This window comes from Acipenser ruthenus, chromosome 7 (genome assembly GCF_902713425.1).
Source record: "Acipenser ruthenus chromosome 7, fAciRut3.2 maternal haplotype, whole genome shotgun sequence".
In the NCBI taxonomy this organism is placed as follows: domain Eukaryota; kingdom Metazoa; phylum Chordata; class Actinopteri; order Acipenseriformes; family Acipenseridae; genus Acipenser; species Acipenser ruthenus.
In genome coordinates this window covers 52,269,772-52,413,950 of record NC_081195.1, presented here as the reverse complement: position 1 = coordinate 52,413,950, position 144,179 = coordinate 52,269,772, and the positions used below count along the sequence as shown (strand labels likewise).

The following is a 144,179-nucleotide window of genomic DNA, read 5'->3' as shown; positions in this document are numbered from 1 at the left end:
ATGTCTACAAGGGCGAGCTCTAGCTCCAGCACAGATGTCAGCTTTGATTCAGGACCACAGTCTTTAAAGCAGGAGTTATCCATCATAGAGGCAGGCATAAGCTCCGGGCAACATATCAGATCTAAACCTGATAGTGTGTGAAATCAGAGGGTGGGCTAAGATACTCAAGGGAGACAAGTTGCATTTGTATGGTAGTTAAATATAAATAGCATTATTGATGGATTGATGGAAAGGTATACCAAAAAAAAAAAGTATCAAGTGCAGAGTCTGCAATAAAAATGGGGGAGTTTCCATGTGTGTTCTAATTTTACTCAAGAAATTGAGCTCGAGCCAAATTAAAACTGGCCTTATACATTTCGGGTTTATCTTCACAAACCTGATCCTCTCAAGCTGTTCTCTCAAACGTGCACGCACATCACCACTTCACGTGTAAATAACCACACATGGAAACTCCCCCCAATGTTACAGGAGGCTGTGTGGTCCCTGGTTCAAATCCCAACTCAGCCACTGACTCGCTGTGTGACCCTGAGCAAGTCACTTGTGCTCCGTCTTTCGGGTGAGATGTTGTTGTAAGTGACTCTGCAGCTGATGCATAGTTCACACAACCTAGTCTCGTATCTTGTGAAGCGCTTTGTGATGGTGGTCCACTATGAAAGGTGCTATATGAAAAAAGAATGTTACCTGTCACATCTGAAAATGAGTCATTATTATTATATCAAAGTTTATTCTACAGCGCTGGGGTCGTATGGTTGAACAAATATAATTCTTGTATTATTGGTATGTTATTTGTGTGTCCATATGTTCTGTGAATTGATTTAATGACCTGAACAGTTGTTTACTTGTAAGCAAAGTTTCATATTTCAATACAATATTACCTTGAAACAGCCAATAAAATGAAAGCCACTTTTGTTCCACTTTATTAAACTCATGTTTAATTCATTTTCTAGAATAAACATCTCCATATATTTCCTACATCACTAGCAGATTATGACTACAGGGTGTTTTTCATATTGTGAGTTCTCTCAGGGGTACAGGGTTGGGAAATGGAAAATTAGGCATTTGCAGCGAACCCAAGAACATAGATTGAATTTTTTTTAGGTTAATTGCACTTCCATCTTCATGATTAAACTAGCTTTTTAGTTTGTTTTTATTATGGGAATAATTTATTTATAATGACATAATATTAGATGTGTAATTAAAACAGTGAAACTTATACAGTATATGGTATATAGTACTTGGACAGTTTAAAATATCCACAGAAAAAAAGGTAATCATTTGAAATAGAATGATGCCTAAATAATTACTAAGCAACAAGAGAATTATTTATTTATTTATTTATTTATTTATTTTTTAGATACTATTCATGTTATACTGTACAACACAAAACAGCGGTAGTCCAATAGTTAATTTTAAATGTACAGCTAGACATTCATTTACTCAAACAAAAATCCATGGTGATGATCAAAGGTCTACATTTTCTTTCAATTTGGTTGTCATAATGAAGGAAGTAACACCACCTGAATCCCTACTTTGCCCATCAAAATGAGGTTGTAAATAACATAAATTGGAAGAGAGTAATGCAGTTTATAAAAATAAACCCATTTACTATTTGATATGCATACCTTAACTGAATGACAATCCAGTTATATATCTGTGAACACCTTGCTCAGTGTGCAATACTAGTTACAGTATTTCACAAAGATTTGGTTCAAGATGTTGACATTCCTCCTTATGGTATTTCAGATCAATCCTCCAGTTGTGCTTTTTGTAGAAACTAATGAGGTGGTTGTACTGCCTGGAGTCAAACTATCACACCTAGGATTGATAAAGTTAGGTTTGGGAATTAAATAAACCTACTATAGCCCAGTTGATTGGTTAATTATCTTGAAACATTCAGTCACCTCTTGGGATGTAATTATGCCATGGTCAGCCATGATGTAAAGACTAGGGCCCATATTCATAAAAGACTGCGGTAATTTCCGGCCATTAAAAAAAAAAAAAAATTACCGGGCAGTATTTAACACCCAATTTATAAAACTACTGCCTGGTTATTTTGTGATTTACCATCATGGATTGTTACCGAGGGAAAAATAATTCATATTTATGAATATAGAGAAACAATGTAATCCCATATGCAAAAATCATTCAATGAATGTAAATATATCTAAATAGTGCATTAACAAATGGTGCTAAAGAGCAACTTTTTCTTCATCAAGATCACAGCAAAGGCAATCGCTAGGGCTATAGTTTTCTTAAAGAAAATGTAAGTTGCTCCTGATTGGCTAGCAACTTTTGCCTACCACTTTTCCTAATGGCACTCAGCTCAGACTCCTTTCAAAATCACACCATGAAGGGGCAGTGCAATCCTGAGCAAACATAAATCACTTTGGATGTTCAGGCACCTCATCTTTGATGAGCTAAGCCTTTTGAGTTTACCTTGGTTCAAATGAAAGGTCTGTATTCTTACAGATTCCTCATTTCCTGTTACATAATCCACAAATAGGACAATGTTCTGCAGATTATGCATTATTGATATCTTCTTTGTTCTCATGATCTTGGGGCTGTCTAGACACTTGATGTATGAAGCTAATATGAAGTTTTTCTTTTGCGTTCTGTAACCTCTTCATATTGTAACAGAGGGTAGACATTTCTTTAGTCTAGGCATGCCATTTTGTAGCTTTCTGACTTTATAATGAGATACTGTGCCTAAACCTTATGGCAATCAAAGTGAACTTGATCTTCAGGGGTAGTTAGTTCATATAGAGCCTTCTGATCAGACTGTGTGTTATTGCAAATGTTTGACAGGGTCTAGACACCTGTTTGTAATCCTGACAGAACTAATTTATTTTTAATAAAAAAATGACTCTTTCCCTTTATATTCCTGTGATGTTTTTGACATTAACATTACAGTCTTTTATTCCCCTTGCACTGAATGAATTAGAAGGCAATGTAAATAAAGCTGACAAGTATAAGACAGAAGGAGTCTTCTGAACCATTAAATGTTAATTAAAATGTCAATAAGAAACACCCAACTGGGTAGTTTAAATACATTTTATGCAGTGTAGGAAATTAATTGAATGTAAGAACAGCAATATACACAGCCTCACACACACACACACACACAAACACAGATATATTGATCCTGCTAACCAGTGTTATTCTGAGGAGTGTAAGTCCAACTATACATTCAGGTGTAACTACCTACTTAATACTCCTGTATGAATCAAAGGGCCTGTGAATACGGAAAGACAAAAGTATATGTAATACTGACTGCCTTATGCACCCTATTTGGTCTTGGATGATTGGATGAGACCTTTTAAAAAAAAAAAAAATCAGATCAAGAGAAAGAGATTTTTATAATGTAAGAAAGTGGAAGCAGAAAATAAATGTTATTTAAACGATTACACAGTAAAGTATATATGCTAGTTCTTGCTCTGCATTGCGCAGCTGGGAACCTTGTACTGTTTAGATAACAAATGGTATATCAACACAGGTGATTTTTTCAACAGTAAAATATATTACTTGTCAATCAAATATTACTGTTCAATTTCCTAGCAAATATATTACATTAGAGTCACATTGAAACTGCCAGTAAAGCCTCTGTTTATGATGATCCATGACAACTGCATACAATAACGGTATTTGTAATAACCAAACAAAATGAAAGACAAAAAAAAAAAAAAACACCTGACAAACCAAGAATGCTCTTTGGGTCTTGGTATATCTTTGGTTGTAGCATCTTAAAACTTCAATAACATTCAAGGTTTCCTCTCACAAGCAGCACAGTCACAAAAGACAAACTCAGCTTCACTCATGCACTGCACAAAGTGTGTTAATACTGGCTAATTGCCCGTCCTTTTGATTGAATACCTGTTGAAGAGGACTGACATTCACCAGCTGGCGAGTGCACTGCCATTAATCTGTACTGATGGTTTCATTTTGTATACAGTCACTTCTTTAAAAGCAAGATTAATGTTTCCTTTCTTTAATCTGTATTATGAATATTAAAGTAAATATACGGCTGTTCGCCACACTGATGAACAAAATGAAACACCTGCTCCTTACAAATCAGAAAGAGGCACATTATCAGAATATAGAAATAAGTTGTCTGAAAATGTCCTTATTACTTTAGATAGAGTTTCATTTATAAAGGTGACATTACCTGTGCATTACATTTTTAACTACATACTATTCAATGTTTCACTGGGTCCACTACTTAAAGTATGAGTGGAACTGTTCTATCCCTCATGATATTCAAGACGCCAGCCTTTTATCTATTAAGAGTTGCTTTTTGCTCCCAGTATAACAAGGGACATGAATTTAATGAAATATCCTTCTAGTCCCTGTGAATAATATAAAAGTACTATTTAGACATATGTATGCACATTGGGAACTCATCTGGGAAACACTGTACTATATGTTTTTTTTCTGCCTTGGAAAGGTCAAATGGTTTACAGGATATCATTTTGTCATACTATTGTTATATTTGAAGTCCCTCAGTATACTGCTGACGTCCTTTTGTTTTAAACAGTATGTTTGCTGATGTACTCTCTTAATATCAAATTAGAAAATACAACTGGTAAAATAGACGTGTGTAAAAATGCAAAAAAACAACTCAAAGTGTTGAAACGGTAAGAAAATAATCCACAGTTTCTCCTGCCTAACAGCACTCGAAACAGTGAATTATTTTAACAATTCAACACTTAGCACTGCTTATCCCTTACTTACAAAACAATATGCTCTGCCTGGGGAAGTTCAGAACATTATAAATTGGTCATGCACTGGTACATCTGTTTAAGAGATTGGTTTTTAATACAAATCAAAGCAATCAAAACATGTGGCTTTTATGAGGAAAGCATCAATAAATAATCAGCCAGCCAGTTGATCTTAACTTTTAATAAACATAAAACCCGGATATTCCAAAATCCTCCAGTAAACATATACAATTCAATAGATAAAAAAAAAACATACGTGTTGCTTTTATTATAAACAGCTTTTGGCATCGTTTGACCTGCTTTTCGGTTGGTTTGTTGTGACATTTGTGTAAGAATACTATGGACAATATAGCTTATGTGTTTCAATAACTTTATCACTGTATCTATAACAAACCAATGTTTTCAACCAAATTATCAATCTTGTTTGTATTTTTGCCCTCTCCTCTCCCTGTCTGCCAATTGCAGGTTTCAACCATACTTCCTTTTGGCAGATATCACGGCTCCAGTATAAGAGATGTTTACATGATGGAATACAGAATTCAGATTTACATGTTTGTGTTTGCTGGGTTTGCTCATCAACACATCTGCTCTGATTAATGTTAATTCCAAAACCAGCCCCCATGCATACTACTGTATGGTTCAAAGCAATACATAAACAACACTGTAGGAATCTGAAAAGTCAATAAATGAAAATGTAAACTTATAGTTAATGAGGTATAATCAATTGATCGGTATAAATACTGTCATCATTTACATGTTCAATTATAGGACCAAACCTGGCGTTTTACTTAGCTTTAAACGCACACACTCAATTTCTTTCTCTTAATGATATAAATCCAGCCCCCTTTAGTACAGTTTACTAAATGTAAATATATTTTTTCCCCGCATGAAAACATGATCAAAGACAGAAAAAGTCATTACCCAGATCAATGGCTTTAATAATATACAATATTGTTTAACCCTCTTATAGTTCAATGCATTTCTACTGAAATGCTATGTCTTCTGATCGCTGTCACTCCTTAATCACAATGCTGCTAGTGACTGGTCCTATGAGACAGCTGGTTAGATGTTTTTAATAAAAAGATATTACAGATGGATGCTGGTGTATAGGATCCGCAGCAAGCATTGTCCCACTCTCAAGGTCTTCCCCCAAAATGAATAAAATACTGTAGTTATCTTGTTTCTGGAAAGAAAGTAACTGCTTCTTATTTCTGCACACATTTTAATGAATTACTGTTTATAATTGTATTTTGTAGTATGTAGGAATTAACTTTGTCTATGTTATAAAAAAAAAAAAAATTAGCCAGAAAAGCTTTGGGAAGTCCCAAGGTCCAGAATACAAAAATCTTTAAGTTAATTATATGTTAGTACTGGGGCTCCCGAGTGGCGCATCCGGTAAACGTGCTCTGCATGGAGTGCAGGATGTGCCCTATAGCCTGAAGGTCACTGGTTCGAGTCCAGGCTATTCCACTGCAGACCATGGACGGGAGTTCCCAGGGGGCAGCAGCACCGCTCCAGGAGGGAGGGCTTAGGTAGGCCAGGGTGTCCTCGGCTCACCGCGCACCAGCGACCCCTGTAGACTGGCAGAGCGCCTGCGGGCTTGCCTGTAAGCTGCCCAGAGCTGCGTTGTCCTCCGATGCTGTATCTCTGGGTTGACTGCATGGCTTCCACGCACACTTCGGAGGACATTGTGTGTTCGTCTTTGCCACTCCCAAGTCAGCGCAGGGGTGGTAGCGGAGAGCTGAGCCTAAAATACAATTGGACATTTCAAATTGGGAGAAAAATGGGGGAAAAACAATTGGCGACTACTAAATTTAAAAAAAGGTAAAAAAAAAAATTATATGTTAGTACTGGTATGCATGTACTGTAGATGTAAATATACTAGACAGTAACTTAATCAATTCAATGAAATGTTGTGTGTAGATTGAAAACACTGACAAATGTTTATTGTTGAACTTGCATTTCAAAATGCAGCACTATTGAGTGTTTTATTGGTATGGATGTACTGTAGATGGAAAAGTTCAATATTTGAATGGTGTCGTTTTTCACATACAATATCCTGTAATATGTCATTGCCTTTGATAGATAAAGTAATGCAACATGATTTACAAGAGTCACACAACAACAGAACAGGTTAAATTAGAAGTTCCATCATTACAGAGTTCAAATAAAAAACACTTTTATTTTACAGCGGTTGTTGTTACAATCGTAAAGCCCGTTCCTGATGTGTACTGAATAGGATTATTGTTTCTTCATAGTTTTGCGTCCTTTAAATATATTTGCTAAATTGACACATTAATGTTTACTATATGTGGAATTGCATGTGATTACATTTGTCAAAGTGTGTGCCATTTTCACCATTTGACAAGTTATAGACCTGACGTAGATTCATTGGCAGTTAGACAGCAACTAATGGGTAAGGATTCCCAGTGATAAAATACTGTTGGATGACCTCCTCAAAAATGTCCATGTTTATTGTACTGGTAAAGTATCTTCAAGTTATTTGTTGTACTAAAAAGCAAATTGTATACAAACAAGTCTTTATCAATATCTATATCTACAGTATATTATTATTATTATTATTATTATTATTATTATTATTATTATTATTATTATTATTATTATTTATTTCTTAGCAGATGCCCTTACCCAGGGTGACTTACAGTTGAAATACAAACAAAAAATATATATCAGTAATTGCAGTACAATTAAGAGCAAGATACAAAATACAATGACTTCAGTCCTAATAAGCGCAAATACAAAACACAGTATGATTTGATATAGGGGCAGTTCAAGAGCAGATAACAGTCTTGATAGTTACATCAGGGTTAGATACGAGTGCAAGTGAAATACAAGATACTACAGATTGGGTTAAGTGCAAGATTAAATACAGTAAAATAGGGAGCAGATAAGTGCAAGTTAGCAGAGTGCTATATTGTCCAGAAGGGAAGAGTTGAGTTTTACAGGTGTTGTCTGAAGAGATATGTCTTGCAGAGGCGCCGGAAGGTGGTCAGGTACTGGGCAGTCCTGACATCCATAGGAAGGTCGTTCCACCACTGTGGGGCGAGGGTGGAGAAAGATCGGGCTCTGGAGGCAGGGGAGCGTAGAAACCAGATTGGAGGGGGGTCGAGCAGAGAGTGGTTAGACAGGAAAGCAGAGAGCTGGCTGTGTACTGCCCGCTCAAGGGTTTAGAGAGGAAGGGTAAGAGGGAGAACAGTAGTTCTGGAGGGAGGTGGGGTCGAGGGTTTTTTGAGGAGGGGGGTGATAGAGGCTTGTTTGAAGGCAGAGGGAAAGAGGCCAGAGAAGAGAGAGATGTTGAGAAGGGAGGAGATGAAGGAGAGTAGAGCAGGAGTAGCAGCTTGAAAGAGGTGAGTGTGGAGGGGGTCCAGGGCGCATGTGGTGGGTTTATAGCCCTGGAGGAGGGAGGAGAGGTCAGAGTCTGAGAGGGGAGAGAAGGAGGAGAAGGATGGTGAGTTAGTAGGGGAGACAGGGTGTTGGGGTTGGAGCGAGAGGGGGTGGGGGGGGGGAAGGTGTTGAAGAGTTTGAGGTTCATAAAGGAATAAAAACATGCCTTCTAGGTTGATGCTGCACAGCGTATTGTTAATATGTTTTTCCCATATCCATAATACATTATTTTCATTTTGGTAAGTGAAGTGGTATTAAGTTATTCTGTCATTCTTTTTTGCTATCAATCAGTCCTTCTATCATATCAGTCTGATATTGCTGTTTGATGGTAGACAATTATTTTTTAGTGCCTAGTTTTACACTGAATTTGCCAGGTGAATTCATTGTGGGCGTCTGCTAAGAAATGAATAATAATAATAATAATAATAATGTTGCTTGCATGCAAATAGTGATGGCATGTGCTGGGAACGAGTGGAGATTAGAAGCAAAGCACAGAATATTTAATCACGCAGCGACTTTCTGATGTGAATTAAGAAGCTCTAAAAGTATGATTATAACTTATATGATTATTCTTTTTTCATTCGTTTTTGTTTTCAGTAAACTCAAAATTATTAAGGTGACCAATGTTCTGTTGTTTTCAGTGCAAACAAATACATTATATTCCAGAGATTCAGGGAGCAGCTCAGCAAAATCAAATGACGTATTTTTCAAGAATGCAGTTTTAGAAATGTATTTCTACAGTGCTTAAAAAACTTAAAACACGGTTTAAAGTAGTAAAGAGAAAGGCTTGTTAAAAGTCAATTAATTACTTACTTGTTTACCATGCTGACATTATTTATTCCTTATAAAACTTGCAAAAGAGGAACAAATGCAAAAGAGGAAAAACAAACTTAGTCTGCGATGGTTGCAGTTGGATTTATGTGTGTGTGTGGGGTGGGGGGGTTATGCTACAACCTAACTCACTTCCAATTTCTTATTCTTACTATGACTGTCTGCAAAGACAACCAATAAAGTTTTGTTGGGTTGGTTTTTGTTGTGGACAGTTTCCTAATAACTGTGATATTACATGTGTAATAGAAAATAAAAAAGGACTCGTCATTAATATCTCCGAGTCACACAGATCCCGAGTCCAAGTCAGACAAGGTCGAGTCCGAGTCGAGTCCAAGTCTTTTGCGGCTGTGACTCGAGTCCTAGCCTGAGTGACGAAAAATGCGACTCGAGATGTTGTGGATAACTGATAGTAAATGATAGCTACTTGAGATTCAATGGGAGATCTGTGTATAAAAAGTGTTGTAGCACTACAGGCTTTTCACAGCAGTATACTGTAACAGAGTCGTCTCGATGGTGCATTAAAAAACCTTGGTATTTTATGTGTTAAGAAAGAACTTGCTTTAGCTTTTGGAGTACAGGATGGTAATGCAATTACCCGTGTTAACCATAGCCTCAAAGACCTGCATGCCTGCCTCCCCTGCTTCAGGCAATTCCCTCAACAGGGAAAGGTAGCACATAAACCTGCAAGTGTCTTTACTCTGAATGTGTTCAAAAGCCAAATGGATATCCAAAAACTAGCCCTCTAGGTTTAAGGTTCTGCTGCCTTATAAGCCTGGGTATAGAGCTGCCGCTCCTGTTCAGCTAGCTATGATTTATATTTATGGCAACTTACAGAAATAAAGGAGCAACAGTATTGGGATGCTGTCATTTCCAGACAAAACCCTCCAGTGGGAGATCTCATGCTGGGCCTTATTGTGCAGAACTGTGAGAAATGGACAGCACTGCATGTTCTCCTTTCAGAATTATAGAGGTGAATTACATTTTATTTTGATTTTATGACAGTACCTAAGGACCCAAACATAGAATAATGCATAAAAAGCACTGAAAAGAAAGGAGACAAAAACCAACTCCATGTAATTCCAGTGTTTAAAAGAGCCATGCTGGTTTTCAAGAGCAGTAGAACATTTACCCTAATTTTTCACTGGCAGGTGTCAAACAACTGAAACAGAAGTGCATCAAGCAGCACAGGCAGTTACAAATGCATTATATAATTAAACTAATTATGTATTTACAAAAGGGCAACCACTTAGTGTGCTGCCATGCCCTGTCTGTTTCCTTTATTAGTGGAATGTGGCACCAGTAGCATATTTTATTTAAACATCTATCTCCTAACCCTACACTTAAATGTAGTTTTCTCTAACAGATGATTTCAAACTATAGTGACAGGAATCTGTTTAGTATCTGTTTTCTTTGTTAGTTGTCCTTACTACGTCTAAACATACAAGAGCTTTACAGCTCGTCTGTAAAAAGAGGCAATTCTTCAGGGTTAACAGGAGCTATTCAATAAACTTCAACTCGAGGGTTATTTTAAATGGTTTCTTCAATGAAATGCAGCTTGATATTCAGGGAAATGTTATAATTACAAATCCGAGATTCAGGAAAATGTAATTATTTACCAAATTACCAACTCTGCATAATTCATTTCTACAGGCCAACCGAATATTGTAGATTACAAAACGTGATCTCTAGCAGAGGAGGTAATGTTGATGAACGTGTAAAAAGGAGAAAGGTGTATTGGATTCAGACTTTCCAAACTTTGCCAAGAGGGTTAAATAAAGAATTAGACTTGCTTGTCTTCCTATAAATAACATAAATTAAACAACATGTGCCCTATTTAGCAAATATGTGTGTAGTTGCTTTCGCTAGGGCAAAAATTACAGCGTTAGCAAACCGCCGCGATAGAGCACGGAAATGTGATTTAGAAGCCGGGTCTCATGCACGGGCTAACGCACATCAAATAGCGAACCATGCACCCAGTAAATCAAAGCACAGTGGGGGAAGTAAGGTTACAACCAATAAGGATTCAACATTCCCTTTAAGAGCACCTGTGCATCTGCAATAGCGAACGGATGGCATTTTGAAACCCCCAAAAAGAAGAAAGGAAACAAAAGCGTAAACAAAATTTAAAATGTCCAGCAGCCCAAGTGAGGAGGATGACCAAACCCCTTAAGCAATGCTACCATTTCTTTTTAAGCAGCCTGTAGGTGGAGAGTGAATACTAAATAAAAAAAGTAATCTATTAGGCTTTGTCTGACCTGCCTGGCACTTGCAGCATCTGCAACCTCCACCACTGGTGCTTCAAGTTCAGCATCTGCTTCCCTCAAACCCTGTAATCTTTCCCCACATCCATTACAGAGAGCTATGTTATGTAAAACACAACCAGCCGGGATGATATTGCTAACCTTCTGAGGAGTGTACTGTAGTGTTCCCCCAGAGACATCCAAACATTGGAATCGCATTATGAGGATTCCAAATGTTCGCTCAATTACAGTATGAGCACATTTAAAGGTGTGGTTATACCTCTGTTCGGCAGGGGTCATGGCGTTGAGCAGAAGTGTCAGTAGCCACCACTTCAGTGGATACCCATTTTCCCCTATCAACCAGCCTGAAACGAGCAGCCACCTGCGAATTAGTGAGGATAAACGAGTCATGAGCAGTGCCTGGATGGTTTGCATACACATTTGTGATCTAGTTGTTGGCATCACGCACTTTTTGCACATTGACAGAATAGGTTCCCTTACGATTTATGTAGAGGTGCCTATTCTGTGGTGCGCATAGCTACACATGTGTGCAATCGATGGCTCTCAAGACACCAGGAAACCCATACCTCCCAAGAAAACCCTGCTTTGTATTTTGTTGCATCTCGTGAGAGACAGGGAAATGGATGAAATCTCCTGCCCGCTTTACTAAAGCTGCAGGTACACCTCGCACTGTACAGCTGACTGGCTCACATCTGCAGTATACTGTAACCCACAGTACGTTGGAACTAGCCAGTGGCATAAAATGTTAGTGCTACAGGCAAACAGTGCTCTCCACATGTCACTTTCCAGGTCGACCTGAAGCAGCTGGCAGATGTCAGTGATTGTTTGTGTGTTGAGGCAAAATTGCTGCATACATTGTGTATCAGACAGGCTCAGAAAAGACAGATCACTTCTCTTTGTCTGTGCACTCCATATTTCTTTTCTCTTTTTTTCTCTCTCTGTTTTCTTTGCCTGCCTCCCTGGTAGTTTCAGCAGTATTTATAGTCGACCATGTAATTTGCACACAGTTTAGACCTGGTTTTCACATGTCAATTGAAACGCAAACACTAACACTGTTGATGGTTTGCTAAATCGCTACATTTGTATGTAAATGAGGACACGCCCCTAAAGTTCAGCCCATGTCCAGCACTAAGGCTGACTTGACGGGTGGGCACTAAACATGGTTGCTAAATCACATACCAGTAGGTGGGCAAAGTCTGTTTGCACACACGTGCGCCTGTTTTTCGTGCGTTCACTGTTTGTTTTTTTGTCTGTAATTAAAGATTCCATATGTTATTAATATGTTGTACATATACTGTATGTTTTTATGAACTTCAGATATTTTTAACTTATTGATTGTATTAATGGCAAAAATTTTTAAAAAAAGTATCACCAAAACCTGTTTTCCAACTTAATATTGCCACACGGCTAGGATGGAAAGTAATTTAGAATATTCTGGAAATGTAAACCCTAGTAATAAAGATCCATATACTGTTCATTTATATGAAGTATTTAACCTACTGCCCAGTGCCCTTTTTGGCTAACATCTTCACAAGGACCATGTCTCTTTTTAAGGTATATACCTTAAAATATATACAGTTATATCATGTATTTCTTAGTTGCCATGTTAATAAAGTTTACATCTATTAAGCATCTGTAAAGTATCAGTGTTCATAAATTACAATATTTATAAACTGAAACTTGTGGGGATGGAAGTAGGGATTTAGGGTGTGTGACCTGGCAATAACATCAGCTTTCAAAAAAACATCCTTGACCATGTTAGTAATTCCTTGTACTAACTTGTGATCCCAGCTGCTGTCTCTGGTACTGGACACTCAAGAGCAAAAGATGAGCATAAACAAACACTTCCTTGAACCATAACTGTCCTTGATCTCGTGTATTTCATTGTTGTGGTTCTACAAACACTGCACAGCATGATTAGCCAATTGAGTGATGACGATTGCTATGATTACATCAGTGAAACCTGTGTCTATTGTGGAATTAGTACTTGAAACAAGGAGAAGACTGTCATCTCAAAACTAAGCCCCATACAACAAAATGAAACTTATTTTTCAACAAACAACAATACTGTTACTTTGACATCTACAAATAATATTAAGGTTAGCTGCATGTTATGGTATGTTTTTGGGTACTACATCTTATTATTAACAAGAAGGCAAATCAAGTATTTGTGCTTATTCCCTGTACAATTGTCCAGCTTCATTGCCCAATTTGTCTGTGAGTGGAACATCACCTTGCATTACATTTGTAAGTATCACCTGAAATCCTCAAGAGATCCCAACTCTCACTGTTGACTTATGAAAACAAGCAGTTGAGTTCTGAGGATCTGAAGTTATTAGATTCTGAATGTAAATACTCAATGCTACAGGTAATATTGGAGAATTCAAACAGACGTGAATAAATATTCCATATTTTTAAACATTTACCCTTAAAATGTTAATATCTTTATAATAGTTTAACCTTAAAACCTGTGTCTGTGTCATATATAGGAGGAACGAAGCACAGTTTGTCAAAATGTATTATTTCTGTAAAATGTATTTATGTATTAGTACTGCAGTGGTTTAGGGAGCCATTCTCAAAGATCTTGATTTACTTTTAGCTTGATTTATGTCATTCTGACTCTGCAACGATCTGTCTTTCTCTCATTTTTCGTACAAAGGGCAGCACACCATTTTAATTTGTACAGCGGGGGGTAATTGCTTCTCATCAACTTCAGTCTCCAATTAATTTAATGAGTCTTCCTCTCCTTTCTCAAATGCACAAACTCACTGCATTGAAATAATCCATTCCCAAAAATAACATTGGAGGCTTGTTGCTAGGAAGCTGACGTCCTTGTGACTTTTGCTAGTGCACATGTGAACACCTAGTTGGCTAAAATAAAAACTGCTTCAGCAAGTAGATATTTAATTTGTTTTGTGTTATTGTGCAATACGTTTGTATATGATAACAGTACGACATTAATGCTTTGTTTTTAATTGTTCTGTATATTGTTGTTTGTGATGTGCAGTATGAAATAAAACAAACAGTAATTCTAAGTGCCAATGTACAGTGCCTATAGAAAGTCTACACCCCCTTTCAAAATGTTCATCTTTTGTTGCCTTATAACAGGAATTAAAATGCATTAAAATATATTTTTTTAATTTATCTACACATACTACCCCACAACTTCCAAGTCAAAAATACATTCTAGAAATGTGTAAAAAATTAATTAAAAATAAGAACTGAAATAGCTTGGTTGGATACGTGTCCACACCCCTTGTAATAGCAATCCTAAAATAGCTCAGGTGTAACCAATCACCTTCAAAATCACACACCAAGTTAAGTGGCCTCCACCTGTGTTAAATTGTAGTGATTCACATGATTTCAGGATAAATTCGTCAGTTCCTTAGGTTTCCTCTGTTGGGGAGTGCATTTCAAAGCAAAGACTCAACCATGAGCACCAAGGCACTTTCAAAAGAACTCCGGGACAAAGTTGTTGAAAGGCACAGATCAGGGGATGGGTATAAAAAAATATCAAAGGCCTTGAAAATCCCTTGGAGCATGGTCAAGACGATTATTAAGAAGAGGAAGGTGTATGGCACCACCAAGACCCTGCCTAGATCAGGCCGTCCCTCCAAACTGGAAGACCGAGCAAGAAGGAGATAGAAGGGAAAATGGATGGAGCAAAGTACAGAGAAGTCGTTGAGGAAAACCTGCTGCCCTCTGCAAGAAAGCTGAAACTGGGACGGAAGTTCATCTTTCAGCATGACAACGACCCAAAGCACACAGCCGAAGTAACACTGGAGTGGCTAAGGAACAAAAAGGTAAATGTCCTTGAGTGGCCCAGTCAGAGCCCCGACCTAAATCCAATCGAAAATTTGTGGCATGACTTGAAGATTGCCGTCCATCAACGCTCCCCAAGGAACTTGACAGGGCTTGAACAGTTTTTTAAAGAAGAATGGTCAAATATTGCAAAATCTAGGTGTGCAAAGTTGGTAGAGACCTATCCCAACAGACTCACAGCTGTAATTACTGCCAAAGGTGCTTCCACCAAGTATTAACTCAGGAGGGTGGAGACTTATCCAATTATGATCTTTCAGTTTTGTATTTTTAATATATAATTTTTTTCTCAATAAAAACTTTTTTCCCCTTAACAGTGTGGAGTATGGTGTGTAGATAAGTGGAAAAACATCCTCATTTAAATGCAAACTCTGAGGCACTGACACAACAAAATGTGAAAAAAGTTCAAGGGGGTGTAGACTTTCTATAGGCACTGTATATTGCAGCTAAGGCATGCGCAGTTAGACAGTAAAAATGGGGAGCCAACTCCAGGACTGTGATATATCCAAATCCACAGTATAGCGAGCGGCATATAACAAGGGGTTGGTGTAGTAACAGTACAACACAATAAGGTAGTGGTTAATTAGTTTAGCTCTTTAGCACATCTATGTTTTTTTCTATTTGGTAGAATGATGTAAAAAAAATACAATCTATAGCAGCTGACTATCATTCTGGCTGTATATAGCAACCACAAAAGAATTTCAAATTTACTCCCTCCTGGCCCCACCACAATATGATTTTTTTTTTTTTTTTTTGTATGTATGTATTTATTTAAAGTAGACTATATGTAAGTTTAATTGATTCTACACAGATACAAATAGCATAGGGATTGCCCGAACCACTATATTAACTTCTGCTGCTCGAGAATGTACACCAACTGTATGTATTTAACCTTTTACATAGTTCAGTTCATAGGTTTAGTTGTAATCACAGACCTTATGCAACACAATCCAAAAATAGCTAAATATTGGAAGCAGACCAGCTGTAGTTTATCAGAAGCCACATCCTTTCCTTTTCAGTAAGACTGCCTTTATTGTGATGAGAAACCATTCCCCTGAAAATAAAGCCAGAAGAATGAATTGGATAGCTGTTTTGCATTTATAAAGCTTCTTTTGAACTCACAGGCAGTAAAATATGTTGCATTTTAAATTCTAATTGGAATTTTATACTAAAATATTGCTCTAAAATAGGTTTCTACATGACTGTGAGATATGTAAGATACAGAAAAAGCTTGTTAGATAACATTGTACCTGGTGTGTAATTTTAAGTAATGTATTTTCCCCTTTATAATTAGCAAAGCTCTTGTCTGAATTTACACACATGGCTGATTTGTGTAACATTTCACCTTACTGAATAAACATAACTGTGTCACACATTTTCAGTCTTGCCATTGTAGATAACTCTCATTCAAGCTACTTCTCAAGAGCACACCATATTTTATTATTATTATTATTATTATTATATATATATATTGTAATATATTCGCAACTCACTCGGGTTCGTTGCCCCTTTAAAAATAGACCCAACACACAGAAATTGATTTTGACAGCGCGGTTGCGCTAATTTTAATAAACACAATCAAATAAACAAAATACAAAACAAACACCTAGCTCTTTACGAGCACTAACTCAACTTTCAGGAACACCCTGACTACAAGTAGGACGGCTAAGCCGTTTCCCCACCAAACAAAACCCAACAAACTAAAACCACACAGGTTTGACACAGCACTTACTTCTGTACGACTGCTCGGAGACAGAGCACACTATCTGCCTCCTTCTATACAGCAGCCCTGAGCAGACTGACTGCACCTCTTATATACCCTGCACCTGGTCCTAATTTAACAATAATTACCAGGTGCAGGGGATAATTAACAATTAACACAAATGTGCATTTGCACATGTTTTCTTCCATGCAGGGAGGATTAACCCCCTCCCTGCTGTGTTACAATATATATATATATATATATATAGATATATATATATATATATATATATATATATATATATACACAGTACTGTGCAAAAGTTTTAGGCAGGTGTGAAAAAATGCTGTAAAGTAAGAATGCTTTCAAAAATAGACATGTTAATAGTTTATATTTATCAATTAACAAAATGCAAAGTGAGTGAACAGAAGAAAAATCTACATCAAATCAATATTTGGTGTGACCACCCTTTGCCTTCAAAACAGCATAAATTCTTCTAGGTACACTTGCACACAGTTTTTGAAGGAACTCGGCAGGTAGGTTGGCCCAAACATCTTGGAGAACTAACCACAGTTCTTCTGTGGATTTAGGCAGCCTCAGTTGCTTCTCTCTCTTCATGTAATCCCAGACAGACTCGATGATGTTGAGATCAGGGCTCTGTGGGGGCCATACCATCACTTCCAGGACTCCTTGTTCTTCTTTACGCTGAAGATAGTTCTTAATGACTTTCGCTGTATGTTTGGGGTTGTTGTCATGCTGCAGAATAAATTTGGGGCCAATCAGATGCCTCCCTGATGGTATTGCATGATGGATAAGTATCTGCCTGTACTTCTCAGCATTGAGGAGACCATTAATTCTGACCAAATCCCCAACTCCATTTGCAGAAATGCAGCCCCGAACTTGCAAGGAACCTCCACCATGCTTCACTGTTGCCTGCAGACACTCATTCGTGTACCGCTCTCCAGCCCTTCGGCGAACAAACTGCCTTCTGCTACAGCCAAATATTTCAAATTTTGACTCATCAGTCCAGAGCACCTGCTGCCATTTTTATGCACCCCAGTTCCTGTGTTTTCGTGCATAGTTGAGTCGCTTGGCCTTGTTTCCACGTCAGAGGTATGGCTTTTTGGCCGCAAGTCTTCCATGATTGCCACTTCTGACCAGACTTCTCCGGACAGTAGATGGGTGTACCAGGGTCCCACTGTTTTCTGCCAATTCTGAGCTGATGGCACTGCTGGACATCTTCCGATTGCGAAGGGAAGTAAGCATGATGTGTCTTTCATCTGCTGCAGTAAGTTTCCTTGGCCGACCACTGCGTCTACGGTCCTGAACGTTGCCTGTTTCTTTGTGCTTCTTCAAAAGAGCTTGGACAGCACATCTGGAAACCCCTGTCTGCCTTGAAATTTCTGCCTGGGAGAGACCTTGCTGATGCAATATAACTACCTTGTGTCTTGTTGCTGTGCTCAGTCTTGCCATGGTGTATGACTTTTGACAGTAAACTGTCTTCAGCAACCTCACCTTATTAGCTGAGTTTGGCTGTTCCTCACCCAGTTTTATTCCTCCTACACAGCTGTTTCTGTTTCAGTTAATGATTGTGTTTCAACCTACATATTGAATTGATGATCATTAGCACCTGTTTGGTATAATTGTTTAATCATACACCTGACTATATGCCTACAAAATCCCTGACTTTGTGCAAGTGTACCTAGAAGAATTGATTTGCTGTTTTGAAGGCAAAGGGTGGTCACACCAAATATGGATTTGATTTAGATTTTTCTTCTGTTCACTCACTTTACATTTAGTTAATTGATAAATATAATCTATTAACATGTCTATTTTTGAAAGCGTTCGTACTTTACAGCATTATTTCACACCTGCCTAAAACTTTTGCACAGTACTGTATATATATATATATATATATATATATATATATATATATATATATTTATATATATATATATATATATATATATATATATATATATATATATATATATATATATATATTACCCAATTTCATTTTGTTAGTGTATAATCAGTTTGGCTAGAGGAGTAGTATTTTTTGTCCTCAGATAATATAAACTAACAAATAATGGGTCTGTTCTGCCATAAGGCTTAAAAAGCCCATTGCGCAGATTGTGTAGGTAGCCGTTTCAGACAAAAGTGTGTACAATATGGCGAGTGAAGGGTCATGTTTCAACGCCCAAGGAATCAACTTACGGCGCAATAGGTCATGTTTTGGCAAGGAAGGGTTCATGTTCTGCTGCACAAAGGGACATGTTTCGGTGCATAAGGAATCAGGTTATCCTGCGCGAAAGGACATATTTCGGCGCTATGATTTTCGCTGTTAAAAATAAAATGCATCAAACTTTTGAAGTAGGCTACATTTCACTTTTGCCCAAGGTCTTTGTATACAAATTTTAAACGCAACTAATGTGTTTTACCTGCCATTTAAGTTTAATACAGTAATATAATTAGTTCACTTGTAAAACAAATGCTGTCTTTTTATTTCTCATACTTTGTGTGGCATAACTTAGCATGTGTTGATTGAAGTTCTTTCTCATATAAAACACTCACAAGAACACAGTTCAATATACAGGATCAGCTACATTAGCAATGTAAATATTTATATTATAGATCAGTCATAATAATGACTTCAGAGATAACCACATGCTACAAAGGCAAAAATGAGGTTGCTGTGGTTTGTCAGAGCTTATTAACCCCAAAATGTTCTCCTTGGCTCCACTCACCACTGGCTAAGCTCCTCCTAGGAATTATTTTTGTAGCCACCCCTCAAGTAGTAAATCTTTTGGATTTGGAGGTGTTGTTACAACAGTGGTATTTACAGTCAAGAACAACTTAGTTTTGTTTTGTGACCTCTTCTCATGAATAATAGGACATTGTTGAAAAAATAATCAGACAGTATCAAACAGACATTTTATTGACAGAAAAAAAGCATTATGTACAGGCTGTACACTATGAATGTGTTTTCAGCTTGTGTATGTTAAAATGTATGTATAACATGCAACTGTAGTGTACTGTACCAAGAAAGCGTCTTTCAAAGACATGTTTTATTGCACATTTATTTTGTTTTTTTCCCCAAAACCCCTGTAATATGTTGCGACTTTTTAAAGCCTCATAAAGCTCCAGACAGTAATTGGTCAAGAGGAAGGAGAAGAATCCAACACAGATTTTAAATAACAAGGTTGTGTGTGCCCTTGTGTAATAGAAAATATGTCACAGCCAGCTTAGGGCATATGCACCTGGGCACACTGCCTAAAACTGTGAAGGTTATAGCTGTATGAGTTTCACAAGGCTGAAGAGTACTGGTTCATAAGGTGAAATCAGCAAATGAGACTTCTGGTCAAACACATCTACCCTTGTTATGGAACACACAGAAGCTTCTGCTCCAAAAGTTACACTTTAGTCAATTTGGCACATAATAAAACTAAAACATTATTAACAGTTACATATGCAGAAGCATCACTATTTTGAGTACTCACCAGACATAGATCTCTTTAAGATAGATGCCTGAAAGAGACGGCAGACTATTTCATCAGCAAGGGATATTAACAAGGTTCTCTGAATTAATATTGGTTTATTATTTGATTAGGCAACATTCAAATAATGAATGAAAATGCAATTAAAAATGCAATGTTTATGAGTAGTCTTGAACTTGTGCTGCTGAATATTATTTAGACCACTAGAATAAAGCATGTAAAGTTTGTACTTTGCTAGCTGTTTGAAAGACGTTCAACAAAAATGAAAGAAAGCAGACACAGAAACTGGCCTACTTGGCAGTGTATTGAAAATCTCCATGGACCGGGGTTTGAAAGTACAATATCAAACCTGTATTTTTATGTGCTGACCTACAGTACATCTTCCTGAGACCAGTGTCAATTCATGGCTTGCTGGAGAAGGCATATAAAATAAGTAATAGAGTGGTTTGAATCAATTATTCATCCAAATGGGTGATCATGCAAGAGATATTGTAAAGTGTCTTCACAATGAATGGTATTGTTTTGAAAACTACTGGCATGCCTCAAAATGTTTTATTATTCAGTAGTTAGGATAATGGAATGTCAGGACACATAGTTCAATCAGACCACATGACCTACAGCAAAGCTACCAGGATTCAGCAGTTTATGTATAGCAATGTATTTGCAACATTTGGATATCCTGAATTAAAAGATTATCATTACAATAAAAGGAGACAGTACTAATGGTAATAAAGTGAATGCATTTTAAAACCTTGGTTAGCAGTAACCTAGAGAGAAAAGGCATTAGGGTCATATTTTCAAAACTCCAGTCTTCAAATAAAAGAGAAACTTGAGTACATAGACCTTGAACTACATTTCTAAACTGTAGTAGTTAAAAACACCTAATTTATAAGATGTAACATTCAAAAACATGTATTTTGTCCTGCTAGAGCATACCAGTTAATGTCATTTTTGATCAGTGCTGCTGTGCTTGTTGAAGTGATTTACAATCACATCTAAACACTGCAAACATTATTTACCCACTATGATAACTGTTTAGATATACTATATATTCTAAATTGTATACAAAAAACATCAATTTTATGACAGAGTGTTGGACTTATTCAACCAGTTGACTTGCCAGAACGTGTATTATACTGTCTATATATAAACAATGCATTGTATATTTATAGCCTATATGTTTTTGATTGATTCTAAACAACACCACATACCTTATGCAAGATGGTTTAATGTAGTAACCATGGAGAACCTGTGTCATTGATGTATGAGCATACTGTAAAAATATTTAACCAATTGTAGGACTACATTCTGTATTGAACAATACTGTTAAATGATTTTCAGAAAGGAAAGGAATGGATAATGCTGTTTACTCTAGCCATTAATTAGTTAATATTTATAGGAGAAAAACACATTTTACCAAAAAATCAATAAACAAAATACTGTCCTTTCTAAAAAGAAAGGTTGTAGCACAGTATTTACCACTCTGTACTTTTTTCTTCTTCTCTGTAATGGAATGTTATGGTAACTAGAGTCGTAAGTATTATTATTATTATTATTATTATTATTATTATTATTATTATTATTAAGAACATAAGATTAAGAACTGGTTAATGTCCATAAAACTGAGAGTAATGGTACATAAGAACATAAGAAAGTTTACAAACGAGAGGAGGCCATTCGGCCCATCTTGCTCGTTTGGTTGTTAGTAGCTTTTTGATCCCAGAATCTCATCAAGCAGCTGCTTGAAGTATCCCAGGGTGTCAGCTTCAACAACATTACTGGGGAGTTGGTTCCAGACCCTCACAATTCTCTGTTTAAAAAAAGTGCCTCCTATTTTCTGTTCTGAATGCCCCTTTATCTAATCTCCTTTTGTGACCCCTGGTCCTTGTTTCTTTTTTCAGGTTGAAAAAATCCCCTGGGTCGACATTGTCAATACCTTTTAGGATTTTGAATGCTTGAATCAGATCACCGCGTAGTCTTCTTTGTTCAAGACTGAATAGATTCAATTATTTTAGCCTGTCTGTATATGACATGCCTTTTAAACCCGGGATAATTCTGGTCGCTCTTCTTTGCACTCTTTCTAGAGCAGCAATATCCTTTTTGTAACAAGGTGACCAGAACTGAACACAATATTCTAGATGAGGTCTTACTAATGCATTGTAAAGTTTTAACATTACTTCCCTTGATTTAAATTCAACACTTTTCACAATATATCCGAGCATCTTGTTGGCCTTTTTTATAGCTTCCCCACATTGTCTAGATGAAGACATTTCTGAGTCAACATAAGCTCCTAGGTCTTTTAGATTCCTTCTTCAATTTCACTATCTCCCATATGATACTTATAATGCACATTTTTATTGCATGCGTGCAGTACCTTACACTTTTCTCTATTAAATGTAATTTGTCATGTGTCTGCCCAGTTCTGAATGCTGTCTAGATCATTTTGAATGACCTTTGCTGCTGCAACAGTGTTTGCCACTCCTCCTATTTTTGTGTCGTCTGCAAATTTAACAAGTTTGCTTACTATACCAGAATCTAAATCATTAATGTAGATTAGGAATAGCAGAGGACCTAATACTGATCCCAGTGATACACCACTGGTTACCTCCCTTCTAAGGTGAGGTGAGGGGGGTAGGTGGGGGATTCAGTGCCCTCTGGGAGAGACACAGATGACAGTTGCGAAGGGGAGGATGAAGGGAGCAACAAATCGTACATGTATGGTTTTTCAATTGTTAGTCAATTCCTTTTTGCCTTTATACTCCACTTAAAACATAAGAGAAAATACCAGTTTTCAGGAATTTAACTGACAGGACTTAACACTCTTGGGAGAAATCCATATTTTGTATTGATTTAGTTTATTTATTTTGAGTGATCAATATGTATTAGTGATACATATATATTATTATTATTATTATTATTATTATTATTATTATTATTATTATTATTATTATTATTATTATTATTATTGTTGTTGTTGTTGTTCAGTTGTTGGACAATTGGTCATTAGTATTCTGTGATTAAAATGTTAATACCTTTTGTCATATTATTTGGGTTATCAACACTATTCTTTACTCTTATTCTTTTATTTTGAGTACCTGCTTTGAATAATGTTTACAGGAAACCGTGTCTGAATTAAAACTGTCTCCGCCTAGTGGTATTTTTTTTAAATGATGAATCTAAACCTATATAAGTATGTAGGTAATATACCGGCGATATATGTCATACTTGATTGTTAAAAAACCCCCAAAAAAAACCAAAAAAAAACATCTTAAAACAACCATACCAACAACACCAACCTGTTTTTTTATGTGCATTATTGTTTGCTGTAATCTCTATGATATATGTAATGAGTTTTGTGGGTTTTAAGAATACACAATAAGTATCATGATTCTGTATTTATGCTCTTCTGTACTTGGTACTGGATGTTTGAAGCGATCACTTGAAAACTGAATATTCGGAATTGAAAGTATAAATAACCATGTATCAACGACAGTTAATTGATGCTTGCAGGCTGCAAATGACACGCCCCCGTATCCAAAACACAGCACACTGAAGCACAATATTCATGCTCGCCCTAGCTAGTTAAAGTATAGAAGAACGAGCGATCTCTTAAACTTGCCTGAACTACTTTGATAATTTGTTTTCTTGATTCCCTGGATCTTTGCATCGATTTGTCTTGCTTCCAGGTATTGACTTCAGTGACATCCCAGAAGGATTTTTTTTCTCTACATTTCGCTCAGCACAGACGTATGAGAGGTGGTCCTGATTCAACGAGTGCAGCTCTACAGCGCTTTTCTTCAAGTGGAATATTAGACATACGATAACGATCTGCCGTGTTACATTCTAATGTCACAAATAATCAAAATGATTAGAAGGTGGTAAACCACCAGGCGTGATTACGTGTCCCTTGAACTTGTTGCTGCTCTTTTGAAACCTTTGTGAAGAGATTCTCCAGTGCTTGGTGCTTGAGATGCAATGCAGCTCTCCTAACCGACATAAAGAAAACAAGGATAAGAAACATATATGAACAGATTGTGGAAGAACTATAATTTCAAAACTCTTCATGTTTTTCTTTCAAATTAATAGACTTTGTGTAGAGGTGAGTATTTTATTAATTTATGCAGCAATTAAAATATGAAAATACAATTGAAATACAACGTATTTGTATTAGATTCGCATTCAAATGCACCTGAAGTAAATTATACGATCAATTAGAACACCTGTTTCTAACTTCATCGATACTAGGAATGGCATTCTATATAACTGTAAAGTACTCGATTATACTGTGTTTCTAAAATACTTTTAGAGCAGCTTTATTGAGTTACTGACAAGGGTATTCAAGGATTGGGTCACAGGTGTTGTCCTTGGTATGCATAAAGCAGAATGAAATAGGTAGCAAAACAAATATTAAATAAACAAAAACTGTTGAATTACACTAATGATTTGTCTATTTTTACGCATGTTTTATAGTTGCTGATTTGACTTTTTTAATATCTAGTTGTATCCACTTTTTTTAGATGTCCTTTCATCGACTCTGTGATTCCGTAATTCCCCAGTGAGGATCGGTTGTTTGCTTTGGTTGGAGTTAGGTGTAGCAAACAGGTCGAAATGGCAGCCGGAGTAGCAGCGTGGCTTCCCTTTGCCCGAGCAGCGGCCATAGGATGGATGCCAGTAGCCAGTGCCCCTATGCCATTAGCACCCAGAGAAAAAAGGAGAACACAGGACGGCTTTATTATCATTAACGTAAGTGGGACCAAGTTTCAAACCTGGAGGAGTACTTTGGAGAGGTACCCGGACACCTTACTCGGAAGCACAGAGAAGGACTTCTTTTTTAATGAGGAAATTAATGAGTATTTCTTTGACCGTGACCCAGACATTTTCAGGCACATACTTAATTTCTACCGCACTGGTAAATTGCATTACCCACGGCATGAATGCATTTCTGCATACGACGAGGAGCTATCCTTTTTCGGCATAATCCCTGAGATTATTGGTGACTGTTGTTATGAAGAATATAAGGATCGCAGGCGAGAGAATGCAGAGAGAATCCAAGACGACGCTGACGACGAGAATAACAAAGAGGGAGTTATGCCGGATATGACCCTACGTCAGTCAATGTGGCGGGCATTTGAAAACCCACACACGAGCACTTTAGCTCTTGTATTTTATTATGTCACTGGCTTTTTCATCGCTGTTTCAGTCATAGCCAACGTGGTGGAAACTGTACCCTGTAGGGCTTCACCTGGCATGATTAAGGATTTGCCCTGTGGGGAGCGCTATGCCTTGGCATTTTTTTGTCTCGATACTGCATGTGTTATGATATTTACAGTCGAATATCTACTTCGCTTAATCGCAGCACCCAGTCGTTACAGATTTGTCCGAAGTGTTATGAGCATCATTGACGTGGTTGCCATCATGCCCTATTATATTGGGTTGGTAATGACTGACAACGAGGACGTGAGTGGGGCCTTTGTAACCCTAAGGGTTTTCAGGGTCTTCCGGATTTTTAAATTTTCACGCCATTCACAGGGACTGCGTATCTTGGGTTACACGTTGAAGAGTTGTGCTTCTGAGCTAGGATTTTTGCTTTTCTCGCTGACCATGGCCATTATCATCTTTGCCACAGTGATGTTCTACGCAGAGAAAGGCTCCACAGCCAGCAAGTTCACCAGTATTCCTGCAGCTTTCTGGTATACTATCGTTACCATGACTACACTTGGGTAGGTATAGTTTTTTCTTTGCTTGTCGTTTAAACATGCATATACAAATGTCCATTGAAATGTTGGATTTTATAATAGTTACATACACATGGTATGTACCATTGTAACAGCTAAACTAGTAGGCTATTTAAAATGAAACCATTAGCTTGGAGGAGCAGGGACAACCATGTCACCATTAACTATGTCAAATGACTAAATACTGGGCATTCCTATGATATGTTTTTGTTTTTTAGTTAATTAAGTAGGTAATTTAATGAACACATTAGTTTAAAATGAATTAAAATTGTGCCCCATTTCAGTGATAGTATCCACTGGGAAATGAAACCCGCAAAAGACTACTATTTTTCTAAATACTTTTAGAGTATTTTTATTGCGTTACTGACTAGGATATTCAAGGGTTGGGTCACAGGTGCAAAGGCATAAAGCAGAATTAAATAGGTAACAAAACCAATATTCAGTAAACAAAGACTGTTGTATTATATGGTTATAGTTGCTGATATTGACTTTTTTAACGAGTGGTATATCAACAAGGATGAATAAAGATATATATATTTATATTTTTGATGACCTTAATTTTAGAAAAAGGAAAATTTGTTATTTGTTTTGTGCAGCTACTAGCAGCAGCACAATGAGACGCCTTCATGCCTTTAAAAATCCTGCTGGTAGTAACATGTTGTCTAAGTAAAAACCGGAATTGAAGATTTTTTTTTTTTTGAATGAAAGTGATTTATGATACAAACAGGTATTAATGCAGTGTATTGTATTTATCTTTATTGTAATGGAAGTTCATCACAGCAAATCTGTAGTTTGTTATGATTCAAAGAAAGGGGAATTCGTAATTTAACATTTGACCTGGTTTTCAAAAATCCCACTCAGCTTCGTTCTAACCTTACAGTGCGATAAACTGGTTGAGTTCTCCAAGGTTCTGAAATTGAAAACACACGCTATCACGTGTTTGACCATAACTGAAGTGGCTGAACTTAGACGCTGCCACTTCCGTGTTTTCCCACCCAGAAGGTAATGTGTCTACGTGCAGATTTAAAGCTTAAATGTGTTTCTATTGTTGCATTTAGGAGTCAGACAGTGGACACTAGTTGATCAAAACGGATAGAGAGATTACATGTTCCAATACGGACTCTGTTTTAGTCAGTTTCACGATAGTACTGTGCTGAGTTATCAAAACAAAAGTACTTGATACCAGATATCACCCGTAGCATCTTCTTCAGGCCATGCTCTGAATAACAAAATGTATTTAAAATAAATGTAACATGTATTACTGTTCTTTTTAAGAACATGCTTTAGGGAACACATACACATTGCAATTATAAAATAATACATTGAATTGAATGCATGGAGTGCCTTTAGTGTTTTTCAAACTGTAACACAGAACCACCCATGGACCCTGGTGTTCAGGCAACTGTTGCTGTTCTCAGTCTATACATTGAGTCAAACTAGATTGTAAATGCACCAATGGCTTTACCTGAATTAGAACAACGTGGGTATATGTATTTGTTTGGATTATTCATATGGCTTTTGTGAATTTTTATATTTTATTATATTTGATCTATTCTGGATCACAAACGCATACTGGTATTTGCCTACAAATGTGCCTGGGCTGTCAGGCTAGAGAATATGAATATGAAAATGCAATTACTCCATGACACTCAAAAGAGAATGGATAGATAGATGCTGTGCAAGGTTCTGAGGGTAGGTACCATAACAATTCTGTATGGGATTTCATTAATGAGTTGTTGGTTTACAGCATGCACCACTTTGTTTATTTATTGATGAGATAATACGAAATAACTCATAAAGGACAATTAAGTGTACTGAAACGTACCTAAACAAAACCCCTAGGACCAGGTGTTTTTTGGCTGTAGTTGACTCTTTTCCTATAAACATTCACTAAAAATCTATTTTTTACAGTTGCATCTTGGAAATGGTGTCCTTTTTTTCAAAACACTCAGGGAAACATTATAAAGTACTTCAGAAACCATACAAACCTTTCACTTTTTTCCAACACAATATTTCTTTCTTTTTTAAAGTATTTTTTATGTGTTCTGCTTAGAGATACCTTACAATACTTCCTGAAAGTTTTGTTGAAAAATAATTATGTATGGGCAAATTACAAGACATTGCTTCACCTGAGTGATTGTAATGACATAATACACATTTATTCTCAGGGTCTTTATAAGCAATAATGGACACTACTCTCAATTATTTTCTCCAAATAAATATTTATAAATAAAATAAAAGTTATTCATTCCATTATTATCGTAATAAGGAAAAAAAAACTTATCTGCTTATAGTGACTTGTTTCTTGATATTTATAAATGTTATATATATATATATATATATATATATATATATATATATATATATATATATATATATATATATAAAACACATGAGAAAGAATAAATGTTCTAATATAAATATAAGTCAAATGCATCAGATTTACAGTGTTTCCCCTTTTTTTATTAGTTCTAAACAAGTTCTTGTGATGTTTCTGCTTTTGTGTCTGCAGGCTCCTGTAAACTTTCTCCACTGACAGCGTGATCTTTAAAAGGGGCAATATAAGAACTAGGTTGCAAAATTATCTCTAAAACCTGATTTGGGTAACTAAGTATATGGCTTTCAAAGGGTTTAGCTGAAATTAGTCATGTATTCACTTGTTGACGCTTTAAATAATATAAACCAAGTGATGTGGTTACATTAATCAAGCTTTAAAAATAATTTTGCAACCTAGTTACTATTTTTCCCCTTTTGAAAATCATAGAGTAAATGCCCCTCTCAGTGACGTCATACACACACACACACACACACACACACACACACACACACAAAAACTATCAGGAAGTGAACGTGAGTCCCTCCCCTATCCAATCATATGTGTTTCATGCCTGTACTGCAAAGTACGATGACCCTTTAAGTCATCAAAACAAAGTGCTTTTTTATCGTATTTATACGATCGCAGTCCTAAAGCCTACTTCAGTATGATCATGTTAACATGATCTAGGTCCTTAAAGGGTTAAATATTTTACACTTTTATGAGTTAAACTATATCTATCCACTTCCAATTAACATATAAACCAAATATAACAAAATGTGTGCATTTTTTATAATTGAAGGGGCTATTGTTGATTTGTACAACACCTTTACTATGGTATTTGCATTAAACCAGCAACAAATATTACAGCATGTTGACACCAGTAATACTGGCAATATTGGAAGTTTTAACACTAGTAATACAATCTTACAGTAGTTGTATGGAGTTCAACTATTGTTATAAGTAATCTCTTGCTAGTTTTATACAGTTAAAGTCTGTTTTCAAATGTGCCTGTTTCATAGCCCCTTCATGGCTCAATACGTGAACCTTGCCTATGGTTGTTTACAACTGTGTGTAAATGCCATAGAGATACCTTTACATTCAATAGACTGCGGGCAATTATTACATACTAGACCCATTCGGTTGATCAATTCCTCAAACAAAAAGGGCTATAGCTGTCATATTAAGGAAGCATGCAAATGAGTATAAGTACTGTGTTGTACACCTACTGTATGCTGCCAAATGTTTGGTCATATTGATAAATATGTTTGAACATTTCGAATAGAAATCAAGAATACTCAAAAAAAAAAATGAATTGCATCATTTGCCTTCAATTGTATAAACCCAGGTGTTTGAGTCAGTAGCATCCAGTTCTTCCTATGCTGGTGGCAAATTGAATTAATCCCAAAGGGACGAATTGACTAAGGATTTCTGTGTGTTTTTTTCATTTTAATTATTTAAAAGTCCTTGTGAACTCTATTTATAAATAACTTAAATATCAGCATCCACTGACAAGGATCGCTGTGTATTTAAATACAAAAAAAATCTGTATTTTTTTGCAGTTCTGCTAAAATAATTTGGCCTATATAATTCTGTGACAAAGTATTGTACACAAGGAAACAATTGGGCATATACAAGGGTCTTTAACACTTTTTGAAAAGGTGAAAACACCTGTTCATTTTACAGAACTAGAATCAAACACCTAAGTAAACACTCTTACGTTGTTTCCCATTTTGTAATGAATGTGTATTTTTTTCTTAAATTCGGTACAATATGAACCTATAACCTTGTATTCTGATATTATTATTATTATTATTATTATTATTATTATTATTATTATTATTATTATTATTATTATTATTATTACTGGAAAATATGTTATTGCTAACAACTTGGCATCTTAAGCAGAAGTAGAAAGCAATTGTTTTAAGTGTGGACAACAGGATTGGAAGCCATGCAAGGAGAGTTTCCATAAACTAATCCAGCACGCTAAGGAGGTGCTAAATGATATGCAATATGAAACTTTTGTAAAAAACCTGAGAATAAAATGAGTTCATATGGCTATTGGAGCTCCCTTTAGCAATAGATATTGTGCACTGTAACTTATCTCATACAGAAATCAATTCTCATTCCTATTTATACTGTATAACCCTTATGAACTATGCAGAGTCAGACAAAATTGTTGCTTGTGTCCAGTAGAACAGTTGTAGAGAGATGACTGTGATGCATTTGCTATGATCTCCAAGAAAGCACTCTAATAAATTGAATATCATGTTTTTTTTAATGTACATGTTATTTATTAATGTCTCATTACTTTTATGCCAGGTCCGATTGCAGAGTTATGTTTTTTGGGTTTTTTTTTTAATGTTCGGATTAACACAGTACAATGCTACCTTTAATATTAAACCTAATATATATATATATATATATATATATATATATATATATATATATATATATATATATATATATATATATATATATATATATATCATGATATGTATTTATATGTATTTTCTTTTTTTTTTTGGGGGGGGGGGGGGGGGGTAAAACTAACTAGTTTTATAAAATAGCCAGCTTGCACACCGAAATTGACCGTTTCAATGAATAGGGGCTGTGATATCTGAACTAGAATCAGTGTGGTGAAAAAATTAAGCTGACAAATGGTTTTTGATTCAAAAACACTATGTACAAGAAAGGTACACCTCCAATCCAATCATATAAGCACGAGATTTAAACTGACATTGTACAAGGCCTGAGTACAGCTCACTGCATATGTTGGTATCAGAAAGCACGGATATCCATGGAGTCAATTCGAAAGAGATGAAAAGACTGACAAAACTTTACAATGTTTGTTATTTATACCTTTGTAAACACTTGTTGACTCCACTCCCATTTGTTCAATGATAGGGGTTTCCACTCTATCATTGCACATTCCCGCTGCAGGGGATAAGGGGGGGGGATACCACATTGCAGGGCGCATCCATCTTTCAGTTCCCCTCCCCATCTCACACTATCTGCCTTTTGACATTTAACTCAGACACCTATCTGTGACTTTGAGTCGTGTTAGGCTATGCAAAACTGCACGTAGCTGGTTTTGCCGATGGGAAAAGAAAGAACTCGAAACTTACACAATACTGTATAGAAACTTAATATAAAAGCATATTAAAGCAACTGAATTAGTAAAACTTATAATTAATAACATAATTAATACCTCATGCAGAAAGCCATTACTACATTAGTGCTGTATGCATTGTTAACCCTACCGTCGCCCCCAGGCTTACTTAATTGACTCATTTTCTGCTATTGAAGTGCCCTAGCCAATTTAATCAGCAGTTTTAATTGGCTTATTGGCATTCATATTGTGACACATGGAGATGCAACAAGGTCTGTAATTGGCGGGCATACTGGAGTTGTCTTGTGAACCTTGACGTATTGGGCTTTACTAAGGTTACACGTTTAGTTCACACTACAGTTACAAAGTTGCTGTCTCTGAGGACCTGTAGTAGGTGCAAAAACATGATGTATTTATTTATGCACCATATAATAAGTTGTTATGTATTAAGTTAGCTGGAATTTTACAAGAGGAACTTATGGTGCAGAATAATCAAACAAATGATAAAGTTAGCTAAAGCACCAAAACCACATTATCTATCCCGTGAGTCAACAATGTGGAAAGAAAAGGGTGTAATATCAGTGTGAACAATCCTTTAATCAAAACCAATGGGTAGACACCATTTTAATTATAGTGGTCCATTTAAAAAAAAAAAAGGACATTTGTTAAACATGTTTTCGTTAATTTTCAAAACCTGTGGTATCTTGCAAAGCATAGAAGAATACTAATTTGACATCACTGTTGCCTTTTGGTTATTTGTGTTGCACATCACATGCACAGTACTGAATGAAATCTTTTCTGGGACATAATGACACCATGAATTCTGTGAATTAAAGATAGCAGGTTAAGTTGCTGATGATCATTTACCAGTGATCAACAAGCATATCAGTACCTTTGCATTTCTGTACATGGTTCTATAAGTGCCCAGGTTTCCTGCAAGCCCCTGAAATGTGATGTATGAACTAAGAGCCTGCATGCTGGAGATGACTAAATGACATTGCAAAGCAGCTTATGATATCTAATGATAGCGAAAACAAGGAGACAAGTGTCTGAAGTTTGATGTCACTGCAAAGTCAAAGAAGCATGGAGAGAACAAGTTTGTGATAGGAACTAACACTGTTTGTGTTTATCAATAGTTACAGTAAACTGGAAACAATCTTTAATTGCACTTTGATCACCCTAGAAAGCAAACAATAACAAGGCTTCTTATTGTATATCGCATGAGAAATTATGTCAAAATTGTAACAGTATGGTAGTGTACATTGAGTAACTAAAGTGAAAAGTGTTAACATTTACCCTGCTGGATCATTATTGTTATTGGTCTTCTCTGCCACTTTCCTGCATTTTATGTAATGATCAGAAAATAATATCTTTGACCCTCAGGACATTTGGAAACAGTATGATTTAACTAATTTACAGAATGTCTACAGGAAAAAAATGTAATGTAATTCAATAAAAAGAGAAGATGTAGGTCACAACATGATCATATGTGAATCCAGGGATGTGAAGGAAAGGCATGCATGTTATATTCTTTCCATTTTTTTCAAGTTAAACAATTCCTTTAATTGTGGAAGTAAAATATATAATGTGTTTTGTTTAAATCATAAAAAAATCATAAAACAATAATAGCATTTCCCCCACATTCTAGCTGTGTCAGAATAGTTGTTATTGTTTAGCATAATTGATTCGGATATGCTTTTTAATCAATTAACTTATGGATTTATTTTTTTAATCACTACAGATTAATAGAAGTGATGTTTTAAGGTGTATCATTGTCAGTAATAAATTCAGTCCACTAGTTAGTCTGCATAAGCTGTTTCCTATGTCCCTGGCTCCAAAGAAAATGAAACATACATTCCAGAATTTGGGGCACTCACGTTAGAATCTGGAGTATGTACTCTAATATTATAAGATAGACTAATAAACCTGTGGCCATGTCATTGAACTAAGATATATCATTTTTATTTTAATTGTTTTAATTCAAGAAAACAACTGACTGAAACACACACCATGTGGTTGTCAGGCCCTTAACCATACAACATAATAGTATTTAGTATTTTACTAGCACATCCGCTCTTTAAATAAAAAGCATACTGTAATTGTGTGGGTTCAAGTAGTCTTTATTCCTAGAACCAGAACCAGAACCGTATAGGCTGACAAAGCACATTAAAACATACTGCATACCTGTACTCCAAAAAAGGCAGTATTACTAAAAACATGAATTATGAAAATGTGTATTGAAAGGACAGCTGCTGTTATTATGCAGCAGTAAGACAGTGGAGTGGAATATTTCTTCTGTATAATAATACGAGTGAGTGATGATGCACATTTGAAATTTTAATTAGATGCAAGTGACTGGGCCCATTTAAATCTTCAATTAGAAATGAAATGTTTTGACTAAACCTAATTTTTCTCTTTCATACAGTAGCCCTAAGCATACTAATAAGATAAAGCATCCACCCTGTCAGCCACATCCAAACATGATTCATTTCTAGGTATCACTTTTCTGTATGTTAATCAACACATTGTTGTTTTAATATCGATTCATAACACAAAACCTTTTTTTAAAAATCGCTTCACTGTACATTTGCACTTTCTTCTATTTATAGCTTTTACAGTCAGTTATCTAATTTGACCTTATTTACCACTCTACACCACACCCTTTAACCCTAAGTGTCAGAAATCTCAGATTTTCTCAGTATTCAATGATACCCCCACCCCCAGCCTGTGGGAGCGTAAAAACCATACTACATGAAAGTTAAATGGCATTGACTACATAATACAGTAGTAACTCAGTGCCAAGTTAATATTATTTATGCAAATAGTAAAATGCTTTTATTAAATACATATGCTATCAAAAGTCACCTGGGAAACAATGGAATATTTAAAAGGGCAGTAAAGGTTGAGTGGGTGTGAATGCAGTTTCTTGGCAGTGTTAATGTGTTTGTAAATGTCTCTGTACTCACTGATAGTACTGTAATTGCATGTTAAAGAGCTCCATCGGATATAAATATATGAGTCTTTGTTAATTTCAGAGAGCTATTTAAATGTAGACAAGTTGCTACAAAAAATGAGAATGGATATGCCATTAGGAATCTGAAGACAAACAAGCAGCGGGCTATGTTTAGGTCTCCTGGAAGAGTTCACTATTGTTCCTTTGTTGTACTATTACACTGGGAATTTAAATATATCTACTGAACAGTACAGGCAAACTGCAGTTTGTGTTTGCTGATCTCCAATGCCTGTAAGTGCCAAATGGGAGTTGCAGTCCTCCCCCTTTATAACTTAAGGAACCCCTTTATACCGCAGAATGAGCTGTAATTCGGCTTGACCATGGCTCCCATTTGCCCCATAATGCCATTGCAGTAGAACTTTCATTCTCGTTCACAAACAGCATGGTCTTGTAACTATGGATCCCAGCTATACCATTATAAGAGGGAAACACTGTACCAGTTATACAGAGCTCCCTTTATGGACTGTTGACTACAACAGGTGCCTGGAAGCTGTGGGGTTAGATACCAGTTCATGTCCCAGTCATGTTCACCTAATAAATGGATAGTAAATACCAAGATTATTATAATAGCACCTACTGATTAGGAGTCCACAGGGTAGAGAATGTGATGCAACTGGACCCATCCCCCTCCCTTTTATTCAAGGCACTTCTCTTACATTTTCACCAGCTATAGAATCCCATTTCACAACTGTATTTTTGCATTGTGGCAGTGGAACAGACAGAATAGTCCATAGACCTTTGACTGACAACAGAGGCAATCCTGAACACTTTGTTCAATTTGTCTTTTGCTAATATTATAAACTATTTTGTCCTTAACCACTCTGAGCCTGTGTACAGTGTTACTTTTCATTTCAAGATGTACTGCTTAGCTCACATAGACAATCTTGTTCACTTACACATGCCAACAAGGATCTGGGTAATCCCAAAGCTATAGTAACAACTGAAAGCCATTTGTTGTTATTGTTCTCATTAATCCAGGATTAAATATACACATTTATTTCAGTATTATATTATTTATACATGTTTTATTAAGTGAAATTGCCACCAAAGCAGGAAGTCAGTGCCCAATTTCCTGTTCTTTAATGATTGATAGTCACTATTATGGTTTGATTACTGGCTTTTGCAGGGTGTTTGGTTTCTGTATTTCTAGATAATGTTGAACACTTAAATACATTGTTTATATCGGCTGATGTTTTTGCACAAATAGCTTGAGAAATATAAACAAAAACAACAACCGCAACGTTTTGTCTCCTGATATCCAATAAATACCTTTTTTGGATATCTGTCACCAACATATAAAATATTTGTATAATATTTGTACCATATCTAGTAATATTCATGTATTCATATGTTTTCTAAATAACAGGACCATTGGATGATTTATTTTATACAATTTACTTTTTATTTGTTCTCTATGTGTGAGGAAAGATTTAGGTAGCATACAAAATAATCTTGATTTATTTCCTCAGTCCGTATGCAATCTTGCCTCCAACAAAGATGGTGCATCTATGTAACCCAGAATAGACTTCAGTGTATGAGGCCCTCATTCGATAATACAAACATTTCAACGGAAGATCATTCTTTATTGAATTAGTTAAATAGAATAATATCCTACACAACATAATATGCTTTATAGGGTTGCTTAGTCAAATTGGTTTGCGTAAGCTTGTTTTATATTAGGTATTAACAATTATTGTCTAAAAATGCAGATGGGTTTCCTTACATTTAAAAGAAGTGTAAAACTAATGATTAATACAGAAATCAAATTACACAAAACATCAGAGCGTGGACTAGTAAGAAACCTTTTTAGAAAGTAAGAAAGTTGCTCAGAAAATGTAGCTTTAAGCTGAACAGCATGAAGCCCTCTTCTGGTATACAATCTTATCATTATTGATTCATGACTGAAGCAGAACTACTTTTGTGTTTCACCTCATAAGCTAATGGATGTTGGTAGACATTTAAATGGCAATAGCTTTTTGAGTATAACTTGCCCTTTCATATAGTCAATAGATTGATCACTTAAATGTGAGCAAAATGGAATAAAATACATTTTTACCAGATAAACGTATGAGGGAAAAAGATTTACAGTACTGCTCCCCTGAGTGTTGGATGTCTTCTGTCTGGTTTTCTGGTTAAAATTAATGCAATTGAGACAACGTGGTTTTCTGGTTAAAATTAATGCAATTGAGACAACGTGCCGCAGTGCTTAACAATAACAAAAGCATGTGCAACCGATGTAAATGCATTTCATGTTTAATATATTAGGGGTATAGAAAGGATCCTTGCTCAGTGGCTTACATTAGGCAATTCCCATCTGTGTTATTTTGATAGGTGGTTACACAAAGCAGCTTTGTAAAACATAACACATACCTTCGACAATAGCAAGCAATATTCAGCCACCATGGAAGTTGTCCATGTATAATAAAACTATACAACAAAGCACAGATATGAGATCAGCTACATGCAAATCATCCCTTAATCCCCCCCCCCCCCCCCCACCACCCCACCAAACATTTGCTGCCATTTCCTCACTAATACCAAGATTTATCAAAGCAATGTTCAATATAACCATTTCCAACTTATTAATTTAAAAAGAAAAATGCAACACAGTCAACAAACAACATGGTGTTGTCAACAGTGTTGACCTTACATGGATTAGTATTTCAATACATGGTCATTCAATCTGCACACTGGTGCTTATGGGAAAATCAATCTATTCCAAATACCAAAGTGGGGTTGAAGCTCATCATTTACAGAAAGACGAATCCCTGATATAAATATGTAAGTGGTTTGTTTTTCAAAAAGTATACACTTGAGGGCTCCCGAGTTGCGCATCCGATAAAGCTGCTCCGTGTGGAGTGCAGGAAGCTCCCTATAGCCTGGATGTCGCCGGTTCGAGTCCAGGCTATTCCACTTCTGACCGTGGACGGGAGTTCCCAGGGGGCGGCAGCACCGCCCGGGGGTGGAGGGCTTAGGTCGGCCAGGGTGTCCTCGGCTCACCGCGCACCAGTGACCCCTATAGACTGGCCGGGCAAAATTAATTGGCAACTACTAAATTAAAAAAAAAAAAGTTTACACAAAAAAATACAAGTAAATACACTGTACCATTTTCTTATATAAATAATGAATGATTACCCAAAAACATACTCAAGTCGTCATTAAAATGATCTTCTTTAATGTGAAATGTGAAATCATTCTGTATAGTTAAAGGTTTACAGTGCCACAATCACCAAATCCTTGGCGACCCTACCTAAAGAACATAAAATAACCGATGCGCATTCTGTAGAGCCAGTTTGTCCGAAAAATCCATACTGACATGTTCTTATTGTTTATTCTTCTTGTGAGTTAAGTCTTTTTCCCACTCAGACACCCCCTAGAATTGCTGACATGTGGTGTGATTACTGATTAGGTTTTCAATGATAATGCTACTGTCCGTTTCACAATTTCAGGATGCAAATCTAGTTCCTTGTAGATACACAGTACTCTACTTTCTGTTTTCATTTTGTAACACTGACAGTTCTATTTATCAAGGTGCTCAGAAACTTAAAAGTGTTATATACAGGTAGTGAACAAAAAAATGGAAACACCAATGTAAAGTCACTTAATAGGGCGTTGGGCCACTATGGCATCCCACTCTGTGGAGTTCTCGGCGGACCGTTTTTGATGAAACTAGCTGCTTGCGCCCCAGGTTGAAATTTGCATTCAATTGATCTGCAGTTGCTCGCCTGTTTTGCATTCAATTGATCTGCAGTTGCTCGTGGGCAGCAGTGTGGAGTAGTGGTTATGGCTCTGGACTCTTGACCGGAGGGTCATGTTGTTCAGTCCCAGGTGGGAGACACTGCTGCTGTACCCTTGAGCAAGGTACTTTACCTGGATTGCTCCAGTAAAAAAAACCCAACTGTATAAATGGGTAATTGTACGTAAAAATAATGTGATATCTTGTAACAATTGTAAGCCGACCTGGATAAGGGCGTCTGCTAAGAAATAAATTGCTTGCTTGCTTGTTTTTGCCTTGCACTTCAAATTAATGCACGGATATCACAAACCTGAAGTATGCGCTTCCATCCACTGTTGCCCTTTGCTGATGAGGTCTTTTCCTCGGAGTTCCATGCCGACTTCACCTTAGACACCGTTGCTCGTGAAACATCAGCAAGTTGAGCTGTCTTGGTCACTGAAGCTCTTGCCAAGCGCACCCGAACAATCACCCTTCTTTCAAAGTCACTGAGGTCTCCTCTTGCAGCCATGCTAGCCATAATTATAGGCAACCAGGCCTGTCCAGCATTTTTATACATGACCCTAAGCATGCTGGGATGTTATTTGCTTAATTAACGCATGAGCCACACCTGTGTGGAAGCCCTTGCTTTCAATATACTTGGTGTCCCTCATTTACCCAGGTGTTTCCATTTGTTTGTTCACTACCTGTAGTAAGCAGATTAGGTATTTTGGTAGTTTGGAAGTAAACTACAGTATCTTTAAACTTTCAGGTATTTTAGAAACTTACAGACATTTTGCTATCATAGAGGTACATCCCCTGTACAGTAGGCTGTTATGAATTTGTCTTTTGTTGTTTGAAGCTATAATGTAAGAATATTAAAAACATTGTCTGTCTACTTTTAATTTGGAAAGCATAGTATGGTTATCAGATGCAATATGTAATATATTTATCTTTATTCAGCAATCTGTTTCTCTGGGCTATTCTTGTAATGGTCAGTGTTATAAAGTATATAGATATACTTTATAACATTGACCATTATATATAGATATGCTGAACAAAAAAGAACCACCAAATGGAGGGGGGGGGGGGGGGGGGGGAGCATTTTAAATGCATTCATTTGAATTACAAAATGTGATTGTGGATGTAAAAGCAATTAACGTTCGGCTTGCTCATTGTGCAGAACATTTCTATTTGTAGCTGGTCTTCTGGGCTGTTTTCCAGTTTCCTGTATTATATAAACAGTACAGATGCCAAACAATTCAGATAATTCAAAGGTTAATAAACTTATCGGAACATTTGATTTAAGGTAGAGCAAATGGCCACTATGCTTGACAAACCGTGGGCATTTGATCTTCAATAAATCATTACTTTAAACTGTAGCAAATTGTGCATTTTAGACAATTAAAATCTGCCTGCTTTATACATGGACTGCTAAGCAAAGCACCCAAAAGCTTTACTGTAACAATCATTGTGTCTCAAATGAGATATACTCTGCAAAAGTGCTTAAAAACAGATACATTTATTAACACCAATACCTTTGATTTGTACGCTTAGTGAAAATAATCTTGTCACTGGGGCTAACAGTTAAACATAACTGCAGTCTTCAGTATTTTTTTTCTTTTAATGAATGTATTGCATTTTCTGGCTGTATGTAAAAAACATTGTGATTACATTAGATGATCCACCATGTACAGTACATACTTTCTCAATTTCAGGTATCTACATACAGTCATTTCTATCTGATTGATATCTGAGATGTAATAAGAAAATGTCTTATTGGATGTGTTTGTGTTACACAAAGATGACAAGAAGAGTCATTTTAAAAAGCAGTGTACTTTACAGTTATTTAGCACTTTTACATAGTTCAACATCTGTTGTGCCATTATTTAAATATATTATGTCGTAGTATAAGAACCATAGATAGACAGTTAGACTATCTTTTGTACAGGTATTTGTATTTTCAAAGGGGGCATTTTTGAAAACGAAGAATCAGTAGTGTTGAACAGGGTTTCAGCTTTCATGCGATCAGTGTTGTTTAGAATTACACAGAGGAAGTTTCTGTTTATTAACTTTGGTGTCTACTCCTCAGGTAGTCCTGTGTTAATTAGTCTCCCACTGCAGTTAATCAAATGCCTGTCAAAAGCATTGTTCTTTAAGAGGCAGCTTTACTTGTTGTATTAAGTAATAAGCCCCTAGTTTTAATGAAGGCAGTTGATGCCTCTTTTTCAGTATGTTATCTATGTTTTTGATGGCCTGTTATTATCTTTTGATGAATTCCATGGCACACATACAAACAAAGAGGTTGAATTTCTTACTGACAAACTTTAATGTACATAAATAATAAGAAAGACATATTCAATAATAAACACTTTCATTAATGCCCCCAAATAAAGAAGGAAAAAAAGCAATGTAATTAAAAAAAATAATAAGTTCATGAAAAACATATTTAATAACAGTCACATGTAACACATTTAGTTGTGATATCCCATACCAGGTTCAGCAGTAGAGGATCTAATTTTTTTTATTTCATACCAAGCAGTTGCATGGCACAGTCATTTTGTTTGCTAGTATTACATATTTAAAATCAAATAACATATACTGCATTACAATATAAAAGAAAATCAAAACAGGATATTCCAAGGGTCTTATTTTTACAATAAAGTGTATTAGATTCTATAATTTGTTTTTGCTGTTGTTGAAAAATATTTCATGAGGAGCCTGCAGCCTTAAAACCCATGAAGGAAATAGTCATTTGAATGTACAAAAAAGTTATTCTATCACAAAAGTAAAAGCGCAATTAACCTGATCTTCCATGGTAAAGTGACCAGATACAGTTCAGTGATTCATAAGCATTTTTATTTTGGTTCCCTGCATGTGGCAATAATATTCACTACACTAGCTTGCTCAAAACCATCTTTCCCTAATTCCTGCATAGCTGGACTCCTGTTGTTTTCTGACTTTACGTGAGAGAGTTTCAAGTGGGCAGCTGAATCTGCATTCAGATTCACGTTAATGGACATAAAGGCGACCTTGTTTGACATTTAATGGTTTCAATTAAAAACATTGTAAAGCCTATTTTTTTTTCCCGAGAGGACATAATGTATTCTTGAAAAACCTCTTGAGCAGTGCACTAGAAAACACAAAACACAAAAAACTGTGAACACTACAATTACATTTTAAGAGATTGATAGGATGTATTCTGTTGTTCTAATAGAACAATTGCAATGAATGATTGCTGCACTGCAGTAATACATTCTTGGTAAACCTGTAAAGAGACCTACTACTATAAGTGTGTTCCAGTAACACATACTGCAAAGCTTGTTAATTAATATAATATTTGATTACTCATGGAGTTTCATGTTGTATGTTTTAATGTCATATACCTTTGCAGGGTTCTCACCTTTTATCAAATCTGGGGGCATAACCACATCAAAGCAAATATTTTTCTACAAGGATTATTGATTTGGGGTTTTAGTGGGGGAAAGGGCAAGGATATCTCATGCTATATATATATATATATATATATATATATATATATATATATATATATATATATATATATATATATATATATTTATATATATATATATATACAGACGTGCTCAAATTTGTTGGTACCCCTCCACAAAAATTGGCATCCACCATTGTTTATTCCATATTTAATAGAAATCAGACTTTGCTTTTGATTTTTTATTCAACATAATATTGTAAATAATAAAACAAATGAAAATTGCATGGACAAAAATGATGGTACCGCTAACCTAATATTTTGTTGCACAACCTTTAGAGGCAATCACTGCAATCAAACATTTTCTGTAGCTCTCAATGAGACTTCTGCACCTGTTAACAGGTAGTTTGGCCCACTCTTCCTGAGCAAACTGCTCCAGCTGTCTCAGGTTTGATGGGTGCCTTCTCCAGACTGCAAGTTTCAGCTCTTTCCATAGATGTTCGATAGGATTCAGATCAGGACTCATAGAAGGCCACTTCAGAATAGTCAAATGTTTTGTTCTTATCCATTCTTGGGTGCTTTTAGTTGTGTGTTTTGGGTCATTATCCTGTTGGAGGACCCATGACCTGCGACTGAGACAGAGCTTTCTGACACTGGGCAGTACGTTTCGCTCCAGAATGCCTTGATAGTCTTGAGATTTCATTGTGCCCTGCACAGATTCAAGGCACCCTGTGCCAGGCGCAGCAAAGCAGCCCCAAAAGATAACCGAGCCTCCTCCATGTTTCACTGTAGGTATGGTGTTCTTTTCTTTGAAAGCTTCATTTTTTCGTCTGTGAACATAGAGCTGATGTGACTTGCCAAAAAGCTCCAGTTTTGACTCATCTGTCCAAAGAACATTCTCCCAGAAGGATTGTGGCTTGTCAATATGCATTTTAGCAAATTCCAGTCTGGCTTTTTTATTTTTTTCTTTCAAAAGTGGAGTCCTCCTGGGTCTTCTTCCATGGAGCCCACTTTCGCTCAAAAAGCGACGGATGGTGCGATCAGAAACTGACGTACCTTCACCTTGGAGTTCAGCTTGTATCTCTTTGGCAGTTATCCTTGGTTCTTTTTCTACCATTCGCACTATCCTTCTGTTCAATCTGGGGTCGATTTTCCTCTTGCGGCCGCGCCCAGGGAGGTTGGCTACAGTTCCATGGACCTTAAACTTCTTAATAATATTTGCAACTGTTGTCACAGGAACATCAAGCTGCTTGGAGATGGTCTTGTAGCCTTTACCTTTACCATGCCTGTCTATTATTTTCTTTCTGATCTCCTCAGACAACTCTCTCCTTTGCTTTCTCTGGTCCATGTTCAGTGTGGTGCACACAATGATACCAAACAGCACAGTGACTACTTTTCTCCATTTAAATAGGCTGAATGACTGATTACAAGATTGGAGACATGTGTGATACAAATTAAAGAAACGAATTAGTTTGAAATATCACTATAATCCAATTATTTATTATCTTTTCTAAGGGGTACCAACAAATGTGTCCAGGCCATTTTAGAATATCTTTGTAGAATAAGCAATAATTCATCTCTTTTCACAGCTTCTTTGCTTTATTCTATGACATACCAAAGGCATGCAAGTATACATGATAAAATAGTTTTTAATTTAATCACTTTCCAGGAGGAATGAAGCATTATTTCAATGAGCTGTAAGGGTACCAACAAATTTGAGCACGTCTGTATATATATATATATATATATATATATATATATATATATATATATATATATATATATATATTGTCCTTTTGGGGGGTGGGATGGTGGTGGTTGAGTGTTATTAATTCCATATGCCAATTACAACTGTCTGTTGATAAAACAGCAGCAGCATTAAGAGAGAGTAGGATTGGGGTTCTGGGGGGTTCACTTGCATTTGCATGAGATAATGGATGACAAATATCCAAAGAACACTGCTCCCAATCTTCATGTTTTGCCCTTGGGTTTGGGGCATTTGTTGCCTGTTTTAGCTCACTCTGATGAGCCAGATTTGCCACAAGTGTTGGGGCATTCCATATGTTATCCATGTACTACCAATTCAGAAGTGGGTTATTTGTTCTTCTGCGTCAGAGACTGCCAAGTCAAGAATCACATTGAATATTTTACCAGTCACCAATAAAGATATTGTTTCTGCAAGATAACAGCATTTGGATTTACATGACCCATTTTATTTCTGCTCCCAAGAAACAGTCAAACCAACAGTATGAAACAAAGAAAAAAATAATATCCTCAGAGGCTGATGAAAAATTGCAAATGTTATTGTCACTTTGAAAAAGAAAACTGTTTAACATATTTCACACATCAAAACCAGCTTGTACCTTTTTGAGAAGGCACAGATGTCAGATATGCAATATTGTCTTTCTCAGAAGATAATTGAACCCAGGGGGTATATACATTTCACAAACGGAAAGAAAGCAAATCTAATTTAAACATAAAAACATTTATAAAAACAGACCAACTGTTATAATCTACAGTACATTGTACATTTAACATAAGTTTTGGTATATACCTTTGTATAAATGCGTTTATTACCAAGGGCTCATATCACTGGCCATAGGTCCACTAAAGACATTATCTCTATGGAGTGTAAATAAAAATCATAAATAATTTACACTTGTATTATGTTGTTGTATTATTTCATTTATTACATGTTTAAAATGTATGATATAAGAATAGAGTGTTTCATATTAGAGAAGATTGCCTGCAAAAGCAGGATACCATACTGTTTACAATCAAAGTAAAGGGCAGTAGATAAGTAGTTGGTAAATTATAAATTAAACTACATAACTTTTACCTCAACGCTACAAATGTTGTCCTGTTTCAACAGTTAAGCTTGCACTTTAGAGGCTAAAACGTAAGAAAAATACCAGGATCCTGAAGTGACAAACAGTCAATACTGAGCGTGCCTCATGGAGCCAACCAATCATTAGGAAAACAAGTGTGGAATGTTATTCAATGCTTATGCACCACAGCTGTGGTCATTTTCATTTACATCTTTAAATAAGGTAAAAATACAAACATGGGCAGAACATTGATGTTTCTATGCTCTAGCCTGTTGTAAATTCTGCATTTTAAAATGTGGACGTACATTTTTCTGCAGGATGGGGTAGTCCTTTCTTACAACTGCAGAATCTAATGTAAAAACTGAACTTTGTGTGCATTGACTGTTCTTTAACACGGAATGATTAAATTCAGATCAAATAAGCTGAATGTTGCTGTATTTCAGCCTCAGTTTTCTTTACCCTGAAACTGTTGCATTACTTTTGCTGGTTAGTATATTTTAAATGGTGTTTTAAATAGTGATATCTAAAATCTAATTTTGAATACTGCTGTGTGTGCTGAAGAATATATATTTTTTGGTGGGGGGGGTGTTAATATTCAAATTCAAACCTTTATTTAACCAGATAAAGACATTGAGAACAAGTTCTCATTTAAAATGCCGACCTGGCCAAGAGGCAACATAAATACGTACAACATACAACAATACATAGACAGTTAGAGACATTACAGCAATACGAAATAAAAAATAAATCAATCAATAAATAAAAACTAATAAAATCAGTGTCTGCTCTGACAAGCACATGAAACAGGGAAAATAGCTTCATGTCTAGAAAAGAAAGCACCCTCTGAGATAAAACCAGGGAGTTTAAGCCTTTATTGTAACTCATTCCAATCGTGAGCAGCTGCATATTGGAATGCGTTATGCCCAACAGCAGTAAAAACACGAGGAACAATTAGACTAATCAAATTGCTGAATCGAAGGTTGTAATAGGAGACCGATATAGTCAACAATTCGCTTAAATAGAGGGGTAATTTCCTGATTAGGGTTTTATAAATGAGTCTGTACCAATGACAAAGCCGACGTTGTTGAAGTGAGGGCCAGCCAACCAAAGTGTAGAGTTCACAGTGATGAGAGCGGTAGGGAGCACCAGTGACAAATCTTATTGCAGAGTGATATAAAGCATCAAGCTTCCTAAGGGCAACATTAGAAGCAGCTTTATAAATTACATCTCCATAATCTAAAATGGGTAGTACAGACATCTGTACCAATAAATACTTAGCTGGCCGAGTGAAGCATGATTTATTTCGGTAAAGAAAGCCGAGTCTAGCTCGAACTTTCGATTGTAGTTTAACGATATGTGGTTTAAAAGTAAGTGCACTGTCTAGCCAAATACCCAGGTATTTATAAACTTCCACTTGCTCAAGGTCAACCTTACAAAAGGTACCAATTTTGCAGCCTTGCTCAAGAACTGCAGGATTGGTAACATTTGCATGTCCCCTATTAAATAACATACATTTAGCTTTATCAACATTAAGCAATAAAAGTAGATCACAAAAAGATTTTTGAATCTGATTGAAACTTGTTTGCAAGTCTGATAACACTGAATATAGAGTAGGGCCAATTGAATATAAAATAGAGTCATCAGCATAGAGATGGATATGTGAATGATCTATCCCCTTAGCAATATTATTAATATAAATGGAAAAAAGAGAAGGGCCCAATATTGAACCTTGTGGCACACCCATAGTAACCAAGCAAGGCTGTGATATAAATCCATCCGATTTTACACATTGCGTTCTATTTAAAAGATAGTTCTGAAACCAAGCAGCAGAAACCCCATCACAGCCTATACTCCATAGCCTGTTCAAAAGAATAGAATGATCCACAATATCAATATATGGTTTCCAAGACATATATCAGAATTTTGTGTTTTAAGCCACAGTTATGGTATTTAACAGTAAGTCTTATGTTGAAAGAATATTTCATTTATCGACATGGGAATCGGTTTTAAGTTCATTAAACACAGTGTCTTTAACTATATTGCAGTCTAGATGTTTTAATTAGGTTTCCCCTTCAGTTAGCAATGCCATTTTACTGTACATTGTAAAGGTACAGTTTCCTTAAGAACCTGTTATTGAAATACAATATGGTATTCATGAAGGTTTGTTATCTTTTTTGTTCTATTGCTAAGAGTAATCTAATGTTAATGAAACCATAACACAGCCCTTCTCTTAGATCAACAATGAACCCATTCCCATCCAGATTGCACTCTGAAACATCTGTCGCTGTATGTTTAGCAACCATTGTTATGATACACTCTTATTACAGAGTAGACAAAAAGCCTCTTTCTGGCTCTTATGTGATATGTTAATGTATTTTGCTCACAGGGGGGCAATGTGTAATTCGAATTGACTTGTTTAAAAGCACAAACACGTGTGCATTTGAGGCTGATACTGGCTACTGCAAGCTTGCTTTTCAAACCTAGGTGTATTGCTTCTGGTCATCTTTCCAATGGAGCACTTTATCAGCTAGTGCCAGAAAGCCACGTTCTGTAGTTTGATAAGCAGAATCTGGTTTGGATTTAAACCCTAGAACCAGGTCTTGAAAAAGAATCCTTCTATTTTGACAAAGGTTGATGGTGGAATCATTCCAAGGCATTCAGTAAACTACAGTACAGTGCCATTGCTGACCCTGATTGTTTCATGATGGCTAACAGTATATCAATGCTTCAATGAAAATAATGAACATGAGTTTGCTGTAGTGTCATATACCAAGCATAATCTGACATTGGCTAATAATGGTCAATCAGGGATGGCCTTGTTAGAAGATCATGGTTTAAAAAAAAAAATTATAACACAGCGCTTCACATGGTTTAAACATGAAACAAATATCTGGGTTAGAGGTGCTTGTCAGAATTCACAAGAGAGCAACTGTGACATTCTCAACTGCCTAAGATTGACACAAGGTACATATTCAAAAGTGTATTAAGTAAATTGAGTGCCATTCAAAGATGGGCTTTGAGCCCACTCTCTTTCCACTCTGCTGCAGAAACATTCAGCAGCAGATACATTACTTACCTTATATACACTCTGTGCTTCTAATCTACTGCAAATGACAGACAGCTACAGATGAACTATTAAGTTAACTTTAATAATCAAGTAGTATTCGTTTTCATTGTTCTGTTGACCAAAAAGATAATATCTGATGGGAAAAATGTATATGTATTATTGAGGTCTGCGTAACTGCACAATGTCTTTATTATGTTGTAAACATAATAAAGATATATATATATATATATATATATATATATATATATATATAGATAGATAGATAGATAGATAGATAGATAGATAGATAGATAGACAGATAGATATCCGCACACACATACACAATGTGTTGCAAGATTGTATATTAATGGTTTCATAAAAATGAGGAATCCAATTTACATTCTATCTAAAATCTAGAAATGCTGTTAAGTAAAGTAAGGTTTTATATCTAATTAAGGAAATAATGTACATTGTTCTCAAAGGAAATTAAAGTATATGTATCTCCAAATGGGAAAGTGCAGTCTTCCAAGCATGCAATTAATCATCGGCTTTTCTTCGTAAATGAAAATGGGAACCTCTGTGGTCTTGTACTGAATCACTGGTTGTAATGTAGTTGTTATCTCAATGGACAGTAGAGCCAATAATCTCTATACGGAAGCAAAGAAATACACTTTACCTGAGCAGATCATCAATCTCACAATCATTGCTACTGATATTTCAAATAAAGTGCCAGTGAACAGTAACTACACACAAGGGAAGCATAGTCTGTTTAAGCATATCATAAAACCAAAACCTCAACAATACATATGATCTCACCAGTACGATGTGTTTGTTTCCAGTGGCTTTTTGCCCCCTTATATTAAACCCAACTGCATATAATTGATAACTGTGGCAATTTGCTTTTTAACAGCAGATTACAAACTTGCAGCATTTAAAATGTAAATGACAAGCTGGAAAAAATAAATACATTTTTTAAACATAATTACTTTTTATTTCTCAAATGTGTCTCTGATGAACTGTTGCAGGCTTTAACTTTGATGAATTTTTTAATTTATTTTTTTCATTTATTTATTTATGGGTTATCAGATTAGCGACCCATGGATAGTAAATTTAGAATCTGATTGTTTCACATGAATGGTGTTCGGGAAAATATTATGATTGCTGGAGTGGTGAGACCCAGGGGTCATTATTTAGTGTTTCTGTTAAAAAAAACTAAACTCATAAAATAGCATTGCAAGAGTGTATAATCATTTTAAGAGTATTAGCCTCTGGGAGAATTTACACCACTGTAGATCATGTAGAAGATCCGCTGTTACCATGGTAATATCTGCTAAATGCCCAGATCTATTTTCCATACCCAGGAGCTGTGCATATAAAAAGCTCATTTCAAAAACTATTTTTTATTAAACATATTGGCAATACAACATCAGGGGAGGAATAAAATAAAAATAAAGCTCTGACACACCAAAGGTGCCTACTGTAACTTCCATAAAGGATTAGAAATTTTGAATCCTAATGGAATTTCTCCCTGTACATGTTTTTAGTGAGAAACATTGTAATACGACTGTGTTTAAACTGATATCTTATTGTCAGATCAGTTAACCATGTACTTCAATTATATTATTATTATTTATTTCTTAGCAGACACCCTTATCCAGGGCGACTTACAATTGTTACAAGATATCACATTATTTTTTTTAGATACAATTACCCATTTACACAGTTGGGTTTTTACTGGAGCAATCTAGGTAAAGCACCTTGCTCAAGGGTACAACAGCAGTGTCCCCCACTGGGTATTGAACCCACGACCCTCCGGTCAAGAGTCTGGAGCCCTAACCACTACTCCACACTGCTGCCCTAACCACTACTCCACACTGATGCTAATGTTATTAATTATAACATTAAGTAGGCAGTAATTTAAAATAACAATGCTTGCCGCAAATTATGCTGTGAAGCTTAATATTCTGGATTTAGCAGTGTGTCTAATTTTCATATTTACACAACTCTGATTGCATTACAAGTTAATGATGTTAATAGCCTAAAGCATTCTGAGTGTTTGGAAGTTATTTTGTTTACATCACCACCACTAACGCCAGCAGGAATTGTTCTGAAAAAAAAGAAAAAATAACCCCACATTGTTATTCAAATAGAGTCGATAAAGACCCCCCGAAAATTCACATATACTTGTAATTAGTGTTGTGCTGTAACTCATTACTCTGAATGGCTTTTTCAGGAGGTATTCAATAAACAGATTAATTAACGTGTTGATTTCAAAACAAAAAGACCTGTCCTTCCCTCAAAGTACTAATCAAAGGCAATTAACTTGTGTTTTAAAAGCCAATTGGAAAATGATTTTCCTCTCATCCGGAACACAGACATTTTGTAAAGAAACTTGCTTCCAATTTTAGCAGCGTCTTTACTCCAGTTGCCATACTGGATTTTTTGTATGTCAAGAAGCCGGGTGACATACACTGTGAAAAAAAATACCATATTGTTACTGTAAATTTACCTTAATATTGACTTAATAAAACTGTATTTGTAGATTAATTCTAGTGTATATTTCTGTATTACACCGTGTAACAATTATTATTATTTTTTTTGTTCCTGGGTAGTAAGTGTTATTTCCTAATTGCTTATGCCTCAAAAGTATAGCAAATGGCTATTATTCCCCACAAACTTTGCTTTTGTGACCAGGACAGTGATATTTTGAAATTTACCTATTTTCCAGAACATTCCAGATAGATTCAGTGCTGAGTAAACTTGGAGTAACTTCTAGAACTTTCTAGAACTTTCCAGTAATATAAATAGTAGTATAAATACAGGGGCCTTAAGCCCACCAGTTCAGTTTAGTTCCAGCTGCCTAAGTGGATACATATCTGCATTTTTCTGAGATGGCATCAAGAGGCTGCAAGCATCCGGCAGATGCATTTTGCTATGTCTGCGGCCAATTTATCAAGACAAGAGCGAAAAAGTACTCTGTGGAAGCATCTGCTAAGATGTGTGAGGCCTACAAGGCATATTTCGGCATGCCTGTCGGGGATCAAGACAAACCCTGGGCACCTCATTTCACCTGCGAGCACTCCAAAAAAACTCTAGAAGGTAAGATGGACAATTGTTGCTCGGAATTTTATGTTATAAAATTTGTTAAAATTTTTAAAATTCTAAAAGTTTTTAATTTTAAAATGTTTTACAATTTTCAATGTTATTGAAAAAATATATCATATATGAAAAATGTTGCGAGAATCTTTTACACATTAGTCATGGGTGAAATAAATGTATTTTTGTAGGATGGTATAGAGAGGAAAAGATATACTGGACTTTGAACGCCGCTACCAAGGACAGTATAACGAGAACATGATGGGAGACTACATTTGGGGGCTGATTCGTGAAAGTGATTTACAGTATAATCGTTAATCTTGAAAAACTACTCACTTCTAAATCTTTTGTTGTCATTTTTGTATTACTTTAGTATAAATACATGTTAATTTGGATCCATATGTTGTTTTTTTCTGACTTTAAGTGAACGAAAAGACACAAATTCGCCCGTTTTCTCATTGGAAATAGGTAAATTTCAAAATATCACTGTCCTGGTCACAAAAGCAAAGTTTGTGGGGAATAATAGCCATTTTCTATACTTTTGAGGCATAACCAATTAGGAAATAACACTTACTACCCAGGAACAAAAATTGTGTTACATAGTGTTATTAAAGGTACGTCATTTTTTTGAAAGTATTTTACACTAATATTGAACAACTTTAACCGTAATTTAAAAAAACTGAAAAAAACATGTCAATATTAAGATAAATTTACCTGAAAATACTTTTTTTTACAGTGTAATGAAGTAAGGCATGCTTCTCTTCTAAAAATGGCCCTCCAAAGAAGCAAACACATGTCTCTCGCATGTTTTTTTTCCTTTGAATGTAATGGCATGAAATATGAAAATAGACATTTCATGCCATTCATAGAACAAAATTCAATAAACTAACCTTATATTCATCACATGCATTACATCATTTTAGGTTTTCAGGTCATCAGGGTTTGATTTATTGAACTTTGTTATTTGTGAAATGCGTTTCTGTCGTTTAAAAAACTCAATAGCTTTCCATAAATTCAGTAAGTTCCTTTTCTCTTACAGCAACAAATGTTTGGATCCATAGAGATATCCTGGTACATAGTCTACTCTTGTGACTGCAGGGTTACCCTGCCTACAGCACTACAGAATTATATTCGCTAATTTGATAGGTGTTTTTTTTCAGTATATTTATATAGTCATTATGGTGTACTCTCTAAAAGAATATAGCGTCTGCCTCAAGTGTATTTCTAATTAGCAATATGAGGCACTGAGATTTAATTACCTGAATTAAGCGTAATAAAAACTTCTGAAAATTGTTACTTGGTACTTTTGCCTCCCTTGTCCTGACAGTTTATCAGAGCTCTGGTGGCAGCTTGCCTGTCAACTGGAAACAAATTATCTTAACAATGAGTGATAAGATCAACATGACACAAAAACCAGCCCTTAGAGAATTAATGTGTCAGGCCATTCAACCATCACAAGCGAGAGGCAAACATTACAAACACACACAAGCTGTGAACATTGTCATTGTGATTGAAACACAAGCAGTTTACAGATGGAGTTTTTTAATATTTCAAGTTAGTTCTGAGAGAACCAAAGACAGCATAATGATTTTTTGTGTAATACGTTACATTGATAGATTGTATAGGTTTTAAAATGTAAACGTCAAGATGGTTTTACGTCTGTTTTGAATTAACACCAAAGTAATCATCCTAAATACATTTTTGTAATCCTTTGTGGATTACCTTGTCTGAGAAGCCTTCAATATAAAATGATTGCAGCAGTTTGTTCCAGTGCACGACGGCAGTAGTCTTTATTGCAACCTATAAATAGCATGACACATTGTGGAGCATCTAATATAGGCGTTTTTTTAATTATAGTGTTTTGCTGTGTCTGGCCTATCATGTTGTATATCTCTTGTGGTTTTACAGTTCTGTATAAAACCACTTACCATGAACTGCGTTATGCCCTTGTTATAGTATTAAAACAGCTGTTTGAGAATACCCTTGCTGTAAAAACTATGCTAAAGTTAAACATGAAGAGCAAGTGAGCTGCTTACTAAATGTCTGTAACTGAATTCCCTTGCTTTTGATCCCAGCTATGTCCAAAGACAACGTGTGTCCGCCCTCCACTCAAAATCGCTGGAGCGAGGAGGAAACCGGGGCATTAATAAGTATAGTTAGTGACTTGGATGTGTTGAGCCAGCTCGATCGCCCGAAACAGCGTAACAAGCATGTGTACCAACAAGTGGTTGATGCCCTCTCAGAAAGAGAAATAGAGCACACCGTCCCACAAGCTAGGGACAAATGTAAAAAATTGAAACAGTCCTACCTGCAGGAACGAGCAAGGAGGTGTCGTTTGGGGGAAGAGGGATGTGTCCCGCAGAGCAATGCTTTTTGCTTCAGTTACATCTGGCATAGCTATGTACATGTTGCAGTGCCTCTGAACAAGGGAATTGACAAACAGCGATGAACTGTGGTTTTATGCACCCCAAACACATTGCCAACTACCCTGTACTCAGCTGAGTAACGTAAACCCCCCAGACTGGGACGTAAACTCCCCATATTTTTATATAGCACCTTTCATAGTGCACCCCCATCACAAAGCACTTTACAGAGGTAGGCTGTGAACTGTGCATTATATGCAGAGTCACTTAAAATAGGACATTGATTTAACATCTCATCCGCAGGATGGAGCACAAGGAGGTTAAGTGACTTGCTCAGGATCCCACAGTGAATCAGTCAGTGGCAGAGGTGGGATTTGAACCTGTGACCTTCTGGTTACAAGCCCTGGACTTTAACCACTGGACCACAAAAGCCCGGAAACATTTAAACAGGAAGTTTCACATATGAACAGCCTACGCCAGTGAAATGCACGCGTAAAATAACAGGAACAAACGTCGTAAATCAGGAAAAAATTATAATACATCAAGGGTAAACGTGTAAATTCAATATATTAATGAAATTCGTACATTTGCATACGAAAGTAGTTTGAAACGAACAGTCATAACTAAACTACCACATCAGGGATGAAACTAAGTTACGGGAGTGAAAATGACTTTAACCTTTTACGCCCCTCTTGTCCCGCCGGCGGAACACGGAACTGCACGTAAATATTATATTTCATAACTCATTTTTAATATTATTACAAAAGCAAAAGAGAAAAAAGCTGACTCGATATCAAAATCGTTGTTTTCCTACCGTCAAACAGCGAAGGAATTTTTCGAATCCGTCATTTCACCGCTGAGATATCCCATTCACAATGTGTCTAGTACCCCCATGCATTCAAAACAAAAGCAATCGACTAGCTTGCATTTTGCTGCTGTGGTCTTACAACCTTCATGACGATGAAATCTCCCTGATCACGTGGTAGGGGAGGTCACAAGCGTTCCATTCATGCCTTTACTGTGTTTGTAACCCAATACATCACAGAGTAATTGATGTGCAAACAAACACACCCACCTCTTGAATGAGATAAGGGAAAAAAAAAAAAAAAAAAAAAAAAAAAAACCTTTCAAAGGCAAATGCTTGTGGCAATGGCTAGCCTGTGAGGTGCCAGAAGATAACATCCCTTTTAGAACTTAGTATATCAATTGACATAAAGATTTACACAATGTTTATTTTTGGAGAGGTTTGGGGACCCTTGGGCTTAGCTTTGTAAAAACTCCTGTAGAATTTGATCCCTTTGTTCAAACAGTTCCAAATTTTTACCCAGTATATTAGACATGTTGGTGAAGCACTGGAAAAAAATCTGGCTCTTTTCATATGCTACAAGTTGAAAAAATGACTATAGAACATAAAAAAATGAAAAGCGTTTGTTGTTTTTTTATGTGTTTTTTCTGGATATCTCCTTCCAGTGTGGTACTGAGTAAGACTTTTATCACACCTGAGGTTTTAGTCTTGATGCCCAAGGGGTTACCTTGAATTCAAGCCCTGAACCATGCCTGTGCTGTCTATACTTTGGAAGATATTGTGATTTATTTAAGGGCACAGCCCCCCAGGCGGAAATTGTCTGTGAGGGGCTGGGGTTTTACATCACTGGTATGAAGTCACAAAAACCTACGAAAAGTCAAGATACGAAAGAAAAATCAATGATATATAGATCCCAATATCTCATACCAGTTAATATGGCCGACATATTAAAAGAAAAAACAAAACAAACAAAAAAAACATTCAACCATAAAATATTACAGTAATAGCTAATGGTGCATCTATAGCTGGGAGTTTCTGGCAGGATTTTCAAAAGTTTGTAAATGATAACTCCAGTGTTAATCAACAAATCGGTATGTAGCATTGATTTTGGCATTTTCAAGAGGTTGTTATGCATATCTCGTTAGTAAATAATCATGCTAACGTGATTTCCAAAATTATGTTGATTTACCAAATAATGTTAACATCTTAACGAGCAGTACTTCTTGCGACTATTTCTTTTGTTTGCATGGGAACTTAAAAGCAAATCTGTGTTAATTGTCATAATTTATCAGGAGTTAATTTGCACTTGGAAAAGGAGGGTTTTAATTAACGAAAGACTATAACTCACCTAGAAACAGAAATTTAACAGACCGTGGCTGTGACCAAATTATTGTACCAAATTACGTTTTTCATTTACAATGAAGGTAACCTATACTGTGTCACCTAAATGCTTATAAAGTCAGCAAAAAGATGTTCTCCCTTCATTGTAAATAAAAACGTGATTTGGTATAGTTTAATTGTAATGCTATTAATAATAAACAAATCTTGCAGCATGGTCCTAACAGCAGTTGTTAAGTATTCTGCAAACATTTATGTAATAGTTAAAAAGTGCAATATGGGGCTTGCTTTCAAAAGATGTCACCACAGACATGAAGAATGGAATACCTAATGTGATCGAGATCACTGACATGGATTTTGCCCAGTGTATTTGTAATATAATGAGAAAATGCATGATTAGAGGAATTCACTGAACAATTAACTATAAACAAATTGTGTATTGGGTTGGTGAGTTCTATCATAAGTTTAAAAGCTTAATAAATGTATAATGAAGTGTTACATAAATGGTATACATGTATACTATTAACAACTACAAATATTAGGTTACTTACCGTAGCCCTGGTTCCCTGAAAGAGAATACGACCAGCAACAACATTAGGTATTTTCTGAGCTCTCTATACCAGAGCTGCCGATAGGACCCTTCCTGGGATGACACCCTCGGTCCCGCCTACCGAGGAATTAAAACCATCATGCTGAGGAAGCCATTTCTTTTTTTGCATCGAACCCGTGAGGGCGACCGATGCGACCTTGCAGTTGGTGGTCGTCTTCTCTTTCAGGGAACCAGGGTTACGGTAAGTAACCTAACATTCCCTTTCAATTCGAAGACGACCACCAACAACATTACATATGGGAAACGTATACCAGAGCCGTCTGTGTCCGCAATCCAATGTGACAGTCGCTGCTTTGAGAGGGGCTGTCCTAAGGTCCGTATACCGTGACAGACAAAGAGCTGGTCAGTATGACGCAGAGCCCTTGTCCTATCCACGTAACACCTCAATGCCTGCACTGGGCAGAGGAAATTCAATCTCCTATCCTCCTCGGAAGCAAATGGAGGTGGATGGAAAGACTCCAGTTCCACAGACTGATTCATGTGGAAGGCTATAATCACCTTGGGGAGGAAAGCAGGGTTTGTACACAGTGACACCCTGCTGCCATCATCCCAAATATGCATACAGGAGCTGTGCACCGACAGCGCCTGCAACTCACTGACCCGCTTAGCGGAGGTGATAGCCAAGAGGAAGGCTGTCTTCATAGACAGATGCTTCACTCGGGGAGAACGGCCCTCCTGGTCGCCAAAAAATGCACACCCGGTGATATTGAATCAATGGGGGCATGGCACACAGAGATAGCCACTAAATACACCTTCAATGTGGAAGGTGACCTACCAGCATCAAGCAGTTCTTGCAAGATAATTGGCATGGGGCAAGAAACTGGAAATCTATAAGTGGAAATACCTCCACTTATAGGCATACAGCGACCTAGTGGAGTCTGCCCTAGTGCTCTGCAGAGTACCCACAACCGCGTCTGATAGCCCTAGGGCTGTCCAGTGGTTTCGTTCAGGGGTGAGACCCATAATTGGAACCTGCCAGATTCCGGATGCCAGAGTGCCTCGCGCCTGACTGAGGAGATCCAAGTGAAGCGGGATCTCCCAGGGCTGGCCTTGTATGAGCTGGCATATGGTCGAGAACAAGATTCTCCTGGGCCTTCCCAAACCGTTCCCAAATGCGCTCCACCACCTGTGGGTGGAGTCGCCACTCTGACGGATGCACACCCTCCTCAACAGGAGGTCCAATGCCCAGTTCGCCACTCCGGGAAGATGTGTTGCCTGTAGGGACAGCAGGTTCCGTTGTGCCCAAATCAGGAGACGGAAGGTGATGCAATGCAAACCAGTGGACCAGAAGCCGCCCTGGTGGTTGACATACGCCACCACTGATGTGTTGTCCGTTCAGACCAGCACATGTTTTCCGTGGAACATTGGAAGAAAGTGCTGGAGAGCCAGGAAAATTTATGTGCAGGGCTGTCCCCTTATTTAGTCGTTGAGACAGGAAGTGATGTACGTGACCTGCAATTAAGCTTTTTAACAAGAAATGTGTTCATTAACGACCTCGTCGACTCAATTTCAAAGCATTAACGGATTGATTTGATTAACACATTTCATATGAAAATCACTTGCTACTAAAGTTCTCGTTACTATACCACAAGTTCGATACAATAACACTGTTTTTTGAAAATGCTGCCCTTCATGTCTTGAAAAATGCATTTAATAAAGTGGATAACATTATATAATAATTTTGAATAACATTAAATATGGTATGGTATTATTTATTAACGTGGGGAAGTAAACATTCAGTCCCCCTAGTAATTGCGATGGATTAAATGTCAAAACATAGATGTTGTTGCCATAAGTAAAACAGAAAAAACAGCAAATGAAATACAGGTCATAGGAGAATGTATCAAGACAGGACCTAGCTAACCTCTCAGCACGGGTCTGACTAGTTGACAAGTTACAGATAGAATGCGGAGCCTCTATCACGTGATCACGTGACTAATTTGCCTTTCTATAAGGCAAGTGTCATGACATGTATTAAATGTAGATTACAGCTGGGGTATTGAATACTCAGTGCACAGGGTATTTTAGAGCAGGTCAGCTCCTGTGGTAATGTTAAGCAAATTAATATACACTGACACATTTGCTTTTGCTGCCATGGAGGGTTCTGGCTTCAATCTCAGGGGTTCGTAGCAGAAAAAAATAATAATAATTGAACATACAATACAAACAAAAAACCCTGATTGAGAATCCTGAGTATTTAAGCAATAACTAAGGGGCTCATTTTCCAATACAATTCAAGATGATTGTTTCCTGCTTGATGTGTCCTCTATTCTTTTATTTATTTTCTACTTTTAAGGTTGTAAATTAAAAATAATAATAATAAAAAAATCAGTTTAAAGTGATGCTTCTGTTCTGGGTCAGAATCCTTCACTCAATGGTAGGTTTTGCTGTGCTGCAAATAATATACTGTGTCATTTGTTTATTGAAACTGTTCAGTGTCCTGTTAAGATAACAGGATTTGGAATTCTAATGAAAGTGAACGGCAGAGAAATGACACTTGTCAGAATAAGTAGTGATATGTTTGTTCCACTAGTTGTCCTGTGTAAACGGATTAAATAGTTGTTTTTTATATGAATGAATGTGATATCATAAACTATGCCATATGAACACTTTATTATTATCAGTTGTTTATTTATTTAGCAGACGCCTTTATCCAAGGCAACTTACAGAGACTAGGGTGTGTGAACTATGCATCAACTGCAGTCACTTACAACAATGGCTCACTTGAAAGACAGCACACAAGGAGGTTAAGTGACTTGCTCAGGGTCACACAGTGAGTAAGTGAGTGAGCTGGGATTTGCACTGGGGACTTGCTGGTTACAAGCCCTTTTCTTTAACCACTGTACCACACAGCCTCCTACGTTGTTAATATTAGGTGTGTTTACACTGTTGTTCTGAAACCCTTTCGATACGATTCCAGTACAAAATATTCAGACACTTGCACTTGCATAAAACAGCAGGGGGTAGTTCTCTCAGGACAGAAGTGTGAGCATGTGTACTCTGTACGCTGAAGAGGCGGTGACGTTGTGATGTAATGACGACATCATCGAGCGCCATATTTTTAATATCTTCAATGAAAGCCACGGACACTGGGTGACCATTTGAAGAACTTTCGGAAAGGTGAGCAACAATACAATTGAAATCAATATATAATATATGTCCTCTCGTTGGGGAATATATGTGCGAGTGTAAACACACCTATTGGTTCCTACTATTTTGAGACCCAGCCACCCTCTCATGTAAATGTAATTGTCATATCATGACATTTACTTTGTCACTATGGTAAGTTAAGTAGGAAAGCTGATTCCAGTCCAGTACCTAATTTAATCTAAAATCTTCTTTCCATTTTGAAGTCCCAGTAAGTCTTAACTTAGCAACCAGATGGTGTAAATTTTGGTCTCATCAAAACAGTAAGCAAGGTGATTTCATCACTGACAGCTGACCTATTTATCTTTCATTCGTCAAAGGTACAGTACTTTCTCTGCAGCTTGGAAAGTAGCCAATGTTCCACAGATACACAATGGGAGCAAGGTTCTGTTCCAGGGATCTATAGACCATCTCTTTATAACCAGACATAAAAAAGCAGGGGCTAAGATAACTCCAATTTCTGGCAGAATTAAAGTAGGTCAAACAACATGACGTGGCACCTGGATACTTGTTTGATTGAAAGGTATTCTTTTTTTTCTAATGGAAACAAAATTATTGATGTAAGATAAGTGAAAGAGTAATTATCCTTATTACTAAAATAAAAAAGGTCTCATACAGCAGTGACTATTATTATTATTATTATGTATTTCTTAGCAGACGCCCTTATCCAAGGCGACTTACAATTGTTACAAGATATCACATTACTTTTACATACAATTACCCATTTATACAGTTGGGTTTTTACTGGAGCAATCTAGGTAAAGTACCTTGCTCAAGGGTACAGCAGCAGTGTCCCCCCACCTGGGATTGAACCCACGACCCTCCGGTCAAGAGTCTAGAGCCTTAACCACTACTCCACACTGCTGCCCATACACAGCAGTCTGTGTATTTTAATTCAGGCAAAATGAAATGAAAGACAAATAGTAACTGAAACAATTAATTCAATCACAAACGCTTTGGTAAGAAGTCTTTCTCAATATCTTCAATCTTAAAATGGGTTTGGATTCACATAATGATATCACTGGTTGATATATTGATAAATTGATAAAGTGTGAATGATCTATTAATGGCCCAATAAGAGCAATGTGTGCATGTTTTATTTTTGGCTGCAGATAGCAGCTTTGCTATTGTACTATTGTTTCTATTCAGTAATGTGTTATTTTAAAAAATATATATCTATTGGTCAACATTCCCTCCGTGTATTACACTAAGTTATAATGACCCCAAATTATTTCCAGGCACCCTTAAGAACTATGTTTACAATTGAATTGATACTCTATAATGGAACTAAGTCTTTTATTGACTGGATGACAGAAATGGGTCTCTCCAACTCACGCTAGAAAAAAAATTACCGAAAAAGAAATCAAGTTAAACACAAAATATGGAGAGAAAAAAAAAAAAACTAAGGAGACAAAACAGAGGACTGTCAATTCATTTTAATATCAGGAAAATATTGGCATTAGGTGAATACATTTATAAATGGCACTTATACAGTACACATATATGATACATTTGGGGGATTTTTACCTGTTTGTAACATGCATTTGCAGACTGGATTGCCGACAGCAAGTGTAAACCGCAGCAGCCTATATTTTTTTCTTGAACAAAATATAGTCACACTTCCTTTTTCTCTTTGTCTTCAAGAAGTACATGTTCAAAGAAAAGGTTTTTATTTCTCATTCCTCTCCTCTTTGTTCTGTAAAAAGGGGGAGTTAAAGGGAATATTTAAAGGTCTAACAGTTTACAATATTTTTCTTTTTACCATCATTGTGTGCAAGTGTTCCCTTATGCAGATGCATTACACTGCTTTTTGGGTGCAGTGAACATTAAAAAGATAATACATCACCCTGCTCTTGCAAAGCATTTTCAGCCTCGGTACCTTGGAAGACTCGTGGGGCCAACACAAATTACCTTTGACATATTATCCCAGAACGGAAAACACCAAATTGCTCGGTGTCTGTTTCAGGTTTTTTTCAGGAGCTAGAAAAATGTCCAACTTTGTGCAAGAGAAACAGACACAGAAACATTTTGCCGTTTGTTTCAAGGTATTTTGTAGCGATGAGGTGCACTCGTGGAAATCAGAATACAAAACAAGGCAATGATATGACGGCAGTTCATGAACGATTTAATAAACCAACCGGTGTGCTGCAAGACACTCTTGCGATGACAAATCACATATGAAAAGATCGAATAAACAATTTGAATTTAAGTTTGATGATGATGAGTTATCATGTTACAAAACAGTGCTGTATCTGTTGTGAACGAATCGCTAGCGGTGCCAAAAAGGTGTTCTTTTAAGCGAAGTTCCTGTTACTTTAGGCGGAGCTTTTACAATGGGAAAAATTTGTTTCACCACAAGGGTGTTCTCTTAGGAGAAGTGTTCTCTTAGGAGGTGTTTCTATATGCAGAGAGTACTGTACTGATAGATCTCATTTTGAATTTACAGCTGTGGTCTCAGATTGCTGTTAGAGCTTTCCTGGGTTCATTTGTTGTTTTATATACAATGTGTTTGGGATATATCTCCCACTGTAGAATCCTGTATTGGCTATGTCAAATGTATTTTTTTTTTTTTTTTTTTTTTATAAATTGAGAGTTCATAATTTACACAGTCCTTGTGAAGTCCTCTAAATCCCAAAGCAAATTATACCCTTTCTGCAAGGCCACCCCAACTAATGTCCCAGAACGCTTAACGCTGAAAAATAAAATGTCACCATCTTTAGATACTTAAAGAAAATGCCAGACAGAGTTTATTTCTTGCATTCAAAATTCTTCCCTTCATTCATGGACCTTGATGGTTGACATGTGGAGAGGACTTATATAACAACCTGAACTCATCACTTCTGACAACTATGTGAAGCCGTGAAGATAATGTCAGCACCTCTCTATGCTGTCGTGTACAGTAGCTGTAAGCATGTGTTGCAACGTAACTTTTAAGTTTCAGAAGTGTTTTATACACTTTTTAAATACCCTATTGTTTTTTTGTTTGTTTGTTCGTTTTTTGCTGGTTGTTTCAAAAGTTAATAGTACATTTCGACCATGAATTGACTGTTTATTTCATATATTGTCATGAAACAGCATTACCATCTTTTTATTCAGCTGTCCAACCAGTTCAACGGATCCGCTGAATGGGTACATAAGGACATTTCCCATCATCCTCCTGCTCACTGGTAATCTGTTACATATGTGATCAGGAGGATGATGGGAAATGTAGTTCTGAGAGGTCCATGCGGGTACATGGGAAGCCATCTTGAGGCAGGGAATGCAATTTAAAAGTTTAAAAAAGTGGTCAAAATGTAAAAAAAAACCAAAAAAATGTTAAAACAATACACACACCTTACGTAAACAGTTGTAGCAACACATGGGAACATGTAACACAATAAAATAAAAAGGTCCTTATGTACCCTTTAAGTGGGCTAGTTATAAAATGCCAGTACGAGATGCAATGTATAAAACATTGCAATTATCAGTGGGAATACAAACAGTATTTTAATGTCATTATTTTAACACTTAATACAAACTAAAAGCCTAAATGAACAGACATGACAGACCTGAGCAATCTGGTTAGTTACTATCACAAGAAACAGACAAAAAGACAATGCATTTTTAAATCTGCAAATACAAATTCTGGACTGGTGTTGTTCATAACTGGCATGTACAAATATGGTCACATAACTATTTTAAAAAGGCCAGTTCATTTTTTTTTTTTTTTTATTGAAATTCCGACAGAAGATTTTTCAGAAAATATTGCTGTGGCAGGTGATTGATGTTCTGTTGCATATTTGTATGGCCCACAACTCCTTGCAAGGTGTCCTCTGCGTTCACTCTTTATCATTGAAGAAGAGGAACAATGTTCATATATTAATACCAACTCACACTGCTTTGAATCTGCTAGTTTGTACCAGCTGTACTCTTGCCTGCGGATAATAATACTTACCAAAGCACTTGTCACTTAAATCACTTTATGCATTAATCAAATTATACTGTAGCCTTTACATAGTTTTATATGTAATTTACATTCCAATTATGCAGTATTTGTAATGCGTCTGTGTGTTCATATTGTGTTTCCTGATTTGAACTAAAGAGAATATTTTCAGTATTGCAAGAAGTCTTTTAGGGCTGAATAAACACAGAGGATATACTATGGCATCATAAATTTGCTTCGCGTCTGTTAAGTCTTATCATAAAATCAAAAATCAGGAAACAAAAATCAATTATATTAATACTTGTTTTGGTATCAATGGTATTGGTGATTGTGAAAACCTTTATTAGTAATGTGCATTATTTATTAATAGCTACCGTTGCTCAACAAACACGATCATATTCTATACAGCACATGTGATATTGATAGCTGTTTGTTTAGATGAGATTTCTTGCACAAGAAGGGTACTCAATGTGCAGGATTGCTGTCTAGCTTTAGGTGTCAGCTGGTTCTGCAAGACTGATGGTGTTGAAAACAAAAGGGTTTAAAAAGTGATGCCAAGTTTATCTTCCTTGAGATATATTGATATGCATGAAGGGTTTATATTGAGATCTGACCAAGAACATTGTCATTTAAATGATTCCAATCAGTTACATATTAACGAATGACTAGCAACCCTGTAAAATAAACAGAACTGAATCAGACCAATCATGGTACTGTTCCCTAAAGAGTCAATGTTGGACATTATTTGGACTTGGTAAGTTTACAGTATGTCAAACAAAGCACATTAAGTCATTGTATCTCTCATACTTGGGGATTCTGAATTGGTGGAAATTGATGGACCCTGTCAGCAACCAATTTAAATCAAACACAGTATTACTGATATACCATTTTAAGTGGAACACGTTTATTTCAAGAGTTCACTCAGTACAGGGGAAAAACAATAGCTAAATGACAGCTTTAATGGTAAAAGAAAGGACTGTGTAGGGCTTTATTTTAAAGCATTGTCAGATTTATAATATAAAGTTTGCTTTTCATGAAATGTTTTTCAACTTTTAGAATATTTATTAGTTTATTCACGTATTTCAAAGCAGTCTAACCAAAGAAAACAGTCCTTAAAGTCCTGTGAATGTTCAGATGTCACAAAGTGTTTTCTTTCTTATATAATATTGTCTGTAATATTGTAACAGCTGTTCCTTAATAAAAACATTTACAGTACACACAGTAGCTAATGAAAATGATGATACATCCAGAAAAAAGTGTGCTTATATTATTTGAACTCTATTTTGTCATTTCTATAAAATACAATACAGAGATATTTTTCATGTGAGAAGGTATTACAGTGGCTGTCTGAGATGACAGCAATTACATGCTGTGTAACACTGGTTATTAAGAGAAGAAAATGCAATTGTTTCGAAGTTAGCTTTTTAAAATTAGAGCACAGTTATAATTAATGCATATAAGAAAGCCGCCACTGCACAAAATGTAATTAAATTGTAACTAATTATTTATTTGCATTTAACTGATGTCTGACTCATATTTGCTGCCACTGTCGCAGTTAGCTCTTAAGTGGAACAGACTTCAGCATATTCATTTATCACCCTGTTTAAAATTAAGCTTCTTGACAAGAGCCAGCCAGCGTTCAATCGTTCATGTTTCTGATTATTCTGCAAAGAACATCCAATGGCCATATGAACCCACTACCGGTACTTTATCTGCGTAAGTGATGAATTATCTTCTTCTCCTTAATTAGCATCATTCACAGATTAGCAAGGGACCTCAGTTCATTATCTTCTGTCAGCCATCTGTCATTTCAGTTAGGGGACGTCATTTATTTCATCCAGGCAAGATTCGCAGCAAGATACCACTGTTTGATGTTAGTGGACATATAAATACATGGTGATTAGCTTATATACAGTATGTGGTGAATGAATTCTAGATGAAACGCTGAACATTGGACATTAACAGCTGGTAATTATTTTACATAAATCAAAAGCATTTTAAAGTAAAATTGCCAGGAAGGGCGGAACTGGTTGGTACATGTTTAAACACTGTAGAAAGCACAATGCATTTCTATTTCCAGGTACTGTAGACATATTCTCTGTCCCCATGGAAACGCTCTACCACTAGTGCTGACTGGTGCTCAAGTTTGACTGTCTGCAAATCCAAACCCAACATTCACATGCTTAAAACAGCTTTAATGGCAGATGGCCTCTGAGTTCAATTTATTAGAGATACAGTATTCCTGGCCTGAGACATACAGTACAAATAATTGTTATATAACTGGTCCTGCTTTATTAAGATTATTTTCCATACCAGCTGTAGAGAAATGAGATTTTGTGATGTTTGGTTGTAAGGCTAAAATGCTACAAGTGTACCATAACCACCAGAAAAGCCCATAGTCTGTACCCTTCTCAAACGGTGAGATGTATTGGTTTCATTCAGGTCTGCATTGCGTTATTGTAATTTCTAGGACGTTTTGATTGATGAGCTTGTACCCTCATTAGCTGCAGAATGTCCTCTAAAACTGTGGTGTGAAAAATATTTTCTATTAATCCTTTCTCAGTGCATCTTTTATATAACTCGTAGAAATTGAGGATACAGTACTTCATGTTTATGGAGTAGTTTTTACTCAAATGAGGATTGCTGAATAACCAGCGGCTCCATGAATGGCACAAATGTTTTCTGTTTATATAACCAGTGCAATGTTTGAAAAAGAATGTCTGTTTAAACCAGTGGTCCACTGTGCTCTCAACCTCTTGTTTTGTGACATTTGATACCTTTGTATTTTAATGTACGGTAAAAACTAGTGTATAAGTTGCACCGGTGTATAAGTTGTCCATCCGTCCCCCGTTCCCCCCCCCCCCCCCCCCCCCCCCACCCCTTTTTGAGACAACAATTTCAGGAGAAAGCCTATAGGTCACACCATTGTATGTCGCTCCCCCCTTTTTAGGACCCCCTAAAAATACCTAGAAAATAGACTTTTACACAGGTTTTTACAGCAATTTTATTTTATACTGTATTTGTATATGACCTGTTAGCCCAAAAACTTTTTTAAGCCTTATTTAAATAGCTGACTTCTGGGAATTACTGACCTTAAATTAAGCGCCACATTTGCATAGCAACAGGGCGTAATTGTGTAATTTTGAACAGTTCAATTGACCCCGTCATTCTACAGTTGGATTTAAATGAGATAAGGTAAAAAAAAAAAAAAAAGTTATTCACTCTGCTATTCAGGCTATTCAGCAATACATCTTTTAGCACTTCTTGTATAAAAGCACCACACTTTCCTTACCTTCAGTGTTTTTGTATCTGTTTCATATTCAGCAGTTGTGCAAAGTTTACCATTATTTATTCATTGAACAAAAAGGTCAAATTTACTCAGTTATAGATGTGTGCAACTTAGGAATGTAAAAAAAAAATAAACTTGCAGACATGTCTTGTATGTTAATATGTATAATTATCCAGGTTGACTTGTCCTCTAGCTGCCAAAAGATGTCCTGCCATCCTACCATTTTCTGACTATTTAAAGGTGGTAATTTCCTTTTTTAGTTTCCCATACTACCTATTCTTTAATACAATGTGATACATTTAAAAAGGCAGCTATATGAGATTGAAACAGTGGTACCTGGAATAAGTACACTTCATTATCGTAACAGGATGATCTTCCTTGTAGCAACAAAGAGTAATTTAAACTTGCTACCGTTGTACAATGTGCATGAATGATTTTTTGTTGATATTTTAATTTTTTCCACATTTTAAATAAACAGCAATACATTATGTGATTCATATTCCATTATGTATTAATCAAGAACATGATTACCATGCTGTTAAGCATTTAACAGTAAACATGCAGTGGAGTTTATTCATAAAGATACCATCTTGATTCCATTCTACTCTATGACATTGAAGGACAAACAAAACCATGACTGCTTTCTCCCAAACATGCTTTAATAGTAAAATGTTGTCCCTGGAAGGGTGCTGTAGGTTTAGGCAGACCCAGTAAAGTACTGTTTGGTAGCATAAGGTTTACCATGTCATTCAAAGTCTGTTGTAGCATGGGGTCAAAATGGGGTCACCACAAAGCATACAATGGGAAGTAATCTTCTTTTATTAAATCAAGCAAATATTTCAATATTTTACTGGTGCTAATTAACATGACTATGTAGATTCCATATTAAGCAGGTATTGAATCACCACATGGTTCTGTTTGGCATTTTTTTCTGTCACTAGGATTTATAAATGAAATGTCCCAAAACTATAACAACTATAACTTTCTCTTTACTACTTGTTTGCAGTCATCTTTGCCCTTTACACAAATAACTTATTTGTTATAGTTTGCTAACTTTCCTCAAACATATTGTATTTTTAGCTGTAGCGACACAAGCTTACCCTCTGTTGAACTCTGCGTCACTATGTAATTGTGTGAGCTATATATGGGCCAGTTCCTCATATTACTTGCAGTGGTAAGGTGTGAGTGTGAGTGAAATTATATCACGGTTGTGCTTGCTGTCAAACACGTTAGGGAGATTCACTTTAATTCATTAATTATTTACATTTATTTATTTTTGTGCACTGAAGATTTGTTTTGATTGTTATTTTTTTTGTATCGCGTTTGTTTTATGATCATTTGAGCACTATTGTAATTATATATGTGTCGTATGGGTTTTTCACATTTTTAGTTTGTATTGGTTGCAGTGAGAATTTTAACCACCCTTGTGATTATGTACACCTGTATGTGAATTGATTCAATTAGCAGGTGCTCGACGGGCTCTGTGTTTAAAAGGCAGGAAGCTGACACAAGAGAGAGAGTTTGGGGAGCTGGGAGAGCTGGGAGAGATGGGAGAGATGGGAGAGATGGGAGAGAAAGGACTGAAAGGACGGAGAGCGAGGGGAAAGCAGGGAGAACGCAAAATGAAAAGTAATGAAAGACTGAGAGAGAACAACAAGCAAAGGAACTGGGACACAAACCAATAACGCACAGAGGACAATGGAGAGAGACTGAACAGACAGGATGGACGGAGGAAGAAACAGAAACGAAATGAACAGAGAGGAGATATTGCAGCCGAGTTGACTGCAGCAAGTATTGGAAGAAGCAGGGTTGCAGTGGCTGGACAGATGACTTCATTTAGTTAAGTATTAATTCTAGTTTACTTAACAGTCCCACATTGCAAGGCAGTTGTGCTGTTACAAATCAGCTTATTTTTAATGTGTAACTGGTGTCCTGTGATATCGTAGTTAAATGCTGTTTCCTTTTGCTTGGTATATCTATCTGTTTTATATACATATTAGTTTGATATTAATTAGCCTTAAATAGGATTATTGGAGCTTTGCACTTTTTATTCTCTTTGTCTCTACTTATATTGAAGGAATGTTTATTATATGTCTATTATATGTATTGAAGGAATGTTTATAATATGTCTATTCTCCTGTTTTCAAACAATATATTAGCGATCAGACCCCTGGTTTTAAACTTGTAGCTATTTGACAGTGCATTTTCTTACGTGTGATTGATAATATTAAGTATCTAAGAAAATAGGTAAGGTTTTAGTTTTATTAATGTATTAAAGTAAGAGATTTTACTGAATTAAGTAGTGTTTTTATATAAAATATTAAAGAAATGAACTTTTTTTAGAATTGTTTTAGAGTTTAAACCTGTTGGGATTAACTACATAGAAAATCCCATATTTTGCCACCCCAATTGGTGATTAAGTCTTTGGACCGAGGCACAAAAAGCTTAAAAGCTTCTTCCAAAGCGTGTGTCCCTGCTGTGAGACAAGAATTTGGACTTGTGTGGGAACAGAAGGAGAGTGGACCTGAGGCCTCTTATAAGTGTGGTAATCAGAGTTGAGCAGTACAGGGTTTGGCTGGGTGAGTGGCATTCGTGGGGGAGGATGTCAATTTACTTTACAATTTCAATGGGTTTGGCTATTGTGAGGCAATGTACATTGTTTCAATTATTGTGATCCCAGAAAATTTCCAACTACATTGTTTTAATTATTGTGCACACTTTCCATTTTATTGTATGTATACTTGAATTGAAATAAAGAACTGTTGAATAGTGATCTGTGGTTTGTGTTCTCACTCCTGGCTGGTGGTGGATCTGAGTGCAGCTCCCTTAAATGAAATACGAGTGAACAAATCCATGAAGAGTATTTTTTTTGTTTACGTAGTGTATTTGTGTGTGTGTGTCTGTGTGTGTGTGTGTGTTTATGTATGTGAGGAAATTGCCTTTTCGTTAGATAGTAATTTACAGGTGTAACTGTCACCTGGCCGTAACAATCGTAGAATGTAGTACCAACTACACCAGCTAACGAAAAGGCAGTTTCCTCACATACATAAACACACACACACACAAATACATTATGTAAACAAAAAAATACTTTTCATGGATTTGTAGTCATTTAAAGCCTTTCAATTTTGGTCTCCCTTGATTTTAGTGGAACTCTCTCCTGCAACCAAATGTACCTGCTCACATTAAATATTTAATATATACCTTTGACCATAAGAAATGTTTTCTTCGCTATGTTACAGGTAATCTGGCAGCAATTCATATTAACTTTGAAAGTTCAACCCTTACAAAGATAACAATCTGCAGTGACACTAGATAATCCAACCCATAACCAAGTAAAGGCTTGGGATTAAACTCAAAAGTACTCTGCAAAGTCTCTCTGCTTACATAATGTTGCAATCCAGAGGAAAACAAATTTAATCAGCAATGTATATAATATGGCTTTAAAGTGCAATGCAGGGCTTACATTTCTTTGTTCAGGATTGTATTTCTACTGTAGTACTGAGTCACAGCTCCTTCTCTGATGCAGCGTTCATGTGTAATAGAATGTACCATCACACTGATGCAAATCTCTTTTGCAATATCTTTTTAATAAAACCAGTACAGACTGCTATTGTGTCTCCATGAACAAAAAACACAAAAGATGAAGTTTCAGTGATATAAAAAATAATACAGCATGGTACATTTGTGGAACTATAAAAGGGGGGTTTGTTACGTGTGTGGGTCGTCACTGAACAATACTGAGGCAGACAAAGAGCATTGGGTGTTGAAACGCCAAACAGGTGCGCAGATTTAATCAACACAAGTTCTGACACTGGGGTACCAGCAATGGTAGCCCAAGTGCCACATTGAATAAAGAAAACAAAACAAAGCAAAAAAATAAAGGTTTACCACACAAGGCGAGCGCTAGTCCCACTAAAAGGAACTTCCTACTCCAGGAACCTACTACTCTAGGCAAACCATCACTATAAACTCTTTGTTATCAACATCCCATAAACTGACCTACTTCTGGGCTCCGAGAGTCCCAGCATTCTCACGCTGATTCCAGCCTCTTCTTGGAGTGGAAGGGTTTTGTGTAGTACTTCCTGCACACCGGACACTGTCCTCCTCGATGTAAACACAGCAATCTTTCTCTCAGCACTGCTGTATGGCTATGGCACAGATGTTTTTTGAGCTCTGCACAGTTTCCCCAGGCATGCCCTCCAGCCAATCTGGACCTCCCGATCAGCTCAGCGCCGGGCAAGCCTACCTGCATTATTAGTTCCTTAGCAATGCGTCTCCGGTTGCGTGTCCCAGCTGCTTCCATAAACAGACACATGCATCCAAGAACCAGCGACAGTGTCTCCCTGTCACGGGAACCAACAGATTTTTTTTGTTTTTGTTTTTCATATTTTTGTTCTTGTGAAACAAATCTTGCCCGATTAATTAGGTTCAAGAGATTTTACTTCAGCTCTATACACGGTTGCTCAAGTCTCATGCTGAGGTCAGGAACTGTTATCTGATCACCAAACATGAAAGTAACAGAAATGTAAAGGATAAAAAAAGATCTTTCTGTGCTTTGCAAAGGGCTTCGTAATTAATTGATTGATTGATTTATTTTGCAAAGGGCTCCATTTTTTTCTTCTTTACTTTGTAGTAGCTTTAGTATTTTTTATAACCGTGCTTCTACACAGCTAAACTAAAAAGCACTAGCATTTTCGGAGTCACCAGCAAATGGCAATCATTTGAAATGTTGAATAAATAGTGTCACATAGAAAAAAAGCAGATTGAATGAAGAGGTCTCTAAACTGTCGTACTGTATGTTTTTTTTTGTTTTGTTTTGTTTTTTTTTTCTCTTTGGTCAAAGAAGCTTGCCATGGCTACTTTCTGCAGATCTCAGTTGTTAAAGAGTTGCTTAGTGCAGCTTTTATTTATATTACAAAGTTGCGTGAGGTTACATAACAAATGGGATCTGCACTGCTGAAGAAGACGATTTGCCCACCCTTTCTAGCTGTACCATGTTTTGGCAGCATACTTGCTGTAGCGTTTCTAAACTGCATGTAAACCAAGCTATTGTTGAAGCTAATAATAACTTTAATTGGACCAACATATAAGGTGAAAATAAGCAAGCTTTTCAGAGCAAATAGGCAGAAGTGGATTTGAGAAAATATAGTGTAGATTTACCTTTTTTTAAAGTTGCTGCTGCTTCATGGTACCTAAATGTTTTATGGGTTCTATTCAGTTGTGCTAAAAAGTGGTGGATCTAATTATATCTACTGTTGATATTAAATTAGAAACAAACCTTTTGATTCTAATTTAATATTTTTACTTACTTTCAAAGACAAAAATACTTAAGAGACTCACTGTTATGTATGTTGGTTTTGTCAAAGACTCCTTTATGGGTTGTAGCTTACTGGATAATTGAATACAATTATACAATTTCTAACGAAGACTTGTAATTAAATATACTGTATTATATAAATATGATCACTAATACCCACTACTGCAACCCCCCTGCAAGTTATATATGGATGCAGCCATATTGCCATTGGTAAAACACACCATCTTTTACTCCCTGGTGTTTCTGATGACTCAGAGATGAGTTTAGAAACGGTTTATTGAGTGCCAACAGTCAAGTTTAACAACGATTTGGTTGAAAGTTTTTTTTTTTTTCATGGTAGGAGAGTTAGAAGAAAATGAAAAATAGAGCAAATGAAAACTAAAATGAAGTAATATATTTTCGTTGATGTAATATGTTGTGGTCTGTTTATTTTGGTTTAGTTTATATCGTTTGTGTTGCGTTTCCCTGGAATTTATGCCAGCAATACAAACAAGGCAAACAAATTATGATGGCCAAATATATCCTATAATTAACAAACTCAAACTGCATAGCACTAATGACAAGGGATCATTTATTCTGTGTGCCATATTTGATGCGTCTTTACGAGTTTTAAAATTGGCATGGCAAGACAGATATCTTGAAAGCTGGCAGAAGGATCCATCCCTTAATTTATAGGACTGTATTTTGCCAGCTGTTTACTTGTTTTTCCAACAACTTAACTGTCACTTCAGAAAACATTAAAAGACTGCTGTCACCATTTTCTTATAACAACTGTATTAATCAAAGCAACCTGTATTTATGTCACAAAACAAAAGCTAACAGTGCATTTCTAAGCGTTGTTTTTCTTACATGTTTCATATATATTAAATGGAGTTGCTTGTAAAGTTTGTAATCCATCGTAGTTTAGTCAGTATAGCTTATGGAAAGATACAAAAAAAAGCTATAAATAACAACCAAAAAACTTTCATTATTATTATTATTATTATTATTATTATTATTATTATTATTATTATTATTATTATTATTATTATTATTATCCCCAATTGACTCAACTGCTAGTAATCTGTTATTACAGTTTACTGATTTTGTGTTTTAAAACATATACAAGCATTTACATTTACATATGTTTTTGTTACTTTTCTCGTTCGCAAATATTGTGTAAATAAATCTTTTGAGTTTGATACATGTTCCCGTTTCACATTTGCTATAAAGCAGTTCTTCTATTTTCAGTGAGATGTATATTGTATCTCTCTGTTCTTCTCTTATTTAGAAATAATAGTTGAGAATGTATTTGATTTATAGAGCTTTTTGTTATAAATTGATAGTCAGTAGATTCTAAAATGGTGAATGCATTGTTGTTAATGCATTGTTGTATGCATTGTTGCAAAGGAAGGGCTTATTGTTTTATTCACCTGTAATAAAACTGTTGAGATGGAAGCACTTCATTGATGCCTGGGTTTGGGAGTAGTAGTATTCTCTTTCTTTTTTGCTTTCTCTCTCTTTCTTCATGTAAATAGCCTGTACCCACGGAGCATGTCATTCCATGTTACATTTGCTGGGAGCTAATTGTGGGTTGATTTTAATTATACATCATAGAGCTTGTTCTGGAGACAGTCCAAGCAGTAGATTGTCTTGCCATGTAATTTACTGAAACAATTTCCAGGCATCATGCCATGCAAAGGGACACGATGATTCAACTGTCATTCAAATAAGGGAATAAGCAACAAGTCCCCCTTTATTGAGCACTAATGTCAAAAGGTGGAAAAGTTTGTGGAACAAATGCACTGGACCATTTTAAAAAGATCCTTAAAAAATTAACCTGGCTTTCATCATTGAGATTTGACTTTGATGCATGTTTCCTAGCTGGCTGAAAGCAACATGAATCATAAATATTTATGCAATTCCTTTTTACACTGCTGTGTAGCTGTGTAAACACCTCCAGCTACCACGTTCAGTGCAAGCACTGGAAAATGATGGTCGTGTTACAGATGGACTTTGATATGTTTTAAATAAAAAAACTCAAGCCCTAGTGGAGTTTTTTGTGATGAAAGGCACTGGAGCAGAACAAAAAAAAAACCTGAGAACCATTTACCAAATAGAAAAGACTGGGTTTGGGTGCACGATAGAGGTGTTCATTGTTTCCAGTTACAACTGCAATCGAATTTAAAAAAAAACAACACTGCACTTATTTTCTGTTTAGCTACAGAAATGTTATTAACTGATGACTCCTGAAAAACATGGCTTTAAAATTATTTTATTTACTGTATATATTGTCTAGCTTCTATAATATGATTATACTCTACCGGTACCTGCATAGCCATTTGGTGTTTTCATTACCTCTTAGAGTTATTCTATGGTTCTAGTTGGGTAACTTCTAGCATAGTTGTGGGCAGTGCACCTTCTAGAACAGAAGGATAAACCTTATTTTGGATTGCACTTTGGAGGATTTGCTCAAATTAAAGTCATCCATTCCAGGTAATGATTATAAAATCAGGGTTAATAAGCCAGGTATCATAAAAAAGAGCGAGTATGGACTACCAGGACCTTATCATTTCACATTAGAAGCAACCCCAAATGGCAGGAAACAAGCCTAATGTCTGCTTCAAATTTGGAGCTTTAAGTAGCTATTATGATTGAACACAAAATGGTTGATTTTTTCCACTAAATTAATCATTGCTCTACTAATTGTAGGATGCAGGACTGGAAGACTCTCACTAAAAAGGTGGTGAACAAATTCTGACGCATTTTGAAGTTGTATTACTAGTAGCTTCAAGTTCAAACATTTTGTTTCTGAGACTTCTAGCATTTAGATAAATACATTTAATGGCTGTCTTACCTGAGTTGTTGCCCTTGTTTTGATGTAGTCTCCCTTCTGTTTTTTTTGTTGATTTCTCCTACCTTCCTTTCTAGTTTAAATGCTTCTGAACCTCCTTGAGGATCCCTTCTCCGAGTAGATTGGTTCCCTTTTTATTTAATTGCAGTCCATCCTGCCTATATCGTTCTTGTTGTAGAATGTGGTCCAATGTTCAAGGAAGGTGAAGCCTTCCTGTGTGCACCACGTTTTCAGCCATGCATTTAGATTATTTATTTATTTATTTATAGCTATCTATATGCTCTTTTGCAAGGTGCCGGCAGTATCCCAGAAAATACCACAGTTTTGTTGTTGTTTGTTCTACCACATCACACGTTCATGTGTTTAAAAAAATAAACCACTTTAGTACTCAGAACACTTCAAGATTTGTCACTTATTCATTTACTATAGAAATAAATTCACTTTTGCAAACCAGTCTTACATCAAATTAATTCAAAACTAAAAACACAGCTGTAATCACCAACAAGTGCTTAATTCACAAACCATTTAGCGCCGGAATGTTTTCAGCACCATCATCCCTGAAAGGAGAGAAACGCTGGCTAATGTTATAGACCTGAAAATAAATAAACTGATATAATTTAAGTCCCTAGATTATAATTCTTCACTGTTTATTTGTACTTCTGTAATGTCTATGTTTGTTGAACAGCAGGATTAAAGTATTTTAAATGTTCTATACATTGAATAGGAATGGATAAAGTAAAGATATTTAATAGAAATTCCTGACTACATCCAGGTGGGGGACACTGCTTCTGTACCCTTGAGCAAGGTACTTTACCTAGATTGCTCCAGTAAAAACCCGACTTTATAAATGGGTAATTGTATGTAAAAATAATGTGTAAAAAAAAAAAAAAATGTAATTGTATGTAAAAATAATGTGATATCTTGTAACAATTGTAAGTCGCCCTGGAAAAGGGTGTCTGCTAATAAATAAATAAATAATAATAATAATAATTTAGAAGTACATGTATCTTACTTTACTGTAAATCAGAGTATCAGGATTATGCTACCAGTTTGAAAGTCTCCTTTTACACTATTATACTGTGAAGAGCTAATTTCAGTAAATTACTTTTTTATTGTCTTAGGACATGCATCCTCATCTTTTGTAAACCAAGTGCAAAATGTATTTGTATTATTTGCACTGCAGGGGTTACAGCATGTGAGGCAGGCAAAGAAAAGGGATATGTGCCACACAGTCTCACAGTTCAGGACAGATCAGGATAGAACTCTTCAGGATACGGTTATCAATGCTGAGGTGCAGTTTACAGGATTTTTAGTTAAGCTGCCATTTTCAGTGGCTCAACATGCAAGTTTGTTTTACAAGATGCTTCCAGACAGCGAGACAGCAAAGCATTATACCTGTTCTTACACAAAAACATCTGCCATTGTAAATGATGCACTTGAACCAGTGTTCCCAAAACCTGTTTCAGCATATTCTGTCAGAGTAAAGGCCATATAGTCTAATGATAGATGAGTGTATTGACATTATCAGCATGATTTTCAAAAGGAGCAAAATAGTAACTAGGTCGCAAAATTATTTTTAAAGCCTGATTACTGTAACCACATCACTTAATGTATATTTTTAAAGGGTCAACATTTTATCTAAACCCTTTGAAAGCCATATACTTAGTGACCCAAATCAGCTTTTAGAAATCACTTTGCAACCTCGTTCTCATTTTGCCCCTTTTAAAAATCATGCTGCATGTGTGAAAAAGAGTGTGCTATCCTTGCAAGGGAAGAGAAAGATCAAGTCAGTGTAGGCTTTGCAGATATGCCTATCTGTAATTCAGCAAATGCAGAGAACATAGTCAAATGTATTTCATCATCACGGGAAGGAAAAGGAATCTTAAGCTTGGTATTGTTGGGTGTCCCTAAAATCAATCTCATAAACTTGAGCTGTCTGCAAAAGGGAAGTGGCAGATCAGCTCCTGAAAGCACCTTAACACTGACTTATCAACAACAGAAACACACACACACTATTGGAATAATTACAATAAGAACCACTCATAATAATTGTTAACATTGTAAAAAAAAAAATAAGAGGCCTGTAAAAAAACAAAGTAAGGAATTTACATTGAAAGCTACACTTTAAGATGTTTTTTTGGGAGATAGCTTTCATTTTTAAGCTCTGTTCTTCAAATTTCTTATAATTTTAACAGTAAAGTACATCTTATCTCAACAAATAATTGAATTATCCATAGTTATGTTTTATGTTTTCTCACTCTCTCCAGGACTGTCTTAGAAGCCTTGAAGGCAGGAAATGTCATTTAATCAAATCAATAAAGCTCAGTTTAACCAAGACAGACTGTGAGGAAAACGAGTTAATTTAATTTACAATATAAATGTGCTTAAACCTTTGCGCTCCAAAATTTGTTTGACAAAGCCTTTTAAGGCCTTATATACAGTATTTGTGTTTTTAAAAAAAAACATGTTTAAACAAAGTAAAGACACATAATTATTGAATACTCAAACAAACAGCCATGTGATTTTATTATGCAGTCACATAATCTTGTGATTCAACAACATTTTTCACATTTTAGGATAGTCCTTTTTATGTACAGCTGCTGTGACTGAAATACATATTTAACTGTCTTGAACCCACATCAGCACCTCATCACACACATTGTTCATATTGTACTGTATATAACATTAATCTTGAATTAGTTAAAGATTTACAGTTAAATATTTGTTTCTAAAAGATTTTTCCTCAAGCAGCAAATGCGACCCCCCCACAAACATACTTATTGTCAGACGGCAAATCGACAGCTGTTGGAACAATTGCTGCAGCACCTCTGTGGTCTTGGGCCTGTTCCTTGGCTCAATGACAGCTCCAACAGATACAGCTGAAAGACAGCAGGCAAAGATATTTTTCATAAATTTAGAATCTGCAGCTCCTGTGTGCCCAGATTCAAGCATTAAAAAAAAGCATTCAGAATCTACCAATTGGTAGGGTACAATTATAATTAAATTCTTCCATTGCTGATAAGTACCATTGTTGTTTTTATATATATATATATATATATATATATATATATATATATATATATATATATATACTGTGTCAGTACTCAGTTACCCATTACGCAGACACAAGTCAATTGCATTTTACCGCTGTTGTATTAAGAATAAAATCAATCCCCATTATATATGTAACAAAGTAATGCACTTACCCGTCACATGCGATTTCCGACTCCATCACCAGTTTTCTTATACAAAGCCCATTTCTTCAGTGTTACAATCTTTATCTAAATATCTGTCACAGCCCGCGTTTTAAAAAAAATTAAAAACCTCTCTAATGCCAAATCAGTCTGTCTTATATTGTGCAGTTACACAGACGAAAATGCAGCCAAAACAAATTGAACGAGACAAGCTAGGGTAATGTAACAGTTAATCATTATCAGTTCTAGATACTGTGATGTATTTTTTTAAATTTTATTTGTGATCTTTAGCTGTTTTTGTGCATCTTCATTTGCAAGTGAACTGTGACATTAGGGCCTTATTGAGCACTATATTCTGCAATTTTGAATGCTGACTTTGGATAATATTTTAATTCTGGAAACTGTGTTGTTATTATTATCTTTTGGTTTTGCCTTTTATGTTTTATGCAGTTCTGTGCATGGATAAATTTAGATTTAATTTTGCTGTTAGGTTGTTAATGGAAAATGAAGTCAAACTTTTATAAGGTTGGATATGTGAGTGCTGACTGTTTGTGTATATGTATGTATGTATGTATGTATGTATGTATGTATATATATATATATATATATATATATATGTATGTATGTATGTATGTATGTATGTATGTATGTATGTATGTATATATATATATATATATATATATATATATATTGTAAGACAGCAGGGAGGGGGTTAAAGCCTCCCTGAAGGAAAAACATGTGCGGAATGCACATTTGTTTAATTTAATTGTTTGCTTTATTGTTTAATTGAATTTGTTAAATTGTTTTAGTATTAATTATCCCCTGCACCTGGTAGCCATTGTTAAATTAGTACCAGGTGCAGGGTATTTAAGGGAGGCAGATAGTCTGCTCATGGCTGCTAAGGAGAAGGAGACAGAAGAGGTGCTCTGTCTCAGAGTAGCCAAAGTAAATAAAAAGTAAGTGTGGTATTTAACCGGTGTTTTGGTGTAAGGGCGGGGAAACAGCTTAGCTGTCCCGTGGTAGTCAGGGTGTACCTGTTTGTTTAGTTAGTGCTCGTAAAGAGCTAGGTGTTTATTTTGTGTTTGTATTTTGTTTTGGTGTATTAAAAATAGCGCACCAGCGCTTAAAAAAATCCATTCCAGTGTGTTGGGTCTATTTTTAAAGGGGCAACGAACCGTGTGAGTTGCAATTCTATTACAATATATATATGCACTCATTAATACTGTTTCTCAGTTGCTATGCTGACATGCAACACAACAAGACAATCAGCCTGGCAGAGACCATCCACTACAGATTAAGTTTGAGAAGAGATCAGACAGGAAGAAATCAGCAATAAGAGGTTGAAGATCAAAGACGATCAAGGTTTCATATGGAGCTGTTTTACAGGTCTATATCGCAATGCACTGTGTAAACAGAGGACTGTACAAATCTAAACAATTATGAAGAACAAGTACCACAGTGGTCTACTGTGTCTACACATTATAGGAACGTGATCAAGATGTTTATCAAAATGCTCGACCCTTTTAATCACAGTGAGAAAGTGGAATAAAAAAAGTGTACATTTGTCCTTGAGAGATCTTTTGACTTTTTAATAATAAGAGTTATAACAAGGCATGACTTTTAGAGGGTAAGAAGAAAATTAATGATCTGCCCATTCATATCACCATAAGTATGATTACCTCACTCCCATGTCTGCCTTAAAAACACGGGTATATTTGATTGTACCAGAATGCTTGAGCATAGGTTTTATGAGGGGATTTCCAAAGAAACAGTCAATCCAAAATGCTTTAAGAGCAGTTGATAATACGAAAGGGGAGAACAATGCAAAACTCTCTTTATCAGTCCAGTATTTCAAAAAGCAAAGGTTTTATGTGTCATGTCTTGAGTCTTGAGTCTGAGAAAGACGAGTGTGATGTGACATATCAAATCAAAAGTGACTTGCACATTCATACTGTAAATATGATTTTCTTTTCCTGAAAGCCTCGAAGCACATTGAAACAAAAAAAAAAACTGCTTCAATTACCACATGTGGGCAATCTGTGCCTTGAAGGACTTTGGAAAAACCAGAATTTTCACAAAAGTCTGGTGTCTTTTTTTTCGCTGCTGGACTTTTTTTTTACTGTCATGATGCAGCAGTTGTTTCTTAATGAGTCATCTGGATAAAGCACATTGATTTATGCAAGAAATGTCCCCATTGGCAAATTGAACAACTTTCTTGTAATCTGGTAATGTGTAGTTTGTAGTTTATTTTTGTATTAATTCAAGATGCAGTACTCTTTAATTCCTGTCAAAGGTCCAACTGGCTCCCAAACAGAAGATCTTCAAGTAGGAACATGTTGCTTGATGTGGGGTATCATCATGACCAGTATTAAATCCACTAGCACAGTACCTCCATTTTACTAGTTATTCTTCTTTTTCATACTGGTTTAATTGAAAAGATGTGTCTGATCAGTGCCTGAACACACACAGCTGCACTCATTTTGTTTCTAAATCGAGCCATCATTCAAACCTAACAGATGCAGGGAAACAGACAGAATCCAAATTGCTTTTCCCATTAAAGTTGAACTGTTATATATAAAAAAAATACATTTTGTTTCTTTACTCAATGTCTTTTATTGTGTCTTGCTTATTGTTAAACCAATATGTTTGAGTTCATCACTGAGCTAAAGGCAAACATAAATAGTATATATTAGGATGAAGAATGCACTGTGTTTCTCACAATAAATATGCCCATTAAGGACCCACTGTTCACATCTCTGTTGCTCTTGAACAGGAAGAGTAGATCAAAGTTAGTAGATCAAAGTGCCATCTGAAGTAGAGATACAGTATTGAATGACTATCTACATTATGTACAGCTCTTCAGCATTTTTGACCAAGGCTCTGTAGTGATTGCTGTTGGTTATTGTGTACAATCACAATATAAATAGTAAACAGAGCAGAGAACTCTATTGTATACCCAAACAAGTAATCTATGTGGTGCATGGCATTAGAGCATGTTTGACAACATAATTCTGGGCTTTAAAAGTAGAAAATCCGGAAAAGCTTTCAGGATATTAGATTGAAAGCAGTTGATAGAAAAGGGGGGATGTGTCTCATACTGTTGCAGCTAGTCTTATTAAACCCTGGTGAAACAGTGGAACTCACCTCTTTCAGTCGTGAATTACTTCACAAAGTCATTAACGCGTGCAGTTACATTGTTATGTACATTAAGTACATTAGTTTAATTCCCTGCAATGCATTCAGTTTTTTGTAATAACCATGCATACTGATTTTAGCTAGAACAGTTATCTCTTATGCCTGCATAATCACAGCTAATGTTGGGGGAAATAATAATGTTGGCAACTAAACTGTTATGAATATAAATCCCCAATTAACATAATCACCTAAATAGATGTTTGTACTGCTGCTAAATTTGCTTTCATAAAAAATTGGTCATCTTTAATTCTTACCCATCATTACCTAGATTATGAATACAAGTAGTCTAGAATATTTAATAAACTGTTCCTTTTAGACTGCATTAAGATAAATATATTGAAATGAACTATGCTATAAAATACAAGCAGAGTTTTATTTAGCTATGCAATAAAATACAAGCAGCATTTTATTTCTATGTTTGTGAATTCAAATTGATGTCTATGTTGACGATAAGATACAGATTTGAAATAAACTTGGTTGATTAGTTCTCAGTATGGTTTTGCTCAGAGAGTAGGTAGAATATTAGCTGGCATTTGATATGATTTAACACCAAGGACTTTTTTATTATAAAGTGCAATCAGGGCCATTAGTTAACCTATTCAAGAGTTGACTTTCTGATTACAACAGTCCATTAGGTTTACAGACTAATATAACACAATGGAAGATACAGTAACCACCAATTCTGTGCCAATTCTGTATGAATAGTAAGATAATCAATCTGTAGACACAGCACATGACAATGTGTGTTTTTCTATTTTGATAGCCATTATTGTTATTTACAGTTTTGGTTTTTCAATTATATGTAATTGTATATTTTACACTTACATTTTGGATTAAAAATACATTCAGGTAATCTGCATAACACTAAGATGGCTTCCAATATGGCTACAACAAACTTACAAGTGAGACTGTTTTAGTTTAATTCAGTATCACTGTACCAAATGCAGTCTGTTAGCTGTTAAGGTTAACAATATATTATATCACGCTAAGAACCTGGGCATTTTTTAAGGTAAGTGCAGCAATGCTGGAAGCTTTAGAATTTTCATGCAATAGCTTCCTGCCAGGCACTAGGAACTGTTTATGAAGTACAGCCCCTCAGTGATGAGCTTCATTTCAATGAATGTAATGTAAATTACTAAGACCATGGGCAAAATAAAGTGCACCAGTGTAAGAAATTGCATTATGAGGAAGCAATCCTTTCAAGGGACAAGATTAACAGCACTAAATACTGTGTGCAAGGAAGTTATGACACACAACTGTACTTGCTGAGTTTCCATGTACAGTATTAGTGCTTTTCACTGCACCATTCTCACGTAATACCACAAAAATGTAATTACACTGTAAAAAACTAAAGAGGATGTATCTCCATTTTCCGATGTATTCTGCATGTGATGTGGGTGTGTATACATAGAAAGTTTTTTTGGAGGATAGGCAAAGCTTGCCATTACTGTAGGTGCTTGCAAATGTGATTTTTATTTCATATAGTTGCAGGTACTCAACACTTTGGGCCTTATTTTTTAAGATCTTCAATGTACAATGTGCATCTCTTTTTTATCCAACTGTTAATGTTACAAAAGGTAGTAACAGACAGCACATATCTGATTGTTTGTAATCTTAATTTCACTTTGGAGTACAAATCCCATAAATCTTGCTGTTGTTTGTAATAATTTGAATAGAAGTCACCAGGATGTGATGACTGAAATAAAAAATGACAATTGAATCTAAAGAAGAAGAAAACATGTTAATTAAGAACACTGTGACATTTCACACACTTATCAAGTTGTTCTTTAAGTGCCCCTTGTTATAAATATAGTGTATTGCTACAATCATTTGATGGGTCGCCTGCAAGATCATACAGAATTGTCTGGCATCAACAAAGCCTTAATTGTACTTGTGATGTAAACTAATGACAGCTTTTTAAAATGTATTATGGCATCCGCAATCAGCCATTCTACTGAAAACAGTACAATTAGAGAAAGAGCAGTATTTATGTGTGAATAATGTCTCTGTTCTAAAATTATTAGGTAGAAGTGTCTTATAAGCCAGGTAAACTGAAGGACACAAATGCAAGTCTAATAAATCTGGGACCTATGAGAATAACATTTAAAATTATAACATCAAGGGGGCTACCGAGTGGCGCATCCAGTAAAAGCACTAGCATAGTGTGCAGGTTGCGCCCTGTAGTCTGGACGTCGCCAGTTCGAGTGCAGGCTATTCCTTTGCCAACCGAGGACGGGAGCTCCCAGGGGACTGCGCACAATTGGCCGAGTGCCGTTCAGGGGGGGAGGGAGGGTTAGGTCGGCCAGGGTGTCCTCGGCTCACCGTGCACCAGCGACCCCTGTGGTCTGGCAGGGCGCCTGCGGACTTGCCTGTAAGCTGCCCACGGCTGTGTTGTCCTCCGACGCTGTAGCTCTGGGTGGCTGCATGGTGAGTCTGCAGTGTGTAAAAAAGCGGGTAGCTAACGGCACACGCTTCGGAGGACAGCGTGTGTTCGTCTTCACCCTTCACGAGTCAGTGCAGGGGTGGTAGCGGTGAGCTAAGCTAAACAAAATAATTGGACACTACTAAATTGAGGAGAAAATAACAAAAAAAACGAATTGGCAACTACTAAATTAAAAAAAGGAAAAAAATGGTGGCATTGCTGTATGCTGGATGATGTTTCAGTGTTGCTGTCAAGTAATCTTCACTATGGAGTGTAATGAAAAAAAAAAAATATTTACACTTGGTCCACAGGCATTAAACATTAAACGTTTTTGTTTAAAACTAAAAAGTACCATACTGTATCCTATTTTGTTGTATCATTTCATTTGTTACATGTTTAAAATATACGATATAAGAATATAGAGTTTCATATTAGGGTAATAACTGTGTCAAAAGCAGGATACCGTACGAAATATTCATAAATCTGTTCCCGCCCCTCTGAACCTGTGCTGAACTTTGGGAGAGGAGTCGGGAACCAATGAAAAGTTTCTGATTGATCAGGGTGGCTTGAAGCTGCCGATGTGATTTCAGAAGACATTTTAACGAGAAGACCCGATTGCATAACTGATGTGAAACAAAAATAACTGGTCAAAACTGATTTAGGGATATGTTAATAAAAATATCAAAACAATTGTGATTATGTTAAAACAAATATTGCAGGAATACGTACAACAAAGTAGAAAGCTGGAGAAAGCAATGTGTAGTTTTAAGCCAAGCAGTCTGTTCAGATGCACTTTAATATAGCATTCCATTTCCATGGTAACATTCGTTATAAATAGATCATCAATAATGAACCAGAACAAAAACATGTTCTATTAAAGTGGGTTGAGGTCAAAGTGATCCAGACAAGTAATTAATTCAAAGTCTGTAGAGTTATGATTGAGGACAAACTATATTCACAGTTGAATGATGAGTTGAATTACTAGGATTCTTGTAAAAAGAGCTTAAAAGTGAACTTCTTATAATTATAAAAATCTTAAGTTTATATTTTTTCGATGGTATTTTGATGAGTACCTAAAAACATCTTTAAAGCAGCTTATATATAATGCTGAATGTGTTAATCATTTAAATGTAGTTACTTTGCTTCTAATATGTTCAAATGGGGACATGACTTATATACATGTGACACATACTGCTGTTATTCTCCCTGGAAATGAATCAGACAAAAATGTTTTGTGCAACTTCCTTGTTTCTTTAGTTTGTATGGTTTTCCTTATTGGTAAAAATATGCATCTCTGCGCACTGTTCGCTCACATCACAGTCTCTGGTCAACTGTGGCTTAATTATCTCACCAACGCCAAAGCAGGATGAAAATTGTTCAGTTAAACAAGGTTCTGTTCTTTTGGTGAATACAGTAAAGCTTAAAGAAAAACAATAAAGAAAATGTCATATGCATGCTTTATCTATAGGAAAGAAAATCAGCCACAATGGTAGCAATTTCCCTGTCAGTTTCTTCTCTACACACATCTCCTGGCTACGTGATGACGCACTTCCTTTGTAGCCAGTTTGGCTACATCGAGTATGAGATACAAGCCTGACCAGACAGCCACGCTCAGCCGCTTGGGCGAACAGTGGAAACACCGTTTTCTTGCCGTGGGAGCACCAGTTAGTGGAAACAGGGCATAAGATTCCCAATAGAGCTTGACAACAGATACACTGGATGGTTGTAACCACTCCAGCAAGTTAAAGTACATTGTACCTAAAGAAACACATACAAACATCATGTTTAAGGACTAAATATTCATCACAGTGTTTCTGGAAATGTAAATGTATTCATCATCTTAAAAGGAGCGTCGGAATACATCAATAGTTTAGTATGCCTTTGTTCCTGTTATTCTGTCTGCTGTCAACCCTAAAGCCCCAGTGCACTCACATCATTTTTCAAGTTCAAGGAACACAGACTATTGAAAGGCATTTTTGTATGACACCATAGCCAGGAGTAGAATGTTAGATTCCATTAGGATCAAATGAATGACAAAAGTGAAATTGGTTGTAATCAGTACTTCAACAGTAGAAGCAATAATAATAATAATAATAATAATAATAATAATAATACTGCAAGCAATTCCAGACAAGATGACTGCAAATTATACCATTCTAACAACAAATCTAACAGCAAATAGCTTGGACCCTAAAGGGTTAAGAATAGATTCTATTTTGGGAGTCTACAGTCAACAAGTTAATTTCAAAACAAATAAATAAATAAATAAATAAATAAATAAGTTGGTGCTGCAAATTGCCAGTTCCAATATCTTCTGACATGTATGTGCCAGTGGTGTCAAAAAGGACAAACAAATTCTTTTGGTTTACATTTTTTACCAAGTTAGTGTTCTCACAAGCTCTTTAAAAAAAAGGTGTGTCTAACACATTGTGAGAAGAGCTGAAGATGATTTCTTAAGTTAGAAAGCATCGCTTACAATGATACCTTTAATACTTGCTACCAGTAAGAACCTGTAAATACACCTAATTCTCAACAGCTTTAATAACAATAATAATAATGCCAAACAGGCACATTCCTAAGCACATGAGTACACTTTTCCCAGAAGTAAGACCTATGTAGAATTTGATTTAAAAAAAAAAAAAAAACATTTTCCAAAATAATGTGTCTTTATGTTATTGTTTTCTAGCTGTATTACTGCATAGCTGTGTCACTCTCATTTAACCAGCACTCAAACATGTAATGGTGACAGATATCTGAGTCTAGGCTCTATACTGTGGAAACACCAGACTATATACAGTGGTCTTTCTACAGGGGGTCTTTAAAACAGAATTGACTTTATATCACAGTACTATATTATGTCTACCATTGTGTGCACATTAGATGGTTTTAAAACTTATGATACCTTATCAATACAAATGTTTAAAAAATTGCCAAGTTCATATGATGGTACTGGAGGACATACAAGCAAAGAAATGTATCAAGAATTCCAGGGCTTAACTAGACATTAATATTTACTGAGGCAGATTTAGTTTCTTTCATTATGAATAAGGGAGATGATTATCAATGCATTTATGGGATACGAGGAAAGGTTAAGTTAAAGTTAATGTATTCCTAGTTTTGGATTAAATGTGCTCTGTCATAAGTACTGGTGGTTCCCACACTATCAATTCCCTGGAAATATGTTTAGTGTAGATAACATGCAATGTCAGGTTTCATTTTTAGCTATGGCCATATACTGTACGGTGCCCCTCGTTAATTCTCAATTCAATAATTCACAAACTCAGTTAATTCACAGTAGGCCATGTTGACAATAAATTGTACAATGGCCCTTAACTTATTTATCTTTATTATTTATGTTTTTTTTTTGTTTTATGTGTAAATCAGATAGCAAAATAAAGAGGGAGCACTATATTTACACTGTGCAATAAATGTTTGCAATAATGGCTACTGAATTGCCTTGTGAATTGTGAATTACTGAATAAAGAACACAATTTTCAGCAATCATGGCAGAGAGTGTCTGACTCAGGAGCAATATTGCTGGGATGCTTTTTTTTAGCTGTGATGAGCCCTCTGACATTTTGTAGGGCTAACAGCTATCACTGGAAATGTACACACACATAGTATTTTTAGACCAGTGCATGCACAAACAGGGGGTCCTCATAACCGTGTAACAATCGCGCAGTATACGAAAGGTTTCACATATTTGTATGAAAGTTTATCAGATTACAGCAAAATGCTATATAAAATGTCTATAGGAGGCTAAGAGTGGATGATAACAGTTACTTTCGGAACACAGTTGATCCTAGCAACAATGTATACTGATGCACAAAAGAAACGCAACACTCAGGTCTAATGGATTTAATCAAATATTTTAAACATAGATATCAAACAAAATCACAGAAAATGTAAACAAAAATACAGATCAAAGAATCATGATAAGTTTTCAGTATGAAACGTGACACACTGTCAAAATGAAAATATTACAAAGTTAGTATCGTGTATGACCTCCCTGAGCATTAACATAATCCTGGTAGTGTTGAAGCATAGACTTGATCAGCCTCTGGATAGACTGCTCTGGGATGTTCTGCCACTCTTCCTGTGCAGCTGCAGCCAGCTGGCGAAGGTTGGCTGGTCGTGGTTGTCTCCTGTGGATGGCACTGGCGATTTGGTCCCACAGATGTTATGTTGGACTCAGGTCAGGAGAAAAAACTGGCCAAGGTAAGACCTCAACGTTGTTTTCTTGAAGTCATGCAATTGTAATCTCAGCACTGTGTGGTCTTGCATTGTCCTGCTGGAAAATCGACACTTCTGGATTGGCTTGCAGGAACGGAAAAACTGTTGCCTCAAGGACTTCGTCAATGAATCGTTGAGCAGTAAGGTTGCCCTCAATCTGCACCAAAGGCGTTCTTGTGTTAAAGGAAATTCCTCCCCACATCATCACACTTCCACCGCCCCACTGGTTGGCTTGAACAATGCAACAGTCAACATAACAGTCCTGGGCCTTTGCCTTCCAGGTCATGGCCTGTCCCTCACAGAGCCAGTTTTCTGGTTTCTCTGGACTAGTCTGCTGATTGTTGAAGCAGAACATCTCATTCTCTGGGCAACTTCTCTCAGAGACAGGCTGCCTTCAATCATGTCGATAGCAACCAATCTTCATTACTCAAGCGGGGCATGGTCGTATCTTTCGCTGTTCTTGCGTTAATTAAAATCATGTCTTTTTGAATGGCTATTTATACAGATTCTTAATCAACTCATTCTGGCAATTTTAACTCAACTCAAATACCAAACACTGTGCACCTGGTGTTTTTATGAAATCACATGACTTGAGCTCAGTATTTTGTTATTCCAAGGAACAATACTACTCAAACAATCAACAAACCTTTCTGCTCACTATTTAAAATGTAAATAACATTATGTATGTGCCCAATGAGCTATTAATGTAAAACTTAAGCTGTTGCATTTTCATTGTGCATCAGTATATTATGAGTTGGGCGTTTTTTAGATTTTATTATTATTATTATTATTATTATTATTATTATTATTATTATTATTATTTATTTCTTAGCAGACGCCCTTATCCAGGGCGACTTACAATCGCAAGCAAATACAAATACATTCAAGTGTTACAATACAAGTAATACAATAAGAGCAAGAAATACAATAATTTTTGTTCAAGTGTGACAAACCACAATTCAATAATACAGCAGATTTTAAACTTGTAAATAATAATAGTAATTAGAAGAAGAGGGCAATGCAAGAGAGTATATTTAGCCTTACTTTCAAATGCAAAGTACAAACCGAGTCTACTGATACTTTTTTGCTTTCACTGTTTGCCGTTCAAAGCAACCAGCTGCTGAAAAGTATTTATCCATCTTTAGTGTCTGACCATTTTATGAATTTGCAGGGTTTTCTATTCACTCTATTTGTCTAGCTTCTTATTTGAAAATGCTACAGACTTTATAACACACATGAGATATCTTTTAAAATAAAGAATCACACATTTTGGGTTGCCGCTGTTATTATTATTATTATTTTTTTTTTTTTTTCAATTTTCATTATTTCCTGAGGGAGGATTGCTGAGGCTCAGTGTAAAGCACTGAAATCATACTGTGCTTTTGTATGGATGAGAAAAGCTTTTGCCCTATATTTTCAAGAGCTTATGGGCTGAAGAGCACCAGTGCTCATTCGTTGGATATAATGGGCTTGCCCCAGCGTTAATGGTATTAGATTAGAGCCCACCGCGTCATTATTATTATTAATATTATTTTATTTCTTAGCAGACACCCTTATCCAGGGCAATTTACAATTGTTACAAGATCATGCTTCTTCTTCCAAAATAAAATATTGTACAGTTAAAATGCTCCTTCTCAAAAATGGTAGCAAACTATAAATAAACAGCTCAAGGTTCCTAAATGCATGTAAATCTTTTTTTTTTTTTACTACTTATGAATATTTAATTTTTTGCAACAGGTGGTGCAAAAAAAAGTGGAGAAAACTTTGCACCAGAGTAAAGCTTAGTACATCCAGCCCATATTTACTATTACTTTTGTTCTGTTTCAGCATGAATTTTAAAATAAACTGTACAGTTTATATTGTGGCACTATATAGTCTTTGTAAGTCACCTTGGATAAATAAACACATAATAATAATAACTATAGCACTGGCTGAACAGATCTTGATTTTGCTATAAGTTTTCTCTCCAGGGTAAGTTCCCAGACATGTGTTTTTATCCTATGTAGGGATCCAGTACCAAGTGTACTACCTTGACTTCCATCATGAAAGCCCACCCAATTAAATCAAAAGAAATGTCTACCATGACTATTCGTGGCTACAGATTAATTGTATATACAGTACAGCTTTACCAACCGATCTGTAGTGGGTAGTCAAAATAATGGGTAAGATGGGTAACAACAAACCCATTTTTTTTATCATGGCTTAACCACAGCAGTTAAACTTGTGCTAGCTCGTATATAGCAGGTTTCTAAAATGAAGGATGTTATAAGCTTAATTCTTGTAAGCACTTATTTCCTTCTTTGCTTTTTAAGTTCATGATTTATTCCATGTATAGCTTTTCCAATCAGTCCCTGGAAACGTACTCTGAACAGCTCCTGAAAAATAGACCAGCCATGTTATTGATGCAAACAGAACACAAATTGTCTAGAGATTTTGTTACCCTGCTTTAGGCTTCTGTCTTACATTATTTTGAAAGTTAATAAACAAAATATTTAGCAGCTCATTAAAACAACAGATAGATCACTTGAGAAAATGTAAAAAGTTATAATAACGTAAAATAAGGGATTAATAAGTAAATTCACGAGTTGCCACCATGATTTAGTGGTGGTTAGGGCTCTGGACTCTTGACCAGAGGGTCGTGGGTTCAATCCCCGGTCGGGGACCCTGCTGTTGTACCCTTGGGCAAGGTACTTTACCTAGATTGCTCCAGTAAAAACCCAACTGTATAAATGGGTAATTGTATGTAAAAATAATGTGATATCTTGTAACAATTGTAAGTCGCCCTGGATAAGGGCGTCTGCTAAGAAATAAATAATAATAAAATAATAATAATTTATGAAAGGCTATGATAATGAGTGGCCTTGAGTATGATAGCATAAAACCTTAAATCTCAGTTACAATTAAACTATGATAATACCCCAAACCATATAGTGATGGTTGAATGTAGTGATGAAAGCAACTTGTGCGACAAATGCATAATGTCTTAGTTATTCATTTAATCTTGCTTACTTGAACACACCCTCCAGGAAGGATTTCCTGTTTAAAAGATAATACATTACTATTTCTAAACCAATTATAATTTACAAATGATTCTTAAGATTTTTAGCCTTATATTATGGTCATTATTAAACAGATATATTTGTCTACTATTATTAGGAAATACACAGTCAATATAAGGAAAGTGTTATTATTAGTTTATTTAGCAGACGCCTTTATCCAAGGCGACTTACAGAGACTAGGGTGTGTGAACTATGCATCAGCTGCAGAGTCACTTACAATTACGTCTCACCCGAAAGACGGAGCACAAGGAGGTTAAGTGACTTGCTCAGGGTCACACAGTGAGTCAGTGGCTGAGGTGGGATTTGAACCGGGGACCTCCAGGTTACAAGCCCTTTTTCTTTAACCACTGGACCACACAGCCTCCTAAGTGTTGAATTCATTTAGGTGCGATTTCCAAATGGAAAGTCCCAGAACACAACAATTGCAGACATTATGCAGGCTAAGGGGTTTGTTTACAAGTGGTTGTGCCAATGTGAACCAAGTAGGCATCCAAACAATACCAAACACTCCTGAATGAGGTTGTTATTCCTGTGCTGAAGGTCATCTTGCAACAGAATGGTACCCTTCACATGCTGCATGGGTTGCAACAGTGTTTGGTAAACAAGGGGTCCCTAATCTGTGGCCAGATCTCCCAACTGAACTCCACTCAGCCACTACCAATCTAGCGGAACCCAAGGATAGCATTTGGCATGAGGCTGCAAGCATTCCTCTGAGATGCTAAAAGCCTCTATTCCAACATGCTGTTGATTGTCTACAGGCAGTTGTGGAAGTTGGGTGTAGTTACATCTGTCATAATCTTGCCTCTTGCCATCTACAAAACCACATATCATTATGTCAATACATATGCAATATATTTGCTATATATTATTTTTCCATAAAAACATATTTTTGACTTAATCACCTTTCATGATTTACTGAATAAAAATACAACAGTTCAAATATGGACAAGAATAGCATGTTTATTATTATCCAATTAAACAAAACAAAAATAAAAAACATGATACTTCTATATAGGAGGGTGCTCACATTTTTGTCCACTAACTGTAGGTCCCCCATAGTCCACACAAATATATATATTAAATAAACAAACACACGTGCACATTGTCGTGTAGTCAAATCAGGGTTGCCAACCTTTCATTTTGTTTTTACTGGCATACAGATTTACAGTGGCCTTTTTTTACTGACACTGTATTTTTTTACTGACATCATTTACAAAACAAATAGAAACAATAAATAAAAATACATTATAAAATATTCCAGTTTTGCGTACTTACATTTCTTTAGGTCTTATTTACGTCTTATGGTCATACATGGACACATTTGCAGACTGGATCGTTGGTCTGAAGCTGGTGCTGTTTTTAACAGCAGCCTTGATTGTTAGAATTCCATTCAGAATGTCTGTAGACAATTGATTTCTTACATCTGTTTTTACAAGGTTCATCTGAGAAAAAAAAAAAAAGTTCTAATTCTGCAGTACTGTGTGGCAAAGTCAACATATTAATGGCAACCTTGGCAAGTGTAGGAAACGTGGCTCTCCGCTAGGTATATACAAGAGCGCAGTTTTGTGCCAGTTTTCATCAGCTGCCAGATCACGTCTAAGATCCGTCAAGTCAGTCAGTCACTTGTTATTGCATAAATTCCATCGAGGATACCCAGCATATTTCCAATAACAAAATAGCATTGCAAATTGGATGATGTCTCCCGAGCTCGCTATACTTTGTTTACTTACTTGGTTGAAGAATGCGTACACTAATTTCAGCACAGTATTGTTTTCTTCTTTTGATACTTTTCACTGCCATCACATAAGGTGTAGGTATATGTCATTCAAATATACCATATTTATTTTGATTCAAAATAATGGACTTTTTTTTAAATTTATTTATGTTTTAGTGTTAAAATGTGACTTTTATTTTTACTGACTGGCCTTAATGGACAGTTGGCAACCTTAAGTTAAATGCAGTTTAACATGGCTTACTTCTTTCTCAATCTTCAATACAGCAAAGGCAGTGAGCTTTCCTTGCTGTACTGTTGCTCGGAGGTGTTTTTTGACACGCTTCGTTAAAAAAATGCTCTTTCTCCAGGGTCGGGGATAATGTTTTCAGCAGTTCGGGGCTTTCAGCACAGATTTGTAAAAATATTTCTAATGCCCCCCTTTGCTGCTTGCATTCTAGTTCTTCCTGTTTCTTGTGTTTATGCTTTGCTTCCCATGAAAGAGACATCGTTTGCTGTATTCAAGCAAAGTCAAACTTACTGACCTGGAATTTACTTGTGTTGCCTCGCAAAAGTGAGCAAGACAGTAAGCTCCGGGTCAGCCAGTTTGATTTTGTGTGAACACAAGTGAGATACACGGCCTTGGTTGAAATGTTAGTGAGTAAAGTTCTTCCAGTTTGCACGCAATTCTGTATCTGTTTTAAAAATAAAAAAAAAAAAATTAGTTTTGGGGCCCCCCCATGACTTTGGGCCCTAGGCAGGTGCCTAGTTTGCCTATGCGTTAATCCGGCCCTGCTCTCATCTACGCAGTACAGAGGTCAATGGGTCTACCAGTTGGTGATAACACAAGACAGCAGATAAATAATATTGATTCAGATTGTGATGTCCTTCAGAACAGCTCAGTATGAACACATATTCCTGAGTGATCTTTTATGCTGACCTCTACACAAATTATCGAATTACACTGGGGTGTGATAAATTAACTACATTGACACCAATGGATTTAATTTAATTCAAATTTTATTATAGATGTTCTTCCATCTGGATACATTCCAGTCTTTGATGGCTTGATCATCTAGAACATTTCAAAAGCACATTAATTCTTAAATGATTTACCAACTTTATTGGTTCCTAATGACAGATAATCTCATGAGCACATTGCTGTCATTGTCATTTGATGACCTGTGCCAGTGCTTTTGTGCTTTGAAAAGGGAAATGTTAATTTACCAGGGCATCAAAATAGTAATAACTCTGTGCTTTTGTAATGTGGCCAGAGCCGCAACTAGGGTGGGGTGAGCAAGGCAGCTGAAATGACTGAAATGCATTGCCACTCGAGTAAACATTTTGTTTTGCTATTCTCACTTGTTTTCACTTGTCAGCTGTCAGCCCCCCTAGCATAGAAGATTGCATGTGACTCTGCAATAGAAAGGGGAACTTCCTTAGCAACGGTCAACGGCCACAAACCTGGTTCTACACAAATCAACAACATGGCATCGCCAGTTCTTTATTATGGCACAGGATTGTTTATTTATTCATTTGCTCCTGCAGCCTTCAGGACCAGCACTACTATAAATGTTTATTTACAGTCTGAAATGTAATGCAGTGCACAATGTACTTGGGGCTCCAGCACGATGTGCGCATACCTGTCAGGCGACAGAGTAGCAGCTCTTTGAGGTTGCCTCTCCACGAGTGACCCGATGCCGTTGCTCCCGGCCTTCCTCGAGAAGGTCCGGTTAGAGAAGGCGACGGTTATCCTAGTGGCCCCCCGGTGGCCCAGGAGAATCTGGTTTTTGACCCTGTGCCAGCTCTTACAAGGCCTCCCTGGGAGATCCCACTTAGCCTGGCTCTCCTCAGTCAGGCAAGAGGCACTCTGGCATCCTGAACCGGCTAGGTTCCAGTTTTGGGTCTGGCCCCTGAATGGGACCGTTGGTCAGCCCTAGGGTTATCTGACACGGTCGTGGGTATGTTGCAGAACGCTAGGGCAGGCTCCACTAGGTTGTTATAAGCCTACAAATGGAGATATTTTCAGAACTGTTGTCTGACTAAGGGTCATGATCCAGTCTCTTGCCATATGCCAGTTATCTTGCAGTTTCTGCAAGAACTACTCAATGCCAGTAGGTCACCTTCTGCGCTGAAGGTGTACTTGGCGGCCATTTCTGCATGCCATGGGTCGTTTTCCCCGAATGGAGCCTTGATATCTCACGAAGGCCCCGTTTGAGCCCATACACTCCATAGAGTTGAGGTATCTGTCTATGAAGATAGCCTTCCTCTTGGCTATCACCTCCGCAAAACGGGTCTGTATGTGTATTTGGGACGATGGCAGAAGGGTGTCACTACGTACAAACCCTGCTTTCTTCCCTAAGGTGATCACAGCCTTCTACATGAACCAGTCTGTGGAACTGGATTCTTTCCATCTACCTCCATTTTCTTCGGAGGAGGACAGGAGATTGAACTTCCTCTGCCCAGTGCGGGAATTGAGGTGTTACGTGGATAGGACAAGAGCTCTGCGTCATTCTGATGATCCTTCCTTGCCTTCATTAGGCACGAGGGTCCTTGAGGTTGCACGCTCGCACCGCTAACCTTGGGTTATGCGGTTCTGATGCTGCCGTTCCTTGGTGGTTATCTTCGATTTGAAATGGAACGTTAGGTTACTTACTGTAACCCTGGTTCCCTGAAAGAGAAGACGACCACCAACCAGCGAGGTCGCATCGGTCACCCTCACGGGTTCGATGCAAAAAGAGAATATGGCTTCCGTGGGCTGACTGTTTAATCCCTCGGTAGGCGGGACCGAGGACGTCACCCCATGAAGGGGCCTATCGGCAGCTCTGATATAAAGAGCTCAGTGAATACCTACCAATAGGAGGCATATCCCATAAGTAATGTTTTAGTGGTCGTCTTCTCTTTCAGGGAACCAGGGTTACGGTAAGTAGCATTTTTCATTGTCCAGCCCATCATGTTTTCATAATGAAAAAAGTGGGTTAAATCATACACAGAACAGCTGTGTAAAACTGATCTATGCTTAATAGTACTGATTTTTCTTCTGAATGCTAAGCTATATGTGTTCTAGAAGGGAAGAGACAAGTATTGTGTGCGATATAATATATTGTAAATGAATAAAATCTACTCTGGACTTTGTTTCTCAGGCTATACTTCAGGTTATACTTTTTTGATTTTTGTATTTTTTGGAACACATATTATGATTGAGTTTGGTTGGTCGTTCATTCAAATGCACAACAATTAACATCCAGGTCAAGAGAATGTTGCGACTAATAAACAACTAAGGGTCAATGCACATTAGAAGCGAACTGAACAAAAAAAGTAATGGAAGCCTGTATATACAGAATTAAGATTTTGCATTGTTCACTTTGCCTGCGGTGTACATCAGTTAATTTAAATAAATATGTTTATTTATTTATTTATTTATTTTTCACTCCGTTGACCTAAGATAATTTTCACTCAAATGTACTGACAAGTTACATTATTTGAGGAAAAAAATAGACTGAACAGCAGACAGGTTACACCCTAAGCTCGTTCTGTCAGTGTATCCATGTTATTGTAAGTCACTTACCGTATTTTAAATCTATATTACATATCTATATTCATAGCCTGTTGTAGTCTGTTTAAAATTAACCTTCAACAGTATTTGATGGTATTGAGATAAAATGCAAAACCTGCGTGTGAGGCTTGTCTGAGCTACTAGACATGGCTTTTAACTTTAAGAATTGCAATGTGGAGATCAGGATTCAACTACTGTAAAAGAGTGAATTATTTGACAAATACTGTACCCCAGTTGTGTAAGCTGCTGTGGGATATATTGTGGAGGAAAAGTCTATGTATTGTTTGTATTTTATTGTAAAACATGCAATAGCCACTAGCCGACAGTAATTTGTTAAATCCTATGTGTCTATTTAGGTTTGTATATTAATTATTTAACAAGGGGATTAGCCACAGCTGAGAGTACTTATGTGGCACTGGTATAAAATCTAGGAGGAAAACAACTGCTGAGTGCTTTGCTGTCCCAGCTATTATTCAAGCTGTGTGGTTCAATGTTGGTTAAGTATTCTACAAACTGAGTGTTCAAACTTGTATTTATTATTTTGACCTGAGTGAAGAATATTTATTTATTTATGTTTGTGTAATGTTTGTGTAGCCTCCCCTGATGTTCAAGCTAATTTTTATTTAGTCAGTTCCATTCATGGGAAGGGTTTTGTTTATGTATTTGAGGTTGGGAATCTTCCCATATTTTGTTATATTGACTTTGACACTGAGTGTGTCCAATGAACAGCTCAAATTGTCTAAACCAGGTGTCATTGATCTGTGTCCTTCACCTACACTGGTTCCTACGTAGTGGAAGGGATTGTCCACGGAACCACACTAGGGGCAATCTTCCACTATCTATCTATCTATCTATCTATATATATATATATATATATATATATATATATATATATATATATATATATATATATATATAACCCAAGTGGTGATGCATAAATTTCACAGTGGCCAATTTGCACCTACTCTCTAATAGATGACCTTATCCAAATAACCACTCAGGTAAAGTGAAGATTGTGAAAATAAGCACCTGGGCATGATTTCAAGCAAATACGGTAATTTCAGAAAATGAATGTCAATAGCTGGTACTGGCTACGTAATGTTCATTTTTTTGTTGTCCTGAACGATAACTATCCTATGTTGAGGATAAAGGATTTGTATTAAATTTGGATTTGTATTGGTTAGTTGTTCAACTTTATGAAAGCCATTGTCATCCCTTTTAGCCATTGTCAAACCACAGAGGATGGAAATGGTACTCTCCAAAATGAACACCCCTCTTTTGTCATTCTCTATGATGATGATAAGGCAGGAGTGCTTCAGGGTCTGGATGAAGTTTTAATTGGTTGAATTAAACTATTTAGACCGGAGTGGAGGGGCCAACTTTGGCCACCCCTGGTGATAGGCTGTTCACAGGAGCGGGATAGTTACCCTTTCCAGACTAATATGTTACAGGCTGTACAGCATTATTTTAATAGATACAATTAATTATAGTCTTATTTCTTTATTAATCATGCTAGGCATGCATATCCCCAGTTATGGGAATATAATGCAGGCAGCCTTAAGTATGTAGGGTAAAGTGCGGCAACACTGTTTAAGGTGCATGTCTGTTCTTTTCTTTTTATACACCACTGTTAACTCCCATCAGCTGACAGGAAGAAACATCTGTAACAGCTAACAAGGTTCTTTCTGTCAACCGAGTCAGGGAACGGTTTTAATGATGTTGATCTAATCTGTTAAAGGTTTTGAGTCTTTGTAAATAAAAGCTATATGAAATAGGATATTACAATGCTTTTTTATAATATCAAAATGTGGAGCTATATGGAGGCGCTTGTCCATTTGTCTGTATGCATCTACATATGTCACACTCACGTTGTTACACCTATCTAAAGAACCGCTAGAGCCGTGGCGGGAGATATCTATGTCACTGACGTTACATGGAATATTATTTCTACATCATTCTGCTAAATGAAACCAATTTGACACCTTTTGAATCTGTGATTATGATGGAACTTTTTATTATAACTGAAATTACACCTTGTCATATTTGCTAAAATATTATGTACATTTGAAAAATATTCTGTTTATTTTACCCATTTGTAAGCTATTGATGATGAGCAAACTATTTTTGTTATTTTATTTTCTATGCAGTTCCACAAATATAAATGCTAACTGTGCCATCAGGAATATTTAAAAAATAATGCATTGGAGAATGCCATTATTCATTATGCTCTTTTTTTGGCAGTTGGCAGTAATTGTCTATTCTCAGAATATGTTTTTGATTGTAGTCAGATGGCTGAACATTATGATCATTTAGCTTCTAAATCTGTTGTTTTCAACAAGAAAAACAGATTTGTCATATACTTGCAGTAAGATGAGATTTATTTTGTTTTTGACTGTATAGAATTGATTATTTGGGCAATGATTGAATTTGTGGCAAAATACCCTACCCTCCAATAAGTACTGGGACATGTAGAACAGTTGGGCCATTTATAGGCCCCTTGCTAAATAGCTAGGCATCCCAGAGTATATAACCAATGTAGAATTACTGGGTATTACTTTTTCATTTTGGGTCAAAGAGCTTTATATAAAAGGGGTCCCATTCAAGGTCTTGTAATACGATCACAACAGACATCACTCATATTGAACCAAGACTTTCACATAGGAGCTGCCTTCCTAGTTACAGTTCTAAGCTGACTTAAATACACTTTTGTATGGAGGATGCCATGTAAAATAATACAGCAAATGTAATAGTCAATCAGGAAATGCAAGCAAACAACCAATCTGGAAAAACAATATTCAGTATGTATCAGAGTATGTAAAATTTAAAATGATAATGGACCATATCATACAGTTGTACATAGTTACAAAGTATTCATTTCATTTGGTGAGTAGGAGGTGGTGAAGGTGTTAAAGTCAATTGCATGACTATTGCCATCAACACCTTCTGTCTCCTTGTCACAAAATTATCTCTGGGTTAAGGCAAGATAAACCTCCCAAAGTTCATAAAGACTAGTAATGTTTAGAAAAGTTTGTTAAATGAACAATACATTTCACGCTGAAGCTAATGATTACCCTTCTTGCAGCAAATTTCGATTGGTCCAAAGCCAGCTTTCAGAAGCCACCAAAAGTACTCAATTTAAATAAGCACCATGTGGTGCTGTATCCCATGATTAACGATCAGCGAACTGGCATTCTTTCAAGCAGTACAAGATCCTGCCTTGGTTAATATAAACTAGAGAAGATGACAGGTGTTCTTATGAAACTGCATATTATCTGCAGGTGGCTGGAGCTGAGATACTGTAGCCATGCATTAAACATTTAGTTAAATTTGTTCACACAAAAGCAGATGCCAAAAATCTGTTCCTACATTTAAAGGATAATTAAAATTCTATTTAGATACATCCAGGATTTACAACTGCAGACACTGAGTACCACCCTGCAGATTTTGGTAAAATACTTTAGGTTCTACACATCAAATGATATTCATATTAATCTTAATTAGGATAAGATTCATAAGTTACTACTTACCGATAATACCTGCTATTCTTACTTTACTGTATGCTTCTTTGTCAGTGAAAGTTTCACATGTCAACAGAAGCAGGAGTTAGCTTGCTCCCAGATAAGGGTGTTCATATCTAAATTTAGATATGTATTAAATTGGTGCCACAAATGCCACAGTTGGAATGGGAATAGCTGTCAGGAAGAGTTTTAGTTAAAAAAAAGATATATCTTTTTTTTCCACTGATCTTAATGCTATTTCAGTATTATCCATCACATGTGATGAATAGTCTTGATGTCAAGATGCAGTGGAGGCATACAGTCTTTGTCACATGCGTGTATGCATGTATTCTAGCCTCTGATTGGTTATAGAATGTTTTGCAGGGACTTGTTCTGTAAGGGATAACACACGACAGGGCGTGGGTTCTGTTGCATTAACATATGGCTGTGGTTGGGTTGGAGGCATGAAGCGAAGTCCCAGGCCGGAAAGTCCCAGGCTGGCAGCTGTGGGGAAATTCCCCAGCCCAGGGAGCCATAGAACCTTCTAAAAGGGAGGGGTCGGGCCCCAGCCTAAGTGCGGGTAACATCGCTCAGTGGAAAAGTACAAGCTCTCCCATTCACTCCAGACACGGTTAAACTGGAGGTTTTCAACATTTCCAACAGTAAATACAATAATAGAATACTATTTTATCTCAGCCAGGATGAAAATAATTAATTGTAGCTCTGTCCAGCTATTTACCTACCTTAAACGAGAGTACACACAGTTGAGAACGTGCTAGACCCAGGGGAATGGCAAAATTTAGTTGCTGGCTTTGCAATGCGGTAGGCTGAGATGGGGGATAACTTGCCAAAATGGCTAAAATAACATTCAAACATGGCTAAAAACTTAGCGACTGTAAATATATATCCTGCTTTTAGCAAAAATGATCGAGAAAAACAAGTAATAAGGCACAATAGAGTAGTAATAAAAAACTATACTCCGTTGCAAGTTTAATACATTGTGTATTGATCATTTATTAATCGTATTAAACTGTAATTAGACAAAAAGTAAGTTCCATCGTGCATTAAACTATATTTATGCACGGTTTAAAACCCCTCAGCAGCCAATCAGCGAGCAGCATCCGAACATTCCGTTTTATAAACAAAGTTATTCCACACATTTCAATGTAGGCTTGTTTTTGTTTGTGAATATTTAATCAGTAAACACCATGTGCACCACGCAATTGAGACCAATGAAACATTGTACATCTGCTTAGCTATTCAGTTATAGGTGGTTATGTGACCTTATTTCTGATTATTAAAGCATGTGTTTTTGGCTCTGTAACAGCAATACATGCATTGACTGGTGTTCCTCAGGGCCATACATTTTAAGGGGTGTGTCCTGGAGAGTGAAATTTAAATTAATCAAGCAATTAATTAATTAATCAAGCAACCAATCAATCAATCATTTGTTGATGTTAGATCTTATGGTATGTATGTCAACAGCAATTCAACAGAAGTGCTTCAATGTTAGATTATTAAGATGAGGATGTGCAGTGGAACTTGATCTGTATCATTGTGTGGTGAGGCAACTTAATTGAATAAGGCTCTACCATGGTAGCAGAGCCCTGCGTGTAAATATAGAGCAGGGCAGGGCCCTGCTAGAAATGTATATTTTTTTTGTGTGTTTAAAAGGGTTATTATATTGTTTTAGTTTAATGTGGTTTGGCAGGGGCGGTGTTTGGAGCTTATCTCTGCCAGACTACATCCCGTGAGAATGCATGGTCGGCAACTAATGATTTATTGACAAATTGGCTGTTGACCACACATATTGAAACTCTTGTGCAGAATGTGGCCACCTCTCCGAATTGATTAAATGATTACTAATTCGGAGATGGCCATGTGTATAAAAGCACAGCAGGCGCTCATAGCAGGGTGGGTGTTCAGAGAGGAGGAATGAGAGAGAGAGAGAGAGAGAGAGAGAGAGAGAGAGAGAGAGAGAGAGAAGGAGAAAGAAATTTAAATGAAAACAATACAATGACTCTTATAAACACACACAAAATATATGACAGCAAAAAGCCAATGTATTATTTGTATTTTATTATTGTGTGGCAGGGCGAGCAAGGTGCTGTTCGCCATGTTATTGTTATTGTCTTGTATTGTTTTAGGATACCTCGTGAAGATGCGTGGCTGATCAGCTACTGAGTATTTAATTAGCTGACAGTCATGCATCATTATTAAACTCGTGCAGACTCTGGCCGAGGGGTAATAAGATAATTACTAGCTAGTTAACCCCTTGGCCAGAATATAAAAGCCCTGCAGTTTGGCTGCACAAGGGGACGTGTGTTCAGAGTGGAGAACGGTAGTCGAGAGAGAGAGAGAGAGAGAGAGAGAGAGAGAGAGAGAGAGAGAGAGAGAGAGAGAGAGAGAGAGAGAGAGAGAGAGAGAGAGAGAGAAATCAAAAGAAAACAATACAATGACTCTTTTAAACATGCACAAAATAATACATTTCTAGCACACAAAGGCATTCCAGTGTGAAAGCTGATTGTGAGAGACCTTTTGACACACATGAACACCTGAGCCATCGTTTTTTTTTTCCCCACTCACAAAAGTAACAGCTCCTTTGTCCGTGGCTAATTAGTCTACACATGTGTCTGACATTGTAAAACACCAGCAGTAAAATCTAGATCAAAGGAAATTATACAGTCTGAACTTCGTGTTCTGTCCGGCTACAAATTACAGACTGCAGAAAGAACTGGCTGCAGCCCCAGTTTCATATTGTAACAAGATGAGTTTTAGAGATTCATTTAATAGTGTGAATTAGAGAACATTACTAAAATACGCTTTTGTTAATAGCTTTCATTTCATAATTTCACACAGAAGATGAAAGTTTTACCCGTCTTATCCATCTGTTGATTTTTATAAGAGATAACTTACAAACACGTACAATGTAATCCTCTTAAATTGCAGTCACCTAAACTGGCAACCTATTCTTCATATCTGCTGACAACCTTTCTAGGAGATAAGGCAGAGGAAACAAAAAGTGTGCCTGGATTTTACTGGGGTGATAGACCCCTTAACTGATAGAAAACATAAATAGATACATACTTGGCCACAAACTTCAGGAGCTAGCACTCTGTAAACATTAACTTGTTATCACTTTACGTGGGTCAAGGCTGCTATCAAACTGCCACACTGAAACCTGTGTTCTCATACTTTAGACTAATCTTAATACTTCAACCAAGAGTCACAGTTGTTTTTGCATCTAAATTTCCAATCTCACGAATGGAAATCAAAAATGCTGTAAACTTTAATAAAAAAAAATTCTTGTGTCTCATTTTTCCAGTAATCAAGGTTTAGTTTAAGTATTTGAAGTTGACAGCTTTGGTTAAAAGGCATATGGATAACTTCTGCATGGTAAAATATTTAGAATTTAAATTACTTTATTTATCTGTTTGATTTTTTAAATAGTAAACAACCTGCCATTAAGCTGATGGTCTTTCCCTTCTGCAGGCGAAGTGAAGGCTATAGAAAGGGGGAACAAACAGGATTTACACAGGCGTTAGGCCTGTTTACTTTACTGCAGCAGAGATTTTTAAAACTCCTCAATGTTCTCATACTAAAGTCCTGCAGATTAGTAAGTCCTTGCTAAAATATTGATTTCATACACATTTTAAAAGTCTTTGGGCCCTATTTAGCAATGTTCGCAAACCCCTAAGGCAATCTCAAAACACTTTTGCAGACAGTTAGCGCACCAAAATCAGGTGCACGTGGACTTTTGCCAACCTATGTGATTTAGCAACCGTGTTTTAGTGCCTATCCGGCAAGTCAGCGTTAGTGCTGGACATGGGCAGAACTTTAGGGGCATGTCCTCATTTACATATAAATGTAGCGATTTAGCAAACCATCAGCAGTGTTAGTGATTGCGTTTCAATTGACATGTGAAAACCAGGTCTAAACTGTGTGCAAATTACACGGTCGACTATAAATAGTGCTGAAACTACCAGGGAGGCAGGCAAAGAAAAGAGAGAGAAAAAGAGAAATATGGATTTCTACGTGGCCAGACAAAGAGAGAGGAGGAGGAGACGTCCCCAAATATTCAGAAGTCATCTGTCTTTTCTGAGCCTGTTTGACACACAATGTATGCAGCAATTTCGCCTCAACAGACAATCACTGACATCTGCCAACTGCTTCAGGCTGGCCTGGAAGGAGACATGCGGAGAGCACACTTTTTGCCTGTAGCACTAAGGGTATCTGCTACACTAACATTTTATGCCACTGGCTCATTCCACTGTGGGTTATACTGTAAGGGGACTTATTCTGTCAATGTGCAAGTAGTGTGTGATGCCAACTACATCACAAATGTGTATGCAAACTATCCTGGCTCCGCTCATGACTCATTTATCCTCGCTAATTCGCAGGTGGCAGCTGCGTTTCAGCGGGATGACTGAGAGTCTGAGAGGCTGGTTGATAGGGGCCAATGGGTATCCACTGAAGCAGTGCCTAGTGACTGCTGCTCAACCCCACGACCCCTGCACCTTTAAATGTGCTTGTACTGTAATTGAGCGAACATTTAGAATCCTCAAAATGCGATTCCGATGTTTGGATGTCTCTGGGGGAACACTACAGTACACTCCTCAGAAAGTTAGCAATATCATGGCTTGTGTTTATATAACATAGCTCTCTGTAATGGATGTGATGTTGAACTTATAGAGGAAAGATTACAGGGTTTGAGGGAAGCAGATGCTGAACTTGAAACCTCAGTGGTGGAGGTTGCAGATGCTGCAAGTGCCAGGCAGGTCAGACAAAGCCTAATAGATTACTTTTTTTGTGTGTTTCAAAATGCCACCCGTTTGCTATCGCAGACGCACAGGTGCTCTTAAAGGGATGTTGAATCCTTATTGGTTGTAACCTTACTCCCCCTGCTGTGCTTTGATTGGCTGGGTGCATGATTCGCTATTTGGTGTGACTTAGCCCACGCATAAGACCCGACTTCTAAATCATGCTTTTGTGCGCTATTGCGGCGGTTCGCTAACGCTGTAATTTTTGTCTGAGCAAAAGCGGCTGTGCACATATTTGCTAAATAGGGCTAAAATCCCAGTTTCTTTTCTTTAAAATAACTAACTTCCTCGACTGAGGATCAACAGTGTGATTTAAAAGAAATGTTTTTTTTTTTTTTTAAATGAGTAAAAATACTGGTCTACCCCCCAGGAACCAGAATCACTGTCTCTTTGAATTAAGTGTGTATTAGTTATTTGAAAGTATAGAATGGTGAAATATGTAATGTAATTGTGCATTTCCTCTCCTGAGTTTTGCCTAGGTTATTTGATTTTGCTGGAGATTTGTGAAAAGCATCTTTGTGACATTATAAAAAAAAAAAATGTATTCCCGTATAATCTCAATTTAATAACCATGTTTTCTTTTGCAGCAGAGACATATTTCATGGGGTGTAGCAGGAGTGAGGCCTGCCCATGTAAAGAATATGTTTTTGTTTGATTTGCACATAATAATGTATTTTTGTTTGATTAGATATGGCAGGGCTGGGAGATTTGACTCCCCTCCCTGTCTAATTGAAAGGAATGTGCAGCAGGCCAGGTGTCAGTTGAAGAATTGACAATTAATTAACCCTGGTCACCTGCCCTTAAAAGAGGTCTCGAAAGCCAGTCCTTTGTTCTTTTGTTTGGCAGCCACCAACCAACCACTGCACCTGACTGCCTGTGATTTAATAAAACCTGGACCCCTGTGCTGCGTTTCAACGTCAAACCCTCTGTCTCTCTCGTCTCTCAGCGGATATCCACACAGTAACAGAACATCCGTGTTACATGCTTTTATTGTGATTATGACATTATAGCATAAGAAAATGAATTAATATCAAAGCAGTGCAAAGGTTAGTATACTGGATTTGGTATTCCACATCTCTGACCCAGCAGTTAATACAAGATGTGTGTAGCCTGGGACTTTATTAGCCTTGGGTTGTAGTGACACTATTATCACATTTTAAAACAGCAATTGACTTCAAAAGAGATATTTCAAAATAATCAAGACATTTTGCAATACAATAATAATAATAATAATTTCAAAATAGTTTTAAAATAATCTGCTGGTAGTAATTAGGGTAGGGTATTTTTCTACCTGTCCCTCTCTAGTTGAGGTGAGAGCAAATATTGCAAAATATCCAGTATAAAATGTTTTCATATATAGACAGTTCAAATAAAATATGTTCAATAAAAAAAGTGATAACACAAAAATGGTGAAAAGACCCCAATCCTGGGCTTGTCATTTGCTGAAGAAATGTTAAGGACACTAAACTAGATAGACCACAATAATGTGTAATATTACTGGATAATCATAAACATGAATAACTATTTTGTACAGCATTCATTAATCAGTGGACCGTGTAATTTGTGTTTTACCGGTAATTATCTAACTAAACAGATGCTGACTATAATAAAATTGGTCAGTAGGGTCTTAGAATGTTTCCTGATATTAAGTCTTATTGTGGTTAATGACCAGTAATACAAAATTTCCTCCACAGTCATTGCTTTTGAAGAAAGACAACCAAAAAAGTAAACAAAAAAAAAAGTCTCAAATGTTGCTTATTATCAATCATGTAAGTTTTTGATCATGATTTAGCTTTGCTTCATGTAAACCCATTGGAATGATTTAAACCATAACTCATTAAAATTATGGCAGCTTCATAGCCATTATGAGATATAAACTTTGCTTTAATTCAGGCCCCTATAGTATGCAGTTTTTATAAAAGCAATAGTACTACAAGAGCTTTCTCAGTTTATCAGTACCAAAGAAACTGAAGATTAGAAACTAGTATTTTTAAACAGATTTTCTCTCTCTAAGGAAAATAGAGGGACATGTTGTGTTTACAAGTTAATTTATTTCAATTAAAAAGTACAACATAATTAACACAGAACTTGAATTCCAGATCCAGGGTTTGCAAGAACAATTTCTTTTCTTGCAGCTATGTAAAGCTGTTTTTTTTTTTTTTTAGGTCTGGAATAATAAGGTACTTATTTGCATAAATTTTCTTATTAGTTAATTCCAGAAAGAATTATGTAGCCAACCATAGCTGTAAAATCTACTTTATGAATTTCATTGTGAACATTTTATTTTCTTTCCTTATCTCACACTGGAATACAGTACACCCTCGCTATAACGAACCTGTTGGGGTCCAACCCTTTGGTTCGTTATATTGAGGGGTTCATTTTAGCGAAAGGACAATCAAAATGAAGGATAAACTGTTGGAGTAAGTTAATGAAAGGAGATTGTGAATAAAAGCAGAAATACATTTACCTGTTTGTTTCATGTATGCAGGGCAGCAGTGTGGAGTAGTGGTTAGGCCTTTGGACTCTTGACCGGAGGGTCGTGGGTTCAGTCCCAGGTGGGGGACACTCAACTGCTGCTGTACCCTTGAGCAAGGTACTTTACCTAGATTGTTCCAGTAAAAACCCAACAGTATAAATTGGTAATTGTATGTAAAAATAATGTGATATCTTGTAACAATTGTAAGTCGTCCTGGATAAGGGCTAAGAAATAAATAATAATACAGTATCATCAAATGGCTTCTTTGTAATGTATTACATTTCAGTTATTTCTTGCTTTTTTTAAACAGTCTGCTAAGAAATAAATAATAATAATTTCTTATTCGTATTCATTCAGTTTAATCAAACATAAATGTGTGTCAGGTTACAGGTACTAATTTGTGCTTCAAGTGTGTATGATATCTAAAAACTTTTTGTCCAGAAAGAGTTCGAATGAGTCTCTGGGCATTGTAAATATAAACCATGTGAATTTCCAGGAAGGAAATTTTCTAAATACACCTAAAGAGATTTTACTTGACAGGTAGAAAAATCGTAGCAACTTTCAACAAGTCACTGCAGAGATACTCCCACATACCTGTCAACTTTCAGTTAGTTCTTAGCTATCAATCGTATTCATGTTGAATGCCAAACAAAGCAATTACAAATGCTGTACAACATGCTTATGTCAAATGTCTATTCTTTTTTCAAGGGTTGCACTAACTGAACATTAAGTATTGCATTCTCAATGCTTCATTCTACGTGACATAAATATAATTTAATTGATAATCAGTGAAAACCCAATATTGTATTTTAAGCTATTAGAGCTCACAAAATAACTTCAAGTCTTACCCATTTTATTGGCTACAATGTACAGTTTTTAAAGAAACACATTTGTTTGCCTTACCTTCTAAGAAGTCTGTTACTGCTTTTACTTCATTGGTCATTTCAGCCCAGCAGTGTCTTCTGGGTCACAGCATGTTACTGGCTGAAGGTATCAGTCAATAGGGGAAGCAAATAATTGGGTAATAACAGGGCCTCCATGAAACTTCATGGGCCCCGGGGAAGGACTGGTATGTGATTTCTTTGCTGGTTTGTCTTAAATTATTATTACATTTTACGCAGCTTAACATTTTTAAAAGCAAAAAAGGCACAATGGTGAAAGACCTATAAGCATCAGATGCATGTAACCCTATTCATGAATTTTAATTATACACACACAGCCATCCTTTGCCAAGGTTCAATTCACCCCAAATAATGTCCAAATAATGCACACCACTCACTCTCCTTTCCAGGGTCCAAGCTTTGCTACAGTGCAGAACGGAGAAATAACATTAAAACTGACAAAGCAACTTTTTCAGCAAATCCACATTTCAAAATAAAAACTATTGTAAAATGTATTCATAGAGCAAGAGCTGGAAGTAATGAACATCCAACGATTCTCACTATATATTTCAAATATTGAATTTAAAATAAATGAATCGTATTTTGACAGCGCCTCAACTGCTTCTACTACGGTAAACTTTTACAAGGTCCAAACGGCCCCTGAGTGCTCAAGCACATCGGTTCAGTGTACAGTAGCCTCTACTATGCAGTGAAGCACAACCTTAAACTTTTTTTTTTTATGTGGTGGTGGTGCAAAAGCAATTGGTCCTGTGCAGGACAGGGCCCTGGGGACATATCTCCATCCTCTCGTGGGCCTGGTTAACAGGAAAGAAGCCAGTGAAGGGGTGTGGACAATTTCACCCTTCAGTCTAAAAGCATGGCTTGCAAACAGAGATTTCTTTAACCAAAACCAGTGCCAGATATCATGTTTTAACATGAAAATACTTGCTTAAAAATGTTACTTTCAAAACTGCACAATTGAGACCAATATAGTGATGGATATTGAATGCATAGCGCAGAAAAATTAAGGAACTCTTTTTTTAGATACAATTACTTTAACACTTCAATGTAGAGTGTTGTGTGGATGACCAGCTAGCTCTCAGCGGGTACTGGGTTGTCTGAATTGATTGGCGTAGAATACATCAAGCAGCCTGGGAGCACACTGTCACATTGATTATTGGAAGCGTTCCTGTTCAAAATTAGTATCTGTTTTATTGGGTTGTTTTGATTGTCACTTTAGGCATAGCATGGGGATTTTTAGAGGGGTGGTGTGTGGGTTAGGATTACATACATCAGAAGAGTTAGAGGCTGATCTCTACAGCAAAACAACTTGGAAATCTCTAAAGTGAGTGAGGCTGTCAAAACCATTGGCATATAAACAGTCCCACCTAAATGTTTGTGAACTTAATCTGGTTACTTAATTAAGTTTAACCTTATATTTTGAAGTGAGTGTTTTGAAGTTATGAAAATATTAAGCAATGGTTAAGAAAGGCAAGAAAAAAACAAAGCCTGAAATCATTTGAATTAATAATCACATCTATACATTTTTTTGTAACTGATGCCAGTTAGTGTTTATGTTTGACAAAACACAAAATGTAGTCATTCAGCATTACATTCTGTACAGTCTAAGGCCTTTATCTAATTATTTTTAAAGCAAAATATACAGCTTTATTAAATCACTTTGTTTCAAACTTGCTACTTATAGTTTATATTTAGGGCATCTGATTTTCGGGTGAAATTGTTTTCCAAATTCGGGTGAATGTTTTTTTAAAAATTGGGTAGAATTATTTAATGACATTTAAAAAAAAAAAAAAATATATATATATATATATAATCAAGAAAGAATAAATATTCGGGTAGAGATCGGGTTTTATTTAGAAAGAAAGAAACAAATGCTTAAGCACAGTGTTGACAACACGTGTTGTCGTCAACAGTTTAAATCCCCAATGTATCTATATTTCCACACATTGGGGGAATGCAAACTTTTGACGAAATCTGTCTCTCTCCACTCTCTCTCTTTCTCTCTCTCTCTCACACACACTGTATATGGAGGTATTTCTCCGTTCCAATCAAGTTTTATTTTGCAGGGGAGCTGCAAGTATAATTGCACAGTGAACATACGGGAAAACTAAACAACTTTACTCCATGCTGTTTTTACAAATAGAAACAATTGACTGTTACATCTAAATGCTCTTGGCTTAAACACACAGTCATAAAATAAATAACTGGGAAGAAAAGTGTGCAAAAAAAGCAAAAACCTTAAAGCTATATTGCTGTAATTTTGAAAAATCTATCTACTATATATATTACATTAAGAAACCACAGGTTTAAAATATCAGATGACCTATTTATATTAGAAACAGGAACCACTGTTCTGGAAACCCTGTTACACTGTTGGAAGACTTACAATCTATTCTATACAGGTGCTTGTATGTCTTGTATTTGGCTGCTTTTCAATTTTTTTTTTAATTTTTTACAGAAAATAGAAATTGTAAATGTCCTAAGACACAGGCATGGATGGCAGCTCTGGGATATGACCCAACATATTTTAAAATATTATACTGTACTTATATTTAAATACTGTATGATTAATTTCCTAGTAACTTCACTGGTACAGTAGGTGAACAGAAAAAAAGTATTATAATAATAATAATAATAATAATAATAATAATAATAATAATAATAATACATAAAATAAATTGAAATGTGATTTGTAATCCTAAAAGCCTGCTCTGCTTTAATTAGTCTGTTTTTGTCCTTAAGTGCTCGACACAACACTTGATTACATTTTATTGTGAACGTGACCAACTCAAATATTAATTGCAGATAAATGAAGTAGCATCAAGCCCAAGAGAATGAGTTCTCCATTTGAAAGAGACATTCATTTCACAATTGTTGCTGCATATAAACCTGGCCAAGTTGTACAATAAAACCATGTAATTACTTGAAATGGTGAGTATTGAAAGTCATATAGAATCACCTACATTGTGTATGTATCAGGCTCACTGTAGAAAGTAAAACGTTTCTGAGCTATTTTAAGCTCTCATTAATACATGACAGCGTGGAATACATTTGCATTACTTCAGATCTTCTAGCAGCACCAATTCCCTCACGCCTCCCAATACTGGTCTAACTCAATATCTCCATTTCGAAGGCTGTCATTATCACTCTTTCTCAGAGCTAGGACTGTATCATTTGAGGACTGTTATTAAATCTATCACATTAATCTGAATGATTTTGTGCTTTTAAATTTCAATATTGTAATTTCAATCGTTGAGTTTAAACCATCACCTTACTACTTGCATTTACTGTGTATTTGTGCACAACAAGGAGATATATTTTTTCTTGAATAGCTCAACTAAAAGCAATACAGTTAATTATTCTCTGTTTTGCCTAACTGAATAACAGTCTATTTTTAGCCCTGTTTTAAATTCACCCTAATTGGTGAAATCTCACATCTTCAAGTATTTCAATTTAACTTCTACCTAAGGTGCCAGTACTAATAGCAAAGCAACAATGTGCTATTTTTTTTTTTTTAAGACGCTGTATCACAAGTAATTTATAACATTACTAATGAGCTGACATTGTGTTTGGCGTAGCAGGGAAGTCAAATGCAATTTATATAGCAAACACAACATTATTAAAAGAGGTGAGTTCAGAAAATATCTAAGCCATTCATATGGCATTAGAAAAAAAAGACAGCAAATAGACAGTCTGTTCAACATACCTTGACCCACACAAGCTGAGAAATGCGTTGAGTTTGGGGTGTGTTCATTTCAAAATAGCAAGAAGTGTAGAAGGTCATATAACACTTTGCATATCATTGAGATTAACACTGTGTGTGTGTCTTTGTCACCTTGAAGCAATGAGACATTGATAGCTCTGTTTAGTGTTTAAATAAATATTCATGTTGTCCCAAGGGGTCATTGCTTTTGGTTGGCTAAAAAAAGTGCTCTGTTATTCTGTCTGTTCATTTTCCTGCAAATAAGAGATTGATGGATGTGATCAGTTTTCGTTTTGCAGCCCTGTGTGTTTGTTTTGGTGGACATAGTCTTTTAAAATAAAAATCACATTCAGAGCTGCAATAGGGTTGCCTATTATAATATCTGTATAAATGAGGTGAAATTCCATATAATGAAAGGTCCCATTAAGCCACATACACATGGATCTTTTTTTTATATGATAAGCTGCTTTCAGTATGTCTTTCAGTAGTTTTTTATGTTTCAGTCTCCTACTATTTCTATTCCCTTATAAACATCCATATTATGGGAATGTAAAATAAAATAATAATGATAAAAAGCACACCTTTTTTAAAGTGGTATAAACTTTTTTTTTCTTACATCTGAAATTAGATCCTATTTTTTGTAATAAATGTTAAAATAACAGTTATTACAAAATAAAACCCAATATTAGAAAGCTTGACTTCTGTAGATTCTGTATTTGCTTATTGAAATACAAATACTGTACATGACATTGTATTGGTATATAATATTTTTCCTTTTTATAAATCACTGAAGCCTCTTTTTAATAAGTCTGGCCAAAGGTTCTGTGGATCTCTTGGTTCAAGCTGTATTTAACAAGCAATGAACCCACTCGCATTCTGCAGTTCAGTGACTGATCAGGGAGCACGGAGGAGTAATGAAATGCACAGTGTGAAAAGTCAAAGCTGAAATATTACTATAGTCGATCTGGATTGTTAGAACTGCTGAATCTTCCATGTTGCCAGGGGAAGCTTAACAAGTGTTAGAGCCTCCAGACCGACAAGATCATTGGCAGCTTAGTCCTGAAAGACAGAAGAGGTAGAAAAATAAAAGAAGCAGACAAAGAACCGCGGGCAAGCACAGAAAGTAGCACAGTGAACTCCTGGGTGGAAGCAAGGATTCTAAGTTGATGGAGAGCCGAAAACCAAATGCAAAGTACACATCAAGCAACAAAGACACCACAGATCTAAGGAGGCTACAGAGTCAGAGTCAGAGTTTAATGTTAAATAAGGCAGGAGTATAGTTCAGCAGCAGAGCTGTTTTTGGGGTATTAGGTACAACTGTTGGGACCAGGGTCCCTAAACGGTATTTCATCCCAGCTGTCCCATCCCTTGTACATTGTTAGGGTGAAAGATTTTCTATTATTAACCCACAGACACACCTTTTGACGGGAAGACTTTTTCAATGGCATTCGCAAAGACTTATTAAATGTTTCCTTTTAGTAGTGCTGTATACAGTATCTTATATTTGAGTGTTTCAAATTTGAGGCTTTTAACCTAAAAGTCACGTAACAAACATTCGAGAAAGACAACTCTGTTTCTGCTACACATGGGGATCAAAGAGTATGAGAATTACAAATTATGAATAGTAAAAGTCTCACAGCTTGTTTTGTCAAGTATTGTGATTTTGCGAACATAAATAAAAAAATAATAATAATTGTTGCACGTAATAATGAGTGTGTTTTTTTCCTTTTAAGAAAAATAGACAATTATACTGTATTAGGCACATGGTGCTTAAAAGGTATATAAGGACATTTTTATTTTATTGTGTTACATGTTCCCATGTGTTGCTACAACTGTTTAAGTAAGGTGTGTGTATTGTTTTATTTTATTTTTTTTTACATTTTGACCACTTTTTTAAACTTTTAAATTGCATTCCACTGCCTCCAACATGGCTTCACATGGACCTGCATAGACCACTCAAACTACATTTCCCATCATCCTCCTCCTCACATATGTAACTGAGATGGATTTACCAGTGAGCAGCAGGATGATGGGAAATGTAGTTCTGAGAAATACATGAGAGGCCATCTTGGAGCTATAATAGAAACAGCCAGAGAGCACTGCAATCTAAAAGTGAAAAAAAAGAGGTCCCCGGTTCAAATCCCACCTCAGCCACTGCCTCATTGTGTGACCCTGAGCAAGTCAATTAACATCCTTGTGCTCCGTCTTTCGAGTGAGATGTAATTGTAAGTGACTCTGCAGCTGATGCATAGTTCACACACCAGTCTCTGTAAGTCGCCCTGGATAAGGGCGTCTGCTAAGAAATAAATAATAAATAATAAGGCCTGCCATTTATAAACTTTAGATTATTAAAAAAAAACACAAAAATGAAATCACAATATAATGACAACACCAGTATGTCATTTGTATTGGCATTCTCTGTCTCCGCATCATAAGAAGCAGCTATGTCTTCCAGGTTTACATTGTAAAGCAGAATCTGATATTTGGCCAAATGGAAACATGTTGTATGAAAAAATAATCTTGTATTAGGAATTCTGTTTTATGGGACTATACAGATTTTTTTTTGTTAGAGTATAAAAAGCTTCAGTCCTTTGTAACACAATTTTTTATATGTCTGTCATAACTCTCCTGTGAAAGAGTGCCCTCTCGTGGGTGTTTAAATGGTTCTACTCTTTTATCAGAATGTTTTAGATACAGTAGAAAGGATGGTTTGATTTCATTGATCTGAGACCGGTGGGGGAACACTTACTAGTTGAGTTTAATTATGTTGGATTTGCTCTTACAGAAGACATCAGGGGTTAAGGCCTCTGTGTGGTTAGAGGACAAGAGGAATCCTTGGGATGATGTTGGCTTATGTTATCGTTATAAAAGAAATGGTCTATTCAAACGATGGCAGCTCTAAATACTGCAATCTTTTAAATCATTAAAAGAAGGGGTCTTTGTGAAAACCAACAGCTCTAACAGTGTGTGAGAGTTACTTAATTGTATTTCTGTCCTTAAAATAAAGTCAAAAAACATACTATGAAAAGGATCCATTCCATCCATGTCTTTTTTTAACAAAATGATTTTGATTATGACATCTGTAGATGTGGTGTGCTAGGTACAATAAGAAATGTAAATTAATATGTTCCATGAATTCTGATAAAGAGACAGATCCAGAAAATGGCTTTGACATCAGTGAAGGCAGTAAACCAACAGGACAGTGTGCCAGCCATCATATCCAGCCTTTGAGTCTGATAGCTCCCTACAGTAATGAGCATCTGCGGCCTCATGATTTGCCAGGCAAGTCTCATTTTAAATCCAATCAGTGAACAAATTCAACATTGTAGTCTAATTACAGTAGCCCAAGGTAAGGAATACCCAGACACTCCCACTTTTATCAAGTGTTTTTATTTCTCCACTGGCAGCAACAGATGACACTTGTTACAGTTAGGGACGTTGCCTGTGCCCTATTTTTATCTGGCTGCTACAGTGCTAAGGGCTAATTTGATTGTGCTGCATTCAATGTATGAAATGCTGCATCAAAGGATTCTGCTCATTAATGGAAATTATTCCTGAATGCTTTGTGGCTATATATTGGATTATTGGGTTGCTGCGTAGTCAGAAGGGCTAATGATATATCAAAATTATGTACACCAAACAATCATGTGCCTCAATGGAAAGCAAAATTACTAAATAAAACATATACATTTGTAGTATTTATTTTCCTGTTTATATTTGCTGCAGGAACTATACAATACATCACCATTACATGTCTAATTACTTTAGTGAAACAGTAATTACTAGACAGATGTACCGGTCATGGCATGCTTAAATTCCAAAAAGACTCTAGTTTGACTCCTGACTTCCACAGTGGGGTTTAAGGTGGTTAAAATAATTTTACTCAGCAGGGAAAGAGCTGTCACTGGAGATTGAAACAGTTTTACTCGTTTGCCAATACAAAGAACACCTTGAGTAACATGCAGCCCTGCCATTCATAAAGAGATGATGTGGTTATGAGCTCCAGGACTTTATGTAGAGTTGTAATAGTAATTACTTATAGTGCTCAGGAATGGAACGATTTGCTCAAAGGTCAGTTCTAAGCACATCCAAGGTCATCTGTGATGCACCAAACATCAATGGGGTATTTTTTTCTCATTTTAAATCCTGACAGATGACAGAGCTTCTTACCTTGAACCCCTGCTGATTTCAACCATTATGTTGTTTTATCCTTCACCCGGATTACTTAAGATACCAAAGAATTGGATGTAGGGGAAACCTCAGAAAAGGTTAATCAGCATGACCTACATCCACTGTATGCACATTCAGAAATGTGAATACACAGAGACAGACGGACAGATGCCTTACTATACTCCCAGATTCTGATATACTCAATAACTTGTGCAACGTTTCATCACAACTGGATACAGTATGTGCAAAGCTCTGAAGTGTGATGTGTGTACATACCTGCACTATACCCCTGTTGCCAGGGTTAGTATAAAATGCTCAACAGCTGCTTTGAGCAGTGTCATGGCAATATATTTGTTTAATCCCCTTCCACTGAGAATTGTCATTGTTTATTTAAAGCACAATGTACTCATAAAGGATATTTATATTTTTGTATTCTAAAGCTACCCTTTCCCTGTTACATTAGACCTCATATTGCTTTGTATTAATACATGGAAATATTCCTATTATGATCAATAAATGAACCCCCTTTTGAGAATGCTGGTGCATGCAGTGGCCATGGAAATCAGGCCTTTGTGTTCCCTTGTAGCCACTTTTGGTCTCTTTTGTCTGTGAATACCTGAAGAAAAAGAATGAGCAATAGATGTGTACCTTAGCATAACAAACAGAGTTCAGACCAAGCAGAATAAAAGGATATTTTCTAGAAACATGTGAAATCAACAAAAAGATACAAGTTTCAGAATGGGTCAGCCATATAAAGATATTTACAAAATCCCAATGCAGTATAGCCCACCTTTTTTGGAATGTTTCAACTGAGTGCACCTTCAACTGTGTTGGCCCTATCTAGGTGTTGTTTAACTTTGTATCTTTTTAGATCATTTTTGCCAAGTGATTAAAGTGTTTATAATTATAATATTTAAAGCAAGAAACTTCAAATTACATTTTCTTTTTTCTTTTTTTTAGTTTCCTGATGTTTGTAATCATGCATAGTGGTTCTTATTGCAAGTACATAATTATATCTCAACGGCAGGCAACTAGAACTGAAGACCAGCTCCAAAAAAAGGGATAGTACCTTAACACATACTTATCAAAAAAAAAAGAAAAATAGATACATAATTGTGAACAGGCTATATATATATTTTTTTTTTTGTAGACATGGGTTCCACCATTCTCTTTATCTGGTATATTGACAATAATGGTTCTGTCCTTTGCGGAGCATGCATTAGGTTTAGGACACATAATCATTTGCTGAATTTTAAATTGTACTTCTGTTGTTTTCAAACTGCCGAAGTGGATGAATTTTATATACTGGGGCAACACTGTTCATTTTAAATGTCATTTCATATATTGTGGTAGCATTAATCTGCTTTAAAATCTTTTAAAAGTTTGTATGAATATTTGCTGCCACCACCAACTGGAAGTATGGCAAGTTCTAGTACAGCATCACAGCCAATTTTAAAACAAACCAACATGCAGTAAAATGGAAGCTAGCAGTATTGTTCATTGCAATGGACTGTGTGGGTATTCCAGCTACAGTGTATATATGTCCATTCCAAGCAAGCTCATTGGGAGTCATTGTTAGGCTTTTATACTTACGAGCTGATCAATTCTAAAATGCTATTGTGGCTGCAACATATAGCCAGAACGATGGTTAGCTGTTTGTAGATTTTCAGTTTGATCATCGTCCTACCAAATCTAAAAAACACAGATCTGCCAGAGTGTAAAACGAATGAAGCACCATCTTATTGTTTTGTATCTGTCTGAAATGGCCACCCCATTTTTATTGGACTGTATATCAATCAGATTAAGCCCATCTTGGTTATTCACCAACATCTACATGTCCTGTTATAGATTGTGACATTGTCTGCAATACCATTCTAAAGAAAAATAAAATGTATTTTTAAAAAACAGCCACAAATCAAAGGCAGATACATATCAGACTAACAAGCAGCACTGCACCTCTGAGGTTTGGAGGCTTATAGACATTCTACTAAAAAAAAAAAAGATTATATTTAGGATTAGCACACTCCAGTCTCCAACTGAAAAAGTCCTATAAGAAATATACTGTATGCCCCATAAATACACACACATAGATAAAACTATAACACCTCTTCTTTAAACAACAGAGCACGCATACTCCCAAGGTTATTAAAGGTAAACCTAGTAATCCTGACAGAGTTTAACTGTATAAAATGTGGGCTGAACATTTTGTGTTCCTTGTCAAAGCACCACTGACTGTGCAATTAATGCTATCATCAAAGCTCTACTGTATAAAGCTGATGTGTATTACAATTGACCTGAGGGATGTGGAACAGTAGAAACGTCTGTTTAATTAAGGTACAGCCTATTACAGTCATTGTATTTCCATTCATCAAGGGAAGTAACTGAAGTACTATGGGCAGCTGTTGTATGGTTAAATAGTTTCCCTTTCATTGAACATACCCGTCTAATCTTGAATAGTGACCAAGAGAACAGCTTTTCCTATATAGTAATTGGTATGTTTGTACTATAATCCTGTGGAGTTACCATTTAAACACATTTTCTTTGTATCTGCAGTGCTTTTGTTATATGATAAAACAATAAATTACTAAAAGACAACCCTTTTAACTGGTTTGATGTGATGGTAACTTTGAACCATTTCATTATTTAAGTGCTATAACCAGGAATGCAGAGAGCCCAGTGACTAGGATAGATTGGCTGGAGGTGACCAATATCAAAGGGGGGCGTGTAGGGCAGTGTTGTGTGATGAACTGCAGATGCAGAATCTGACCCCTGTGGTTGAGATGAGATTAAAAGCTCTACAACCATGAATGCAAACGCTTGTGATTCGCATCCAGCCTCCAACCTGTTACACTAAAAATAGAATTTGAAGTCACCTTGTGGTAAAGTGTCTATGGTGGTCAGGAGACAGAAAGGAGACTCAGGACTGAAGAACTGCAAGTTTATTTTTCTTTAACTCAAATTATAAACAAAAACACAGCTCACCGAGCCAAAATAAAAACAAAATGAAACAGAAAATCCCCACCCAATTCTTGCACGATCACCGTGGGTTTTTAAATAAAACTACAGGAACATTTGTGTCTTACTGTAGCAGCAAACCTCTCTTGTTCCCTGCTCGTCTCCTTAATGGCGTTCTGGGCTCTCCTTTTATATGATGTGGCTGCTTCCAATTATCACCAATTATTCTATTGGGAGCTGCCACATTCTTACATATTTTTGGCAGGGACAGGAATTAACCCCATCCCTGCCAACCACCATCAAAACACACAAAAACACCCACACTATTTACAGGCAGAGCTCTTGTTCTGCCACACACCTATTAGCAGCAACTACACTTCTAAATATCTAAATGTTTAAGTGCGTTAAATCAGATTTTTGTCAATTTAAAAAAAAAAAATTGATTTAATGACTTATAATATGTTTAGAAGTGTTTGGTGGTTACCTTTAATAAAGTTGAGATTGTACAGGTAGTGGACAAAAAAATGGAAACACCAATGTAAAGTCACTTAATAGGGCGTTGGGCCACTATGGTATCCTGCTCTGTGGAGTTCTCGGCGGACTGTTTTTGATGAAACTGGCTGCTCGCGCCCCAGGTTGAAATTTGCAGTCAACTGATCTGCAGTTGCTCACCTGTTTTGCCTTGCACTTCGAATTAATGCACGGATATCACAATCCTGGAGTATGCGCTTCCACCCACTGTTGCCCTTTGCTGATGATGCCTTTCCCTCGGAGTTCCATGCCGACATCACCTTAGACACCGTTGCTCGTGAAACATCAGCAAGTTGAGCTGTCTTGGTCACTGAAGCTCCTGCCAAACGCACCCCAACAATCACCCCTCTTTCAAAGTCACTGAGGTCTCCTCTTGCAGCCATGCTAGCCATAATTATAGGCAACCAGGCCTGTCCAGCATTTTTATACATGACCCTAAGCATGCTGGGATGTTATTTGCTTAATTAACGCATGAGCCACACCTGTGTGGAAGCCCTTGCTTTCAATATACTTGGTGTCCCTCATTTACCCAGGTGTTTCCATTTTTTTGTCCACGACCTATACTTTCTCTTGCACTCTTTGTATGCCTGACAAAGCAAAGAGTGCATAAGCAATATACTCTCAACTTGAAAACTAGGATATATTACTTATGAACATACATTACATGTATCGGTACAGTCATACATTTTAAAAATATTAAATTAAATTAACTAGTCAAAAAAACAAAGGGAAATAGCTTTTTTCATTTTCTTATCTAATGTATTTTTAGTAGCAGCCTTGCACCCTCTAGTGGACACTTTAAAAAAAAATAATTTTAATCTCGTTAGTTACTATTCACAGAGCAGACAGCACCTTATTTAAATTTGGGGTCACATGAAAGCATTGGAACACTAGTAAATGCATAGGCATGTAGTGATTTATTTTTTTTTTTTCCGGCCTATCCAGACTCCAATATTTGTTATATATATATATATATATATATATATATATATATATATATATATATATATATATATATATATATATATATATATATAGAAGAATTGATGCTGTTTTGAAGGCAAAGGGTGGTCACACCAAATATTGATTTGATGTAGATTTTTCTTCTGTTCACTCACTTTGCATTTTGTTAATTGATAAATATAAACTATTAACATGTCTATTTTTTTAAAGCATTCTTACTTTACAGCATTTTTTCACACCTGCCTAAAACTTTTGCACAGTACTGTATGTATATATATATATATATATATATATATATATATATATATATATATATATATATATATATATATAGGCTCTGTATACACCAATTGACAGAGGTGTGATGTGACTTGAAGAATGATACTGAGAGGTCAGTTTGCACAGTAATAAATCATGAATAAGGAACACTCTACGTGTGATAGGGTTAAGATGCTAACAGGGTGTACAAGGAACACTAACCCATTTTATTCTTTTACTTCAGATATGGCGACATGGTTCCCAAGACGATTGTAGGGAAGATTGTTGGCTCAGTGTGCTCTCTGAGTGGAGTGCTAGTTATTGCTTTGCCTGTTCCTGTGATTGTCTCCAACTTCAGCAGAATATATCACCAGAATCAGAGAGCTGACAAGCGCAGAGCTCAGAAGGTACGTTGTTTCGTTTAATAAAGGTACAGAACTGGTACAGTTATTACTTTTCAAGATATTTTCTCCTACACTATGTGTACTGCAGGTGTGACATCTGTGTACAATAGACATCTAGACTACTATTCCCAAAACTTTAAGGACTTTCAGAAGGATTGTTTTTTAAAGCCTATTTTGGTTAAATACATAAAGCTTGTGGTCCATTTAAACCATGTTAACTCTTTGCAGAGGGTTTATTAGTTTATGGATTTTCAAGCAGTTCTTAAAACTATCCTTAAAATTTTCTGAATAGGTCCCCTGTCATGGGTTTATTATTCTATTATATTAAGTACTCTGACACTCAATGTACCATTGTCAGTTTTATTTTACTTTTTAAAAAGTATGCTTTAAAAAAAAGAAGGGTAAAACAAGCCTTAACAGTATACAGTAATGAAATGGCAAACAGTTTCTGCCTTTGTGTTTTTTAGACTTTTTGTGTGGCACCTGTTTATTATGATTTATAACCGACCCAAAAATACTAAGATACAGTATCTGACTAATGAAAATGCAGGCATACCAGCTTTGGTGCTGCTGCCATTGACACATATTTTAATGAACTGCCCTTCAAAATATAAATCACCTCTCATTATAACAAAATCCCAGTTCTCCTGAACAAAGTTTGGACTTCATTGGGTCATAGAAATGCAGTTCACACTTTGTTTAATAAAATCAAATTTGATAGAAAAGTCTATTGTAAACTATCCAATGTAGTTCATGCTTGTTTTTTTTTGTTTTGTTGTTTTTTTGTACAATTAATCTTTTAGCTATATTGCATGTCTCAAATTGGGTTAAGAGATATATTTACAAGTCTAGCTGCAGTTTATATTAATTTATCCTGATAAGTGTTTAGTTGAATATACTGTACAACAATGATTCATTTTAGTAAGTACTTCTTTTTCCTATCCATTCCTCAGAGGCCTTCAAGAATGTATTTTTGAACCATACAATATCACATGACAGCTCACTGTTTGTTCTCTGCTCTTAATTTAGAACAGTTAGTCCATACTTTACACAAGAGGCCCTTGAGAAAAATAAGTTTATTCCTGCAAGTATCCAAGGACAGAAATGCAAAACCAGTGGAGAAGCATTCCCCAAAACAACAGTCTGCTTTTCAAGTTAACCAGCTAAGTCTCCAAAGGAATTAGACAACTTCAAAATTTAACATAATGCCCAAAACAAAAACCTTTTTTTTTTTTTTTTTTTTAAGCAATCTTGATTTTAGGAGTAAGGATAAACGCTCTCAGTTTTTCGACATCTATATGACCGATAGTGGTGTCACAAGCCTATGCAAAGTTGTTGTTACAGTACACAAATAAACCTCCCCATTATTCTAATGAACTCAGTGAAAGTTTAGCATGTAACATGCTAATCTGTATTGGAGAGTTACATGAGTTTTAATATTATATATATATATATATATATATATATATATATATATATATATATATATATATATATATATATTGAGTTTTAATATTATTATTATATCTATATATTATATATATATATATATATATATATATATATATATATATATATATATATATATATATATGTATATAGAGGGGGCTTTTATAAGATAAAGACAAATATAGTAAATAACATTAGTGTTCATAAGTGTTCATTAAAATAACTAAACTAAATAAAACTAAATGAAGATTCAGGAAGGACCATCTTTATCAGAATTAATTGTCTTTGTTTGACCTGTGTTAAAACGGCTTTTTCTAGCCATGATTCAAAAGATTAAACATAAGGAAAATTCTGAATTCGTCATATGGTTGATTGACTGCAAAGTACAAAATCACAACTGTTGAGGCAAATGAGATGAAAACGGCTGATGCCAGTGTCTTCCTTTATCCTGAGCAGCTTTGAGAGAGATTCATTCTCACAATGTGTTTTTGTTCTTCACTTTAATTAGAACTTTTATAAAGACTGATAAATAGACAGTCGTTATAGAAAGCTAAATGGCGTGTGTTTTCCAAACAGAAAGCGAGACTTGCTAGAATTCGAGTGGCGAAGAGCGGGAGCGCTAATGCTTATATGCAGAGCAAACACAATGGCTTGCTGACCGATTCACCTGAGCAGGTAATGGTCACAACTGATAGAGTAGTGCCCAAGGTATGGAATAAAACCATTATAAATTAGTTTTAGTTGAACCATGATCAATTAGGTGAACACAATAATACATTTCTTATTATATGTGGTAACGATTTCAGTATGATCTTATGTTTGCAAATTATAATGACTGAACCTAAGGTTATATCTGATCATACAGAAAGCACTGGCCATATTAGGGTGTGGGGAAACTTATTAAGTGATGTGACTTTATCTCCTTTCATTCAGATATCAAGAAAATGATGTGCAAATATTGCTTTCTCTTGTATTTAATATTTCTTTATATGTTTTAAGGCCTCAAAAGAAGCAGGACAGGCCTTCCTTAGTAAAACCAACTTGTCGTTTGAAAAAGAGCATCATCACTTACTGCACTGCCTAGAGAAAACCACGGTAAGAAATGCAACTATTCACAAATCTATACCGATCCGATTCAAATGTTATGTGAAAGTAAGTACAGATTTTAAAAATGCATTACGTTTGTTGACTGAGTTTTTATTTTTTGTGTTAAAATACACATCCAAATGATATTTTGGACACCAAATTGTAACATGTTTGATTTTAGTGTTGCATCATTGAATATAATACAGGCAAATTGTTCTGTTAGCCTTGGTATATGCCAGATACCTTTTAGAAAAACAGAACATTCTGATAAGTAGTACATATTCATGATCAATATGCTAATAACTGTATATGCAACTGCTTTTTACTTCTTATACTTTAGCACCTTGTCACAATTTTAATAATTAAGAACTATTTAAAGTGTGTACAAACATTATTTACTTCACTTTTACCACAGCTCTGAAGATTCTCAGTAGCATTTCCAACTACATGCAACTTGCATAATACTGCTGCCAGCATCCCTCACATGGTAGACAATGAGACCAGGTGGCTAACTTGTATCCACATTTCTTTTTTTTTTTTTCAATATGAACAAGTCAACAATCACCTCTGGAAAAGCACAATCTGTTCAGAATCTGTATTTTAGAGTTATTGTTTTTTATTGTTTTAGAGTTATATCAAAGATTCTCGTAATAACTCTTTGTGCTCTTTGAAATATGATTTAATGACGCCAATCGTTGTTCACGATTCCTTCTAGTCAACAGTTTTCTAAAAGGCAAGATGGCAAGCACAAATTTAATTTGGAAATGGTCTTAATAATTCATATTAACAGAACGCACAGACATATTTAAAGTGAGATCATGGCATATACAGGTATCTGTGCAATTTTCATTTATAAGAGCCCCAGACAAACTGGTTCAATTGACTGGAGTGTTACCTGTAGTTATGACTGTAGATGACACTGGAAGAGTCAGCTAGGGCCAAATGGGTGGGTAGATTAGAAACCTATTTCTTATCTACCCCTTTATGATTGAATGCATGTGTTTAAATATTGAAATCTATATACAGTAAACTGTATGATTCAAACCAGTTGGGACCGGATCCTGTTCAGAATCGTGATTTGTTCAGAGTGTGGTCGTAATCCTGTACCATACTAAAAATGCCTTGTCTAGTCTTTGCTTTATTATTATTTATTATTATTTATTTCTTAGCAGACGCCCTTATCCAAGGCGACTTACAATTGTTACAAGATATCACATTATTTTTTACATACGATTACCCATTTATACAGTTGGGTTTTTACTGGAGCAATCTAGGTAAAGTACCTTGCTCAAGGGTACAGCAGCAGTGTCCCCCCACCTGGGATTGAACCCACAACCCTCTGGTCAAGAGTCCAGAGCCCTAACCACTACTCCACATTTATGTTTTTGATGCATATCTTTAATCAAGAATCAGTAATAACCCATTGATTAAAAACAGCTTTAGCTGTAAATGCTTCACACACACACTACAGAATTAGGATATTGCACTTTGGATTCTACAGCTGCTATCTATGTGGTAGCATGTTTCACATTACAGGTCACTTTGGACTTACAGGGTGCAGATTTGCAAAAGTCTGTATAAGATGACTACTGCAAGCCCAACACTGATAAAAATGAAAAATAGGCATGAAACATGCTTTTCTCAATAGTTATATTCATCATTTCTCATATACTACACATTCCTAGATTTAAGAGAATTAAGTACTACCTTATTGTTTTGTAACTATCGAGAAATGCCACCCATCAACAGTTAACCTCTTATGACCCTGTGTACATTACAATGTACATTGTTTTACATTATTTATTGCTGTTTCCTAAGATGTAAGAGTTGGTTACTTTGGGTTTCAATTATCAATAGTTCAAAGGGGAATGAAATACAATGAACAGACATCTTTCCGGTTGCTGGAGGATATAAATACACCTTTTGTAAATTGGGAAGCATGTTTAACTACTCATCGGCTGTGGAATGGACTAATTTCAGTGCTTGTTGTAGAAACACAATTAAAAAAGGGCATGGTAAATCAAACTTGCTCCACTGCGTAGAAAAATGTAATATCTCACTGTCAACCTGCATTGTGTCTTTTTTTGATGGCACCCATGCCTTTATAGTACAGTAAGCTGCACATTAAGTTGTGTATTATAATAGTTGCCACTGTGACAATTACTGGTTGTTTGTCTACTCGGTTGTGTGTGTGTACATGTTTATCAGTGAGTAAGATTTATATGCATTTCATTTTTTTTTTGTTTATGTTGTGTTGTTTCGGCTGGTAATTGTTTAATTTATGTTATTGTTTTTGACAGTCTGTCATACAGCTATATAAATGTTTACATTTTAGTTTTTCTTTATTAAAGTTGGTGTTTATAGCATGAAATTAATCTGAAAACAGGGATTTTGCAGTATTGAACACCCTTAGCATTACCAGTGCTTGATATTTCTATTTGCACTGTATCTGTATTAAGACATTTTAAACTACCACCATCAGAACAGATTCTACGACCACAACTTAATACTGGAACAATGAGCCTGACATAAATTGCAATCATACATTTCTTAGTATATTTGGTAACAATTTCAGTATGATCTTATGTTTTGTAATTTTTAATGGAGACTCTGAATTGAATGGTTATATCTGATCATATAGAAAGCATTGGCCATATTAGGTGGCAGTAACATATTCCACATTAATTAAAAGCCACAGGGGCTTCTACATAACACCTGTGCACTTAAATTGGCTTATGCTGGCATGCCTGCTTTTAAAATAGAGCCTGATTGGTTAGTTCAAGAGAACAATGACTCACCTCATCGTAAATCCATCATCCATACATCTGCCCCTTTCCTGGATTTGTTCCAAATTCTTTTATTTTTTGTTTAAATAAATATATAAACAAACAAAACTAAACCATATGGATACTGCATAAACTGGGCCTAGCCTACAGTATGAGGTGCTCACTCAGAACTTCTTATAATGAAAAGGACTTTAATTCCTGGGAGTTGTACATATGCATAAGATGTCCTGCATCTATTGTTCAGTTTACACATTCTATTAAGTATCCCTTAACTTTACAGTTATAGCAGCTACATTCTGGAAATGCAGGTCATTTGTTTCAATGTTTGTTTGTTTCTCATTTAGAACTGACATGCCATTGGTAGAATCACTCACTAATGCTATAGCGTCCGTGGCAAATACAGTACACATTGTGAGTGTTCAATATATCTGAAGGCAGGGTGATAGAAATACTACTGCTGTTCAATTCTTTACAGTACAGTAGGACCCTCTTGCTGTTCCATGTTTTTACAGATATTAATACACTAAAGAGAGTAGTATATAGTATGTATTTAGATTCACCTCTGTAAACACTGGAATTGAAAAAAATATGTTTTGATTGGCAAGTCAATGAGTGAAAAAGCTGCTTCTGATGGTCATGTTTTTCTTTTCACTCTTGACCCTTTATCTTTGTATTTGTAGTTGACCAGCAGTGCTTCTTGTATTGCACTCAATAGTATGCCACCAAGTTACACAAGTTTTAGTAAAGAGAGTTGAGCATTGAGTTGAAGGATTTATACCTTGAGATTTAACTCTAGCTAGAGATTTAACTCTACATTTATTCACTCCCAGGTCTTAATTTAAGTATCAGTATTTTAATTATGGGAAAAAACAAACAAAACTTTAGGCAATGTTATTATTTATATCACTGGTATACAATGGAGTTTAATGTTTAATAAGTATTTTGAAGATTAGTCTATAAACAGAACAAGTAAAATTCACATCTAAGTCTATAGGAACCCTAGCTCTTATTCTCCTTTCCTTATTTTTTTTGGAATTAGAATCACGAGTTTGTGGATGAAGAGACTTATGAGAAGAACTGCATGGAAGTTTCGTCAGTGAACCCGCCAGGCTCTCGCTGCTCGTCCATCTCGTCTCAGCATGGGCTCACCTCCACTTGCTGCTCTAGAAGGAACAAGAAGACCTTCCGCCTCCCCAACTCCAACATGTCAGGCAGCCATGCGGGGAGCTTGCAGGAGCTCAGTACGATACAGATTCGGGAGAGACCACTGATATCTAACAGGTACTTCCTGAACATAGTAAAAAAAAAACAGGTCCCTGGTTTATTACAACAACATTCAGACTGACTGCATACATTTTTAAGTAATATAGTTGATACCAGGTGGGGCCCTTTACCAGTCAGGTCTACCAGCAAATGTCCATCCAATCATGATAAGTAATCACTAATATACACCTTCTCAAAACATTGTCATCTTCTTAACCTAATAATTTTTAAAAAATGTAATCGTTGTACAGAAGCCTAAATACTAACTCACTGTAGACCGTGACAACAAAGTAGATTTAAAAAATCATTCAGATTCAGATGTAATATCCTGTATAGTACAGTATGTCAACTTGCTTGCCAAATTCACAATAAACTATATATTTTGAAAAATCAACACAGCAGACTTTAATGGCGAGGTGGCCTGAGGTCTTCCAACGCTCCAAAACAGTTTCTGTTTCCTTGTGGTTGAAGTTAGGCTTCCTGTTCGTTGTCTCAGCAGGAGTTGTCTGACCATCAACCCCTAATGATCCAGGATCATCAACAGCAGCCTCAGCAACAGGAACAGCAGCAGATTCTGAGGCAGCAGAAACAGGGTCAGCCCCAGCCTGAACATCCATTCTGTGTGATCACCTCTATTGGTTATTTTATAATAGTGCTAACTGACCTCATGCAGTCTGGATGTGAGAATAATGACTATTCCCACATTATTTTAAACCCATTTAATTAGTTCCTGACCCTATTTGATGATTCAGAAGATATGATTTTAAAACATTTAATTACCAGTACAATTGCTGAATCTGGTTGCACAAAAAAAATATGTACCCCATATCGTTAAGATAAGGTTATGATAATCCCACAATGTAAATTTGAACTTTATTGCTACAAGTACAATTTCTTCATGCCAGGTAGTCAGTTTGAATTGTGAAAGTTACTAGTTCTCTTGATCTACACTTAGTCTGTATAATTCCATCATATCAACTGTTTCATGTAGCAAAGATAAAGAACTCAACTTTAAAAAAAAAATATATATATATATATACTGTATATATATATATATATATATATATATATATATATATATATATATATATAATATATATCATTACTAGTAGATTAATTGCACAGGAATTTAAGGAATTTGTAATCTTTTCAAAAGCAAGCTTATTAACCTATTGTCTTTAGTTGTTGACAATTAGTCAAATGATCTAGCACTGCTATAAATCAGTTACAGTTTATTTTACAACTGTATTTTTCCATTCCATTGTACCTGCAGTATTCACCATTTGCCCTGTCCACAAATGTGATTGATATCTCAGAGCAGGGGTGCTTAACTTTGTTTAATAGTGTGTGTGGGGGGGGGGGGGGGGGGCAAAGGTAAAGAAGAACCGCCCGTCCGTAACAAGGCTTTTTTTTTCTAAGAAGCTCTGGTAAACCTAATTTTTACTGTTCAATCTTTTTTAAAGTTACTGTTTTTGTAATAGTAAACCCATAAAATTGGACAGGTGTTTCAGCATAAAATATAAAATATTTACTAACTGAGCATGTATTAAGTACAAACACAACTAGCACCAAATGGCAGAACCAGTTCCAGTGGCATATCTGCACCATGTTGTACAGTACCTATAATTCCAACATGCCCCTTCTGCCCCATGGGGTTAGGGTCATTTTTACCAATCTCTTGCCAAAGATAGGATATTAATAAAAAATAAATATTATTTAACAGTCCTACTTGGAGGTAGATTAAATATAAAGCTAAGCTGAGAAGAAAATGTGATGGGAGTTTAGTTTAAAAAATGTAGGGGAAAAAATTGGGAGGGAAAGGTATGCTTTGTAATACCCAAGGATTGTATTAATTGAAATGTTACTGTCTCCCTTATGTAAACAAGCTTCTTACTGCAGATGTACTCACAGGATATGTGTGCATCTCAGACTGCACAGTCAGATTTCAATTTGGTGTTAGACAGAAAAGACTTACAACTTTTTATGTTCTTGTCTGTTAATTTTTGTAATTATCAGGTAGGAAAATGAGCATTGTTTAACTTGTCTATTGTAATAATTGGAGCACAGAACAAAAGCACATGTAACTCAATTGCAGCTCTTTAACTAAGGGGGCGTCCGAGTGGCGTTGCATGCTACTTCTCAAAAACATATCCCCCATATGCTAACAGCACATTCAGTACATCACACAACTCATGATTGTAGAGTGAATCACACCATTATTTTTTAATAGAGATTTGGTTAGGACCCCAAAATTATGCAGATACAAAAGCCCAGTATGTAGAGGGGTAGGATTAGGCAGCTTTTTACTGTGTATGTCGTTACTGTCTCTTTAAATAATTAAAATGCATCTCGCAAGTCTATCCAACCACAATGCAATAAGCTTTCAGGTTCAGCAGTATCCATCACAAGTGTTCACCTATAACCAGTTATACGTGCTTATGTCTCTGTAGCAACACAAGAAGACACAAGGTTCCAATTTTACCCTTTTTTAAAAAAAATATCTCAACTTGAATGCTGGAAAGATTACTAGAGGCACAATATCATAAGATTTATTCTGATTATAAATGCTTTGTCACAGAATTCCTAGTAGTGAAGGCTGTACTGTGAAGCCATTGTCTCCACCTGAATTCCAGAAGGTAAAGTGTCTGTAGAATCCTTTGCTCTATAGGCTCTGCTAGGAGAGTCGTGAGACGGCAGCAGGTGACCCTAAATGAGCTGGCTGGATCATTTCTGCAGTAATTAACAACAGTAACTATATATTCTTTTTTTTTTATTTTATCTTGCAGCCGTTCCAGTTTAAATGCCAAGATGGAAGACACAGTCCAACGGAACTCTGAGCACCCGTATGTCACCTCAGCAATAATAAGCATTCGAACTCCACCTGTGACATCACGTGAAGGGAACAACACGTCAGACTCTCCGGACTACTCTCAGCGCAACATAGTGAAAGTATCAGCATTATAAAAAAAAATTCTGGACACTGAAAAAGGCCTCAAACGCACCTGTGCTGGTTCTGTTCAGTTTTTTTGTGATAGGTCTGGCTAGGAAGAAAGAAAGAAATTCAGAGCTTTTATTTTCCTGAGTGATAGTTGAGGCAGTGTGCACAGTTTTTGAGGGAATCAAATGTTTAACACTTTACACTTTGTATTTTCTGTACACCTGAGAGGTTGGACCTCCCGAGGTGAAACTGAGATGGTGACAAATATTATCTGAGAGTGAAATCAGATGAGCACAATGAGACTTTAGGTGTTGATGCTTCTTTCATTAGAAATTGTGTGTGTCTTTTAATACCTGGTCTATGACTTGAAGGAAAATATCAGCAGCAACTCTAGGCTCATCAAGTAAAAGTTTAGATTTATGTAAAATGATATGGGGGTGGGAGGATCCCTACTGAACACATTGAACATGATGCAACACCACCATCCTAGTGCATGCGCTATATAGAGTATCTGCAGCTCTAACTCAGCAGTAAACCTTTCCTAATAGGCATGAACACGTGGTTTGTCCCGAAGCCAATTTGTGCCAATATATGTGGCTCTCAAGATGGTTACTGCAATGGTTACTGAACTAATTAGTGTACACAGTTTTCTGTATATTCAGTATTTTACACTAAAACAGTGTTTAGCAAATCAGTGGCAAAAGAAAATTCTGTGATATTGTTTATATATATATATATATATACATAATAAGAGTAATATGACTGAGGACTTTGGTATGGGAAGGGAAAGGTGGTATCATTCATAGATCATAATGGACACAAACTGTAAATGTTCTCATTTGTTGTGTGTCCGAGCCCGTAGATAAACATGCACTTCCCACTTTTAAATCGGATTTCATGGGCATTTCTGGGCATTTTAATACATCTGTAGCATAGTGGTGACTTTGTCCCTTGTAAAATATAAGCTTCTTCATTCAGGACTAACAGATTTTTTAGTAGGGACTGTATATTGTGGTATGAAATGTTTTCAAGTGTTGAAGTATATACTGTCTAAAGTGTACATTTTAAATATGTAATGAAGTTTAAAACATCATGCTTCTCCTAAAATCACCACAAATAACATGAGTTGTGCTGTTTTCTGTGAAAGGACCCATTTAAAATATACATAAAAAATGTTCTGAACCTAAATGAATTGTGCTGTGTGGTCAAACGTGTTTTACGATAAAATCTTTCCTTCAGATACACTAGAATGCAGCTCAGCATTTAAATTAAAGGCTCTTCTGCAACATCATTTATTTGATCATTTCTTTTGAAATATACTTACTGCTCCGAATAATAAGAGTTAATTATTTGGGACTAGGGAGTAGATTCAATCTAAAACTAAGGTGGCTTGTGCATCCTGAGAAGCTGCTGAATTGTACGGTTTTTCAGATTGTTTCTCTGTATATGTAGCTGTACGCAGCATCAAATTTAACAATTCCTGAAGTGTAGGGTGCCACAAAAGACTGCTTTCACAATGTAGAATAATGAGAGGTTGGCTCAATAACTTAAAATAAGATGAAAAACAAATGCCTGTAGATCTTTTTTTTATTATTATTTGAGGAGGGTGAAAAATTTGATGCAGGTTGTAATGTTTCTTTCCTTTCTTAGTTAATTCTATTATACAGTAGGCTACTCTATGTTTGTGTAGATAAACCTATATTTTCCTATATTGTTCCATGTGAAAAAAAAAAACATTAAAAAAAAATAAATTAAAAAAATGTTGCACTTCCCTCCAACAATGACAAGATGAAAATATAGCCTGCAGTTGGACGGCCAAAAATTTATTAAAATAAAATAAATGTTTGAACACACACACTAAAGCTAACAATATGCAGAAGATTACACTGCTGCACATTACAACAGGGGCATTCAGTGTTCAACCTACAGTACATCTAAAAATATGATGCTTTGAATATTTCATTTTGAAGTACTGCAGCTTTGATCCTGAATCTATTGTGACTGTAGTTTTTGTACCTTATATTCACTGCCAGTTATAAAAGATTTGCATTTACTATCTTTTTAAGGCTGGAGTGTTCCATCCCTCCATATTGTGTTTTACTATAAAGAGAAGCAATTAAAATTCTTACATGGGATGCAATGTCTAACTGAATGCAAAAATATTAAATTGTTTAAGTTTGTTTGCTGAAATTGAAGTCTCCATAAAAAAATAAAATGATTATCTGTGTATAAAGGCTAATCCCTTTTTTTATTATTATTTATGTAAATAAAATCTGTTTGTTGTAGGAATGGAAATTGTTTAAAAAAAAACATAAAATGTACATTATTTTTTAAAACACATTGAGACTGTATTTATCAAGCACTGCACGCAGGATTTACAGACCTAGGAATGAAATATTTTCTTTCTGATCTCCTCAGACAACTCTCTCCTTTGCTTTCTCTGGTCCATGTTCAGTGTGGTGCACACAATGATACCAAACAGCACAGTGACTACTTTTCTCCATTTAAATAGGCTGAATGACTGATTACAAGATTGGAGACATGTGTGATACTAATTAAAGAAACTAATTAGTTTGAAATATCACTATAATCCAATTATTTATGATCTTTTCTAAGGGGTACCAACAAATGTGTCCAGGCCATTTTAGAATATCTTTGTAGAATAAGCAATAATTCATCTCTTTTCACAGCTTCTTTGCTTTATTCTATGACATACCAAAGGCATGCAAGTATACATGATAAAATAGCTTTTAATTTCATCACTTTTCAGGAGGAATGAAGCATTATTTCAATGAGCTGTAAGGGTACCAACAAATTTGAGCACGTCTGTATATACATGCAATGACAAATCATGTGAGAAAAAAAAAAATATATTTCTTACAGAATACAACAAAACTATATTGGCTACTGGAATGCTAATGGAAGCACCCGTTACCTTATTTACTAAAGTATGCAATAATGATGAGTGTAATTTGAGTGTCCCCTTACCTCATTATGATGCGATCATTGAGTGGTTTTTAAATGCAATTACTCAAATACTGTTTAGTGTGTTTGTTTGTTTTGATACGCCTGTGGTAAGGGGCTTTCGCCTGAGTTGGAGAGATTTCAGTTAGTGACCTTCCATAGATTTATGCAACAAGATCAGCCAAAGTATCTTAAAAGCAGTAAGATCCAGCTGTATTTAGCGATCTGCCACTTTGGTTCAAGTTTCCTTTTATTTCAATGCTGTGCACTAGATGGTGCTGGCACGTACAAATAGAAAGACACATTATTATTATTATTATTTATTTCTTAGCAGACGCCCTTATCCAGGGCGACTTACAATTGTTACAAGTTATCACGTTATACATTATTTCACATTATACAGATATCACATTATCTTTACATACAATTACCCATTTACACAATTGGGTTTTTATTGGAGCACTCTAGGTAAAGTACCTTGCTCAAGGGTACAACAGCAGTGTCCCCCACTGGGGATTGAACCCACAACCCTCTGGTCAAGAGGCCAGAGCCCTAACCACTACTCCACACTGCTGCCCTCCACACATTAGCTGATCTAGCCCATTAGAACTGAAGAGTAGCTTCTGAACGCATAGGCAAAGCTCATTAACACAGGCTGATCAACAAAATGTATATATTTGAGTCATTGCAATAAGAACCACTCAGAATATGTTTTTCTGTGATTTGTATTCATTATTTCCACAGGATCTTATATTGGGTACAGTGCAGAAACTGTATCTGTACAATGTGGAAAGTAATGAACGTTATTGTTGCTGTGGAAAATATAGATTTCTAAGTATCATACAAATATTTACACCAGCATTCTGGTGTAAATAGTTTATTGTATATTATTTACAGCTGATGTTATTCAAAAACTATTACTCTGTATACACAATCTTTAAAAAAAAATTGGTCAGACACCAGAATTCAGGCAGAACTTGACAAAAAGAATGCTTTCCTCTACTTTTCCTCAAGTGCTCTACTAGCTTCAGAAGTGATACAAAAAGTAAATAATCACTGCCACTTCATTTACTTAAAAAGATACCAACATGCATTGCAGACAAACAGCTGGTTCACTAATCGTAAAAAGGGCACCTTCGGGCTATATTTAAATATATACAAAACCGTAATTTTATGTGCATTTCACCATCAAAATATGCACAGACCAAATGAGTTTCATAAGGAATAAGACACAGCGGCACAAAGTCTAAAAATATTTATGTAAGATTTGAAGCAACAAGACAACGTATTAACTACGTTGCACATCAGATGCACTTTCCTTAGATGTCTTCTTAAAATAAATACAAAAAAAATACATTAATCTTCGGCACTAAAATGCTTTCATTATATTCGACACGTTTAATAGGTCTATTCACACATTAAAAATTGTGCTGGTCTCTAACACAGATCAGACTTGAAAACATGTTACAGACACCCATGCTAATCAGGAAAGTTCCGCCTTTTGTACATTCGGTGTGTAGACGCATTGGGAAACAAATTTACAATTTTAAAGGCAGTGCACTACTGCTTGGCATTTGGTAGCAACTGTTACTTATTAATATAGTGTTGGTAGACTTTTACATTTATTTATGTTCTCTCTACCTGTCTTTAAATCTGTAATTAGCATCGTTTAACCGTGGGATGGATTAAACCGAGCTCAAATATTTTGTAGCTCTACATTGAAGCACTAAATGACAGCACGCACTCGGCAATACTAATTGGTTAAAACGTTGATTCAAGACTTTCTTGCAGGCAGTGCAAATGCTCATTCATAAACTAAAGTTAACAAGAAAAGTTACAGGTGCGGCAGCACCGTCACCGCACCCCTCCAGCCGCACCCCCTAGCACTCCCACTTCAGTGTCCCTGGTGACAAGGTGTGGAAAGGATAGCGTCACAGCCCAGGCTGGTGGAGATCAGGAAGCTTACCAAAATGACTGACAGTTCAGTAACAGTTAAGGGATCTGTTATGTACATTCAATAAACATGTTATTAATTATGCTAATAACAGTAATACATTAGTATTATAAATAATAACACTGGAAATTCACATTTGAACATTCATAGAGTATTCTGTTTACACAACAGGTATAATGGGAAAGAAAGTATGTTTAAACCCATTTTTAACAGCTGAATTTGGAGAACTGCTTTTTAGTATCAAGTTCTGCATCTGCTTAGCAATGCAGCGTAATTTGGTCCAGTCATCCAGTCATTCTGTCATTTGATTTGAATGCACTCAGCAGCATTGAATCTGAAAAAGTGAATCAATGCTAGATCTCTCAACACTAAAATATATTATCACATGATTTGTACATTAACTTATGAGTAGTGGTGGAATTGGGTCGGAATGAGCTTGAAGGTAGGAGTGAAAACGGTTATGGATGTAACGCGGGTTCCCTGAAAGAGAAGATGACCATCCCAAACACATATACAGGAACTGTGCACTGACAGAGCCTGTAGCTCACTAACCCGCTTAGCAGAGGTGATGGCTAACAAAAAGGCTGTCTTCATCGAGAGATATTTCAGCTCTATGAAATATATAGGCTCAAACGGGGCCTCAGTGAGAGCCTCCAATACCACTTCTAAACTCCACTCTGGGAGGGCGTCCTTTCTAGAAGGACGCAGCCGCCGACCGCCCATTAGAAAACAGGTCGCCAAAATATGAGCACCCGGGGAATCTGAGTCATTGGGGACTTGGCATGCAGATATAGCTGCTAGGTACACTTTTAGGATCTACGGACTCCTCTGCCTGCCCAGACTGCACCCCAACCCAAGTTGGATGCATCTGTCATCACCACCTGACAGCTATGAATCACTCCCATCATTACGCCCTCGCGCAGATGAGAGGCCTGCCTCCACCAGCACAGGGCCTCCCAGCATAGGCGTGACACTGTCAGCCGACAGTGTCTGTCGTGTTTGGGGTGCAGCCAGAAGGCATTGAGCCACGCTTGGATTGGGTGCATGTGTTTTAACCCCAGTTGGATGGCTTATGAAGCTGCAGCCATCAGACCCAGTAATTTCTGACATAACACCAGTTGTACCGTGGATCCCTGTTGAAACAGGGTATTGGCATCCGCAGAACAAATTCTAGGGGATGGCAAGGTGTTTAAAACTAGTCGGGTTAAAATGGTTTTGTATTGCATAATAATTATTACACTTCTCTAAGCCTCATTTACAATTCCCATTCAGGCGTAAGTCAGCATAGGTCCGGATGGCAGCAGAGCTCCTTATCATTTTCAGGTTGCATTTACACTTGTGTATCTTTATTTAATTCAAGAGCACAGACTGTGCTGCACAGTAAGGGGAATTTAAGAATACATGTTATCTACTGTCTCCACATCTACATAATTATTTTAACCACACAAGAACGTGTAGGAATAAAAGCTGAAAAAATAGTTATCATGCATAGGTTTGTGTGGCACCAGAGCCGGAACACTGACACACCTAACTAGAGGTACAGTATTACAATCTTGTAAATGGCCGGCAGCAAGCTATTTAATTATACTCAGTTTAAATTTAAGCATAACTTACTGAGTTGGGTAAAAGTATAAAAAGTATTTTATTGTAGAAGACATGGAGTTTCTCTGCTTATTTATAATGAATAACTGTGGAGTAGTGGTTAGGGCTCTGGACTCCTGACCCGGCGGGTCATGGGTTCAATCCCAGGTGGGGGACACTGCTGCTGTACCCTTGAGCAAGGTACTTTACCTAGATTGCTCCAGTAAAAAAAAAAAAAAAAAAAAACTGTATAAATGGGTAATTGTATGTAAAAATAATGTGTAAAAAAAAAAATAATGTAATTGTATGTAAAAATAATGTGATATCTTGTAACAATTGTAAGTCGCCCTGGATAAGGGCGTCTGCTAAGAAATACATAATAATAGCAGTATATAATAATATTATTATTTATTTATTTAGCAGATACCTTTATCCAAGGCAACTTAAGCTGAGGTTAAGCTGTGAACTATGCAACAACAATCACGGTTGCAGGGTCACTTAAATTAGGACCTCGGTTTCACACCTCATCCTAAAGACAGAGCACAGGGAGGTTAAGTGACTTGCTCAAGGTCACACAGTGAGTCAGTGGCTCATTGTAGATTTTAAGCCAGGAACCTCTTGGTTCCAAAACTTTTTTTCATCCGCTGGACCACAGAGCCTCCATAGAATATAACAGGACAAAAAAAAAAAACAATGTTGTAAAAACATTTTCAACTTAATCACACATAAAACAAAGCAAGAAAAAGATATTCACAGTTGGGCATTCACATTGTAAGAAATTTGATTTAATACACTGCTTCAGCAAATACATTTAAAATGAGATGATTTAAATGCAACGCACAAAAACTAACTTTGGTAAAGGTACAGAAAGTACAACATGAATACAAGTGTATTTACATTTGCATATGTTGCCCTTTGTGAAAACATAATGCTTAAGTTGCTTGCAAACCATAGAAGCAGAATAAACACAAGTACAAAATAGCCCCTCTTATTAATGCATGATGTCATGATAGTTTTTGTAAATGCACTTTACAATAAACACCACCAGTAATTTATAAACTGTATAAACTGTAATTTATAAATTGTGTTCCTGTAACTCACTGAAGAGGCCCATGTATTATTTTTTTTTATATAATACATGAATACCCTTGTGATGCTGATATTAACGAAGATGTTCAGCAGTACATTTGTTTTTTTAAAACATTGTGTTTCACTGCTGTACAGATGTTCTATGTCGTTATCCGTTAGTGCTTCAGCTTTATTTGGATGATTGCCTTTACCTTGTTTTAATTTCCTGTTCCTCTCCAGTTTCTCTGAGATACGAATGCACCAGCTTTACATCATTTTTTATTTTTTTTTAACGTATTGTCATTTTATTGATCATTAATGAACATTTCTGTACTGTGGGTGTTGTCGAGTGATTGAAAACTATACATTTTGTGTTTGAAATGAAAGTGATGGTCTTGAGGATTCGTTCAAGTATATTTTCCTCTAGAGGAATTATCACTCACTTTTTGACGTCACTCCTGTGGTATTATGCCTTTTTTTCGAATGGCTCAGGATGCAAATATAGCCTTCATCCATGTATTACATATATATATATATATATATATATATATATATATATATATATACAGACGTGCTCAAATTTGTTGGTACCCTTACAGCTCATTGAAATAATGCTTCATTCCTCCTGAAAAGTGATGAAATTAAAAGCTATTTTATCATGTATACTTGCATGCCTTTGGTATGTCATAGAATAAAGCAAAGAAGCTGTGAAAATTAATTATTGCTTATTCTACAAAGATATTCTAAAATGGCCTGGACACATTTGTTGGTACCCCTTAGAAAAGATAATAAATAATTGGATTCTAGTGTTATTTCAAACTAATTAGTTTCTTTAATTAGTATCACACATGTCTCCAATCTTGTAATCAGTCATTCAGCCTATTTAAATGGAGAAAAGTAGTCACTGTGCTGTTTGGTATCATTGTGTGCACCACACTGAACATGGACCAGAGAAAGCAAAGGAGAGAGTTGTCTGAGGAGATCAGAAAGAAAATAATAGACAGGCATGGTAAAGGTAAAGGCTACAAGACCATCTCCAAGCAGCTTGATGTTCCTGTGACAACAGTTGCAAATATTATTAAGAAGTTTATGGTCCATAGAACTGTAGCCAACCTCCCTGGGCGCGGCCGCAAGAGGAAAATCGACCCCAGATTGAACAGAAGGATAGTGCGAATGGTAGAAAAAGAACCAAGGATAACTGCCAAAGAGATACAAGCTGAACTCCAAGGTGAAGGTACGTCAGTTTCTGATCGCACCATCCGTCGCTTTTTGAGCGAAAGTGGGCTCCATGGAAGAAGACCCAGGAGGACTCCACTTTTGACAGAAAAACATAAAAAAGCCAGACTGGAATTTGCTAAAATGCATATTGACAAGCCACAATCCTTCTGGGAGAATGTCCTTTGGACAGATGAGTCAAAACTGGAGCTTTTTGGCAAGTCACATCAGCTCTATGTTCACAGACGAAAAAATGAAGCTTTCAAAGAAAAGAACACCATACCTACAGTGAAACATGGAAGAGGCTCGGTTATGTTTTGGGGCTGCTTTGCTGCGCCTGGCACAGGGTGCCTTGAATCTGTGCAGGGCACAATGAAATCTCAAGACTATCAAGGCATTCTGGAGCGAAACGTACTGCCCAGTGTCAGAAAGCTCTGTCTCAGTCGCAGGTCATGGGTCCTCCAACAGGATAATGACCCAAAACACACAGCTAAAAGCACCCAAGAATGGATAAGAACAAAACATTGGACTATTCTGAAGTGGCCTTCTATGAGTCCTGATCTGAATCCTATCGAACATCTATGGAAAGTGCTGAAACTTGCAGTCTGGAGAAGGCACCCATCAAACCTGAGACAGCTGGAGCAGTTTGCTCAGGAAGAGTGGGCCAAACTACCTGTTAACAGGTGCAGAAGTCTCATTGAGAGCTACAGAAAACGTCTGATTGCAGTGATTGCCTCCAAAGGTTGTGCAATAAAATATTAGGTTAGCGGTCCCATCATTTTTGTCCATGCCATTTTCATTTGTTTTATTATTTACAATATTATGTTGAATAAAAAATCAAAAGCAAAGTCTGATTTCTATTAAATATGGAATAAACATTGGTGGATGCCAATTACTTTTGTCAGTTTCAAGTTATTTCAGAGAAAATTGTGCATTCTTCGTTTTTTGTGGAGGGGTACCAAGAAATTTGAGCACGTCTGTACATATATATATATATATATATATATATATATATATATATATATATATATATATATGGTAGAATTAGAAAACACTACTTCCAATGCAATTAAAATCTCCTTCACTACTTTTCTGATAAGTTCTTAAAAAGGAACTGGATATCTTTTACTAGCGACGGAGTATCCACAATGACAGGCCGTGTCTCTGGAATTGCAACACAACTAAGAGGAGTAGAATTGTACCCAGATCTTGTGGTGTGGCACTGCTGTAATCATAGAGTGGAGCTTGCTGTGGGGACACTATAGAAGGCTGTGTGGTCCAGTGGTTAAATAAAAGGGCTTGTAACCAGCAGGTGCCCGGTTCAAATCCCGGCTCAGCCACTAACTCATTGTGTGACCCTGAGCAAGTCACTTAACCTCCTTGTGCTCCGTCTTTCGGGTAAGACGTAATTGTAAGTGACTCTGCAGCTGATGCATAGTTCACACACCCGAGTCTCTGTAAGTCGCCTTGGATAAAGGCGTCTGCTTGGATAAAGACTCCTGCTAAATAAACAAATAATATAGAAGAGATATTTGGAATAAATCATTTTCAAAGCTTAATGGACAAGCTATATGCTCTTTATCACACTTCACCAAAAAAACAACGCTTCTGTATCCTGCCTTGCATGCTCACTTCAATGCAGCTGCAACAGACCAAAGCACAGACAGCAAAGAAAATAACAAATACGAGGTCTTCTTGAGCGACTGACTGTAACGGCATTTGTAAAAAACTTAGGATTGATGAGAGATTTCTTAAGTGAAACTCTGAAACTCCAGGATGATTCCATCACGCTCCCTGAGGCTCATAGTGTGTCGCAAGATCAAAGTTTTTGAAGCACTGGGTAGTGGAAGAGAAGCAGAATTCACAGGATACGCTACTGAAGCAGTAAAGAAATTGGAATTTCAGGGTGTTGCTCTTCACAAAGGAAGAAACGTTGATGTGGAAATCAACAGCAAAAAATGTTTTCTAAAATTGGCAATCTTACTGAAGAGCAGACTAATGACATCATCACCATCTCATGTTTCATCAACGTCACTTGGAAATGTTTCTGATGAGGAGCTGCTTGCAGCTTGCAAGACTTAATCCCCCCAATACTGGCCAGATGACCTTGACATACTGTACGGTGAAAGTGAGGTGATCTCACTTGCAGGAGATTTCATCTGCCAGAAAAATTGATTGTTGGAGGATTCAGAGAGTACAAGGACAATGGAGGAAAGAAGGTCCCAGCAGACATGGTAGGGCTCATCAAAACACTAGAGACTGTAGCAGTTTCCACAGCTGAGTGTGAGAGAGGCTTCAGCTCAATGAATAACATTTTCACACCAATTAGGAACCATCTTAGCATCCCATGAGTGAGTCATCTTCTCTTCCTGAATCGTAATGCTCCACCATTAACTCAGTTTCAGCCATTCAGTTCCGTCAGAGCTTGGTTGTTACAGGGAAAAAGGAATGCAGAACACAAGCTTGCAAGGAGAGGGAGCATAACGAAGAACTTGACACCAAGGGTATACGGTCTCTCCTTTAATGCAACAGACAATTTGAACTGACTGGCAAGTGTACAGTTCTCTACCACACACTGCCTGGCACTTTGTTACATTTGTTTTAATTATTAATTTGTATGTTTGAAATGTTTGAAAGAACAACTTGGGATGCAATTCACACCTTCAAACGAGACTGCAATCCGAAAATTGTATTTTAGACTACCTTGTTTAACAAGTGAAAGATGTTAAGTATTTTGATCAGCTGTATTTGTATAAAGAAAACTATGATCTTGTTCTATAATTTGTCTATATTAAACTAGAAATTTAAAACAAAATTATTATTTTAAAATGTTCTTAAATTGGGGTGTCTCGACCCCTAGCATTTTCACTTCACTCAGCAGTGAAAATGAGATTGATTTTTTGTGATTTTTTTTTCCAATTCCACCACTGCTTATAAGGGATAAGGGATCCTTAAATCAATATTGTTATGAACATTGTATGGCATGCACTTCAATAATGTGACATGATTCAGTGCATAAAACTAGTAAGTATCTCACACTTAAATGAAAACATTTGTGGGATATTATTAAGTTCATTAAACATGTATTTCTCATGTTTGTATCCTTTTAAAATATATACAGTATTTGTTTTCTCCAGTGGGAGTTAATTATAAAGACTGCTGCACACAGCCCGACTTAAGCCATCCCAACTCATCTCATCTGATTCTGCGATCAGTTGTGCTCCGTTTTGGTTTGACATCACAATTGAGTTTTTCGCGACTGGGTGCCGCACACTGCGAAGACTGAATTAGACGGACCACAACTAGATCCTGGTGATTACTATGTATGCAAATGTAATTAATACTGCCCTGTACACATTTTTGTATTAACTTAGCTCAACATAGCGACCCTCATATTATGCATGGCATCGTATGCTGATTAGACAGCAGAGACAGCGCCGCGAGGCAACCAAAAGAAGCGCTTAGCCTATTAATTAATTGACCATTTACACCGTACAAACGTTTCAGGCAGTGTTTGACTCTTTGTATAGCTTGTCTACTACACTTTTTGGATTTTTGATGAGGATCTTGGGGCTTGTGATTTGTGACCTACTGGAGATCGACACACCGGTTACTTCTGTTTTAGCGCAGTAAGAAAATATAGGCTGCCAGTAGATTGATAATAAAACGGTAAATTGATAATTTACCTTTGATTAGTAAACGCCTCAAAAAACACTATTCAAATGTGCACATATCTGGTATTTTTGAATTCAGGATACTCAGAGCAATTCAAGACTAATGTATTTTTACCTGTGGAACTAAAGCTGTCAATATTCCGCCATCTTACAGTTACATGACAAGCTACGTCACTTAAACCTGCTTCACCATTGGTTGACACCTTTATGACTAATCGGTCTCAGACAGTCTTGGTCGGCAAACACCGCACACAGACAGACTGATCACATCTGAACGAAACTGAGTCTGAAAAAGATTCAACATGTTCAATCTTCAAATCTGAAGACATCCCGACTGAAATCTGCATAATCTTGGTTTTAAGTGCACGCACACTGATACGATTCATCCAAACTCTGTACGGCCAGTTGAGATGAGATGAGTCGGGACGGCTTGAGTCGGGCTGTGTGCGGCGGGCTTAAGCTGTGCTTTAGAAAAGCTTTTTGTCACAGTGAACACATACATGTATGTATGATTTATTAGAATTACGATGTGACTCAGATCACGTTTATCATTAATTTCCAAATTCACTCTACTCTCCAACTGGAATATTAATCAATTTTAATATAATATGGTACAGCTAGTCCTAATTCATGCCAGGATCCATGTTAAAAATGATAATGCATTTAGTGCCACTTCAATACTTTTAAAAAATACATCAACTCAGTTTAATTATTTTCAAGATTTTATTCCAGACTTTTCCTTCTTCTGCATAAGGCAGTTAATCCCATGTCAAATGGATGTGGTTTATACATAATGCATACATTAAGTAAAACATGTTCAACCAATCAGTTAAAATAGTTAATGATGTATGACTATGTAGCATAATATTAATATCTATGGCTTTACATATATAGATGTTTCTACTTTTCTGGTCCATAATCCAGCATCATATACATATTAAGGCTTTGTTTCTCGTTCTTTGAATTAAAACCAAAATGCGTACCTTCAAAATAGCTCTATATTAATCTGCCCCTTTCTGAAATGTGTATGTGTCTTTTCCCCTTGAAAACTAATACAATTGATAGTAAAGAACCTACTAGCATCTTAAATTCTGACAAGATCAAAGAATTCCATCTTGACTTCAAACGCAGAAGCTTTCGGGCAGTGACATTCCCAAAGGCCTACACTCCTAATGTTCGGATCAGACAGAGATTTAGAATGAATGGTTAGTTTTTCCCCTTCCCCCAGCAGCCTCCTAACTGTGGCTTACTAACATTACTGCAAGCATTACTAATATCTGAAAAATACCAGGTCAGGTTTGAAAAAGCAGGATACAGAATGAAGAACTAATGCAAAAAATATAACCCTATAAATTCCATTTTACAAGCAGAATCAACTTTGTATGGATATACAGTAAACAGATACTCACTCCAGACTTGTTGGATATTATACATAATCTACAGGGATACACTTTATATAGTTAACCTGAATTCAATTCTTAAAAAAATATTATTTTTATAATCTGTTACCAAGTAATGTAATCATTTTATTTTTATTAAATCGAGATGCAGTTGTCTCCTATGAAAATCAATTTCACACTTGTGTATTGCAGTTTGTCACATGGTGTAATTCTCTGCAAGTCTTCCATGTTGCATATGACCTTCAGATGTCATTGAAGGTTTTCATTTGAAATTGGATACAGTGTGTTTAATATGCAATGCAATCTGTCAGGTACACTGGGAAGCTGCCCAGCTTCCATCTAATTTTCCACTAAGTAGTATTTATAAAAAGCATATTAAGCACCTAGTAAAGATTGCAGACTAACCAACTAAACACTAGGCATTCAAAGAGCAGTAATGAAGCGAGACTAAATATCATTCAACTTCTGTCAAATTCAAGTGGGGCTGTCTGTATTTTCCCTAACACTGTTATAAGACTTTAAAATGTACCAAGACTCAACAGTTGAAACTGGCAAATGAACTGAAATACACAGACACCAATGGAA

General features: G+C 36.2%; 2 protein-coding genes across 4 annotated transcripts in view; one reads left to right on the top strand and one right to left on the bottom strand.

Moving 5' to 3' along the window:
• The first annotated feature begins 23,778 nt into the window (after positions 1-23,778).
• On the top strand, positions 23,779-131,959 carry LOC117415003 (potassium voltage-gated channel subfamily D member 2-like). Of its 3 annotated transcripts, XR_009329181.1 has the most exons (8): positions 23,779-24,329; positions 24,748-25,950; positions 120,057-120,219; positions 122,242-122,340; positions 122,665-122,760; positions 126,577-126,818; positions 127,297-127,393; positions 129,587-129,696. XR_009329181.1 is itself a non-coding variant. In XM_059027265.1 (7 exons), exons 2-7 carry the CDS (start codon positions 24,839-24,841, stop codon positions 129,762-129,764), a joined length of 1,890 nt encoding a protein of 629 aa, XP_058883248.1. In that variant the 5' UTR covers positions 23,779-24,329; positions 24,748-24,838; the 3' UTR covers positions 129,765-131,959. The 3 variants fall into 3 exon arrangements, 2 of the variants coding, with proteins under 2 accessions (XP_058883248.1, XP_058883249.1); XM_059027265.1 differs by lacking the exon at positions 127,297-127,393 and having other exon boundaries at positions 129,587-131,959; XM_059027266.1 differs by lacking the exons at positions 122,242-122,340; positions 127,297-127,393 and having other exon boundaries at positions 129,587-131,959.
• A 4,795-nt stretch (positions 131,960-136,754) lies between these two features.
• The window catches only part of LOC117972017 (tetraspanin-12-like), a 16,988-nt gene continuing 9,563 nt past the window's right edge, over positions 136,755-144,179 (bottom strand). Inside the window, exon 6 of the mRNA XM_059027871.1 lies at positions 136,755-136,766. Within this exon, the coding sequence (XP_058883854.1) occupies positions 136,755-136,766 (12 nt within the window). The remainder of the gene's footprint in view (positions 136,767-144,179) is intronic.

Excerpts from the sequence above, each read along its gene's own strand:
- LOC117415003 (XM_059027265.1), top strand. The coding sequence starts at position 24,839 with ATGGCAGCCGGAGTAGCAGCGTGGCTTCCCTTTGCCCGAGCAGCGGCC. Across the intron at positions 120,220-122,241 it reads ACAAGCGCAGAGCTCAGAAG|AAAGCGAGACTTGCTAGAAT; the intron begins GTACGTTGTTTC and ends TTTTCCAAACAG. Across the intron at positions 126,819-129,586 it reads AGACCACTGATATCTAACAG|CCGTTCCAGTTTAAATGCCA; the intron begins GTACTTCCTGAA and ends TTTATCTTGCAG.